This window comes from Microcebus murinus, chromosome 5, assembly GCF_040939455.1.
Source record: "Microcebus murinus isolate Inina chromosome 5, M.murinus_Inina_mat1.0, whole genome shotgun sequence".
Classification (NCBI taxonomy): domain Eukaryota; kingdom Metazoa; phylum Chordata; class Mammalia; order Primates; family Cheirogaleidae; genus Microcebus; species Microcebus murinus.
Window position 1 is genome coordinate 78,703,183 of NC_134108.1, and position 142,313 is coordinate 78,845,495.

Sequence of the window (142,313 nt, forward strand, 5' to 3'; positions counted from 1 at the left end):
GGCGCATGCCTGTAGTCCCAGCTACTCCAGAGCTGAGGCAGGAGGATCGCTTGAGCCCAGGAGTTTGAGGTTGCTGTGAGCTAGGCTGACGCCGCGGCACTCACTCTGGACTGGACTGGGCAACAAAGGGAGAATCTGTCTCAAAAAAAAAAAAAAAAAAAGTGTGGTTCAGTGCCTTTGGCTCTGGACTGTTCTGTGTGTATATATGTAGCTATTGTAGATGCAGGTGGCAAGGCAGGTACATTAAGAGGAAAAAGATTCCCTCTACCCTCTTTTCATTCAGCATTGAGGAATAGATGTGTGTGTGTGTGTGTGTGTGTGTGTGTGTGTGTGTGTAGAGGGGCAGGAGGAGGTATTTTCCAGTGAAACATTATCATGTAAAAATAACACTAGCAATAGTTTATGTGTAGTAGCCTTCAAATACAACTCCTCTCTGTCTCTCTTTTTTCTCTAATTCTTTTTTTTTTTTTTTAATAAGTCAGTATCTTTACTATGCCTCCAACATATTAAATGTTAAAGGGCAATAAGTTCTCCCTGGCAGTGATTACAGCAATTGAAAGTTATATTTTCATATCTAGTATAGGGGTGAAATCGTCCGATATTTTTCTTTGTAGCAAGTAAGGTGGTTGGTGAAGACTCAAAAAACACATTATCAGATCCGATATTTTTCTTTGTAGCAAGTAAGGTGGTTGGTGAAGACTCAAAAAACACATTATCAGATGAACTCTCTGTACAGGTAACTGGATCCAAAATGCGTAGAACCTTTTCAGCCATTTTCTCAGCTGGGGTGCTGCAGAATTCAACTGTTGATGGAATCTTTTTTTGACTGCTATTGCCAACATTTCCCAGAATATGAGAATTTACTGCTTTTGCCAACTTGTGATTTGTTAACGCTAGTTCTGCTGTGCTATGGGGTTGTGCACTAGGAGAGTAAGTTTGCTGTCTTCCCCACTGCAAGGAGACTAAGAGCTCCTCCAGTAATTTTTGGGTAGCTATCATTTGCTGACGAAACTGTTACTGTTCACTCAAGAGATCTTGTATGGCACTGTGTGCATCACGGGTTTGACGCTGTAAAGCTGCTCTGGAGTTGGTTAACTCATCTGCCATTACCCTGCTTGCGAGGAATTTACTTCGCCATACAACACACTGTATTGATATACGTTCTAACTGTTCAGAAAGCTGAGCTGTATTTCGACCTAGAACTTCATTTTCTAAAATAAGCTGATTTTTCTCATGGGCTAGACGTTCAAAGTGATACTGAAGATCATTCCCGACAGAAGCCACGAGCAACTTTTTTAACTCACGATTTACCTCTGTCTGTACTCGGAGCTGGTTTGAAAGACCTTCTTTGTCCTGTAGTAACTTTCTTTCAGAGTTTTTGAGCTTTTCCAACATATTTTTTACCTCTGAGAGTTCTTTATTAGGTTCTGTAACTCCCTCTGACTGACCAAGAAATTCTCCTTTATGATGTCCCAGAGACTTAACCTTTGCATTTTTGTTGGGGATATCATGAGTTATAGCAGCTTTGGGAACTAATATTCTTATAGCTTTGACTTCCACAGCTTTTTCAGTGAGAATTTCCTCTAACTGAAGAATTCCTGGGCTCTCTGATGGAACAGGTTTCTTCCAGGGACTCTGAGGGATATGATGTTTTCTGGATTGGACTCTAGAAACAACTTCAACAGATTTAGGTGGCTCCTCAGTTTCCATTCCATCTCCTGCTCCACGGATTGGGGTTGAAGTAAGGGTCACTTTGGTTTCTAAACTTTTAAGAGTAGTCATTTTTCCCCCTTAATCAATGAAAATGCACTCCAAGACTTCTACTGAAATACCTTTAATATTTGCAGTCTCCCTGTGTCAGGGGCTTCACTTAAAAAGAGCCTGATACTCAGGCTCTTGGGCTGGGTATTACCGCATTAACTTCCCACACTCCTCTCTTTTCTCTAATTCTTGCAAGAGAAAAATAATGTTCTTTTTCAGGCTGGAAAACTCAGGTTCATACAAATAAATTGCCTAAGATCACACAACTTGTTAGACCAGGGTTGGTGAGGGAAAAATTTAAAAATGAGAGAATAGAAAATATTAATTATTATTAAAATAAAATTTAAAAAAAGATTACACAACTTGCAAATGACCCAACCCGGACGCTACCCAATGTTGGTGCTAGTATCCCACATACTGGTCCCCAATTTGTTCCCACTTCCCTGCTCTCAACAGCCCTAGCGAATTGTGAAGGCTGTTCCCCACCTCCAGCAGTTCTCTTCTGTACATGTGTCAGCCAGGTACCATGTTTCCAGGAAAATAAGACCTACCCATAAAATAAGCCCTAGCAGGATTTCTAAGCATTTGCCCAATATAAGCCCTACCCTGAAAATACGACCTAGTGATGGGCGTGGCTACGCAGCCTATCTGCACAACCCATGCATTTCGTCTTGGAGCCATAAAGAAGAGGAGCAGCCCTCCTCTTCTTTATGGGGTGGCGGCTGCCCTCACTCCTGACCCTTCTTTGCCAAGGCGAGAATGCAGAAATGGGGACGGTTCTCAGAAGATTGTTCGCTGTCTTCTTCGTGATCGAAAGGTTTTCAAGACTCGGATTCGTAATTAACATTTATGGATGGCCGTTTTCCCAGACCCGCGTGCTGCTCCTGCTTGGGACAATGTCTTTGCAGCTTTGCCTCCGCAGAAATCGAGGTGAACGGATTTGGGGGCGCTGGTAGGGAAAGCTGCATTCACCCAGGGGCCCTGAAAGGTGGGTTTCGCTTCCTGCATCTTTTAGGGTCACTTAGTTGTGACCTGGTTCTCATCTGCCCCAGGAGAGCTCTATTGCTCCACATGAGAGATTGGGGCCAATGGTTCTAAAGGACAAGGAGTCACAAGAAATTCAGGATGGAATTCGGGGTTTGGAGAGTTATGATGAGGTTCGAGAAGAAGATGACTTAACTATATTTGAATAAATGTAGATTGTTGTACCATACTTAAAAGAAAACAACACATGCCCTGAAAATAAGCCCTATGGTGTCTTCTTGAGGAAAAATCAATATAAGACCCTGTCTTATTTTCGGGGAAACACGGTACCATCCAAATTCAGAGTTACATGTGTGGGGGGGGGGCGCAGTGACCCACCACTATCTGTACCTCAGTCTCTTGAACCACAACATAAATGGTTACACATGTGCCAATTTATTTACTCCCTTACCTAAATGGGTGAGGCTGGTGAGCCTGGAGCCACCTAAACACCAAGGTGGTTCCACAGCACAAAGACCTGGGCTCGCTCTCAGCTACTCACAGACCCGCCCAGTTCCGACTGCCACTGCTCCACTGGTCCCCGCAATCGCCAAGGGTGACCCGACACGTGGGGCAGTTGAAGCTGGAGGCCCGGCCTGGCTTGGCACAGGGGCGCCTGGGCGAGACAGAGCAGAGAGGGCGGCCGGGGCGGCGCCCACCTGCCTTACAGTTTCGGGAGAGCCGGCCTCGTCGGGGTACCGCTCTCTGTGCATCTCGCTCCGTGTCCCAGTTGGGCCAGTAACATTGAATGTCCGAATAGGCGGGATCTGCTAACTTAGACTCAGCTCAGACCTTGGGGCCACGGAGCCTTGGACCCAAATGCAAGTTCCCTTTTCTCCAAACCCGTTGATTCCCTTCTCTCTACCCAAGTGAGGGGCCTGTTTTTCCGAGGGAAGTCTCGATTTGAGCCGACACTCGCCCCTGCGCCCCCGCCGGGCTCCGCGCGCCTTCGTGGGTCCCCAGGAGGGCAGGAGGCCGCGGACGCGGAGAAAGAGCAGGGCCGCCCAGAGGACCTGGGGGATTGGAGGGTGGACAGTGGGATCCTCAGAGGCGGCGTGGGTTCCGTTGTTCAGCCTTCCAGCTGCACCCCTGTTTCCAGGCTCCCACCATTTGTCACCCACTGAGCGTCTCCCTGGCGTCCCGGCCCGGCCCCACTGGCCCCGACGTGTGGTTGCTGGAGCCCTCGCGACTCCGTGTGCGGCCTGGGGAGCGCGCCAGGGCCCGAGAGCGCAGGGGGCAACCGCGTGGCAGAGGCGGCGACAGGGAGCACCCCTGACGGCGACGGCCCGTGGAGAGGAGAGACACGGAGCGCGGGCGGGCCGGCGGGCGGCGTCGCTAGGTCGGGGCGAGTCCGAGCGGCGGGGCGGGAGAGGCGGGTCCGCCGCCGCGTAAAAGGAGGCGGAGCCGCTGCCCCTTCCCCGCCGCGTCGGGATGCCGCTCCGATTCGATCCTCTCCGCCACCGGTTCCCGGAGTTTGGTCGTGTCCATAGTACACACCCGATACCAGGGAACCCACAGTTGTTTTACCTCGAATCCTGGATGTTTCCATTCTTGTTCGGTGAGTGAGCCGGGAGCTCAGACCCTCCGAGGTCCCGCAGGCCGCCCGTCGTCCCACGCAGCCTACGGTGCTCCCCTTGCGGGGCGGCCTCGACACGGTGCCCCTTGAAATGTCCTGGAATCCTAGACTATCCTCTCTGGTCCAGTCCGGGATGACCCAACCCGGAATACCCCTTTCCTTCGCGCCCTGAACCTCTCTGCTCCCGTCGTCATCCGGTCCCCTCCTGCCTGCGGGTCCTGCAGGACGCGGGAGCGGGAGGGTGGCGGCTGCCCTCGCTCCTGACCCAGCGCACCCTTCTTTGCCAAGGCGAGAATGCAGAAATGGGGACGGTTCTCAGAAGACTGTTCGCTGTCTTCTTCGCGATGGAAAGGTTTTCAAGACGCGGATTCGTAATTTACATTTATGGATGGCCGTTTTCCCAGACCCGCGTGCTGCTCCTGCTTGGGACAATGTCTCTGCAGCTTTGCCTCCGCAGAAATCGAGGTGAACGGATTTGGGGGCGCTGGTAGGGAAAGCTGCATTCACCCAGGGGCCCTGAAAGGTGGGTTTCGCTTCCCGCATCTTTTAGGGTCACTTAGTTGTGACCTGGTTCCTTAGTCTGAGGGCCTGAGATAGTTCTAAAAACAATGAAACAATCACTAAGTCTAACGAGTGCGTCCTGGCTTTTGAGTGAAATGTGGCTGGGAAGGGAGACTGTGGCCAGACCCAAAAGTGGGAAATCTGGCATATTTGTGCACTCCAGCTTTAGAATTCCCCTGGAAATCTCTAGGGCAGCTCCTCTAGTGGACTGTCTTCCACGGAATCTCTCTTGTGGGATAGCCAGGTCACTTGCATACACCAGGACAGCGAATCTCAAACTGTGTCCCTTCAAGGAGCAGAATCAGCATCACCTAGGAACTTGTTAAAAATGCAAACTCGGCATCCACCCCACACCAGCAGAATCAGAAACCCCCAGGTGGGTGAGCAGGAACACAGCAATGAGTGTTTTAACAAGCCCTCCAGGTGATTCCTGTGCACAGGAAAGTCTGAAAATCACTGGGCTAAGGTCACCTCCACCAAGCAGGCACCTCACCAGCTGCTTTCTTTTTAGCCTGTGCGCGAGTCAGGAGGCTGCAAACTTCTCCGTGGGCCTGCAGGTGCTCCGTTTAAGGCTGGGTCCTGGCGGCATCTGGGGATCAGGATGGCATTGCTTGCAGAAGGACTGTTGGCCTGGAGATCAGGAGGTCCCCACTTCTGTTTGTGCCATGAATGGAAAGGTGGGGATGAAGAGAGGGGGGTAGGGGTCAGGTGTTCTTAATTCTGTATATGGTTTAAGTTATTGCAACCTCCAGCTTTTAAGTGAAGTCTCATTACTTTATAATAAATAATTTGCATTAGTTTTGTGTTGAGTATTCCTTCCAGAGTAAGAAGAGGAAGAGAAAAAACATTTTCAGGGCTGGCATGGTGGCTCACACCTGTAATCCCAGCACTTTGGAAGGCCAAGTTGGGAAGATACTTTGAGGCCAGGAGTGTGAGATCAGCCTGGCTAACGTAGGGAGACCCCTGTCTCTACAAAAAAATGTTAAAAATTAGGCAAGTGTGGTGGCACCCACCTGTAGTCCAAGCCACTCAAGAGGCCAAGGCAGGAGGATCCCTTGAGCCCAGGAATTCAAGGTTACAGTGAGCTATGATCATGCCACAGCACTGCAGCCTGGAAGACAGAATGAGACCCTGCCTTTAAATAAAGAAATTAAAACATTTTTTTCAAGAATGGTGACTCAAGCCTGTAATCCTAGCACTTTGGGAGGCCAATGCAGGAGGTTACATTGAGTCTAGGATTTTGAAGATCATAGCATATGGTGAGCTATGATTTTGCCACTGCATTCCAGCCTGGACCACATAGCAAGACTCTGTCTTTTTTTTTTTTTTTTTTTTTGAGACAGAGTCTCGCTTTGTTGCCTAGGCTAGAGTGAGTGCCGTGGCGTTAGCCTAGCTCACAGCAACCTCAAACTCCTGGGCTCAAGCAATCCTTCTGCCTCAGCCTCCCAAGTAGCTGGGACTACAGGCATGGGCCACCATGCCTGGCTCATTTTTCTATATATATTAGTTGGCCAATTAATTTCTTTCTATTTATAGTAGAGACGGGGTCTCACTCTTGCTCAGGCAGGTTTCCAGCTCCTGACCTCGAGCAATCCGCCTGCCTCGGCCTCCCAGAGAGCTAGGATTACAGGCGTGAGCCACGGCGCCCGGCCAAGACTCTGTCTTTAAAAAAAAAAAAAAGGAAAGAAAGAAAAGAAAAAAATAGTAGTTTTGGCTCATCACAGTGTTGGGGATGTGAGTGAAAATTTTTTGGAAAATTCCTCAACCCTACCCCATTGGTGCAGATCCACATTCCACACTCCTCTTTCTTGCCTGGGTCCATACCAGTAAGAGCAGAGAGTGTCAAGGAGGGAGTTGTGTGTCATGTCAGATTCTGCCCAGCAGAACCCTCAGATCAGCAATTGGCTCCCTGTTTTGTGGGACCCAAGGGCTCACTGTTAGCTTCAGCAGGAGCAGTTCAGTTGTAGGAGTGAGATTCTTAGATGATAAGTTGGAGTGAGTTGAAGAATTTAAATGGGGCTGCATGTGGAACATGTCTAAGTGGGCTTTTTTGGCAAGTAGAACTGCTGCCCCTGGATGGAAAAGTCTGGATAATTTTAGTTGAGATAGGAAAAAAAGAAATAGCTGGAACGGAAAGGCTGTGGAAAGCAGGAGCTTATTACTTGCTGTAGAGAGATTGGGGTGTGGGGGGAGGGCAGGGGTGATGCAGTGGGAGGGAGAGGCTGACAATCTAGGGGTAGAAGGAGATAACTAAAGCCTTCATGCCCTAGTGAGAGCTAGAGGGGACATAATCCAGAGTGATGGTGGAGGGAGCAGCTTGTGGTAGGAACAGGAGCATAAGTAGTAACAGGAGACAGGGAGGGTGAGGATTCAGAGAGTCTCATGGAGAGACTCCATCTGCCTAAAGAGAAAGAATATGTCGTTTTTTTTGTTTGTTTGTTTGGTTTTTTGCCCAGGCTAGAGTGAGTGCCTTGGTGTCAGCCTAGCTCACATCAACCTCAAACTCCTGGGCTCAAGTGCTCCTCCTGCCTCAGCCTCCCAAGTAGCTGGCATTATAGGCATGAGCCACCATGCCCAGCTAATTTTTTCTATATATTTGTAGTTGGCCAATTAATTTCTTTCTTTTTTTAGTAGAGACAGGGTCTTGGTCTTGCTCAGGCTGGTCTGGAACTCCTGAGCTCAAATGATCCTCCCACCTCGGCCTCCCAGAGTGCTAGGATTACAGGTTTGAGCAACCATGCCCGGCTAGAATACTTCTATTTCTGTCTTGTTTGGTTACTGATTCCTTAATCTATGTCCAGAAATTAACATTTCTCTAATAAACACTAACTACTGGGCCTGGTGTGTTGGCTCACGCCTGTAATCCTAGCACTCTGGGAGGCCGAGGAGGGTGGATGGCTAAAGGTCAGGAGTTGGAAACCAGCCTTAGCAAGAGTGAGACCCCCGTCTCTACTATAAATAGAAAGAAATTAATTGCCCAGCTAAAAATATATAGAAAAAATTAGCCTGGCATGGTGAGCCATGCCTGTAGTCCCAGCTACCCAGGAGGATGAGGCAGAAGAATGGCTTGAGCTCAAGAGTTTGAGGTTGCTGTGAGCTAGGCTGACACCACAGCACCCTAGTCCAGGCAACAGAGTGAGACTCTGTCTCAAAAAAAAAAAAAATAAATAAATAAATAAAATGCCCATTCAAAATTGTGTGTAGGTATGAAGGAAAAGTTTGCGTTTTCTCAAAATCTTATTTGAATTAATTGGAGATGAATGACCCATGTTGAGGACCAGTCAGACAAGAATAGCAACTTGGGGAGTCCGGGTTGGCTAAAAGGTCTTAGAGTCCTACACATTTGCAAACCAAAGAGGTGAATTGATTCTTTTTCATGTCCAATATTTGCCCGACCCACTGTCATCTTACCTGCACACAGGCCTCATGGATGCCACACTGGGTGAGTGAATCCTGAGTTGTGCCCATCCTTTCATTTGGCAAATTTTTGTGGAGCACATTCTGTGTGCAAAGCAGATCTGGATGCAGGGGATGGGCGGGGGAGGAGTCCCTGTGTTCACATTCTAGTGGGTGTAGCAGTGGTGACAGTGGAAACAGATGCATGAATGTCTGCTCATTAATTATGCACGATTACTGAGTACAATACACAGTTGAATGTGTGAGAACGTAACATGGAGAAAAGCAGGGAAGGAGGATGAAGTTGTGAATTTTCATTGGGAACCCAGGGAAGGTATCCCTGAAATACTTAGGAGCCCAGAGGCGACGTGGAAAGCGGAACAGGGAGCAAGCTACAAAGCCGGGAAGAAAGAGAGAGCAGCAAGTGCGGTAGGAGAGCAGGGTGGGGAGACCGAGAAATCAGGGGAGGACTCCAAGGTTTGGAGCCTGAAAATCTAGAAGGATGGGATAGCCTTGAAGAGCTGTGGAGAAGACCTCCGATGTAGCAGGTGTATGGGCTGGAGGACAGGGGGCGCGGGGGCGGTGGTTCCTTCAAGGTTAGTTAAAGGGAAGCCTGACCAGATGGGAAGGAGAGGCTGGGACTAAAGCTGTGAATCCAGAGTCTGCAAAGGGATGCTATTTAACGCTGGAAGAAAGCAGAGAGCACCAAGAAGTAAGTAGGTCCGACTGAGAGAGAAGGTGGGGAGCCAGCCCAAGGCCCCACCTGCTCATTCCTCTGCCCCTGCGTTGTTTCCGGGGTGGGGAGTCAGGGGTGGGACGGGATGGCGGGTGCTGCACCTCAACGTCGCTCTTCCTGTTTCTCGGCCACGTGTGGAGAGAGGTGGACGTGTCCCAGCCCTCCTGGGACCGGATCCTGAAGGCGGCCCGTCATCGCCCCCTCTCATACTTTCTCACCCCTGGGGCCCAAACCAAGCTGCGGTCCCATTCGTGGAATCTGAGCCATGTCCTGCCTCCCACAGCCTGAGCGAGGAGACCCATGGGGTCCTCGTGCGGGTCCGAACTGAGTGTAGGTGGGGTACCCTGTGGGTCTCTACCCGCATCCGCCCCTGCGTCCTTCTGCGCTCCTAGCCGGTCCAGGTGGTTCTCCGTGTGGCGCCGGCCCCGCGACCCAGCGACTGGCGCAGGGGGCGCAGGAGCGCGGCTGCCCATCGCCCGCGGCGCCCGGGACTCCACGCGGCCCCGGCGGCCGAGCTGGCCCCCTCGCGGCTTGCTGGGACCATATCTTGCTGGACCCCATCACTCCGCCTCCCACCCCCGCAGTCCACGATTCCGTTTGAAATAAATCCTGAAGAGCGCGCTCTTCCCAGAACTGCACTCGGAACGCGCTGGCCGGTCCCGAAGCGCCGATTCCTGCGCCCACCGGCGGCCGCCGCGCACCACGCACCGCGCTCCCGACTAGGGCCCGCGTCTGCGTGGCGCATTCTTCTCCTGCAGGAAACGCAACCCCCAGCTTCTCCCCCAAGTCGCACTGTTCCGGAGCGAGTTCTCGCCGCGCCCCGCCCGGAGGCGGCAAAGCCCGAGCCCCCGCGGCCCGTCCTGCGGCTCCGCGCGCCGGCGGCGGCGACTCGGGGCGGCCGTTCGCGGTGCCGCGCTGCCTTTTCTCCCTCCAGCACAGCGGGGCCTCCCAGGCCGGTTCACCTGGGCTGAAGGCCAGCCCTGCGGACCCTGGAAGGGGAAGGAGTCAGCCTCCACTCGGCAGTTCCTTGCAAGGAGCTCCGTACACTCGCGGCCTCTTCATTCATTAGCCTCTTCACCGCCTGCGCCCGGTCGCTTCTAAATCCCTCCCTCCCTCTGCTGCTGCAGGAGTGTAGTAGGATACATTTAACTTCGGAAATTTGCAAAGTTCCGAGCTCTTCCAGTGGAGGAGCTTAGTCTACATGGGGGATTCTAATGATTGGGGGAATTCTTGCCAAAGAAAATCGAACTGTTCCGTCTTTGAGAAAGGCTGCCTGTGGGAAACCTGAGCCTGTCCTTCCACTTATCCCACGTGATCCTGGATGAAGTCCCCTCTCCCTCCTCCCCAGCCTGCTGAGGGTGTCATCCTCTTCCCCTGCCCAGTACCACTTGCACCCTAGGAATGCCTGCCTAGCCCTCTGTCTGTTTGCATGGGACCCCGGGTTCTGTTGCTTAAAACGGCTGTTTCTCCAACATACCTTAACATCTTGCAAAAGGGAATTTTTGCTAGGATATCCAAGGCCAGCATTTTTTTTTGAAACAAGAGTCTCACTCTGTTGCCCCCCTGCTAGAGTGCCCTGGTGTAAGCTTAGCTCATAGCAACCTCAAACTCCTGGGCTCAAGTGATCCTTCTGCCTCAGCCTCCTGAGTAGTTGGAACTACAGGCATGCGCCACCATGCCCTGCTAATTTTTTCTATATATTTTTAGTTGGCCAATTAATTTCTGTCTATTTTTAGTAAAGACAGGGTCTCGAACTCCTGAGCTCATCCTGCCTTCTTGGCCTCCCAGAGTGCCAGCACTGAGCCATCATTTTTAAGCTGTGAAGACGAGTTATTTCAACAAATCATTTGGAGAAACTTAATCAATTGTTAAAGGTCATTTCTGCTGTAGGACTAGGTTGCAAGTATGATAGATGATATCCTAGGACATCTGGCCATTTCATGAGCTCTGCTTCCCACCCCAACCCCTGGCATTTCCCAATAATGATTTTTTTTTAAAGGAGCACTTAAAAGCATATTCATTGGCATTGTGCAAGAATAAATCCAACGTTTCTCCTATTATAATGTCAGCAACAATGCTGGTGAGTGTATAAATCGGTTCAACCTAAATGGAATACTACTTGGCAATACCTCATCTGTTAAAAATGTACAGAGCCCCACAATTCTACATTTGTAATTTTATCCTATAGTTTTACTCCCACTCACAAGAAATAACATTTACAAGGATGTTTATTTCAATAGCATCACTGACACAGGCCAAAGATGGAATGCTAGGTAAATATTAATGGAGAATAGAAAAATACATCATATTTAAAAAATAAAAAGCAATGAAAAAGACAAAATCTGTATCCTCATGAAATTTACATTTTGGTGAGGGAAGGAAAAATAAGTAAATCTGTAGTATCTCAAATGAAGTGCCAAAGGGAACAATCCTCAAGGTAAAAAAAGATGCAAACTATGTTATATGTGTGTTAAAATATATATACAGTATGTATGTCTTTTTTTTTAATTTAATTTAATTTTTTTATCGAGGCAGGTCTCACTGTGTCACGTAGGCTAGAGTGAAGTGGCTCAATCATAGCTCACTGTAACTTAGACTTCTGGGCTCAAGCAATCCTCCAGCCTCAGCCTCAAAAGTTGCTGGGACAATAAGTGTAGTGCCACAATGCCTGGCTAATTTTTTTATTTTTTATAAATATGGAGTCTTTATATTATCTAGGGTGATCTTGAACTCTTGGCCTCAGGAGATCCTTTGGCCTTAGTCTCCCAAAGTGCTGGGATTACAGGGTAAGCCTCCACATGATGCTTAATATGTATATATTTCTATTTGTATAGAATAGCTTTGAAAAGGTTTAGTGGTTAACAGAGAGAAAAGGGAGGGAAAGAGACTTCACTATATAGCCTTCTGGGTCATGTATATTACCTATTCAAAATAATCTGTTAATGCAAACATGATGGTATTCATTTGCAACCTAGATCTCTGAATTAAGTCCTTACACCCCCTCCCTTTTAGGATCTGATGGGATTACCATAGTCTTAGATAAAAATGTCAAAAAGTGACATATGCCAGAAGTATATAATACAATAATTTGAATTAAAATGTAAAGTTTATCAGTCAAAAGACCACACTAAAAAAAAAAGAATAAAATGTAAAGTTTAAATGTCGGACACGTGCAGTGGCTCACACCTGTAATCCTAGCACTCTGGGAGGCCAAGGCAGGTGGATTGCTCAAGGTCAGCAGTTGGAAACCAGCAGAACAAGAACGAGACCTCATCTCCACTATAAATAGAAAGAAATTAATTGGCCAACTAACATATATAGAAAAAATTATCCAGGCATGGTGGCACATGCCTGTAGTCCCAGCTACTGGGGAGCTTGAGGCAAAAGGATGGCTTGAGCCCAGGAGTTTGAGGTTGCTGTGAGCTAGGCTGATGCCGTGGCACTCACTCTAGCCTGTGCAACAAAGTGAGACTCTGTCTCAAAAAATAAATAAATAAATAAATAAAGTTTAAATGTCTAATATCATTATTTATTTATGTATCTTTTTGAGACAAGGTCTCACTCTGTTGCCCAGGCTAGAGTGCCCTGGTGTCAGCCTAGGTCACAGCAACCTCAAACTCCTGGGCTCAAGCTATCCTTCAGCATCAGCCTCCCAAGTAGCTGGGACTACAGGCATGCGCCACCATGCCTGGCTAATTTTTTTGTGTATATATTTTTAGTTGGTCAATTAATTTCTTTCTATTTTTAGTAGAGAAGGGGAGACGGGGTCTCACTCTTGCTCAGGCTGGTTTGGAACTCCTGACCTTGAGTGATCCGCCTGCCTCAGCCTCCCAGAGTGCTAGGATTATAGGCGAGAGCCACGGCACCCTGCCTAATATCAATTTTTATAACCCACATAAGTATAGTGTGATAATAAATCTTACAACCATTCTGATTATCTGTTTGATTTTTTGTTTGTTTGTTTTGTTTTATTTTTGAGACAGGGACTTACTTTGTTGTCTGGGCTAGAGTGCAGTGGCATCATCGTAACTCACTGCAAACTTCCACTCCTAGTCTCAAGCCATCCCTCTGCCTCAGGCCTCCAGAGTAGCTGGAACTATAGGTGTGTGCCACCAGGCCCGGCTAATTTTTTAATTTTTTGTAGAGACGGTCTCGTCCTTGCTCTGCTGGTCTCAAACTCCTGGCCTCAAGCAATCCTCCACCTCGGCCTCCCAAAGTGCTAGGATTACACGTGTGAGCCACTGCACCCAGCCTTGATTTGGTCTTGATCGGGAAAATGGTGGGTGCAGTTTTAGAGGGTTTTGTTAGGCCTTCCCCACTCTAATTTCCCCACAAGAGTGGCATCAATGTTGAGGTCGGGCCAGCTCCCAAGAATCTCTATTCCAATTATATATTTGGGAGCTGGGGGAAATGATGACCAAGTGGGGTATGCACTCAGTGGATCTACTGTGAGCTAGATCTTGGCCAGGACTCCATTTATCACCTGATCCCTGTATGTCCTCCAAGAGGGGAGCCATGATGATGCTGTGAGTCTATAGATAGCAATGTCAACTGGGACCTTGTGTCCAGTAGTCTACAACATTTGAGCAATTCTCTTTTCTTTTCTTTTTTTCTTTTTAGTTGGCCAATTCATTTCTTTCTATTTTTAGTCGAGATGGGGGTCTCACTCTTGCTCAAGCTGGTCTCGAACTCATGACCCTGAGCGACACTCCCACCTCGACCTCCCAGAGTGCTAGGATTACAGGCGTGAGCCACCATGTCCGGCCGAGTAATTCTCTTTTCCCAGTGCACATTACCTGAAGGAAATTACTACGGGCTCCTTTGGGGGAGGGACTTGGGGATCGTTACCATGTACTGCCACAGTATTGTTAGGTCTTTCTTCTTGTGGATCTGGCCTCTCCTTCAGTCATTGAGTTTCAGGTCTGAAAACGAGGCAAGGGAGCAGAACTTTTCACTTACCAGTCCTATCTTCCTAATCATCCAGCCTTGAATTCTTTTTTTTTTTTTTTTTTTTGAGACAGAGTCTCACTCTGTTGTCCAGGCTAGAGTGCCATGGCGTCAGCCTAGCTCACAGCAACCTCAAACTCCTGGGCTCAAGTGATCCTACTGCCTCAGCCTCCCGAGTAGCTGCGACTACAGGCATGAGCCACCATGCCCGGCTAATTTTTTCTATATATTGGCCAATTAATTTCTTTCTATTTATTAGTAGAGATGGGGGTCTCCCTCTTGCTTAGGCTGGATTCGAACTCCTGACCTTGAGCAATCCACCTGCCTCAGTCTCCCAGGGTGCTAGGATTACAGGTACAGGCGTGAGCCACCGTGCGGTGCCCGTGCTAGCCTTGAATTCTTTTGACGGACAAATTGAGCAGTACTTTTGTTGGCTGCCCAGATAGTTTGTCCCTAAAGACACCATGTTTCATGAACCATTTCTGTAACTCACTAGTAGTCAGGTTTCCCTGTGAAGCTGACCTTGGACCCTGCCTCTTTATTGTGATGATTGTGTCTTCCTGGCATCTGAGGGTTGAGTGGTATCCCCTGGCCTTTATTGTTTGAGGGAGCGTTGGGGTCATGCAGATTTCTATCAGAGAATACAGTTTTATGATGACAGCTGCTACTGTCAGCCCTGGCCCACAGAGGAGAGGCACTACTGAGCTTAGTGGTGCTGGTGACCTTGTGACCAGCACCTTCCTTATTGCTTTGGTAAGTAATATGTTTTCTGGGCACTCTTGTGGATTTTCAGCCTTAACTATTCATAGTATATTGCCTATAGCATATTCACTTCTTTAAGCCTTTTCATTGTTCCAACTTTTGCTACAATCCTGGCATTTCTACCCCCCTTAACGGGGGCCATTGTTTTTTCCATGCTTTGGGAGCAAGCCTAGTCGTAGGTCTGCATCGTCTCTTGTCAGGTCAGTAAATCCTGAAAGCACCATCTGGTTCTTTAAAATATTTATATGTTGCTCTTTGGCATGAGAAATTTTATATGGCCATCTTTGTAATTATTTTTTGAAAATAAAAGAAGTGTGATTCTCAGTGCTTAATTGATAAAAGCTTATAAGAGACACTGACTGTTTGTATCCACTGAAGTATAGAAAAAAATTGTAGTGATTCTGTCCATTATCTCAGGTATAAATGAGGGCAACAGGCTCTTTATCATCAGTTTCTCTGTTTCTTAATAGTTCTGAATTTTGACATAGTTTGAGAAGAGGTCCTCAAGGGCAGAGAACTAAGTAATCAGTGTGGTTAATATCTAATTATCACCAATATCCACCTTATGTAAACTATATAGTGACTTTTAGGAGTTCTGAATTTTTCCTTCACTGATTTTTTAAAAAATCTAGTGAATTCATTTAGAACCAAACAAGAGAAAGTGTCTCTTATTCCCTGACACATTCTGCTGTGGTCAGACTGTAGGATAAGGCTTGGAGTGGGTATAGAATTCTCTCACTGGCTACTCAGATGGATTGTAGGTCTTGCCTTGTTGAATAGTTTTGCCAAATCATGCAGATAGATAAGCCTAATAGCTTTTCCCTTTGTCATTTCTCTTTCTAAATATGGTTATCTACAGGAAATGTGCTTTGGAAACCAGCCTAAAAACTGAGACAAAGGCCTGTACATTATATCTTTTAAAAAACTAGCTGGGAATAGAACTAAGATTGGTCGCCATCTGGTGGCTAACTTTGGGATCAACTCTTGGAAGTAGGAAATGATCAAATTTGGAAAGCCACAGTTCTTTAAAATCCAACTTATTAATAAATTTTTTATCCTGCATGTGTTTCCACTAACAAAAATTTAATGGCTATCCCATCCCTTTCAACACTTCAAAAGGCAGATGTTCTTCTACAGGTCCCTCCTGGAATTTGAATTTCCTGACAATATTAATTCTGACCTTCAGTTTCATCAAAATTAGGCATTAACCCCAAACGACAAAAGACTTCTCCTGACATTACTGCAGCAATGTGTTGGGGCTATCCTTGCTGTATTAGTCTGTTATTTTCAGTAATTTCCAGGCCTTCACTCAAGCAATCTTCACATGTTGAAGGATTAATACTTGTCCTGCTGTCACTTTGATCAATGATACTGACACAGCCCTGATATAGGCTGTGCAACACTAAGGTACTGCTGTTTATGTGGAGGGCAGGTCACCTGATCATTACACAAACCTATCCTGTGTAATATATCTTTAGACTATTTTATTACTAATATTGTAGACATCTACTGCTACAGGAGACAGTTTCTCTGAGAAGGATACTCAGAGACCTAAAACAAGGCAAGCATGGAGAGATATTAATCATTGCCTCTCTCTACATCTGCACTGAGGGAGCTACAATTACAACAGTAGGAATAATACAAGTAGGAAATGTAGTTCAAAATTTGTCTCTGGTCCTAACAGAAGTCATAAATGACAGTATTTTTTTCTCCAGCAGTCCAATAAACTAGGTCCAGTAAAATTTCATGGTGGTCATAGATGATTGTATAGTCTTGGCTAGCCAAGAAGAACTTTGTGTTATAGCAAACGGTGTTCTCAGCACCTACGTAAAACATTCCTGGTAGGTAGAACGATATTGTGGCTTGGTTAAAAGAAAAGATTATCTGGTTCTCTAGAACAGATTCATTTGGATTTTGGGGCATGATTTCATGGCCTGGTTTTAAATCTAGGCCCTTGTATTTGCAGCCAAATAATAGGATTAATAATTATTTTGTTTCTATTAATTACCTATATTGTAGTTGACCAGTACACTCTGTCTAGCTTAAATGCTACTGGGCAATCATTTTTGTCTTTCCAGATGATTAAACATCTCATTTTACAAGAAAAGGTATATAGAGAGCAACTGTAAGTAGATGCAGTGTTCTCCCACTAACCTTTTTATCAATGGCTTCTGAGAGTGATATGGATCTGAATGCCACAGATTAAAGTCCTGAGGGCTGACTTTGTCTGTTTTTGGTCAAAAGGGGAGGCTGAGAAGTGCAAACCACCTAGGAGCTTGCAGTTGGAAGCTGACAGGTAAATTCTAATCATCCCTACCAAACATAAATATCTCTTGCTAAATACTTTTACCTGTTAAGACTACTCAGTGATTGTGACGGAAGAAGATGTATGTTTGAAGCCAGAGAGATACAATACTCTGATATCAAGACCAGATTAGCCTCTCTACCTCCTAAATAAAAGTTACCAAGGTAATCAGCAAATTGCCCCATGTTGGCAAAGAGGCCACTGTTTCCCTAAACACTCCTTAGACTTACTTAGCCACTCCTATAATTAGTTTTCTACAACTTTTCCCTGTAAGGCTTTATTTTCCTACAGTGTTTTCTGTCCCTTGATGCAGCACATTAAATAAACCCATCCTTGTTTGACTACACATATTTAGTCATTGCTTGGATGCTGGTACCTGTCCAGACTTAGGAAGTCCATTTTGGAGTCTTCCTGCTCCAGTACCTTCTGTTCCTCAACCCCAGCCCTAGTTCATGCCCAGCAGATTTGCTCCAAAATTTTTTGAAATTATTATTATTATTATTTTTAGACAGAATCTTACTCTGTTACCCGGGCTAGAGTGAGTGCCGTGGTGTCAGCCTAGCTCACAGCAACCTCAAACTCCTGGGCTCAAGCAATCCTGCTGCCCCAGCCTCCCAAGTAGCTGGGACTACAGGCATGGGCCACCACGCCTGGCTAACTTTTTCTATATATATTAGTTGGCCAATTAATTTCTTTCTATTTATAGTAGAGACCAAGTCTCCCTCTTGCTCAGGCTGGTTTCGAACTCCTGACCTGGAACAATGCATCCGCTTCGGCTTCCCAGAGTGTTAGGATTTACAGGTGGGAGCCACCCCAGTGTTAGGATTTACAGGTGGGAGCCACCCCGCCCGGCCTCTTTGAAATTAGAATGAAGAAAATTTGGGATTCCTAGGCATCAGAAAATTGAGCACTGATCTGGTACATCAGTTTGGCAGGAAAGGATTAAGCTCAGAGTAGACAATTACTTAGAATGGATTTTCTTTTCTCTCTCTCTCTTTTTTTTGAGACACAGTGTTTGTTCTGTTGTCCTGGCATCAGCGTAGCTCACAGCAACCATAAACTCCTGGGCTCAAGGGATCCTCCTGCCTCAGCTTCCCAAGTACCTGGGACTAGAGCCGTGAGCCACAATGACTGGCTAATTTTTTGTTTCTATTTTTAGTTGCCAGTTAATTATTTTGTATTTTTAGTGGAGATGTTGCTGTTGCTCAGGGTGGTGTGGAACTCCTGACCTCAAGTGATCCTCCAGCCTCAGCCTCCCAGAGTGCTAGGATTACAGGCGTGAGCCACCCCCCCCATCCCTAGAATGGATTTTCTTGAGAGGAGCTACTGGGATTGGAGGAGGATTCTAAGGTGGTTCAAGAGGCGGGTCCTTTAGGCGCCTATATTTAAGAGAGGGCCTTGGCCCTTCTTCACTTTTCCAAGTGCTTTTTCAACTGGCTGCTTGCAGTTGCCCCTTTTCTGAATCAGGTAGCAGCAGAGCGTGTGGACATGGAAACCAGACTTCCCAGCAAGAAGCCATGGTGGACCGAGCCTGAAAACTTTCGTGCTCCAAGGGTATTTTACTTGGAAGAGGACCAGGAGGAGCTTATCTTCGGTGAGTAGCTTTTGCCTTTGCCCTCTCCTTTATCCCTTCTGATCTTCCCCAACTTTCCCACCCCCATCTGTCCTAGGTCTCTACCCCCAAGGCCACCTCCCACTCCCCAAGACTGGTGGCTTACAGTCCATGTAGTTGGTAGGGAAAATCCCCCACCCCGGGGTCCTGAGGCAAAAACTATTGGTGATTGGATACATGTGAAGCTTATCCTACTAATGATAGGGAAGGCCCCACCTGGGGCCCTAAGGCAAAACCCACTACTGATTGGATCCTTGTGAGGCTTAGGGCTAATCCTACTAATCCCACAGTTAATTGGATATTGGTTGTGTGGAACCCCAAGAAGTGTCTAAAACTGGAGAGAAATAAGGAAGCGGGGCTCAGAATTTGGTGGTATGCCCCTCTGATCCCACCTGCGACTCAAAGCAGATTCTACCCCCCTGTGTGTGCCACTCTGTTCTTTCCCTGGTCAATCTCTGGTCACTTGCCACAACATTGTCACCTCTTAATGCTCACAGGACACAGTGACACATACCTTCACTGCATCGAGGTGCACAGCTACACCCTCATTCAGCTGGAGCGTTGGTTTACCGCCAGAGGCCACACTCGTGTCATTGCAGTCGGGCCATTCAGAGCAACGCAGTGGCTGTTGCACATGATGTCCCGCGTGATAAGCCAGGACTCCTACCATCACGCCCAGGGTAGGTATCCGTGGCTGAACTGTGTTGGAGACTTGGCAGAGTTGCATGGCATCTTGGGTTCTTGAACCAGCTGGGTGCCTGGGAATCCACGTGGTTCCTGGTGTCTATTGGGAAGGGAAGGGCCCATTTTTTGTGGCATGTATTAATAGTTGTTCAGGGAGGGGAAGATATTGAGGAGGAGTAAATGGGTCACCTGGGAAGGCCTGGGTGCGGTGACACCCCCACAGTGTCCCCATGTGAGTTCTGGCCTGCCCTGGGGCTCCAGTTATGGGCCCTGCTTCACCAGCCCTTGGCATTCTCCCCACAGGCCTCAAGATGCTGGAGCGGGTCCGGAGCCAGCCCCTGACCGAGGATGACCTGGAGACCCCCATGAGCATGGAGCCGATATGGGGGACCTGTCATTGGCCATCAGCATGAGTGGAACCATCTCTTTTAGTGCTCCTGAGGCTAGCCCTTCCCACCTGGCTGCTTGTTCTGGGTTCCATCTGAGTTCCCTCTATTGGGGATAAAGGACTGATCTCCTGGCTCAGGCTTTGAGAAAGCCTTGAAAGACACTATTACATCTGACTTCTGTGGGCCCGTCCTGTACCTCGCAGGCCTTCTAGGCTTGTGTCTTGGGGGAGCTCCCTAAATGTAAGAACCTGTTCTGTAATACTGGCAACGAGACCCAATAAGACAAGCCACCTAATACGCAAAGCCTTCAGCGTGCTGTCCTCTTTCCTTTGGATAAACTTATGCAGCCCAGAAGGAGCTTCTCTGGGCAAGCCTGGTGCTATCAAGGAGGTGCACCCAAGTGAAGGAGCCGGAAATAAAAGACAGCTCTTTTATGAACTGCTTCTCCTAGACTGGGAACTTGGTCAGGCTGCTCTGAGTTGAGTGAAAACAGGGGCTTCTGAAAAGAAGGGACCCTCCTAGGAATCCCATGGACCTCTCAAACCTTATCCCTTTGCACTCCTTTGACCGAGTGTGACTCGACACGGATGGCAAAAATTATGGAGATTAAAATTACTCTTTGAATGTATCAATATTTTGAAATATAAAAAAATCCAAATAGATAAGTTTGTATGAAAAGAAACTCCAGTTTTTTTATTCTACTGCTGTGCTTTGTAAAATCTGGGGCATTTAAAAACTTAAAATCCCGAGAAAAAAGCAAGTGAGTCCAAAGGGTTAAAATGCAGACAAAAGGGGAGTAAGGAATGGTGGGAGAAGGGGTCCAGACAGATGCAAGGTGTTCCCCCAACTGCCTGGAGAAGCAGGCACCCAGGCCTGGGTCCTGAGGGCCAGAGGGTGGGAGTGGGAGTGGAGGGGGTGGGTTTCAGGGAGCAAAGGATTCTGAGACCCCTCAGAACATGAATAAATTCCAGTAGTAAAGGCTTCCTAAATCTCCATTCCAGAACTTTCTCCCAAATGCCAAATCTACCTTTGGATCTCTCTACCCAAGATTATGGCAAGTTAAACCTGTCCTTACTTGAACACTTCCTCTTTTTTTTTTTTGAGACAAGAGTCTCCCTTTCTTGCCCAGGCTAGAGTGAGTGCCCTGCCCTCAGCCTAGCTCACAGCAACCTCAATCTCCTGGGCTCAAGTGATCCTACTGCCTCAGCTTCCCAAGTAGCTGGGACTACAGGCATGTGCCACCATGCCTGGCTAATTTTTTGTATATATATTTTTAGTTGGTCAATTAATTTCTTTCTATTTTTTTTAGTAGAGATGGAGTCTCGCTCAGGCTGGTTTCAAACTCCTGACCTTGAGCAATCTGCCCACCTAGGCCTCCCAGAGTGCTAGGATTATAGGCGTGAGCCACCACGCCCAGCGAACACTTCCTCTTAATTTGCTCCTTTTTGAGCATTCTATGTCTTACAACCAGGCAATTGCAGTACTCTAGGAGAGAGATGATGGTGTCTTAGACCAGAGTGGAATGGTCAAATGTTAGGAAATGTACATGGTCAGTTACTAAAGAAAAGTGGGAAAGGTCAGATTCACAGTGGAAAAACACTTGGAATCTGGGTGGAAGAAAAAAACAACCAAATCACAGTATTTTCCAGGGGAATATCTTGTTTACTTCTATGTTTATAATTTCAAGATTGATGGCTCATAAAGTAGAGGGAAAACTTAATTTGTAGAAGGCATTCGCAAAAAAGTATTTTCTGCTTTAAGTTTCACGTTAAGAATGATCAAATTAACATTCTGTCTTCTGAAGGCCACAATTCTGATCTCTAAAACCCAGTCACCAAAGGTTTTTGTGTGGGCACATCCTAAGTACCATAATGTAGGAATTAATATTTCAAACACTGGAGTGAGAGTACATCCTTTTTTTTTTTTTTTTTTTGAGTCAGTGTCTACCTTTGTTGCCCAGGCTAGAGTGAGACCCCTGGCGTCAGCCAAGCTCACAGCAACCTCAAACTCCTGGGCTCAAGCAATCCTGCCTCAGCCTCTCGAGTTGCTGGGACTACATGCATGTGCCACCATGCCCAGCTAATTTTTTCTATATATGTTAATTGGCCAATTAATTTCTTTCTATTTATAGTAGAGATGGGGGTCTTGCTATTGGTTAGGCTGGTTTTGAACTTCTGACCTCGAGCAATCTGCCCACATCAGCCTCCCAAAGTGCTAGGATTACAGGCGTGAGTCACTGCACCTGGCCTTAGTATAATTGTCTTAATGAGTTTCCTCAGGTTAAAATAGTGATAACAAAAGTGTGGATTATATGAGCTGAGACATGTGGAAATGTCTTATAAATTGACAGCTACCCCCTCTCCTACCATATTGTTATATTATTCTTATTGTTACATAGTTGACCTTGGCTGAGAAGACAATGTGGAATGCTAATGTGTGAAGTCACCAGTCACACTGAAGTCACACCCGTTATGCTTGACAGATTATGCTTACTTACTGGCAAATTTGTTGTTAAGAACTTCTTGTGCTGCTGCTTTTTTTCTTTCCTTTTATTTGAGACGAGGACTCATTTTGTCCTCTGAGCTAGAGGACAGTGGTATAATGATAGCAGCTCACTGCAACCTCAATTCCAAATTCCTGGTCTCAAGCTATCTTCCTACCTCGGCCTCCCAAGTGCTCGGAGTTCAGGTGTGAGCCAGTGTGCCCAGCCCTTTGTCCTGCTGCTTCTTGATGATCAAATATCTTAATTAACTCTGGAGTTATTTGGAGTTGAAAGAGAATATTGAAAGATTTCGGGCTCTTCAAAAACTGCCAGGAGAACTGGTTTACACATGATGGCCACTTTTTTTTTAAATGGGAAAATGTTATTTTCTGTAAGTTTATAAATACTATACTCAACAATTATTCAACAAAGTTATTTCTCTAGAAACTAATTGTTTAGTATTATAGTCCTGAGGTCTAGCACACTGTGTGTTATATAGCAGGCCCTCAATAATTATTTGTTGAATACATCAATGAAAGTATTTTTAATGGCTAGGAATTTATTCTAATATTGGGGAAAACAGAACCTATAAGGGAATGAAGCACTTTCTAGGTTACTGGACATAAGCAAAATAAATGCCCATACCTGACCTTTGGACAATAATCAACACTGATCTTGCAAAAACATTCCTAGGGAATACTTTCATGATTGCCAAAGATACTACAGTATTCCTAACTTCATTCAAACTTCTGACATGACAATCATGGCTCTGTGTTACTTGTTTTCTTTACACAATTACCAGAAAACACTTTTTTCTCACTATGGGTCTCTGTATACTTCAGTGGGGTTTAAGGAATCCTAGCTGTCACTCTCTGCAAGTGATGGTCCCACTGAAGGTTGCTTCTCTGAAGCATTCCCTGGAGGAGACTGTTAATAAAAAAGGCTTTTTTTTTGAGACAGAGTCTTGCTTTGTTGCCCAGGCTAGAGTGAGTGCCATGGCGTCAGCCTAGCTCACAGCAACCTCAAACTCCTGGGCTCAAGCAATCCTGCTGCCTCAGCCTCCTAAGTAGCTGGGACTACAGGCCTGTGCCATCATGCCTGGCTAATTTTTTCTATATATATTAGTTGGCCAATTAATTTCTTTCTATTTATAGTAGAGACGGGGTCTCCCTCTTGCTCAGGCTGGTTTGGAACTCCTGACCTTGAGCAATCTGCCCGCCTCGGCCTCCCAGAGTGCTAGGATTACAAGCGAGAGCCACCATGCCCGGCCCAATAAAAACACTTATTGGGTTTCTTTTTGCTTAAATTGTTGTTTGCTATTCAATAGGTGCAATATTTTTTATTTTCCTAAAGAAAATATCTACTTAAGCCTTACCAAAATATGTTGTCTGTCTGAAACTACTTTTTACTTAACTGATCATTGAGTATCTGCTAGGGCATTTTAATTTAAATTTAAAATTTTGTTTTTTTGTTTGAATAGGTAATATCTTCATAGTGTTCAAAAAGGAAAAAGTGCTTTTAGTGAAAAAGATACCCTCCAAACACTGTCCTTCAGCCGTACAGTTTCATTCCTAAATTTGTTTCTGATTTCTTGTATTTATTTTAATAAACAGATAAATGCACTATGATAGATAAATCCTTCCAATTTTTTCTTCTTTTTTTCAGACAAATGACAAAATAGAATACACTCTTTAGCACCTTGACTGTTTTTATTTTTTTTACTTAATAATATATGTTGTAGATGGTTTCATTTTAGAGCATAAACACTTTCTACTAATTTCTTATAGCTACATAGTATTCCATTGTATGGATGTAACATTCAACCCATCCGTCTTGGTGGACTCTTAGGTTATTTGCAATCTTTGGTTGTAACAAAAACTACTGCAGTACTGCAATGTGCATACATCATGTTGCACATTTCTCTGTGGGATAAATTGCTAAAAGTGCATTAATGGATGGATATAGACAAGTTTCCTTGCTTAGATGTGGACCCATTTATATTTCTACCATGTATGTATTAGTTTGTTTCCTCATACCCTCACCAACAGTGGGTATTGAATATTTGTAATTTGTTTCAGTCTGATAGATGAAAAATGGTTTCTTAATGCAGTTTTAACTTGCATTTATTTTATTACAAGTGGCAGTTAATATCTTCTCATGTTTATAAAGGCAATTTATATTGCATTTTCTATGAATTGTTTTTTGTGTTTGTTTGTTTGTTTGAGACAGAGTCTAACTTTGTTGCCCAGACTAGAGTGAGTGCTGTGGCTGTAAGCCTAGCTCACAGCAACCTCAAACTCCTGGGCTCAAGTGATCCTCCTGCCTCAGCCTCCTGAGTAGCTGGGACTACAGGCATGCGCCACCATGCCCGGCTAATTCTTTATCTATATATTTTTAGTTGGTCAATTAATTTCTTTCTATTTTTAGTAGAGACGGGGTCTCACTCAGGCTGGTTTCGAACTCCTGACCTCGAGCAATTGCCTGCCTCGGCCTCCCAGAGTGCTAGGATTACAGGGGTCAGCCACCACGCCTGGCCTCTATGAACTGTTTATTCATGCTGTTGTTCATTGTGTTGTTACTGATTTGTAGTACTTTTTTTTTTCTTTCTGAGACAGAGACTTGCTTTGTTGCCCAGGCCAGAGTGAGTGCCGTGGTATCAGTCCAGCTCACAGCAACCTCAAACTCCTGGGCTCAAGTGATCCTTCTGCCTCAGCCTCCTGAGAAGCTGGGAATACAGGCAGGCACCACCATGCCCGGCTAATATTTTCTATATATTTTAGCTGTCCAGCTCATTTCTTTCTATTTTTAGTACAGATGGGGGTCTTGCTCCAGCTGGTCTTGAACTCCTGACCTTGAGCGATCATCCCACGTCAGCCTTCCAGAGAGCTAGGATTAAAGGTGTGAGCTACTGCTCCCAGCCTCTGGTACCTCTTGATGTATTATAAAAATTAGTGCTTTGCTTATGATATGAGTTGCAAGTATTTCTTTCCAGTTTGTCATGTGTTTTTTACTTTCCTTTGGTGTATTTGCCATGTAGACATTTTTGATATTTATGAGGTTGAATTCATTTGTTTTAAGTAATGGCCTCTGCATTTTATTTCATTCTTAGGAAGGTTTTCCTCATTCCATAACTATAATACTTTAGTAGTATTGATTTGGTGGAATCGATACTTGAATTTTGGTTGTTAGTTATGGTTCCAATTGATTTTACTTTTTTAAGAGTTGGGGTCTTGCTCTGTTTCCCAGGCTAGAGTGCAGTGTGTAATCATAGCTCACTGCTACATGGAACTCCTGGGCTCAAGCAATCCTCCCCCCTCAGCCTCCCTAAGGGGTTACAGGTGTGAGCCCCTGGGCAGGGCCACAATTGATTTTTAAATGGCTTACCTGTTTATCCCAACATCATTGATTGAGTAAGGCATCTTTTCTATAGTAATCTGAGTTGTCTCCTTTATGAAATTTTAAGTTTCTGTGTATTTTTAGGTGTATTTTTGGTTCTCTATTCCATTGATAAATATTTGTATGCATGCATCAGTAAACACACTGTTATTGATTGAAGTTTTATAATATTAGTACCTGGATAAGACTAATCTTTTTCATGCGTGTTTTGCGGTATAACTTGTAGTTTAGGAATTATTTTTACATTCTTTTTACTTTTTTTTTTTTTTTTTTGAGACTGGCTCTCACTGTTTCTCAGTCTCCAGTGGTGTGGTCAGATCTCACTGCAACCCCCAACTCTGGGCCTCAAGGGATCATTCCACCTCCACCTCTCAAGTAGCAGGGACTACAGGCACATGCCACCACACTCTGCTAATTAAAAATATTTTTTGTAGACATGAGATCTGGCTACATCACCGAGGCTAGTATTGAACTACTAGGCTCAGAGGATCCTCCCACCTTGGACTCCCAAAGTGCTGGGATTATAGGTGTGAGCCATCATGCCCTGCCCATTTTTACATTTTTGAATGCTTTAAAAAAATCAAAACAAGGATAATATTTCATTACATATAAAATTACATTAAATGAAATTTCTGTTATAAATAAAATTTTCTTGGGATACAACTGTACCCATAATTTATGTATTATCTCTGGCTACTTTTGTGCTACAGTCACTGAGGTGATTTGTTTTGACAGAGACTGCATGCCACAAAGCATAAAATATTTACTACCTGACTCTTTATAGGAAAATTTTACCTGACTATTAGTCTAAATCAACAGGAGCTTGAAGCACTGACTCGAGTGGGGCGGGGGAACTAGGGCAATATACGTAATGCTAACATTTGTATCCCCATAATATGCTGGAAAAAAATAAATAAAAGAAAAAAGTTAAATAAATGTGAAGCTGAAAATTTGAAGAAATAAAAGATATATTTGTGCTTTTTGCTCTGAAGATATGTGATAAAATATTAGTTACCTATAAATCATTCTCCTTCTTTCAAAAGTGGAATATTGCTGAGCCCAATCAATCAAAATGAGAAGTATGTAGAAGGGATGAGAATCACATGGCACGCATTTAACTGCAAGTAACAGGAAACACTGGAGAAGTTGGATGTCAAGAAAGTGACCTCTTATTGCCAACAGCCAGAGACCAGGCACATTATGTAGGGACTGAGATTCAGCTTCTTTGTGTTCCGCCCACAGTTTGTAGTCAGACTTTTTTTCCACAATACCAAGATCAAGTCAAAGTTGATGCTTCCCCTCCTGGGCCACCAGGGCTGGGGACTTCCCAGCTTCCCTTTTTCAGTTTAATTGCATTCCCTACTCTAATTTTTTTTCTCAGGTTGCATTCTATCTTGTTTTTCCGTCTGAGCAGGAAGAAATTTTCTGTTTCCTGCACTTCTTTCCTTTGAGAAAAGGCAACCCTCTCCAGGAGGAGGCAGAAAGCCTGTGGGTGGGAGGGTGAGAGGAGGCCAAAGAAGGGCGAGGGGAAGGAAAGGGAGCCACAGAGGCCAGAGACTGAGATGGGGGGAGGACAGAGGGAGAGGCAAAGTGGGAGCAAGGGGCAGGAGGATGCTCGGGGCTCTAACTCTCTGGCCCTGTGCCACATGCTCTTCTAGGAGAGGCACCTGGGATCTCATTATACTCCTCACCCGGGCTCCCTCCTCAGGTCTCAGTCCCGCCACCCAACCCGCAACACACCGAGAAGGAAATCTTGCGAAGGCCTCAAGCAGACAGGTCCCGCCAAGGTGGCCGCGCCGCCAGTCCCGCCTTCTCGCCTCTGTGGCCCGAGTGGCGCCCAGTCTGGTCCCCGCCGCTCCCTGCGCGGCTCCGCCTCCCGAGCGCGCGTCCTGTGGCGCCTCCACTGGGGGAGCAGCTGCGACACCAAAGCAGTGTGTGGTGCGGGGCTGTGGCAGGGGTTGCGGGCCCCGCAGCCCGTCCAGCGGTCCGTGTCCTCCCCCTGCTCTGTACAGGACCTGGGGCGCAGAGCTTCCCTCTCTGCTGAGGGAAGCACTTTTTCTTTTTTTTTTTTTTGTAAGACAGGGTCTCCCTTTGTTGCCCAGGCTAGAGTGAGTGCCCTGGATCAGTCAGCCTAGCTCACAGCAACCTCAAACTCCTGGGCTCAAGCAATCCTGCTGCCTCAGCCTCCCGAGTAGCTGGGACTACAGGCATGCGCCACCATGCCCGGCTAATTTTTTGTATATATACATTAGTTGGCCAATTAATTTCTTTCTATTTATAGTAGAGAGGGAGTCTCTCTCTTGCTCAGTTGGGTTTCGAACTCCTGACCTCAGGCAATCTGTCCACATAGGCCTCACAGAGTGCTAGGATTACAGGAGTGAGCTACCACACCTGGCACCAAGAATTGATTGGATGCCCCTAACTTTTAAGTGGTAACAGCAGCCTTCCCAAGAAACCCACCTAATTAACCTATCATGCATAGAAGTCTGAAGATTTATTCTTTTGGAAGAGACTTCTAAAATTCTAAAACTCAAAGGAAAAAATACCCTTGGCCTCAATGGCAAGGGAGACAGTCGGAGGGAAACCATAAACTGAGGGTTCTTAAGTATTCTCCAGAAAAATATTATCTTTGGAAGAAAAGTACGACACCAAGATTTTCGGATCCAGATGTTGATGATACCAAGTAGATACTCCTACCCAAGACAATAAAACAAGATAAATATTCTGATAGCATCACTCTCCTTTGTAAAAATGTTGCTGTCCTCATCATTGTGTTTTGGTGCCCCCTAAAGGTCAAGCAAAAGTTTTCAAGCTTCACAAATTTTATTGACATTTTTACCTGAATCCTCTGTAGTACAGAATTTCTCTGCCACCTAAGGAATGGCAAAACTCCCTGTGTGCTTTTCTCAGACTATAGCTACCGTTTAAATCTGACTGATTAATGTATTTTTTATTCTGCATCTGATTCCACTAACAAAAATTTAATGGCTGTTCCTTTCAACACTTCAAAAGGCAGATTTTCTTCTACAGGTCCCTCCTGGAATATGAATTTTCCGGACAATATTAATTCTGACCTTCAGTTTCATCAAAATTGGACATTAACCCCAAACGACAAAAGACTTCTCCTGACGTCACTGCAACAATGTGTTGGGGCTCTCCTTGCTGTGTTAGTCTGTTATCTCTTCAGTGACTCCCAGGCCTTCGCTCAAGCATCTTCACATGTTGAAGGATTAATAATTTTCTTGCTGTCACTTTGATCAATGATACTGACACAGCCCTGATATAGGCTGTGCAACACTAAGGTACTGCTTTTTATGTGTAATCACCTGATCATTACACAAACCTATCCTGTGTAATATATCTTTAGACTATTTTATTAACCACTTTGGTAGGAGCGTCGACTGTAGTTGATAGCCACAGATGAACGCTCACAGCGACTTTAGCTGACAGCTGTGATTTGACTTTCTAATTTTTCACTTATCAAAATAAAATTTTGAACATTTAAAAATAACGCAATGAAAACATATATGTACATGTTACCTGTTCTGATTTACACTACAAGTAAAGCTGCCTGTAAGTAAAACAAACTGTCAGTGCTTTAAAGCTTTCCTCATCACACAAAAGCAAAACGGATTCGTCGTCAATGCACCGCACAAACTATTGTGCGGACTATGAGTGCCGGCTGTGGGCAAGGTTTCAAGGCCGGTGAGTGCCGTCCCAAAGTGGTTAATACTAATAATAATTTAAAACATCTACTTCTACAGGAAACTGTTTCTCTGAGAATGATACTCAGAGAACTAAAACAAGGCAAGCACGGAGAGATATTAATCATTTCCTCTCTCTACATCTGCACTGCGGGAGCTACAATTCCAATAAGTAGGAATAATACAAGTAGGAAGTGTAGTTCAAAATTTGTCTCTGGTCCTAACAGAAGTCATAAATGACAGTATTTTTTCTCCAGAGGTTCAATAAACTAGGTCCAGTAAAATTTCATGGTGGTCATGGATGATTGTATAGTCTTGGCTAGCCAAGAAGAACTTTGTTTTCTAGTAAATGGTGTTTGTAGCACCTTCCTAAAACATTCCTGGTCAGGTGGAACAGTATTGTGGCTTGGTTAAAAGAAAAGATTATCTGGCTCTCTGGAACAGATTCATTTGGATTTTTGGAGATGATTTCATGGCCTGGTTTGGAAATCTAGGCCCTTGTATTTGCAGCCTATTAATAGGATTAATAATTACTTTTTTTCTACTACTTACCTAGATTGTAGTTGACCAATTAACCCTGACTAGCTTAAATGCTACTGGGCAATCATTGTCTTTCCAGAGGATTCAACATCTCATTTTGCAAGAAAAGGTATATAGACACCAACTATATGAAGGTGCAGTGTTCTCCCACTAACCTTTTTATCAATGGCTTCTGAGACTGATATGGGTGTGCATCCCACAGATTGAAGTCCTGAGGGCTGACTTTGTCTTTTTTAGGTCAAAAGGGGAGGCTGAGAAGTGCAAAGCACTTAGGAGCTTGCACTTGGAAGCTGACAGGTAAATTCTAATCATCCCTACCAAATATAAATATCTCTTGCTAAATACTTTTACCGTTAAGACCACTCAGTGATTGTGACGGAAGATGTAGAAAGGCCAGTCTGTAACTATGTTTGAAGCCAGAGAGATACAATACTCTGTAATCAAGACCATATTAGCTGGCTGGGGGCAGTGGCTCACTGCCTGTAATCCTAACACTCTGGGAAGCCGAGGCGGGAGGATTGCTCGAGTTCAGGAGTTCGAAACCAGCCTGACCAAGAGCGAGACCACTGTTTCTACTATGAAATAGAAAGAAATTAATTGGGCAAGTAATATATATATAGAAAAAATGAAGATGGCATGGTGGCCCATGCCTGTAGTCCCAGCTACTCTCAAGGCTGAGGCAGGAGGATCACTTGAGCCCAGGAGTTTTAGGTTGCTGTGAGCTAGGCTGACGCCATAGCACTCACTCTAGCCTGGGCAAGAAAGTGAGACTCTGTCTCAAAAAAAAAAAAAAGAAAAAAAAAAAAAAGAAAGAAAAAGAAAAAGACCATATTAGCCTCCCTACCTCCTAAATACAAGTTACCAAGATAATCAGCATATTGCCCCATGTTAGAAAAGAGGCCACTGTTTCCCTAAACACTCCTTAGACTCACTTAGCCACTCCTATAATTAGTTTTCCACAAATTTCCCTGTAAGGCTTTATTTTCCTGTGGTGTTTACTGTCCCATCATGCAGCACATTAAATAAACCCATCGTTGTTTGACTACACATATAAGGTCATCGCTTGGATGCTGGTACCTGTCCAGACTTAGAAAGTCCATTCTGGAGCCTTCCTGCTCCAATACCTTCTGTTCCTCAATTGTAGCCCTAGTTCATGGCTAGTAGATTTGCTTCAAAACTCTTTGAAATTAGCATGAAGAAAATTTTTGATTCCTAGGCATCAGAGAGGTGAGCACTGATGTGATTATTCAGTTTGGTATGAAAGGATTAAGCTCAGAGTAGACAATTAGAATGGATTTTCTTTTTTCGTTTTTAATGAGGTATAGTCTTTGGTCTGTTGCCCTGTTATCAGCATAGCTCACAGTGACCTCAAACTCCTGGGCTCAAGTGATCCTCTCGTGTCAGCCTCCTGAGTAGCTAGGACTACAGAAGTGAGCCACAATGACCGGCTAATTTTTTGTTTCTACTTTTAGTTGCCAGGCTAATTATTTTGTCTTTTAGTAGAGATGGGATCTCGCTCTTGCTCAGGGTGGTGTGGAAATCCTGACTTCAAGTGATCCTCCAGACTCGGCCTCCCAGAGTGCTAGGATTACAGGCGTGAGCCACCACGCCCAGCCTAGAATGGATTTTCTTGAGAGGAGCTACTGGGATTGGACGAGGATTCTAAGGTGGTTCAAGAGGCGGGTCCTTTAGGCACCTATATTTGGGAGAGGGCCTTGGCCCTTCTTCACTTTTTCCAAGTGCTTTTTCAGCTAGCTGCTTGCCGTTGCCCCTTTTCTGAATCAGGTAGCAGCAGAGCGTGTGGACATGGAAACCAGTGCTCCCGGCAAGAAGCCATGGTGGACCGAGCCCGAAAACTTTCATGCTCCAATGGTATTTTACTTGGAAGAGGCCCAGGAGGAGCTTATCTTCGGTGAGTGGCTTTTGCCTTTGCCCTCTCCTTTATCACTTCTTCTGATCTTCCCCAGCTTTCTCACCTCCATCTGTCCTAGGTCTCTACCCCCAAGGCCACCTCCCACTCCCCAAGCACTGGTGGCTTACAGTCAGTCTTCTCACCTCTTATGCTCACAGGGCAGAGTGACACCTACCTTCGCTGCATCGAGGTGCACAGCTACACCCTCATTCAGCTGGAGAGTTGGTTTACACCCACAGGCCAGACACGCGTCACTGTGGTGGGACCATACAGAGCAAGGCAGTGGCTGTTCCACATGATGTCCCACGTGATAAGCCAGGATTCCTATCGTCAAGCCCAGGGTAGGTATCTGGCTGATCTGTGGTTGAGGGCTTAGTGGAGCCTTGGCAGAGTTGCATGGCATCTTGGGTTCTTGAAGAACCAGCTGGGTGCCTGGGAATCCATGAGGTCCCTGGAGTCTCTTGGGAAGGGAAGGGCCCATTTTTTGTGGCATGTATTAATAATTGTTGAGGGAGGGGAAGATATTGAGGAGGTATAAATAGGTCACCTGTGAAGACCTGGTTGGGGTGACACCCCCACAGTGTCCCCATGTGAGTTCTGGCCTGCCCTGGGGCTCCAGTTGTGGGCCCTGTCTCAGCAGCTCTGGGCATTCTCCCCACAGGCCTCAAGATGCTGGAGCGGGTCCGGAGCCAGCCCCTGAGCGAGGATGACCTGGAGACCCCCATGAGCATGGAGCCCAACACCGGGGACTTGTCACTGGCCATCTACAGGAGTGGAACCATGTTTCTTAGAGCTTCTGAGGCTTCCCCTTCCCATCTGGCTGGATGTTCAGGGTTGCATCTGAGTTCCCTCTATTGAGGATAAAGGACTGGTCTCCCCAGGGAAGGTGATATGTAAGGGGAAGTCTTGGCTTAGCATTTGAGAAAGCCTTTAAAGACATTGTAAGATCTGTCTTCAGAACATGAATAAATCAAACAATAAACACTTCCTAAATCTCCGTTCCAGAACTTTCTCCCAAATGCCAAATCTACCTTTGGATCTCTCTACCCAAGCTAATGGCAAGTTAAGCACGTCTTTACTTGAACACTTCCTCTTAATTTGCTCCTTTTTGAGCATTCTGTGTCTTACAACGGGGCGATTTCAGTACTCCAGGAGAGAGATGATGGTGTCTTGGACCAGAGTGGAGGGGTCAAATGTTAGGAAATGTACATGGTCAGTTACTAAAGAAAAGTTGGAAAGGTCAGATTCATAGTGGAAAAACACTTTGAATCTGAGTGGAAGAAGAAAACAACCAAATCATAGTATTCTCAAAGGGAATATCATGTTTATTTCTGAGTTTATAATTTCAAGATTGATGGCTGATAAAGAAGAGGGAAAACTTAATTTGTAAAAGGCATGTGCAGAAAAGTTTTTTTGCTTTAAGTTTCGCACCAAGAATGATCAAATTAACATTCTGTCTTCCTAAGCCACAATTCTGATCTGTAAATCCCTGTTACCAAAGGTTTCTGTGTGGGCACATCCTAGGTACTATAATGTAGGAGTTAATATTTCAAACACTTGAGTGAGAATACATTCTTTCAAATCCTAACTCTACCAGTAAGTAGCTTTATGATGTTTGTCGGTTTACCAATTTTTCAGTGCCTTGGTGTAACAGAAGAAATGGGTTGAAAATATAGGGAAAATGTTTTCTGTCTCTTTAAAACATCCCTCACTCCTTTTGGAGAACTGGGACCTGTATTCCTTTTTCAGGTCAGTGGTTCAGAGGGGCAGGGGAATGTCTTTTATACTTCTTGCCACCAGGAGATGGCTCAAGGGAATTGTCTGGGTGGAGGTCAGGAGCTAGGTTTAGCTGAAGGTGGGATTGATCCAGGTGGAGGTCAGGAGACTGTTTTAGCCATAGATGGGATTGATGAGAACCTGTAGAAACTTTATTCTTCTGCTCAGAAGCAGGCCATAGCATTTCAGACAGGAGTCTCCATGTTGCCCATTTGTCAGCAAATTAATAAAACTCTTTCCTTCTCCTCAAACCAATTGTCCTCAGTCTTCTGATGTTGTTGGGGACAAGTGCCAAATTTTGGTAAATTTGGTTTTCTGATCTATAATAGAGACAATAATAGCAACTAACTCTGGACAATTTTTTTTTTGGCCTAGGATTCTCAGAAGTTTTCTAAGCTTGTGAAATTATCCAACGCACACGTCCTACCAACTGTAGCGGCTGTGGCACAGAGATTCCGCATGCCTTGTCACTGGGCTAACACTTTTGTGACTCTTTCTTGTAGGGAAAGCAGTATTAAGTGACTGTTTGCCAAATATATTTATTTATTCTGGATTTTAATATATGTGAAATCCTATATTTGTCTGAGGGTGAAGAATTTCACTTGGCCACAAATATCAAACACTATACATTGCTAATTACTTGGGAATAAATTATAATTCAGAACCAAGGAAAAAAAATTCCCAACCAGGATCCAGGTACCCTCAATTATTTGTTATGGTTAGAGAATCCCCAAACCAAATTCCTAAGAAAGGCCGTATCTTTTAATGTGTATTAGTCAGAACTCTTCTTGGGAAATTTTAAAATAAGGATCAGCTTGTACATTAAATTTTGCTAACTGAGGTGTACCTGTAGAGAATTTACTTAAAGACTATTATTTTCTAAATATTAAGCACCTGACTTAGTAGAAAATGTGTATATATATGTTTTTAAGTTTCTTTATCTGTCAATGTAGAAAGAATATAAAGGTTAGTAGCAGGAGAGTTGGGTTTCAGTTCTAACTCTGCCATTCATTGTTAATAATTAGACACCTCGTATAATTGTCTTTTTTTTTTTTTTTTTTTTTTTTGAGACAGAATCTCACTTTGTTGCCCAGGCTAGAGTGAGTGCCATGGAGTTAGCCTAGCTCAAAGCAACCTCAGACTCCTGGGCTCAAGCGATCCTCCTGCCTCAGCCTCCTGAGTAGCTGGGACTACGGGCATGCACCAGCATGCCTGACTAATTTTTTTCTCTATATATTAGTTGGCCAATTAATGTCTTTCTATTTATACTAGAGACAGGGTCTTGCTCTTGTTCAGGCTGGTTTCGAATTCCTGACCTGGAGCAATCCGCTTCCCTTGGCCTCCCAGAGTGCTAGGATTATAGGCGTGAGCCAACATGCCCGGCCTAATATAATTGTCTTAATGAGTTTCCTCACAGTAAAATGGGGATAACAAAAGTGTGGATTACATGAGCTGAGACATGTGGAAATGCCTTATAAATTGATAGCTACCCCCTCTTCCACCATGTTGTTATATTGTTATCATTGTTACTAGTTGACCTTGGCTGAGAAGAGAATGTGGAATGCTAATGTGTGAAGTCACTAGTAACATCAGTGAAGTCATCAAATTACACTTGCCAGATTATGCTTACTTAGTGGTAAATTGGTTAAGAACTTCTTGTGCTGCTGTTCTTTTTTTTTTTCTTTCTTTACCTTTTATTCCTTTTTTTTTTTTTTTTTTTGAGACAATGACTCAATTTGCCCCCTCACCTAGAGAGCTCATTGCAACCTCAAACTCAAACTCTTGGTTTCAAGTGATCTTCTGGCCTGGGCCTCCCAAGTGCTCAGATTAGAGGTGTGTGCCACTGTGTCCAGCCCTTTTTCCTGCTGCTGCTTTTTTTTTGTTGTTGTTGTTGTTTTTTGAGTCTCACTCTGTTGCTGGGCTAGGGTGCCATGGCATCAGCCTAGTTCATAGCAACCTCAAACTCCTGGGGATTCAAGCAATCTTGCTGCCTCAGCCTCCTGAGTAGCTGGGATTACAGGCATGTGCCACCATGCCTGGCTAATTTTTTCTATATATATTTATTAGTTGACCAATTAATTTGTTTCTATTTTTAGTAGAGACAGGGTCTTGCCCTTGCTCAGGCTGATCTCAAACTCCTGACTTAGAGCCATCCTCTGGTCTCGGCCTCCCAGAGTGCTAGGATTACAGGTGTGAGCCACGGAGGCCTGCCTGTCCTATTGCCTCTTGATGATCAAATATCTTAATTAACTCGAGTTATTTGGAGTTGAAAGAGAATATTGAAAGATTTCGAGGTCTTCAAAAACTGCCAGTAGAACTGGTTTACACATGATGGTCACTTTTTTTTAATGGGAAAATGTTATTTTCTATAAGTTTATAAATACTATACTGAGCAATTATTCAACGAAGCTATTTCCCTAGAAACTAATTGGTTTTTTTTGTGTGTGTGTGTGTGTGACAGAGTCTTAGTTTGTTGCCCAGGCTAGAGTGAGTGTCATGGTGTCAGCCTAGCTCACAGCAACCTCAAACTCCAGGGCTCAAGCGATCCTCCTGCCTCAGCCTCCCGAGTTTGGGACTGCAGGCAAGCACCACCATACTCGGCTAATTTTTTGTATATATATTTTTAGTTGGTCAATTAATTTCTTTGTATTTTTAGTAGAGTCAGGGTCTGGCTCAGGGTGGTTTTGAACTCAGGACCTCGAGCAATCTGCCCAGAGCAATCTGCCCACCTCGGCCTCCTAGAGTGCTAGGATTACAGGCATGAGCCACCATGCCCGGCCTCTAGAAACGAATTGTTTGGTATTATATAGTCCTAGGCATAGCACATTGTCTGCCATATAGCAGGCCCTCAATACTTATTTGTTGAGTAAATCAATGAAAGTCTTTTTTTTTTTTGAGACAGAGTCTCAGCTTTGTTGCCCAGGCTAGAGTGAGTGCCGTGGCGTCAGCCTCGCTCACAGCAACCTCAAACTCCTGGGCTCAAGCAATTCTTCTGCCTCAGCCTCCCGAGTAGCTGGACTACAGGCATGCGCCACCATGCCCGGCTAATTTTTTCTATATATATTAGTTGGCCAACTAATTTCTTTCTATTTATAGTAGAGATGGGGTCTCTCTCTTGCTCAGGCTGGTTTCGAACTCCTGACCTCGAGCAATCCGCCCGCCTCGGCCTCCCAGAGAGTTAGGATTACAGGCGTGAGCCAACGCGCCCGGCCAATGAAAGTCTTTTTAATGGCTAGAAATTTATTCTAATATTTAGGGAAAAAAGAACCTATAAAGGATGAAGCACATTTCAGGGTACTGGACATAAGCAAAGTAAATGTCCATACCTGACCTTTGGACAGTAGTCAACACTGATCTTACAAAAACATTCCTAGGAATGATTTTCATGGTTGCCAAAGGTACTACAGTATTCCTAACTCTATTCAAAGTTCTTTTTTTTTTTTTTGTAATTTTTTTTTTCTTTTTTAAGACAACTGTAGAAGATGAATCTATTCAAAGTTCTGACATGACAATCATGGCTCTGTGTTACTTGTTTTCTTTACACAATTACCAGTAAACTCTTTTCTCACTATGGGTCTGTATATACTTCACTTGGGTTTAGGAAATCTGAGTTTTCACTCTCTGCAAGTAATGGTCCCCTGAAGGTTGCTTCTTTGAAGCATTCTCTGGAGGAGACTGTTAAAAAAAGGCTTATTGGATTTCTTTTTGCTTAACATGTTATCTGCTATTCAATAGGTGCAAAATTTTTTATTTTCCTAAAGAAAAGAATCTACTTAAGCGTTACCAAAATATGTTGTCTGTCTGGAACTACTTTTTCCTTAAGCGATAATTGAATATCCACTAGGCATTTTAATTTAAATTAAAATTTTTTTTCAATAGGCAATATCTTCATAGGGTTCAAAATTGTAAACATGCTTTAAGTGAAAGAGATACCCTCCAAACACTGTCCTTCAGCCATACGGTTTCATTCCTAAATTTGTTTCTGATTTCTTGTATTTATCTTTAGTACCCAGATAAATGCACACACATACACAATTTTTTCTTCTTTTCTCTGTACAAATGACATCATAGAATACACTCTTGAGCACTTTGCCTTTTTTTGTTTTTTCTTTTAGATAATAATGTATCTTGCAGAAAGTTTCATTTTAGAGCATAGACACTTTCACATAATTTCTTAATGCTACATAGTATTCCATTGTATGAATACAAGATTGAACCCATTCATATCAGTGGACTTTTAGGTTATTTCCAATCTCTTGTTGTAACAAAAACTACTACAGTACTGCAATGTGCATAGATCGTTTTGTCATTTATTTGTGGGATAAATTGTTAAAAGTGCATTAATGGATGGATATAACCAAGTTTCCTTGTTTAGATGTGGACCAATTTATACTTCTTTTTTTTTTTTTTTCTGAGACAGTCTTGCTTTGTTGCCCAGGCCAGAGTGAGTGCCGTGGCATCAGCCCAGCTCACAGCAACCTCAAAGTCCTGGGCTCAAGTGATCCTCCTGCCTCAGCCTCCTGAGTAGCTGGGACTACAGGGAAGCACCACCATGCCCGGCTAATATTTTCTATATATTTTAGCTGTCCAGCTAATTTCTTTCTATTTTTAGTAGAGATGGAAGTCTTGCTCTTACTCAGGTTGGTCTTGAACTCCTGACCTTTAGTCACCCTCCCACATCAGCCTCCTAGAAAGCTAGGATTACAAGCCTGAGCTACCCCTCCCAGCCTTAGTACCTCTTGATGTATTATAAAAATTAGTGTTTTGATTGTAATACCAGTTGCAAGTATTTTTTCCAATTTGTCATTTGTTTTTTACTTTCCTTTGGTGTATATGTTATGTAGACATTTTTGACATTTGTGAGGTTGAATTCATGTGTTTTAAGTTATGGCCTCTGTATTTTATTTCATTCTTAGGAAGATCTTCCTCATTTCATAACTATAATACTTTGGTAGTATTGATTTAGTAGAATCGATACTTGAATTTCGGTTGCTAATTATGATTCCAATTGATTTTACTTTTTTAAGAGTTGGGGTCTTGCTCTGTTGCCCAGGCTAGAATGCAGTGTGTAATCATAGCTGACTGCTACATGGAACTCCTGGGCTCAAGGAATCCTCCCCGCTCAGCCTCACTAAGGGGTTACAGGTGTGAACCACTGGGCGGGGCCCCAATTGATTTTTAAATGGCTTACCTGTTTATCCCGACATCATTAATTGAGTAAGCGGTCTTTTCTATGCTAATCTGAATTCTCTCCTTTATCAAATTTTAAGTTTCTGTGTGTTTTTAGGTGTATTTTTGCTTCTGTATTCCATTGATAAATATTTCTATTCATGCATCAGTAAACACATTCTAATTTATTGAAGTTTTATAATATTAGTAGCTGGATAGGACTAATACTTTTTCATGCCTATTTGTGGTATAATTTGTGGTTTAGGAATCATTTTTACTTTTTTTTTTTTTTTTTTTAGAGAGGGGCTGGCTCTCTTTCTCAGTCTCCAGTGGCGTGGTCAGAGCTCACCGCAACCTCCAACTCTGGGGCTCAAGTGATCATTCCACCTCTGCCTCCCTAGTAGCTGGGACTACAGGCACAGGTGACCAAACCCTGCTAATTAAAAATGTTTTTGTGGACATCGGATCTGGCTATATTACCGGGCTAGTATTGGACTCCTGGGCTCAGAGGATCCTCCCACCTTGGACTCCCAAAGTGCTGGGATTATAGGTGTGAGCCATCATGCCCTGCCCATTTTTACATTTTTGAATGCTTTAAAGAATCAAAGAAGGATAATATTTCATTACATATAAAATTACATTAAATGAAATTTCTGTTAGAAATAAAGTTTTCTTGGGACACAACTGTACCCATAATTTATGTATTCTCTCTGGCTACTTTTGCGCTACAGTCACTGAGGTGATTAGTTTTGACAGAGACTGCATGCCACAAAGCATAAAATATTTACTATCTGGCTCTTTATAAGAAAATTTTGCCTGGCTATTAGTCTGAATCACCCGAAGAGCTAACTACGTTCCTTTGAATATATTATGATATCTTTTTAAAAAATTCCCAACAAAATGATTACTCAGGGATATAATTTAATTTAAAATTTTTTGTCATTGAATTGTGTACTTCCATGAGTGCAAAATACGTGACTCTATGGCTTCAGTATAGTTGCAATTCATTAAAATGTGAGTTTTCTCACGTCCACAACAGGATGAAAAGATATTGAAACATTTCTCATTGGCTGGGCAAGGTGGCTCATGCCTGTAATCCTAGCCCTCTGGGAGGCAGAGGTTGGAGGATCACTCAAGGTCAGGAGTTAGAGACCAGCCTGAGCAAGAGCAAGACCCCATCTCTACTAAAAATAGAAATAAATTCATTGGCCAACTCAAATATATATAGAAAAAATGAGCCAGGTATGGTGCTGCATGTCTGTAGTCCCAGCTACTCATGAGGCTGAGGCAGGATCACTTGAGCCCAGTAGTTAGAGGTTGCTGTCAGCTAGGCTGACACCACGGCAATCACTCTATCCTGGGCAACAAAGCGAGACTCTGTCTTAAAAAAAAAAAAAAAAAAATAGGATTTTTCTATAGTAATAGTTGCCTGGTACTGCATATACATTTTAATGATAAATCCTTTGTTGCTTAATATACTATTTGGAAAGTGCTTACAAATTAAAATAATCCAGATATATTTGAGCAGCACAATTCACAATTGCAATGATGTGGACACAACCAAAGTGCCCATCAATACATGAGTGGATTAATAATATGTGGTATATGTATACCATGGAGTACTATTCAGCTATAGGAAACAACGGTGATATGGCGCTTCTTGTTGGTTCCTGGATAGAGCTGGAACCCATTCTATTAAGTGAAGTATCCCAAGAATGGAAAGATAAGCACCACATGTACTCACGAGGAAATTGGTGTTAACTGATCAACACCTAAGTGGACATATAGGAGTAACATTTATGGGGGGGAGGGGATGGGTATATACATACATAATGAGTATGATGGGCACCAACTGGGGGATGGACACGCTTGAAGCTCTGACTCGAAGGGGAATGGGGGAACAAGGGCATATAGGTAACCTTAACACTTGTAACCCCATAATATGCTGGAAAAAAATAAAAGAAAAAAATTAAATAAATGTGAAGCTCAAAATTTGAAGAAATAAGAGATATACTTGTGCTTTTTGCTCTGAAGATATGTGATAAAATATTAGTTACCTATCAATCATTCTCCTTTCAAAAGTGGAATATTGCTCAGCCTCATCACTTAAAATGAGAAGTATGTACAAGGGACGAGAATCACATGGGACACATTTAACTGCAAGTAACAGGAAACACTGGTGAGCTGGATGTCAAGAAAGTACCCTGTTATTGCCAACAGCAGGAAGTCCAGGCATATTATGTAGGGGCTGAGATTCAGCTTCTTTGTGTTCCTCCCACAGTTTGTAGTCAGACTTTTTTTTCACAATACCAAGATCAAGTCAAAGTTGATGGTTCCCCTCCTGGGCCACCCGGGCTGGGGGCTTGCCAGCTTCCCTTTTTCAGTTTAATTGCATTCCCTACTCTAATTTTTTTTCTCAGGTTGCATTCTATCTTGTTTTTCCGCCTGGGCAGGAAGAAATTTTCTGTTTCCTGCACTTCTTTCCTTTGAGAAAAGGCAACCCTCTCCAGGAGGAGGCAGAAAGCCTGTGGGTGGGAGGGTGAGAGGAGGCCAAAGAAGGGCGAGGGGAAGGAAAGGGAGCCACAGAGGCCAGAGACTGAGATGGGGGGAGGACAGAGGGAGAGGCAAAGTGGGAGCAAGGGGCAGGAGGATGCTCGGGGCTCTAACTCTCTGGCCCTGTGCCACATGCTCTTCTAGGAGATGCACCTGGGATCTCATTATACTCGTCACCCGGGATCCCTCCTCAGGCCTCAGTCCCGCCACCCAACCCGCAACACACGGGGAAGGAAGTCTTGGGAAGGCCTCAAGCAGACAGGTCCCGCCAAGGTGGCCAAGCCGCCAGTCCCGCCTTCTCGCCTCCGGGGCCCGAGGTGGCGCCAAGTCTCGTCTTCTTCGCTCCCTGCGCGGACCCGCCTCCTGAGCGCGCGTCCTGTGGCGCCTCCACTGGGGGAGCAGCTGCGACACCAAAGCAGTGTGTGGTGCGGGGCTGTGGCAGGGGTTGCGGCCCCCAGCCCGTCCAACGGCCCGTGGGTCCTCCCCTTGCTCCCTACAGGTCCTGGGGCGCTGAGCTTCCCTCTCTGCTGAGGGAAGCGCCTTTTTTTTTTTTTTTTTTTTTTGCTAAGACAGGGTCTCCCTTTGTTGCCCAGGCTAGAGTGAGTGCCCTGGCATCAGTCAGCCTAGCTCACAGCAACCTCAAACCCCTGGGCTCAAGCAATCCTGCTGCCTCAGCCTCCGGAGTAGCTGGGACTACAGGCATGCGCCACCATGCCTGGCTAATTTTTTGTATATATATGTTAGTTGGCCAATTAATTTCTTTCTATTTATAGTAGAGAGGGAGTCTCTCTCTTGTTCAGTGGGGTTTCGAACTCCTGACCTCAGGCAATCTGTCCACCTAGGCCTCACAGAGTGCTAGGATTACAGGCGTGAGCTACCACATCTGGCACCAAGAATTGATTGGATGCCCCTAACTTTTAAGTGGTAACAGCAGCCTTCCCAAGAAACCCACCTAATTAACCTATCATGCATAGAAGTCTGAAGATTTATTCTTTTGGAAGAGACTAAACTTCTAAAACTCAAAGGAAAAAATACCCTTGGCCTCAATGACAAGGGAGACAGTCAGAGGGAAACCATAAACTGAGGGTTCTTAAGTATTCTCCAGAAAAATATTATCTTTGGAAGAAAAGTACGACACCAAGATTTTCAGATCCAGCTGTTGATGATACCAAGTAGATACTCCTACCCAAGACAATAAAACAAGATAAATATTCTGATAGCATCACTCTCCTTTGTAAAAATGTTGCTGTCCTCATCATTGTGTTTTGGTGCCCTCTAAAGGCCAAGCAAAAGTTTTCAAGCTTCACAAATTTTATTGACAGTTTTATCTGAATCCTCTGTAGTACAGAATTTCTCTGCCACCTAAGGAATGGCAAAACTCCCTGTGTGCTTTTCTCAGACTATAGCTACCGTTTAAATCTAACTTATTAATGTATTTTTTATTCTGCATCTGATTCCACTAACAAAAATTTCATGGCTATTCCTTTCAACACTTCAAAAGGCAGATTTTCTTCTACAGGTCCCTCCTGGAATTTGAATTTTCCTGACGATATTAATTCTGACCTTCAGTTTCTTCAAAATTGGACATTAACCCCAAATGACAAAAGACTTCTGACGTCACTGCAACAATGTGTTGGGGCTATCCTTGCTGTGTTAGTCTGTTATCTCTTCAGTGACTCCCAGGCCTTCGCTCAAGCAATCTTCACATATTGAAGGATTAATAATTGTCCTCCTATCGCTTTGATCAATGATACTGACACAGCCCTGATATAGGCTGTGCAACACTAAGGTACTGCTTTTTATGTAGACGGCAGGTCACCTGATCATTACACAAACCTATCCTGTGTAATATATCTTTAGACTATTTTATTATTGGTAGGAGCGTCGACTGTAGTTGATAGCCACAGATGAACGCTCACAGCGACTTTAGCTGACAGCCGTGATTTGACTTTTCTATTTTTTCACTTATCAAAATAAAATTGTGAACATTTAAAAATAACGCAATGAAAACATATATGTATATGTTACCTGTTCTTATATTTACCTGACAAGTAAAGCTGCCTGTAAAGTAAAACAAGCTGTCAGTGCTTTAAAGCTTTCCTCATCACACAGGAGCAAAACGGATTCGTCGTCAATGCACCGCACAAACTAGCATGGGGACTATGAGTGCCGGCTGTGGGCAAGGTTCCTTGGGCGGTGAGCGCGGTACCAAAGCGGTTAATAGTATTTTAAACATCTACTTCTACAGGAAACTGTTTCTCTGAGAATGATACTCCGAGACCTAAAACAAGGCAAGCACGGAGAGATATTAATCATTTCCTCTCTCTACATCTGCACTGCGGGAGCTACAATTCCAATAAGTAGGAATAATACAAGTAGGAAATGTAGTTCAAAATTTGTCTCTGGTCCTAACAGAAGTCATAAATGACAGTATTTTTTCTCCAGAGGTTCAATAAACTAGGTCCAGTAAAATTTCATGGTGGTCATGGATGATTGCATAGTCTTGGCTAGCCAAGAAGAACTTTGTTTTCTAGGAAATGGTGTTTGTAGCACCTTCCTAAAACATTCCTGGTCAGGTAGAACAGTATTGTGGCTTGGTTAAAAGAAAAGATTATCTGGCTCTCTAGAACAGATTCATTTGGAGTTTTGGACATGATTTCATGGCCTGGTTTTAAATCTAGGCCCTTGTACTTGCAGACTATTTATAGGATTAATAATTATTTTGTTTCGATTAGTTACCTGTATTGTAGTTGACCAGTGAACCCTGACTAGCTTAAATGCTACTGGGCAATCATTGTCTTTCCAGAGGATTCAACATCTCATTTTGCAAGAAAAGGTATATAGACACCAACTATATGAAGATGCAGTGTTCTCCCACTAACCTTTTTGTCAATGGCTTCTGAGAGTGATATGGATGTGCACCCCCCAGATTGAAGTCCTGAGGGCTGACTTTGTCTTTTTAGGTCCAAAGGGGAGGCTGAGAAGTGCAAAGCACCTAGGAGCTTGCAGTTGGAAGCTGACAGGTAAATTCTAATCATCCCTACCAAACATAAATATCTCTTGCTAAATACTTTTACCCGTTAAGACTACTCAGTGATTGTGACGGAAGATGTAGAAAGGCCAGTCTGTAACTATGTTTGAAGCCAGAGAGATACAATACTCTGTAATCAAGACCATATTAGCTGGCTGGGGGCAGTGGCTCACGCCTGTAATCCTAGCACTCTGGGAAGCCGAGGCCGGAGGATTGCTCGAGGTCAGGAGTTTGCAACCAGCCTGACCAAGAGCGAGACCACTGTCTCTACTATGAAATAGAAAGAAATTAATTGGCCAAGTAATATATATAGAAAAAATGAAGAGGGCATGGTGGCCCATGCCTGTAGTCCCAGCTACTCGTGAAGCTGAGGCAGGAGGATCACTTGAGCCCAGGAGTTTTAGGTTGCTGTGAGCTAGTCTGACGCCATAGCACTCACTCTAGCCTGGGCAAGAAAGTGAGACTCTGTCTCAGAAAAAAAAAAAAAAAGAAAGAAAGAAAAAGAAAAGGACCATATTAGCCTCCCTACCTCCTAAATACAAGTTACCAAGATAATCAGCATATTGTCCCATGTTAGAAAAGAGGCCACTGTTTCCCTAAACACTCCTTAGACTCACTTAGACACTCCTATAATTAGTTTTCTACAAATTTCCCTGTAAGGCTTTATTTTCCTGTGGTGTTTTCTGCCCCTTCATGCAGCCCATTCAATAAACCCATCGTTGTTTGACTACACATGTAAGGTCATCGCTTGGATGCTGGTACCTGTCCAGACTTAGAAAGTCCATTCCGGAGCCTTCCTGCTCCAATACCTTCTGTTCCTCAATTGTAGCCCTAGTTCATGGCCAGTAGATTTGCTTCAAAACTCTTTGAAATTAGCATGAAGAAAATTGTGGTTTCTAGGCATCAGAGAGGTGAGCACTGATGTGATTATTCAGTTTGGTATGAAAGGATTAAGCTCAGAGTAGACAGTTACATAGAATGGATTATCTTTTTTCTTTTTTTAATGAAACATAGTCTTCCATGTGTTGCCCTGTTATCAGCATAGCTCGCAGTCACCTGAAACTCCTGGGCTCCAGTGATCTTCTTGCATCAGCCTCCTGAGTAGCTAGGACTACAGACATGAGACACATGACCAGCTAAGTTTTTGTTTCTACTTTTAGTTGCCAGGCTAATTATTTTGTCTTTTAGTAGAGATGGGATCTCACTCTTGCTCAGGGTGGTGTGGAAATCCTGACCTCAAGTGATCCTCCAGCCTCGGCCTCCCAGAGTGCTAGGATTACAGGCGTGAGCCACCACGCCCAGCCTAGAATGGATTTTCTTGAGAGGAGCTACTGGGATTGGACGAGGATTCTAAGGTGGTTCAAGAGGCGGGTCCTTTAGGCACCTATATTTGGGAGAGGGCCTTGGCCCTTCTTCACTTTTTCCAAGTGCTTTTTCAACTAGCTGCTTGCAGTTGCCCCTTTTCTGAATCAGGTAGCAGCAGAGCGTGTGGACATGGAAACCAGTGCTCCCGGCAAGAAGCCATGGTGGACCGTGCCTGAAAACTTTCATGTTCCAATGGTATTTTATTTGGAAGAGGGCCAGGAGGAGCTTATCTTCGGTGAGTGGCTTTTGCCTTTTCCCTCTCCTTTATCCCGTCTTCTGATCTGCCCAAACTTTCCCACCTCCATCTGTCCTAGGTCTCTACCCCCAAGCCCACCTCCCACTCCCCAAGCACTGGTGGCTTACAGTCAGTCTTCTCACCTCTTATGCTCACAGGGCAGAGTGACACGTACCTTCGCTGCATCGAGGTGCACAGCTACACCCTCATTCAGCTGGAGAGTGGGTTTACAGCCACAGGCCAGACACGCGTCACTGTAGTGGGACCTTACAGTGCAAGGCAGTGGCTGTTGCACATGATGTCCCACGTGATAAGCCAGGACTCCTATCGTCAAGCCCAGGGTAGGTATCTGGCTGATCTGTGGTTGAGGTCTTAGTGGAGACTTGTCAGAGTTCCAAGGCATCTTGGGTTCTTGAAGAACCACCTGGGTGTCTTGGAATCCATGTGGTCCCGAGAGTCTTTTGGGAAGGGAAGGGCCCATTTTTTGTGGCATGTATTAATAATTGTTCAGGGAGGGGAAGATATTGAAGAGGTATAAATAGGTCACCTGGGAAGACCTGGGTGGGGTGACACCCCCACAGTGTCCCCATGTGTGTTCTGGCCTGCCCTTGGGCTCCAGTTGTGTGCCCTGTCTCAGCAGCCCTGGGCATTCTCCCCACAGGCCTCAAGATGCTGGAGCGTGTCCGGAGCCAGCCCCTGAGCAAGCGTGACCTGGAGACCCCCATGAGCATGGAGTCCGACACCGGGGACCTGTCATTGGCCAGCAGGATGAGTGGAACCATCTCTCTTAGTGTTCCGGAGGCTTCCCCTTACCGCCTGGCTGGTTGTTCTGGGTTCCATCTGAGTTCCCTCTATTGGGGATAAAGGACTGATCTCCCAAGGGGAGGTGATATATTAGGGGAAGTCTTGGCTTAGCATTTGAGAAAACCTTTAAAGACATTGTAAGATCTGTCTTCAGAACATGAATAAATCAACCAGTAAAGGCTTCCTAAATCTCCATTCCAGAACTTTCTGCCAAATGCCAAATCTACCTTTGGATCTCTCTACCCAAGATTATGGCAAGTTAAACATTTCCTTACTTGAACACTTCCTCTTAATCTGCTCTTTTTTCAGCATTCTATGTCTTACAGCTGGGCGATTTCAGTACTCCAGGAGAGAGATGATGGTGTCTTGGACCAGAGTGGAGGGGTCAAATGTTAGGAAATGTACATGGTCAGTTACTAAAGAAAAGTTGGAAAGGTCAGATTCATAGTGGAAAAACACTTTGAATCTGAGGAGAAGAAGAAAACAACCAAATCATTGTATTCTCAAAGCGAATATCATGTTTATTTATGAGTTGCTAATTTCAAGATTGATGGCTGATAATGTAGAGGGAAAACTTAATTTGTAAAAGGCATGTGCAGAAAAGTATATTCTGCTTTGATTCAGTTTTGCACCAAGAATGATCAAATTAACATTCTGTCTTCTGAAGGCCACAATTCTGATCTGTAAATCCCTGTCACCTAAGGTTTCTGTGTGGGCACATCCGAGGTACCATAATGTAGGAGTTAATATCTGAAACACTGGAGTGAGAGTACATTCTTTCAAATCCTAGCTCTACCAGTAAGTAGCTTTATGATGTTTGGTGGTTTACCGATTTCTCAGTGCATTGGTGTAACAGAAGAAATGGCTTGAAAATATATGAAAAATGTTTTCTGTCTCTTTAAAACATCCTTCACTCCTTTTGGAGAACTGGGACCTGTATTCCTTTTTCATGGCAGTGTTTGGGAGGGGCAGGGGAAGGTCATTTATTCTTGCCACCAGGAGATGGCTCAAGGGAATTGTCTGGGTGGAGGTCAGGAGCTAGGTTTAGCTGAAGGTGGGATGAATCCAGGTGGAGGTCAGGAGACTGTTTTAGCCATAGATGGGATTGATGAGAACCTTTAGAAGCTTTATTCTTCTGCTCAGAAGCAGGACATAGCATTTCAGACAGGAGTCTCCATGTTCCCCATTTGTCAGCAAATTAGTAAAACTCTTTCCTTCTGAAACAAATTGTCCTCAGTCTTCTGATGCTGCCACGGGACAAGTGCCACATTTTGGTAAATGTGGTTTTCTGATCTATAATAGAGACAACTATAATATAGACAACTATCTATAATAGAGACAACTATAATAGCAACTAACTCTGGACAATTTTTTTTTGGCCTAGGATTCCCAGAAGTTTTCTAATTGTGAAATTGTGCAATGCACACGTCCTACCAACAGTAGCGGCTGTGGTACCGAGATTCCACATGCCTTGTCACTGGGCTAACACTTTTGTGACTCTTTCTTGTAGGGAAAGCAGTAGTAAGAGACTATTTGCTAAATATATTTATTTATTCTGGATATTTAATATAAATGAAATCCTATATTTGTCTGAGGATTGATGAATTTCACTTGGCCACAAATATCAAACACTACACATTGCTAGCTACTTAGGAATACATTATAATTCAGAACCAAGGGGAAAAAAATTCCCAACCACGATCCAGGTACCCTCAATTATTTGTTATGGTTAGAGAATCCCCAAACCAAATTCCTAAGAAAGGCATTATCTTTTAATGTGTATTAGTCGGAACTCCTCTTGGGAAATTTTAAAATAAGGATCAGCTTGTACTTTAATTATGCTATCTCAGGTGTGCCTGTAGAGAATTTACTTAAAGACTATTATTTTCTAAATATTAAGCACCTGACTTAGTAGAAAAATGTGTGTATATATATTTTTAGGTTTCTTCATCTATGTAGAAAGAATATAAATGTTAGCACCAGGAGACTTGGGTTTCAGTTCTAACTCTGCCATTTATTGTTAATAATTAGACACCTAGTATAATTGTCTTTTTTTTTTTTTTTTTGAGACAGAGTCTCACTTTGTTGCCCAGGCTAGAGTGAGTGCCATGGCATCAGCCTAGCTCAAAGCAACCTCAAACTCCTGGGCTCAGGCAATCCTCCTGCCTCAACTTCCCAAGTAGCTGGGACTACACGCATGTGCCACGATGCCCGGCTAATTTTTTTCCTCTATATATTAGTTGGCCAATTAATTTATTTCTATTTATAGTAGAGACAGGGGTCTCGCTCTTGCTCAGGCTGGTTTCGAACTCCTGACCTCGAGGAATCCGCCTGCCTCAGGCTCCCAGGGGTGAGCCACCAGGCTCGGCCTAGTGTTAACTGTCTAAATGAGTTTCCTCACAGTAAAATGGGGATAACAAAAGTGTGGATTATATGAGCTGAGACATGTGGAAATGCCTTCTAAATTGACAGCTACCCGCTCTCCCACCATATTGTTATATTGTTATCATTGTTACATATTTGACCTTGGCTGAGAAGAAAATGTGGTGTGCTAATGTGTGAAGTCACCAGTCACCCCAGTTACACTTGACAGATTATGCTTACTTACTGGTAAATTGGTTAAGAACGTCTTGTGCTGCTCTTTTTTTTTTCTTTTTCTTTCTTTACCTTTTATTCCTGTTTTTTTGGAGACAAAGACTCAATTTGCCCCCTTAGCTAGAGAGCTCATTGCAAACTCAAACTCAGACTCTTGGTCTTAAGTGATCTTGGTCTTAAGTTATCTTCCGTTTTGGGCCTCCCAAGTGCTGGGATTAGAGGTGTGTGCCACTGTTCCCAGCCCTTTGTTCTGCTGCTGCTTTTTTTTTTTTTTTTTCTTTAAGTCTCACTCTGTTGCTGGGCTAGAGTGCCTTGGCATCAGACTAGCTCATGGCAACCTCAAACTCCTGGGCTCAATCGATCCTTCTCCTCAGCCTCCTGAGTAGCTGGGATTACAGGCATGTGCCACCATGCCAGCTCATTTTTTCTCTATATATTTATTAGTTGGCCAATTAGTTTGTTTCTATTTTTAGTAGAGACAGGGTCTTGCCCTTGCTCAGGCTGATCTCAAACTCCTGACTTTGAGCCATTCTCTGGCCTCTGCCTCCCAGAGTGCTAGGATTACAAGTTTGAGCCACCGAGCCCCGCCTGTCCTGGTGCCTCATGATGATCAAATATCTTAATTAATTCTGGAGTTATTTGGAGTTGAAAGAGAATATTGAAAGATTTTGAGGTCTTCAAAAACTGCCAGTAGAACTGGTTTACACATGATGGCCACTTTTTTTTTAATGGGAAAATGTTATTTTCTATAAGTTTATAAATACTATACTGAACAATTATTCAGCGAAACTATTTCTCTAGAAACTAATTGTTTTTTTTATGTGTGTTTGTGTGTGTGTGAAAGAGTCTCACTTTGTTGCTCAGGCTAGAGTGAGTGCCATGGCGTCAGCCTAGCTCACAGCAACCTCAAACTCCTGGGCTCAAGGGATCTTCCTGCCTCAGCCTCCTGAGAGGCTGGGCCCACAGGCATGTGCCATCAACCTGGCTAATTTTTTGTATATATATTTTTAGTTGGCCAATTAATTTATTGTATTTTTAGTAGAGACAGGGTCTCGCTCAGGTTGGTTTCGAACTCACGACCTAGAGCAATCTGCCCACCTCAGCCTCCCAGAGTGCTAGGATTAGAGGTGTGAGCCAGAATGCCCAGCCTCTAGAAACTAATTGTTTGGTATTATTTAGTCCTGAGGCCTAGCACATTGCCATATAGCAGGCCCTCAATACTTATTTGTTGAGTATATCAATGAAAGTCTTTTTAATGGCTAGGAATTTATTCTAATATTGGGGGAAATAAGAACCTATAAAAAGCATGAAGCACATTCCAGGTTGCTGGACATAAGCAAAATAAATGTCCATACCTAATCTTTGCACAATAATCAACACTGATCTTACAAAAACATTCCTAGGGAAGATTTTCATGGTTGCCAAAGGTAGTACAGTATTCCTAACTCCATTCAAACTTCTGACATGACAATCATGGCTCTGTGTTACTTGTTTTCATTACACAATTACCAGTAAACTCTTTTCTCACTATGGGTCTGTATATACTTCAGTTGGGTTTAAGATATCTGAGCTTTCATTCTCTGCAAGTAATGGTCCCACTGAAGGTTGCTTCTCTGAAGCCTTCTATGGAGGAGACTGTTAAAAAAAGGCTTATGGGATTTCTTTTTGCCTATCATGTTATCTGCTATTTAATAGGTGCAATATTTTTTATTTTCCTAAATAAAGAATCTACTTAAGCGTTACCAAAATATGTTGTCTTGTCTGGAACTTCTTTTTCCTTAAGCGGTAATTGGATATCCACTAGGGCATTTTAATTTAAATTACAAAATTTTTTAAAAGGCAATATCTTCATAGGGTTCAAAATTGAAAACGTGCTTTAAGTGAAAGAGATACCCTCCAAACACTGTCCTTCAGCCATACAGTTTCATTCCTAAATTTGTTTCTGATTTCTTGTATTTATCTTTAGTATCCAGATAAATGTACACACATACACAATATTTTCTTCTTTTTTCTGTACAAATGACATCATAGAATATACTCTTTAGCACCTTGGGTTTTTTTGTTTTTTCTTTTAGATAATAATATATCTTGCAGAAGGTTTCATTTTAGAGCATAGACACTTTCTCCTAATTTCTTAATGCTACATAGTATTCCACTGTATGGATATGAGATTCAACCCATTCATATCAGTGGACTTTTAGGTTATTTCCAATCTCTTGTAACAAAAACTACTACAGTACTGCAATGTGCATACATCATTTTGTCATTTATTTGTGAGATAAATTGCTAAAAGTGCATTAATGGATGGATATAGTCATGTTTCCTTGCTTAGATGTGGACCCATTTATACTTGTACAATGTATGGATTACTATAACTGTTTGCTGATATCCTCAGCCACAGTGAGTATTAAATGTTTTTAATGTTTTTTAGTCTGATAGATGAAAAATGGTTTCTTAATGCAGTTTAACTTGCATTTATTTTATCACAAGTGGCAGTTAATATCTTGTCATGTTTATAAAGGCAATTTATACTGAACTTTCTATGAATTGTTTATTCAGGCTGTTGTTCATTGGGTTGTTATTGATTTGTAGTACCTTTTTTTTTTTTTTTTCTAAGACACAGAATCTAGCTTTGTTGCCCAGGCCAGAGTGAATGCCGTGGCATCGGCCTAGCTCACAGCAACCTCAAATTCCTGGGCTCCAGCGATCCTACTGCCTCAGCCTCCTGAGTAGCTGGGACTACAGGGAGCGCCACCATGCCTGGCTAATATTTTGTATATATTTTAGCTATCCAGCTAATTTCTTCCTATTTTTAGTAGAGATGGAAGTCTTGCTCTTACTCAGGCTGGTCTTGAACTCCTGACCTTGAGCGATCCTCCCACGTCAGCCTTCGAGATAGCTAGGATTACAGGTGTGAGGTACTGCTCCCAGCCTGTAGTACCTCTTGACATATTATAAAAATCAGTGCTTTGCTTGTAATAGGAGTTGCAAGTATTTCTTTCCAGTTTGTCATTTGTTTTTTGCTTTACTTTGGTGGTATTTGCCATGTAGACATTTTTGATATTTATGAGGATTAATTCATATGTTTTAAGTAATGGCCTTTGTAGTTTATTTCATTCTTAGGAAGGTCTACCTCATTCCATACTATAATACTTTAGTAGTATTGATTTCGTAGAATTGATACTTCATATTCAGTTGTTAGTTATGGTTCAAATTGATTTTACTTTTTTAAGAGTTGGGGTCTTGCTCTGTTGCCCAGGCTAGAGTGCAGTGGTGTAATCATAGCTCACTGCTACATAGAACTCCTGGGATCGAGCAATCCTCCCTTCTCAGCCTCCCTAAGTGGTTACAGGTGTGAGCCACTGGGCAGGGCCCCAATTGATTTTTAAATGGCTTACCTGTTTATCCCAACATCATTGATTAAGTGGTCTTTTCTATGCTAATCTGAGTTGTCTCCTTTATTAAATTTTAAGTTTCTTTGAGTTTTTAGGACTATTTTTGGTTCTGTATTCCATTGATAAATATTTCTATACATGCATCAGTAAACACATTCTAATTTATTGAAGTTTTATAATATTAGTAGCTGGATAGGACTAATCCTTTTTCATGCTTGTTTGTGGTATAACTTATGGTTTAGGAATCATTTTTACTTTTTTTTTTTTTTTTGAGAGAGGGGCTGGCTCTGTTTCCCAGTCTCCAGTGGCGTGGTCAGATCTCACTGAAACCTCCAACCATAGGCCTGAAGTGATCATTCCACCTCCGCCTCCCAAGTAGCTGGGACTACAGGCACACGCCACCACACCCTGCTAATTAAACATTTTTTGTAGACATAGGATCTGGCTATATTACCCAGGCTAGTATTGAACTCCTGGGCTCAGAGGATCCTCCCATCTTGGACACCCAAAGTGCTGGGATTATAGGTGTGAGCCATCATGTTCTGCTCATTTTTACATTTTTGAGTGGTTTAAAAAATCAAGAAAAGAAGAGGAATCAAGATGAGGGACAAGAAACACCACCAGACAGAGTGTCTCTGCAGAAAAGACAGATTCTAGCAGAAATTAGAAGAAAGAAGCAAGAAGACGAGCATACAGCAGACGGGGGTTGGAAGGAGGGGTACCTGAGACCGAGGGAGGCTCCTAGGGAGGAGGTCGCTGAGGAGAACTGGAAGCTGGGATCGCCAGAGCAGCCCGGAGACCAGTGGGAAGGGTAGGTGGATGGGCCAAGTTTCCCCTCCCCTGCATTTTGGACTGCTGGTGGGCTCCCCAGCGTGTGGAGAGACCTGCGGACACCATCCCAGAGACGGCCGCCGCCAGTGAGCGGTGAGCCAGTAGGGGACGCTGCACGTCTGTGTACACAGACCTGAGCCGAGCGGCAGGTGCCATATTGCCTCCTCATCCCTTCCGCCAACCCTACCCGTGGCTGCCCAGAGAGACAATATAGCCACCAGCCAGAGGCACCTCCAGAGAATGGGACCTTCCCTTTTGGGGACCTACAGCTGACTAAGGGGAACTCAGACTGTGATCTCCCTACCTGCCAGCCCTCCCAAGTGCTGCGAGCACGGATCCCAGGAGAAAAGGGCAGACCCTGCAGCTGAGAGACATAGACCAGGCTTGGGCTCCCTGTGGGTGAATTGGGACTGGCACTCCTCTCCCTGGTGAGGATATAGTTTGAACTCTGGGGTCCAGAAGTCAGGCCTGAAGACCAGATCCCATGCACCGAGGTCTAGCATCATTGCCCGGGGCACAGAAGGGATATAGGTGAACAGCCTACTGAGGTGTGTGTGCCTTCAGGGGCAGATCAGCATCCTAGAGGGCAACCCTCCTCCCAAAAGGAGGCTGTGAGCCCAGCCCAGGTGGCATTCCTGTGCAGGGAACCTCCCTGCCGGCATGACAGGCAGGGGAGGCCTGGTGGCATGTGGTCTGGCCTGTTGGCAGAGGCCCAGGTTTAGCGGCGGAGTTGAGGAGGGTGGAAAGAAGCGAGGCCTGCTCCAGACTGCAGGTCTCAGACAGCCCCACCCCCACACGCAGACTTTCTGAGTCAGCAGGGCCATTCCAGCCCCGCCCTGACAGCTTTTCCTGGAAGCACAGAACAGAACTTTGACCCCTACTATGGGAAATGGTGGTGCCTCAGGGCAGGTTTATCCAACCCAGCTCCGCCCAGACTCTCTCCTAGATCAGCCCTCCCTAAGGGGGAGAAAAGGACACACCTGGAATTCCCAGGGCACCACCGACCACCTGAGGCACTAGAGTGCCTCTCTACAGGAACGAGAGCTGATAACAGGCCACAAAAACAAGAGCATAGCCTGTTCCTCCAAGCAAGTGCCACCTACTGACAGGGAGGACATTCTGCACACCCTTTTCACGGCACCTACTGACTCATTATACAGGGAGTGGTCAAATCTCACCCACAGACACAACCTACCGGCTCAGGAACTAAACAAGGCGTGTGAATACCCAAACGAAAACCTAAAGGAAAGAAGCAACAACTGATGGACATGGGAAGAAATCAGCAAAGGAACTCAGGAAATATGAAGAACCAAATGGAAAACACACGCCCAAAGAGGAGCACCAGCCCCCTAGAAACAGACACCAACCAAAATCAGGCAACCAAAATGACAGAAGAGGAATTTCGAATGTGGATCATAAAAAAATCCAACGACCTGCAAGAACAGCTCAATAACCAACACAAAGAAACCACAAAAAGCCTCCAGGACCTGGAACAAAAGTTCACTAAAGAAATCGACACAATGAAGAAAAGTTTAACTGAACTCCTGGAAATAAAGAATCAATTCAGGGAACTACAAAATACAGTGGAAAGTCTCAAGAATAGGGTAGATTAAACAGAAGAAAGAATCTCAGAGATTGAAGATAACACCCTCAAATTAAATAATTCAGTCACAGAGATAGAGCAGAGAAACGAGAAAAAGAGCAAAGACTACAAGAGATGTGGGATTATGTGAAGAAACCTAATGTGAGGGTCACAGGGTTACCAGAAGGGGAAGAAGACAACACTAAAGGGTTACAAGCTGTTTGATGATATAATAGAGGAAAATTTCCCAGGCCTTGCTAAAAATCTTGATATACAGGTTCAAGAAGCTCAGGGGACCCCTGGGAGATTCAATGCAAACAGGAAGATATCACGACATGCAGTCATCAGACTGGACCAAAATATCAACTAAAGAGGCCCTTCTAAGAGCTGTAAGACAAAAGAAGCAAGTAACATACAAGGGAAAGCCAATTTGAATAACACTAGACTTCTGTACTGAGACTTTACAAGCAAGGACAGACTGGGGCCCCATTCTCACTCTTCTGAAACAAAACAATGCCCAGCCTAGAATCTTATTCCCTGCAAAACTAAGCTTCGTATATGAAGGAGAAATAAAGACATTCTCAGACAAGCAAAGTCTCAGAGAATTCACCATGACAAGACCAGCTCTACAAGAAGTACTCAAAACAGTGCTATGCACGGAACACCATAATAAAAACTCACGAATATAAAAACAACCAAAACCCATAGATTAAAGGCCAGATATTCTAATGGCTCAAGAGAAAAATCAAAGCAACAACATCCAACCCAACAGAATGAACAGTAATCTACCTTACCTATCAGTTCTCTCAATAAATGTGAATGGTTTAAACTCTCCACTCAAGAGACATAGGCTGGCTGAATGGAGAAGAAAATACAGGCCAAGTATATCCTGTCTGCAGGAAACACATCTAACCTGCAAGGATGCATATAGACTAAAAGTAAAAGGGTGGAGATCAGTATTCCAGGCAAGTGGAAGCTAAAAGAAGGCTGGTGTGGCAGTTCTAATTTCAGACAATTTAGTTTTTAAACCAACAAAAGTAGTGAAAGACAAAGAGGGTCATTATATAATGGTGAAGGGCACAGTTCAACAAGAAGAGATAACAATTTTAAATATATATGCACCCAACTTAGGTGCACCCAGATTCATAAAGCAAACCTTACTGAATCTAAGCAAATGGATTAATAGCAACTCCATAATCACCGGAGATTTCCAAACCCCACTGATGGCACAAGACAGATCCTCCAAACAGAAAATTAATAAAGAAATAATGGACTTAAACAAAACTCTAGAACAATTGGGTCTGATTGACATTTATAGGACATTCTACCCAAAATCCACTGAATATACGTTCTTCTCATCAGCTCAAGGGACATTCTCTAAAATTGATCATATCCTAGGACACAAAGTAAATCTCAAGAAATTAAAAAAACCCGAAATCATACCGTGTACCTTCTCAGATCACAGTGGAATAAAACTAGAAATCAACCCTAACAGAAACTCACATTTCTACACAAAGATGTGGAAATTAAACAACCTCCTACTAAATTATTACTTCATAAATGAAGAAATCAAGATGGAAAAAAAAATTCTATGAAGAAAATGACAATGGAGAGACAAGCTATCAAAGCCTCTGGGACACAGCTAAAGCAGTTCTGAGAGGAAAGTTTGTCTCCATAAATGCCTATAACCAAAAGTCAAAAAGATCACAAATAGACAATCTAATGAAAAGACTCAAAGACCTGGAAAAAGAAGAACAGACCAACCCCAAACCCAGCAGAAGAAGTGAAATCAACAAGATTAAATCAGAACTAAACGAAATTGAAAACAGGGAAGCTATTCAGGAGATTAATAAAACAAAAAGTTGGTTCTTTGAAAAAATGAACAAAATTGACATCCCATTGGCTAAGCTAACGAAAAGCAGAAAAGAGAAATCTCTAATAAGCTCCATCAGGAACAAAAAAGGAGATATCACAACTGATCCCAAAGAGATACAAGATATAATTTATGAATACTACAAAAATCTTTATGCGTACCAACTGGAAAATGTGGAGGAAATGGACAAATTTCTAGAAATACACAGCCTCCCTAGGCACAACCAGGAAGAAATAGATTCCCTGAACAGACCAATCTCAAGAGGTGAAACAGAATCAGCAATTAAAAATCTCCCTAAAAAGAAAAGTCCCTGTCTAGATGGTTTGACACCTGAATTTTACCACACTTACAAAGAAGAACTAGTACCTATCTTGCAGAAACTATTCCACAACATCGAGAAGAACGGAAACCTCCCGGACACCTTTTATGAAACAAATATTACTCTGATACCAAAACCAGGAAAGGATGCAACAAAAAAAGAAAACTACAGACCAATATCCCTAATGAATATAGATTCAAAAATGTTCAACAAAGTCTTAGCTAACAGAATCCAGACGCTTATGAAAAAAATATTCCATCACGACCAAGTGGGCTTCATCCCAGGGATGCAGGGATGCTTCAACATACGTTAATCTATAAATGCAATTCACCACATAAACAGAAGCAAAAACAAAGACCACATGATTCTTTCAATAGATGCAGAAAAAGCTTTTGACAAAATTGAAACCCTTTCTTGATACGAACATTAATAAAATAGGCATAGAAGGGACATATCGAAAAATGATACAAGCCATATATGACAGACCCATAGCCAACATCATACTGAATGGGGAAAAATTGAAATCATTCCCACTTAGAACTGGAACCAGACAAGGATGCCCACTATCTCCACTTCTGTTCAACATAGTGCTGGAAGTCCTGGTTACAGCTATGAGACAGGAAAGTGGAATGAAAGGTATCCAAATAGGGGCAGAAGAGATGAAATTTTCACTGTTTGCTGATGATGTGATATTATATTTAGAACAACCCAAAGATTCAACCAAGAAACTGCTGGAGCTGATAAATAAATTTAGTAAAGTCTATGGATACAAAATCAATACACAGAAATCAGAGGCATTCACATACGCCAACAACAATCAAATTGAGAACCAAATCAAAACCTCAATTCCCTTCACAATAGCAACAAAGAAATTAAAGTACCTAGGAATATACTTAACCAAGGACGTAAAAGACCTCTACAGGGAGAAGTATGAAACACTGAGGAAGGAAATAGCAGAGGATGTAAACAGATGGAAATCCATATCATGCTCACGGATTGGCAGACTCAACATCATTAAAATGTCTATACTACCCAAACTGATCTACAGATCCAATGCAATACCTATTAAAATCCCATCAGCATTCTCCACAGATATAGAAAAAATAATTTTACGCTTCGTATGGAACCAAAGAAGACCACAAATATCAAAAGCAATTCTAAGCAACAAAACAAAATGGGAGGTATTAATATGCCAGATATCAAACTATACTACAAAGCTGTAGTAATTAAATCAATCTGGTATTAGCACAAAAATAGGAATATTGACCAGTGGAACAGATCTGAGAATCCTGATATAAAACCATCCTCATATAGCCATCTAATCTATGACAAAGCAGACAAAAACATACCCTGGGGAAAAGAATCCCTTTTCAATGGTGCTGAGAAAACTGGATAGCCACCTGTAGAAGGCTAAAGCAGGACCCACACCTTTCACCTCTCACAAAAATCAACTCACGCTGCATAATAGACTTAAACCTAAAGTATGAAACTATTAGAATTCTAGAGGAAAAAGTTGGAAACACTCTTCTAGACATTGGCCTAGGCAAAGAGTTTATGAAGAAGTCCCCAAAGGCAATCACAGCAGCAACAAAAATAAATAAATGGGACATGATCAAACTACAAAGCTTCTGCACAGCCAAAGAAATAGTCATGTAAGTAAACAGACAACCTACAGAATGGGAGAAAATTTTTACATGCTACGCATCCCATAAGGGACTGATAACTAGAATATACTTAGAACTCACGAAAATAAGCAAAAAAAAAAAAAAAAAAAAAAAAAAAAAATCAAATAACCCTATTAAAACGTGGGCAAAGGACTTGAACAGAAACTTTTCTAAAGAAGACAGAAGAATGGCCAACAAACATATGAAAAAATGCTCAACATGTCTAATCATCAGGGAAATGCAAATCAAAACCACAATGAGGAATCACTTAACTCCAGTGAGAATGGCCTTTATCAAAAAATCTCCAAACGATAAATGCTGGCATGAATGCGGAGAGAGAGGAACACTCCTACACTGCTGGTGGGACTACAAACTAGTTCAACCTCTGTGGAAAGCAATTTGGAGATACCTTAAATCAATACAAGTGAATCTACCATTTGATCCAGCAATCCCATTACTGGGCATCTACCCAAAAGATCCAATGACACTCTACAAAAAAGACACCTGCACTCGAATGTTTATAGCAGCACAATTCATAATTGCAAGGCTGTGGAAACAGCCCAAGTGCCCATCAATCCAAGAATGGATTAATAAAATGTGGTATATGTATGCCATGGAGTACTATTCAGCTCTAAGCAACAATGGTGATATAGCACATCTTATCTTTTCCTGGTTAGAGCTGGAACCCATACTACTAAGTGAAGTATCTCAAGAATGGAAAAACAAGCACCACATATACTCACCAGCAAACTGGTATTAACTGAGCAGCACCTAAGTGGACACATAGGTACTACAGTAATAGGGTATAGGGCAGGTGAGAGGGAGGAGGGGGGCAGGTATATACATACATAATGAGTGAGATGTGCACCATCTAGGGGATGGTCATGCTGGAAAATCAGACTTGTGGGGGAAGGGGGAAAGGGCATTTATTGAAACTTTAAAATCTGTACCCCCATAATATGCCGAAATAAAAAAAAAAGTGTGGTTCGGTGCCTTTGGCTCTGAATGTTCTTTGTGTATATATGTTACTAATGTAGATGCAGGTGGCAAGGCAGGTACATTAAGAGGAAAAAGACTCCCTCTATCCTGTTTTTTTTTTTTTGTTTGTTTGTTTTTTTGTTTGTTTTTTGAGACAGAGTCTCAGTTTGTTTCCCAGGCTAGAGTGAGTGCCATGACATCAGCCTAGCTCACAGCAACCTGAAACTCCTGGGCTCAAGTGATCCTTCTGCCTCAGCCTCCCAAGTAGCTGGGACTACAGGCATGTGCTACTATGCCTGGCTAATTTTTTGTACATATAATTTTAGTTGGTCGATTAATTTCTTTCTATTTTTCGTAGAGACGGGATCTAACTCAGGCTGGTTTCCAACTCTTGACCTCCAGCAATCCTCCTGCCTGGACCTCTCAGAGTGCTAGGATTACAGGCGTGAGCCACCATGACCAGCCCCTCTACCCTTTTTTCATTCAGCATTGAGGAATAGATTGTGTGTGTGTGTGTGTGTGTGTGTGTGTGTGTGTGTGTGTGTGTGTAGAGAGGCAGGGAGGAGGCATTTTCCAGTGAAACATTATCATGTAAAAATAACACTAGCAATAGTTTATGTCTAGTAGTCTTCAAATACTACTCTCTCTCTCTCTCTCTCTTTTTCTCTAATTCTTACAAGAAAAAGATGATGTTCTTTTTCAGGCTGGAAAACTCAGGCTCATATAAATAAGTTGCCTAAGATCACACAACTTGTTAGACCAGGGTTGGTGAGGGAAAAATTAAAAAAACAGAGAATAAAAAATATTATTTATTTATTTATTTGAGACAGAGTCTCACTGTGTTGCCCAGGCTAGATTGAGTGCCCTGGCGAGGCCTAACTCACAGCAACCTCAATCTCTTGGGCTCAAGCAAATAATCCTACTGCCTCAGCATCCTAGTAGCTGGGACTACAGGCATGCACCACCATGCCTGGCCAATTTTTTCTATATATATTAGTTGGCCAATTAATTTCTTTCTATTTATAGTAGAGGCGGGGGTCTCACTCTTGCTCAAGCTGGTTTGGAACTCCTGACCTAGAGCAATCCGCTGTCCTCAGCCTCCCAGAGTGCTTGGATTACAGGCGTGAGACACCGCGCCCGGCCGATTATTATTAAAGTAAAATTAAAAAAAAGAGATTACACAACTTGCAAATGACCAAATCGGGATGCTAACCAAGGTTGGCTCTAGTATTCCACATACTGCTCCCCAATTTGTTCCCACTTCCCCTCTCACAACAGCCTTAGCCAATTGTGAAGGCTGTCCTGCACCTCCAGCAGTTCTCTTCTGTACATATGTCAGCCAGGTACCATGTTTCCAGGAAAATAAGACCTACACATATAAATAAGCCCTAGAAGGATTTCTAAGCATTTGCCCAATATAAGCCCTACCCCGAAAATAAGACCTAGTGATGTGTGTGGCTACACAGCCTATCTGCACAACCCATGCATTTCCTGGCGGACAGGTAAGGAGCAGCCCTTCTCACCTGCCCCATGAGAGCTCTATTGCTACACATGAGAGATTAGGGCCAATCGTTCCATAGGAAATAGAGTCGAAAGAAATTTAGGATGGAATTCGGAGTTTGGAGAGTTATGATGATGTTCCTGAAGAAGACGACTTAACTATATTTGAATAAATGTAGATTGTTGTACCATACTTAAAAAAATAACACATCCCCTGAAAATAAGCCCTAGGGTGTGTTCTTGAGGAAAAATCTATATAAGACCCTGTCTTATTTTCGGGGAAATACGGTACCATGGAAATCCAGAGTTATGTGAGTGTGGGGTGCAGTGATCTGCCACTATCTGTACCTCAGTCTCTTGAACCACAACATAAATGGTCGCCACGTGCCAATTTATTTACTCCGTTCCCTAAACGGGTGAGGCTGGTGAGCCTGGAGCCACCTAAACGCGGAGGTGGTTCCACAGCACAGGGACGGGGCTCGCTCTCTGCTACTCACGGACCCGCCCAGCTCCGACTGCCACTGCTCCGCTGGTCCACGCGATCCCCAAGGGTGACCCGACACCTGGGGCAGGAGAAGCTGGAAGCCCGGCCTCGCTTGGCACAGGGGCGCCTGGGCGAGCCGAGCGGAGAGGGCGGCCGGGGCGGCGCCCACCTGCCTTACAGTTTCGGGAGAGCCGCCGCGCCTGGGTAGCCGCTCTCTGTGCATCTCGCTCCGTGTCCCAGTTGGGCCAGTAACATTGAATGTCCGAATCGGCGGGATCTGCTAACTTAGACAGGGCTCCGACCTTGGGGCCACGGAGCCTTGGACCCAAGTGCAAGTTCCCTTTTCTCCAAACCCGCTGAGGGGCCTGTTTTTCCGAGGGAAGTCACGATTTGAGCCGACACTCGCCCCTGCGCCCCCGCCGGGCTCCGCGCGCCTTCGTGGGTCCCCAGGAGGGCAGGAGGCCGCGGACGCGGAGAAAGAGCAGGGCCGCCCAGAGGACCTGGGGGCTTGGAGGGTGGACAGTGGGATCCTCAGAGGCGGCGCGGGTTCCGTTGTTCAGCCTTCTAGCTGCACCCCTGTTTCCAGGCTCCCACCATTTGTCACCCACTGAGCGTCTCCCTGGCGTCCCGGCCCGGCCCCACTGGCCCCGACGCGTGGTTGCTGGAGCCCTCGCGACTCCGTCTGCGGCCTGGGGAGCGCGCCGGGGCCGGAGAGCGCAGGGGGCAACCGCGTGGCAGAGGCGGCGACAGGGAGCACCCCTGACGGCGACGGCCCGTGGAGAGGAGAGACGGGGAGCGGGCGGGCCGGCGGGCGGCGTCGCTAGGTCGGGGCGAGTCCGAGCGGCGGGGCGGGAGAGGCGGGTCCGCGGCCGCGTAAAAGGAGGCGGAGCCGCTGCCCCTTCCCCGCCGCGTCGGGATGCCGCTCCGATTCGATCCTCTCCGCCACCGGTTCCCGGAGTTTGGTCGTGTCCATAGTACACACCCGATACCAGGGAACCCACAGTTGTTTTACCTCGAATCCTGGATGTTTCCATTCTTGTTCGGTGAGTGAGCCGGGAGCTCAGACCCTCCGAGGTCCCGCAGGCCGCCCGTCGTCCCACGCAGCCTACGGTGCTCCCCTTGCGGGGCGGCCTCGACACGGTGCCCCTTGAAATGTCCTGGAATCCTAGACTATCCTCTCTGGTCCAGTCCGGGATGACCCAACCCGGAATACCCCTTTCCTTCGCGCCCTGAACCTCTCTGCTCCCGTCGTCATCCGGTCCCCTCCTGCCTGCGGGTCCTGCAGGACGCGGGAGCGGGAGGGTGGCGGCTGCCCTCGCTCCTGACCCAGCGCACCCTTCTTTGCCAAGGCGAGAATGCAGAAATGGGGACGGTTCTCAGAAGATTGTTCGCTGTCTTCGTCGTGATCGAAAGGTTTTCAAGACGCGGATTCGTAATTAACATTTATGGATGGCCGTTGTCCCAGACCCGCGTGCTGCTCCTGCTTGGGACAATGTCTTTGCAGCTTTGCCTCCGCAGAAATCGAGGTGAACGGATTTGGGGGCGCTGGTAGGGAAAGCTGCATTCACCCAGGGGCCCTGAAAGGTGGGTTTCGCTTCCTGCATCTTTTAGGGTCACTTAGTTGTGACCTGGTTCCTTAGTCTGAGGGCCTGAGATAGTTCTAAAAACAAGGAAACAATCACTAAGTCTAACGAGTGCGTCCTGGCTTTTGAGTGAAATGTGGCTGGGAAGGGAGACTGTGGCCAGACCCAAAAGTGGGAAATCTGGCATATTTGTGCACTCCAGCTTTAGAATTCCCCTGGAAATCTCTAGGGCAGCTCCTCTGGTGGACTGTCTTCCACGGAATCTCTCTTGTGGGATAGCCAGGTCACTTGCATACACCAGGACAGCGAATCTCAAACTGTGTCCCTTCAAGGAGCAGAATCAGCATCACCTAGGAACTTGTTAAAAATGCAAACTCGGCATCCACCCCAGACCAGCAGAATCAGAAACCCCCAGGTGGGTGAGCAGGAACACAGCAATGAGTGTTTTAACAAGCCCTCCAGGTGATTCCTGTGCACAGGAAAGTCTGAAAATCACTGGGCTAAGGTCACCTCCACCAAGCAGGCACCTCACCAGCTGCTTTCTTTTTAGCCTGTGCGCGAGTCAGGAGGCTGCAAACTTCTCCGTGGGCCTGCAGGTGCTCCGTTTAAGGCTGGGTCCTGGCGGCATCTGGGGATCAGGATGGCATTGCTTGCAGAAGGACTGTTGGCCTGGAGATCAGGAGGTCCCCACTTCTGTTTGTGCCATGAATGGAAAGGTGGGGATGAAGAGAGGGGGGTAGGGGTCAGGTGTTCTTAATTCTGTATATGGTTTAAGTTATTGCAACCTCCAGCTTTTTTTTTTTTTTTTTTTTTTTTTTTTCTTGACATTAACTGGACCTGGGGACAACCTCCAGCTTTTAAGTGAAGTCCTATTACTTTATAATAAATAATTTGTATTAGTTTTGTGTTGAGTATTCCTTCCAGAGTAAGAAGAGGAAGAGAAAAAACATTTTCAGGGCTGGCATGGTGGCTCACACCTGTAATCCCAGCACTTTGGAAGGCCAAGTTGGGAAGATACTTTGAGGCCAGGAGTGTGAGATCAGCCTGGCTAACGTAGGGAGACCCCTGTCTCTACAAAAAAATGTTAAAAATTAGGCAAGTGTGGTGGCACCCACCTGTAGTCCAAGCCACTCAAGAGGCCAAGTCAGGAGGATCCCTTGAGCCCAGGAATTCAAGGTTACAGTGAGCTATGATCATGCCACAGCACTGCAGCCTGGAAGACAGAATGAGACCCTGCCTTTAAATAAAGAAATTAAAACATTTTTTTCAAGAATGGTGACTCAAGCCTGTAATCCTAGCACTTTGGGAGGCCAATGCAGGAGGTTACATTGAGTCTAGGATTTTGAAGATCATAGCATATGGTGAGCTATGATTTTGCCACTGCATTCCAGCCTGGACCACATAGCAAGACTCTGTCTTTTTTTTTTTTTTTTTTTGAGACAGAGTCTCGCTTTGTTGCCTAGGCTAGAGTGAGTGCCGTGGCGTTAGCCTAGCTCACAGCAACCTCAAACTCCTGGGCTCAAGCAATCCTTCTGCCTCAGCCTCCCAAGTAGCTGGGACTACAGGCATGGGCCACCATGCCTGGCTCATTTTTCTATATATATTAGTTGGCCAATAAATTTCTTTCTATTTATAGTAGAGACGGGGTCTCGCTCTTGCTCAGGCTGGTTTCGAACTCCTGACCTCGAGCAATCCGCCCGCCTCGGCCTCCCAGAGAGCTAGGATTACAGGCGTGAGCCACCGCCCCTGGCCAAGACTCTGTCTTTTAAAAAAAAAAAAAAAGGAAAGAAAGAAAAGAAAAAAATAGTAGTTTTGGCTCATCACAGTGTTGGGGATGTGAGTGAAAATTTTTTGGAAAATTCCTCAACCCTACCCCATTGGTGCAGATCCACATTCCACACTCCTCTTTCTTGCCTGGGTCCATACCAGTAAGAGCAGAGAGTGTCAAGGAGGGAGTTGTGTGTCATGTCAGATTCTGCCCAGCAGTACCGTCAGATGAGGACAGCAATTGGCTCCCTGTTTTGTGTGACCCAAGGGCTCACTGTTAGCTTCAGCAGGAGCAGTTCAGTTGTAGGAGTGAGATTCTTAGATGACAAGTTGGAGTGAGTTGAAGAATTTAAATGGGGCTGCATGTGGAACATGTCTAAGTGGGCCTTTTTGGCAAGTACAACTGCTGCCCCTGGATGGAAAAGTCTGGATAATTTTAGTTGAGATAGGGAAGAATGAAATAGCTGGAACCAGGAGGCTGTGGGAAGCAGGAGCTTATTACTTGCTGTAGAGAAATTGGGGTGTGGGGGGAGGACAGGGGTGATGCAGTGGGAGGGAGAGGCTGACAACTTAGGGGTCGAAGGAGATAATTAAAGCCTTTATGCCCTAGTGAGAGCTAGAGGGGACATAATCCAGAGTGATGGTGGAGGGAGCAGCTTCTGGTAGGAACAGGAGCATGAGTAGTAACAGGAGACAGGGAGGGTGAGGATTCAGAGAGACTCAATTTGCCTAAAGAGAAAGAATATGTCCGGGTTTTTTTGTTTTTTTTTTCTTTTTTTCTGCCCAGGCTAGAGTGAGTGCCTTGCTGTCAGCCTAACTCACATCAACTTCAAACTCCTGGGCTCAAGCAATCCTGCTGCCTCAGCTTCCCAAGTAGCTGGGACTATAGGCATTTGCCACTATGCCCGGCTAATTTTTTCTATATATATTAGTTGGCCAATTGATTTCTTTCTATTTATAGTAGAGACGGGGGTCTTGCTCTTGCTGAAGCTGGTTTCGAACTCCTGACCTCGAGCAATCTGCCTGCCTTCACCTCCCAGAGTGCTAGGATTACAGGCGTGAGCCACCACGCCCGGCCTTTTTTTTTTTTTTTTTTGAGACAAGAGTCTCACTTTGTTGCCCAGGATAGAGTGAGTGCCATGTTGTCAGCCTAGCTCACAGCAACCTCAAACTCCTGGGCTCAAGCAATCCTGCTGCCTCAGTCCTTCTGCGCTCCTAGCAGGTCCAGGTGGTCCTCGGTGTCCACTGGCCCCGAGACCCAGCGACTGGCGCAGGGAGCGCAGGAGCGCGGCTGCCCATCGCTGGCGGCCGAGCTGGCCCCCTCGCGCCTTGCGGGGACCATATCTTGCTGGACCCCATCACTCCGCCTCCCACCCCCGCAGTCCACGATTCCGTTTGAAATAAATCCTGAAGAGCGCGCTCTTCCCAGAACTGCACTCGGAGCGCGCTGGCCGGTCCCGAAGCGCCGATTCCTGCGCCCACCGGCGGCCGCCGCGCGCCACGCACCGCGCTCCCGACTAGGGCCGGCGTCTGCGTGGCGCATTCTTCTCCTGCAGGAAACGCAACCCCCAGCTTCTCCCCCAAGTCGCACTGTTCCGGAGCGAGTTCTCGCCGCCCCGCCCGCCCGGAGGCGGCAAAGCCCGAGCCCCCGCGGCCCGTCCTGCGGCTCCGCGCGCCGGCGGCGGCGACTCGGGGCGGCCGTTCGCGGTGCCGCGCGCTGCCTTTTCTCCCTCCAGCACAGCGGGGCCTCCCAGGCCGGTTCACCTGGGCTGAAGGCCAGCCCTGCGGACCCTGGAAGGGGAAGGAGTCAGCCTCCACTCGGCAGTTCCTTGCAAGGAGCTCCGTACACTCGCGGCCTCTTCATTCATTAGCCTCTTCACCGCCTGCGCCCGGTCGCTTCTAAATCCCTCCCTCCCTCTGCTCCTGCAGGAGTGTAGTAGGATACCTTGAACTTCGGAAATTTGCAAAGTTCGGAGTTCTTGCAGTGGAGGAGCTTAGTCTACATGGGGGATTCTAATGATTGGGGGAATTCTTGCCAAAGAAAATCCAACTGTTCGGTCTTTGAGAAAGGCTGCCTGTGGGAAACCTGGGCCTGTCCTTCTAGTTATCCCACGTGATCCTGGATGAAGTCCCCTCTCCCTCCTCCCCAGCCCGCTGAGGGTGTCATCCTCTTCTCCTGCCTAGTACACTTGCACCCTAGGAATGCCTGCCTAGCCCTCTGTCTGTTTGCATGGGACCCCGGGTTCTGTTGCTTAAAACGGCTGTTTCTCCAACATACCTTAACATCTTGCAAAAGGGAATTTTTGCTAGGATATCCAAGGCCAGCATTTCAGTCCAAGTTTGAGCCATCATATTTTTTTTTGAAACAAGAGTCTCACTCTGTTGCCCCTGCTAGAGTGCCGTGGTGTCAGCCTAGCTCACAGCAACCTCAAACTCCTGGGCTCAAGCGATCCTTCTGCCTCAACCTCCCGAATACCTGGGACTACAGGCATGCGCCACCATGCCCGGCTAATTTTTTCTATATATTTTTAGTTGGCCAATTAATTTCTGTCTATTTTTAGTAAAGACAGGGTCTCGAACTCCTGAGATCATCCTGCCTTCTTGGCCTCCCAGAGTGCCAGCACTAAGCCATCATTTTTAAGCTGTGAGGACTGGAGTTATTTCAACAAATGATTTGGAGAAACTTAATCAATTGTTAAAGGTCATTTCTGCTGTAGGACTAGGTTGCAAGTATGATAGATGATATCCTAGGACATCTGGCCATTTCATGAGCTCTGCTTCCCACCCCAACCCCTGGCATTTCCCAATAATGATTTTTTTTTTTTTAAAGAAGGAGCACTTAAAAGCATATTCATTGGCATTGTGCAAGAATAAATCCAACGTTTCTCCTATTATAATGTTAGCAACAAGGCTGGTGAGTGTATAAATCGGTTCAACCTAAATGGAATACTATTTGGCAATACCTCATCTATTAAAAATGTACAGAGCCCCACAATTCTACATTTGTAATTTTATCCTGTAGTTTGACTCCCCACAAGAAATAACATTTACAAGGATGTTTATTTCAATAGCATTACTGACACAGGCCAAAGATGGAATGCTAGGTAAATATTAATGGAGAATAGAAAAATACATCATATTTAAAAAATAAAAAGCAATGAAAAAGACAAAAGTCTTTATCCTCATGAAATTTACATTTTAGTGAGGGAAAGAAAAATAAGTAAATCTGTAGTATCTCAAATGAAGTGCCAAAGGGAACAATCCTCAAGGTAAAAAAAGATGCAAACTATGTTATATGTGTGTTAAAATATATATACAGTATGTATGTCTTTTTTTTTAATTTAATTATTTTTTTAGCGAGGCAGGTCTCACTGTGTCACGTAGGCTGGAGTGAAGTGGCTCAATCACACCTCACTGTAACTTAGACTCCTGGGCTCAAGCAATCCTCCTGCCTCAGCCTCAGTAGTTGCTGGGACTAAAAGTGTAGTGCCACAATGCCCGGCTAATTTTTTTATTTTTTGTAAAGATAGAGTCTTTATATTACCTAGGCTGATGTTGAACTCTTGGCCTCAGGAGATCCTCTGGCCTCAGTCTCCCAAAGTGCTGGGATTACAGGGTGAGCCTATACGTGAGGCTTAATAGGTATATATTTCTATTTGCATAGAATAGCTTTGAAAAGATTTAGTGGTTAACAGAGAGAAAAGGGAGGGAAAGAGACTTCACTACATAGCCTTCTGGGGCATGTATATTACCTATTCAAAATAATCTGTTAATGCAAACATGATGGTATTCATTTGCAACCTAGATCTGTGAATTAAGTCCTTACACCAGTTCCCTTTTAGGATCTGATGGGATTACCATAGTGTTAGATAAAAATGTCAAAAAGTGACATATGCCAGAAGTATATAACACAATAATTTGAATTAAAATGTAAAGTTTATCAGGCAAAAGGCCACACTAAAAAAAGAAAGAATAGAATGTAAAGTTTAAATGTCGGCCGTGTGAGGTGGCTCCTGCCTATAATCCTAGCACTCTGGGAGGCCAAGGCAGGTGGATAGCTCAAGGTCAGGAGTTGGAAACCAGCATGAGCAAGAGTGAGACCCCATCTCCACTATAAATAGAAAGAAATTAATTGGCCAACTAATATATATAGAAAAAATGAGCCGGGCATGGTGGCGCATGCCTGTAGTCCCAGCTACTCGGGAGGCTGAGGCAAAAGGATGGCTTGAGCCCAGGAGTTTGAGGTTGCTGTGAGCTAGGCTGATGCCGTGGTACTCACTCTAGCCTGAGCAATGAAGTGAGACTCTGTCTCAATAGATAAATAAAGTTTAAATGTCTAATATCATTATTTATTTATTTATCTTTTTGAGACAGGGTCTCACTCTGTTGCCTGGGCTAGAGTGCCATGGTGTCAGCCTAGGTGACAGCAACCTCAAACTCCTGGGATCAAGCAATCCTTCAGAGCGTGAGCCACCATGTCCAGCCGAGTAATTCTCTTTTCCCAGTGCACATACCTGAAGAAAATTACTACGGGCTCCTTTGGGTGAGGGACTGGGGATCGTTACCATGTACTGCCACAGTATTGTTAGGTCTTTCTTCGTGTGGATCTGGCCTCTCCTTCAGTCATTGAGTTTCAGGTCTGAAAACGAGGCAAGGGAGCAGAACTTTTCACTTACCAGCCCTATCTTCCTAATCATCCAGCCTTTAATTCTTTTTTTTTTTTTTTTTGAGACAGAGTCTCACTCTGTTGTCCAGGCTAGAGTGCCCTGGCATCAGCCTAGCTCACAGCAACCTCAAACTCCTGGGCTCAAGTGATCCTACTGCCTCAGCCTCCTGAGCACCTGTGACTACAGGCATGCGCCACCATGTCCCGCTAATTTTTTCTATATATATTAGTTGGCCAATTAATTTCTTTCTATTTATTAGTAGAGACTGGGGTCTCCCTCTTGCTCAGGCTGGATTCGAACTCCTGATCTTGAGCAATCCACCTGCCTCAGCCTCCCAGAGTGCTAGGAAACAGGCATGAGCCACCGTGCCCGGGCTAACCTTGAATTCTTTTGATGGACAAATTGAGCAGTACTTTTGTTGGCTGCCCGGATAGTTTGCCCCTAAAGACACCATGTTTCATGAACCATTTCTGTAACTCACTAGTAGTCAGGTTTCCCTGTGAAGCTGACCTTGGACCCTGCCTCTTTATTGTGATGATTGTGTCTTCCTGGCATCTGAGGGTTGAGTGGTACCCCCTGGCCTTTATTGTTTGAGGGAGCGTTGGGGTCATGCAGATTGCTCTCAGAGAATACAGTTTTATGATGACAGCTGCTACTGTCAGCCCTGGCCCACAGAGGAGAGGCACTACTGAGCTTAGTGGTGCTGGTGACCTTGTGACCAGCACCTTCCTTATTGCTTTGGTAAGTAATATATTTTCTGGGCACTCTTGTGGATTTTCAGCCTTAACTATTCATAGTATATTGCCTATAGCATATTCACTTCTTTAAGCCTTTTCATTGCTCCAACTTTTGCTACAATCCTGGCATTTCTAACCCCCTTCACGGGGGCCATTGTTTTTTCCATGCTTTGGGAGCTAGCCTAGTCATAGGTCTGCATCGTCTCTTGTCAGGTCAGTAAATCCTGAAAGCACCATCTGATTCTTTAAAATATTTATATGTTGATCTTTGGCATGAGAAATTTTATATGGCCATCTTTGTAATTATTTTTTGAAAATAAAAGAAGTGTGATTCTCAGTGCTTAATTGATAAAAGCTTATAAGAGACACTGACTGTTTGTATCCACTGAAGTATAGAAAAAAATTGTAGTGATTCTGTCCATTATCTCAGGTATAATGAGGGCAACAGGCTCTTTATCATCAGGTTCTCTGTTTCTTAATAGTTCTGAATTTTGACATAGTTTGAAAAGAGGTCCTCAAGGGCAGAGAACTAAGTAATCTGTGGTTAATATCTAATTATCACCAATATCCACCTTATGTAAACTATATAGTGACTTTTTAGGAATTCTGAATTTTTCCTTCACTGATTTTTTAAAAAATCTAGTGAATTCATTTAGAACCAAACAAGAGAAAGTGTCTCTTATTCCCTGACACATTCTGCTGCGGTCTGACTGCAGGATAAGGCTTGGAGTGGGTATAGCATTCTCTCACTGGCTACTCAGATGGATTGTAGGTCTTGCCTTGTTGAATAGTTTTGCCAAATCATGCAGATAGATAAGCCTAATAGCTTTTCCTTTTGCCCTTTCTCTTTCTAAATATGGTTATCTACAGGAAATGTGCTTCGGAAACCAGCCTAAAAACTGAGACAAAGGCCTATACATTATATCTTTTAAAAAACTAGCTGGGAATAGAACTAAGATTGGTCGCCATCTGGTGGCTAACTTTGGGATCAACTCTTGGAAGTAGGAAATGATCAAATTTGGAAAGCCACAGTTCTTTAAAATCCAACTTATTAATAAATTTTTTATCCTGCATGTGTTTCCACTAACAAAAATTTAATGGCTATCCCATCCCTTTCAACACTTCAAAAGGCAGATGTTCTTCTACAGGTCCCTCCTGGAATTTGAATTTCCTGACAATATTAATTCTGACCATCAGTTTCATCAAAATTAGGCATTAACCCCAAACGACAAAAGACTTCTCCTGACATTACTGCAACAATGTGTTGGGGCTATCCTTGCTGTATTAGTCTGTTATTTTCAGTAATTTCCAGGCCTTCACTCAAGCAATCTTCACATGTTGAAGGATTAATACTTGTCCTGCTGTCACTTTGATCAATGATACTGACACAGCCCTGATATAAGGCTGTGCAACACTAAGGTACTGCTTTTTATGTGGAGGGCAGGTCACCTGATCATTACACAAACCTATCCTGTGTAATATATCTTTAGACTATTTTATTACTAATATTGTAGACATCTACTGCTACAGGAGACAGTTTCTCTGAGAAGGATACTCAGAGACCTAAAACAAGGCAAGCATGGAGAGATATTAATCATTGCCTCTCTCTACATCTGCACTGCGGGAGCTACAATTACAACAGTAGGAATAATACAAGTAGGAAATGTAGTTCAAAATTTGTCTCTGGTCCTAACAGAAGTCATAAATGACAGTATTTTTTTCTCCAGCAGTCCAATAAACTAGGTCCAGTAAAATTTCATGGTGGTCATAGATGATTGTATAGTCTTGGCTAGCCAAGAAGAACTTTGTGTTATAGCAAACGGTGTTCTCAGCACCTACATAAAACATTCCTGGTAGGTAGAATGATATTGTGGCTTGGTTAAAAGAAAAGATTATCTGGCTCTCTAGAACAGATTCATTTGGATTTTTGGGCATGATTTCATGGCCTGGTTTTAAATCTAGGCCCTTGTATTTGCAGCCAAATAATAGGATTAATAATTATTTTGTTTCCACTAATTACCCATATTGTAGTTGACCAGTGCACTTTGTCTACCTTAAATGCTACTGGGCAATCATTTTTGTCTTTCCAGATGATTAAACATCTCATTTTACAAGAAAAGGTATATAGAGAGCAACTGTAAGTAGATGCAGTGTTCTCCCACTAACCTTTTTATCAATGGCTTCTGAGAGTGATATGGATCTGAATGCCACAGATTAAAGTCCTGAGGGCTGACTTTGTCTGTTTTTGGTCAAAAGGGGAGGCTGAGAAGTGCAAACCACCTAGGAGCTTGCAGTTGGAAGCTGACAGGTAAATTCTAATCATCCCTACCAAACATAAATATCTCTTGCTAAATACTTTTACCTGTTAAGACTACTCAGTGATTGTGACGGAAGAAGATGTATGTTTGAAGCCAGAGAGATACAATACTCTGATATCAAGACCAGATTAGCCTCTCTACCTCCTAAATAAAAGTTACCAAGGTAATCAGCAAATTGCCCCATGTTGGCAAAGAGGCCACTGTTTCCCTAAACACTCCTTAGACTTACTTAGCCACTCCTATAATTAGTTTTCTACAACTTTTCCCTGTAAGGCTTTATTTTCCTACAGTGTTTTCTGTCCCTTGATGCAGCACATTAAATAAACCCATCCTTGTTTGACTACACATATTTAGTCATCGCTTGGATGCTGGTACCTGTCCAGACTTAGGAAGTCCATTCTGGAGTCTTCCTGCTCCAGTACCTTCTGTTCCTCAACCCCAGCCCTAGTTCATGCCCAGCAGATTTGCTCCAAAATTTTGGAAATTATTATTATTATTATTTTTAGACAGAATCTTACTCTGTTACCCGGGCTAGAGTGAGTGCCGTGGCGTCAGCCTAGCTCACAGCAACCTCAAACTCCTGGGCTCAAGCAATCCTGCTGCCCCAGCCTCCCAAGTAGCTGGGACTACAGGCACGGGTCACCACGCCTGGCTAACTTTTTCTATATATATTAGTTGGCCAATTAATTTCTTTCTATTTATAGTAGAGACCAAGTCTCCCTCTTGCTCAGGCTGGTTTCGAACTCCTGACCTGGAGCAATGCATCCGTCGGCTTCCCAGAGTGTTAGGATTCACAGGTGGGAGCCACCCCGCCCGGCCTCTTTGAAATTAGAATGAAGAAAATTTGGGATTCCTAGGCATCAGAAAATTGAGCACTGATCTGGTACATCAGTTTGGCAGGAAAGGATTAAGCTCAGAGTAGACAATTACTTAGAATGGATTTTCTTTTCTCTCTCTCTCTCTCTTTTTTTTTTTTGAGACACAGTCTTTGTTCTGTTGTCCTGGCATCAGCGTAGCTCACAGCAACCATAAACTCCTGGGCTCAAGGGATCCTCCTGCCTCAGCTTCCCAAGTACCTGGGACTAGAGCCGTGAGCCACAATGACTGGCTAATTTTTTGTTTCTATTTTTAGTTGCCAGTTAATTATTTTGTATTTTTAGTAGAGATGTTGCTGTTGCTCAGGGTGGTGTGGAACTCCTGACCTCAAGTGATCCTCCAGCCTCAGCCTCCCAGAGTGCTAGGATTACAGGCGTGAGCCACCGCGACCATCCCTAGAATGGATTTTCTTGAGGGGAGCTACTGGGATTGGAGGAGGATTCTAAGGTGGTTCAAGAGGCGGGTCCTTTAGGCGCCTATATTTAAGAGAGGGCCTTGGCCCTTCTTCACTTTTCCAAGTGCTTTTTCAACTGGCTGCTTGCAGTTGCCCCTTTTCTGAATCAGGTAGCAGCAGAGCGTGTGGACATGGAAACCAGACTTCCCAGCAAGAAGCCATGGTGGACCGAGCCTGAAAACTTTCGTGCTCCAAGGGTATTTTACTTGGAAGAGGACCAGGAGGAGCTTATCTTCGGTGAGTAGCTTTTGCCTTTGCCCTCTCCTTTATCCCTTCTGATCTTCCCCAACTTTCCCACCCCCATCTGTCCTAGGTCTCTACCCCCAAGGCCACCTCCCACTCCCCAAGACTGGTGGCTTACAGTCCATGTAGTTGGTAGGGAAAATCCCCCACCCCGGGGTCCTGAGGCAAAAACTATTGGTGATTGGATACATGTGAAGCTTATCCTACTAATGATAGGGAAGGCCCCACCCGGGGCCCTAAGGCAAAACCCACTACTGATTGGATCCTTGTGAGGCTTAGGGCTAATCCTACTAATCCCACAGTTAATTGGATATTGGTTGTGTGGAACCCCAAGAAGTGTCTAAAACTGGAGAGAAATAAGGAAGCGGGGCTCAGAATTTGGTGGTATGCCCCTCTGATCCCACCTGCGACTCAAAGCAGATTCTACCCCCCTGTGTGTGCCACTCTGTTCTTTCCCTGGTCAATCTCTGGTCACTTGCCACAACATTGTCACCTCTTAATGCTCACAGGACACAGTGACACATACCTTCACTGCATCGAGGTGCACAGCTACACCCTCATTCAGCTGGAGCGTTGGTTTACCGCCAGAGGCCACACTCGTGTCATTGCAGTCGGGCCATTCAGAGCAACGCAGTGGCTGTTGCACATGATGTCCCGCGTGATAAGCCAGGACTCCTACCATCACGCCCAGGGTAGGTATCCGTGGCTGAACTGTGTTGGAGACTTGGCAGAGTTGCATGGCATCTTGGGTTCTTGAACCAGCTGGGTGCCTGGGAATCCACGTGGTTCCTGGTGTCTATTGGGAAGGGAAGGGCCCATTTTTTGTGGCATGTATTAATAGTTGTTCAGGGAGGGGAAGATATTGAGGAGGAGTAAATGGGTCACCTGGGAAGGCCTGGGTGCGGTGACACCCCCACAGTGTCCCCATGTGAGTTCTGGCCTGCCCTGGGGCTCCAGTTATGGGCCCTGCTTCACCAGCCCTTGGCATTCTCCCCACAGGCCTCAAGATGCTGGAGCGGGTCCGGAGCCAGCCCCTGACCGAGGATGACCTGGAGACCCCCATGAGCATGGAGCCGATATGGGGGACCTGTCATTGGCCATCAGCATGAGTGGAACCATCTCTTTTAGTGCTCCTGAGGCTAGCCCTTCCCACCTGGCTGCTTGTTCTGGGTTCCATCTGAGTTCCCTCTATTGGGGATAAAGGACTGATCTCCTGGCTCAGGCTTTGAGAAAGCCTTGAAAGACACTATTACATCTGACTTCTGTGGGCCCGTCCTGTACCTCGCAGGCCTTCTAGGCTTGTGTCTTGGGGGAGCTCCCTAAATGTAAGAACCTGTTCTGTCATACTGGCAACGAGACCCAATAAGACAAGCCACCTAATAAGCAACGCCTTCAGCGTGCTGTCCTCTTTCCTTTGGATAAACTTATGCAGCCCAGAAGGAGCTTCTCCGGGCAAACCTGGTGCTATCAAGGAGGTGCACCCAAGTGAAGGAGCCGGAAATAAAAGACAGCTCTTTTATGAACTGCTTCTCCTAGACTGGGAACTTGGTCAGGCTGCTCTGAGTTGAGTGAAAACAGGGGCTTCTGAAAAGAAGAGACCCTCCTAGGAATCCCATGGACCTCTCAAACCTTATCCCTTTGCACTCCTTTGACCGAGTGTGACTCGACACGGATGGCAAAAATTATGGAGATTAAAATTACTCTTTGAATGTATCAATATTTTGAAATATAAAAAAATCCAAGTAAATAAGTTTGTATGAAAAGAAACTCCAGTTTTTTTATTCTACTGCTGTGCTTTGTAAAATCTGGGGCATTTAAAAACTTAAAATCCCGAGAAAAAAGCAAGTGAGTCCAAAGGGTTAAAATGCAGACAAAAGGGGAGTAAGGAATGGTGGGAGGAGGGGTCCAGACAGATGCAAGGTGTTCCCCCAACTGCCTGGAGAAGCAGGCAGCCAGGCCTGGGTCCTGAGGGCCAGAGGGTGGGAGTGGGAGTGGAGGGGGTGGGTTTCAGGGAGCAAAGGATTCTGAGACCCCTCAGAACATGAATAAATTCCAGTAGTAAAGGCTTCCTAAATCTCCATTCCAGAACTTTCTCCCAAATGCCAAATCTACCTTTGGATCTCTCTACCCAAGATTATGGCAAGTTAAACCTGTCCTTACTTGAACACTTCCTCTTTTTTTTTTTTGAGACAAGAGTCTCCCTTTCTTGCCCAGGCTAGAGTGAGTGCCCTGCCCTCAGCCTAGCTCACAGCAACCTCAATCTCCTGGGCTCAAGTGATCCTACTGCCTCAGCCTCCCAAGTAGCTGGGACTACAGGCATGTGCCACCATGCCTGGCTAATTTTTTGTATATATATTTTTAGTTGGTCAATTAATTTCTTTCTATTTTTTTTAGTAGAGATGGAGTCTCGCTCAGGCTGGTTTCAAACTCCTGACCTTGAGCAATCTGCCCACCTAGGCCTCCCAGAGTGCTAGGATTATAGGCGTGAGCCACCACGCCCAGCGAACACTTCCTCTTAATTTGCTCCTTTTTGAGCATTCTATGTCTTACAACCAGGCAATTGCAGTACTCTAGGAGAGAGATGATGGTGTCTTAGACCAGAGTGGAATGGTCAAATGTTAGGAAATGTACATGGTCAGTTACTAAAGAAAAGTGGGAAAGGTCAGATTCACAGTGGAAAAACACTTGGAATCTGGGTGGAAGAAAAAAAAACAACCAAATCACAGTATTTTCCAGGGGAATATCTTGTTTACTTCTATGTTTATAATTTCAAGATTGATGGCTCATAAAGTAGAGGGAAAACTTAATTTGTAGAAGGCATTCGCAAAAAAGTATTTTCTGCTTTAAGTTTCACGTTAAGAATGATCAAATTAACATTCTGTCTTCTGAAGGCCACAATTCTGATCTCTAAAACCCAGTCACCAAAGGTTTTTGTGTGGGCACATCCTAAGTACCATAATGTAGGAATTAATATTTCAAACACTGGAGTGAGAGTACATCCTTTTTTTTTTTTTTTTTTTTGAGTCAGTGTCTACCTTTGTTGCCCAGGCTAGAGTGAGACCCCTGGCGTCAGCCAAGCTCACAGCAACCTCAAACTCCTGGGCTCAAGCAATCCTGCCTCAGCCTCTCGAGTTGCTGGGACTACATGCATGTGCCACCATGCCCAGCTAATTTTTTCTATATATGTTAATTGGCCAATTAATTTCTTTCTATTTATAGTAGAGATGGGGGTCTTGCTATTGGTTAGGCTGGTTTTGAACTTCTGACCTCGAGCAATCTGCCCACATCAGCCTCCCAAAGTGCTAGGATTACAGGCGTGAGTCACTGCACCTGGCCTTAGTATAATTGTCTTAATGAGTTTCCTCAGGTTAAAATAGTGATAACAAAAGTGTGGATTATATGAGCTGAGACATGTGGAAATGTCTTATAAATTGACAGCTACCCCCTCTCCTACCATATTGTTATATTATTCTTATTGTTACATAGTTGACCTTGGCTGAGAAGACAATGTGGAATGCTAATGTGTGAAGTCACCAGTCACACTGAAGTCACACCCGTTATGCTTGACAGATTATGCTTACTTACTGGCAAATTTGTTGTTAAGAACTTCTTGTGCTGCTGCTTTTTTTCTTTCCTTTTATTTGAGACGAGGACTCATTTTGTCCTCTGAGCTAGAGGACAGTGGTATAATGATAGCAGCTCACTGCAACCTCAATTCCAAATTCCTGGTCTCAAGCTATCTTCCTACCTCGGCCTCCCAAGTGCTCGGAGTTCAGGTGTGAGCCAGTGTGCCCAGCCCTTTGTCCTGCTGCTTCTTGATGATCAAATATCTTAATTAACTCTGGAGTTATTTGGAGTTGAAAGAGAATATTGAAAGATTTCGGGCTCTTCAAAAACTGCCAGGAGAACTGGTTTACACATGATGGCCACTTTTTTTTTAAATGGGAAAATGTTATTTTCTGTAAGTTTATAAATACTATACTCAACAATTATTCAACAAAGTTATTTCTCTAGAAACTAATTGTTTAGTATTATAGTCCTGAGGTCTAGCACACTGTGTGTTATATAGCAGGCCCTCAATAATTATTTGTTGAATACATCAATGAAAGTATTTTTAATGGCTAGGAATTTATTCTAATATTGGGGAAAACAGAACCTATAAGGGAATGAAGCACTTTCTAGGTTACTGGACATAAGCAAAATAAATGCCCATACCTGACCTTTGGACAATAATCAACACTGATCTTGCAAAAACATTCCTAGGGAATACTTTCATGATTGCCAAAGATACTACAGTATTCCTAACTTCATTCAAACTTCTGACATGACAATCATGGCTCTGTGTTACTTGTTTTCTTTACACAATTACCAGAAAACACTTTTTTCTCACTATGGGTCTCTGTATACTTCAGTGGGGTTTAAGGAATCCTAGCTGTCACTCTCTGCAAGTGATGGTCCCACTGAAGGTTGCTTCTCTGAAGCATTCCCTGGAGGAGACTGTTAATAAAAAAGGCTTTTTTTTTGAGACAGAGTCTTGCTTTGTTGCCCAGGCTAGAGTGAGTGCCATGGCGTCAGCCTAGCTCACAGCAACCTCAAACTCCTGGGCTCAAGCAATCCTGCTGCCTCAGCCTCCTAAGTAGCTGGGACTACAGGCCTGTGCCATCATGCCTGGCTAATTTTTTCTATATATATTAGTTGGCCAATTAATTTCTTTCTATTTATAGTAGAGACGGGGTCTCGCTCTTGCTCAGGCTGGTTTGGAACTCCTGACCTCGAGCAATCTGCCTGCCTCGGCCTCCCAGAGTGCTAGGATTACAAGCGAGAGCCACCATGCCCGGCCCAATAAAAACACTTATTGGGTTTCTTTTTGCTTAAATTGTTGTTTGCTATTCAATAGGTGCAATATTTTTTATTTTCCTAAAGAAAATATCTACTTAAGCCTTACCAAAATATGTTGTCTGTCTGAAACTACTTTTTACTTAACTGATCATTGAGTATCTGCTAGGGCATTTTAATTTAAATTTAAAATTTTGTTTTTTTGTTTGAATAGGTAATATCTTCATAGTGTTCAAAAAGGAAAAAGTGCTTTTAGTGAAAAAGATACCCTCCAAACAATTCAGCCGTACAGTTTCATTCCTAAATTTGTTTCTGATTTCTTGTATTTATTTTAATAAACAGATAAATGCACTATGATAGATAAATCCTTCCAATTTTTTCTTCTTTTTTTCAGACAAATGACAAAATAGAATACACTCTTTAGCACCTTGACTGTTTTTATTTTTTTTACTTAATAATATATGTTGTAGATGGTTTCATTTTAGAGCATAAACACTTTCTACTAATTTCTTATAGCTACATAGTATTCCATTGTATGGATGTAACATTCAACCCATCCGTCTTGGTGGACTCTTAGGTTATTTGCAATCTTTGGTTGTAACAAAAACTACTGCAGTACTGCAATGTGCATACATCATGTTGCACATTTCTCTGTGGGATAAATTGCTAAAAGTGCATTAATGGATGGATATAGACAAGTTTCCTTGCTTAGATGTGGACCCATTTATATTTCTACCATGTATGTATTCGTTTGTTTCCTCATACCCTCACCAACAGTGGGTATTGAATATTTGTAATTTGTTTCAGTCTGATAGATGAAAAATGGTTTCTTAATGCAGTTTTAACTTGCATTTATTTTATTACAAGTGGCAGTTAATATCTTCTCATGTTTATAAAGGCAATTTATATTGCATTTTCTATGAATTGTTTTTTGTGTTTGTTTGTTTGTTTGAGACAGAGTCTAACTTTGTTGCCCAGACTAGAGTGAGTGCTGTGGCTGTAAGCCTAGCTCACAGCAACCTCAAACTCCTGGGCTCAAGTGATCCTCCTGCCTCAGCCTCCTGAGTAGCTGGGACTACAGGCATGCGCCACCATGCCCGGCTAATTCTTTCTCTATATATTTTTAGTTGGTCAATTAATTTCTTTCTATTTTTAGTAGAGACGGGGTCTCACTCAGGCTGGTTTCGAACTCCTGACCTCGAGCAATTGCCTGCCTCGGCCTCCCAGAGTGCTAGGATTACAGGGGTCAGCCACCACGCCTGGCCTCTATGAACTGTTTATTCATGCTGTTGTTCATTGTGTTGTTACTGATTTGTAGTACATTTTTTTTTCTTTCTGAGACAGAGACTTGCTTTGTTGCCCAGGCCAGACTGAGTGCCGTGGTATCAGTCCAGCTCACAGCAACCTCAAACTCCTGGGCTCAAGTGATCCTTCTGCCTCAGCCTCCTGAGAAGCTGGGAATACAGGCAGGCACCACCATGCCCGGCTAATATTTTCTATATATTTTAGCTGTCCAGCTCATTTCTTTCTATTTTTAGTAGAGATGGGGGTCTTGCTCCAGCTGGTCTTGAACTCCTGACCTTGAGCGATCATCCCACGTCAGCCTTCCAGAGAGCTAGGATTAAAGGTGTGAGCTACTGCTCCCAGCCTCTGGTACCTCTTGATGTATTATAAAAATTAGTGCTTTGCTTATGATATGAGTTGCAAGTATTTCTTTCCAGTTTGTCATGTGTTTTTTATTTTTTATTTATTATTATTATTTTTTTTAAAAGCCAGTCAAATTTAGCAGTGGGGGGTTGAATACCAACTTTAGTGACACTAATGTGAATATGTTCTGATAACCCACTACCATCGGACCAGCCTGTCATGTGTTTTTTACTTTCCTTTGGTGTATTTGCCATGTAGACATTTTTGATATTTATGAGGTTGAATTCATGTGTTTTAAGTAATGGCCTCTGCATTTTATTTCATTCTTAGGAAGGTCTTCCTCATTCCATAACTATAATACTTTAGTAGTATTGATTTAGTGGAATCGATACTTGAATTTTGGTTGTTAGTTATGGTTCCAATTGATTTTACTTTTTTAAGACTTGGGGTCTTGCTCTGTTTCCCAGGCTAGAGTGCAGCGGTGTAATCATAGCTCACTGCTACATGGAACTACTGGGCTCAAGCAATCCTCCCCCTTCAGCCTCCCTAAGGGGTTACAGGTGTGAGCCCCTGGGCAGGGCCACAATTGATTTTTAAATGGCTTACCTGTTTATCCCAACATCATTGATTGAGTAAGGCATCTTTTCTATACTAATCTGAGTTGTCTCCTTCATCAAATTTTAAGTTTCTGTGTATTTTTAGGTGTATTTTTGGTTCTCTATTCCATTGATAAATATTTGTATGCATGCATCAGTAAACACACTGTTATTGATCGAAGTTTTATAATATTAGTACCTGGATAAGACTAATCTTTTTCATGCCTGTTTTGTGGTATAACTTGTAGTTTAGGAATTATTTTTACATTCTTTTTACTTTTTTTTTTTTTGAGACAGGGGCTCTCACTGTTTCTCAGTCTCCAGTGGCGTGGTCAGATCTCACTGCAACCCCCAACTCTGGGCCTCAAGGGATCATTCCACCTCCACCTCTCAAGTAGCAAGGACTACAGGCACATGCCACCACACCCGGCTAATTAAAAATATTTTTTGTAGACATGAGATCTGGCTATATCACCGAGGCTAGTATTGAACTACTAGGCTCAGAGGATCCTCCCACCTTGGACTCCTAAAGTGCTGGGATTATAGGTGTGAGCCATCATGCCCTGCCCATTTTTACATTTTTGAATGCTTTAAAAAAATCAAAACAAGGATAATATTTCATTACATATAAAATTACATTAAATGAAATTTCTGTTATAAATAAAATTTTCTTGGGATACAACTGTACCCATAATTTATGTATTATCTCTGGCTACTTTTGTGCTGTTGTTCATTGTGTTGTTCACAGTCACTGAGGTGATTTGTTTTGACAGAGACTGCATGCCACAAAGCATAAAATATTTACTACCTGACTCTTTATAAGAAAATTTTACCTGACTATTAGTCTAAATCAACAGGAGCTTGAAGCACTGACTCGAGTGGGGCGGGGGAACTAGGGCAATATACGTAATGCTAACATTTGTATCCCCATAATATGCTGGAAAAAAATAAATAAAAGAAAAAAGTTAAATAAATGTGAAGCTGAAAATTTGAAGAAATAAAAGATATATTTGTGCTTTTTGCTCTGAAGATATGTGATAAAATATTAGTTACCTATAAATCATTCTCCTTCTTTCAAAAGTGGAATATTGCTGAGCCCAATCAATCAAAATGAGAAGTATGTAGAAGGGATGAGAATCACATGGCACGCATTTAACTGCAAGTAACAGGAAACACTGGAGAAGTTGGATGTCAAGAAAGTGACCTCTTATTGCCAACAGCCAGAGACCAGGCACATTATGTAGGGACTGAGATTCAGCTTCTTTGTGTTCCGCCCACAGTTTGTAGTCAGACTTTTTTTCCACAATACCAAGATCAAGTCAAAGTTGATGCTTCCCCTCCTGGGCCACCAGGGCTGGGGACTTCCCAGCTTCCCTTTTTCAGTTTAATTGCATTCCCTACTCTAATTTTTTTTCTCAGGTTGCATTCTATCTTGTTTTTCCGTCTGAGCAGGAAGAAATTTTCTGTTTCCTGCACTTCTTTCCTTTGAGAAAAGGCAACCCTCTCCAGGAGGAGGCAGAAAGCCTGTGGGTGGGAGGGTGAGAGGAGGCCAAAGAAGGGCGAGGGGAAGGAAAGGGAGCCACAGAGGCCAGAGACTGAGATGGGGGGAGGACAGAGGGAGAGGCAAAGTGGGAGCAAGGGGCAGGAGGATGCTCGGGGCTCTAACTCTCTGGCCCTGTGCCACATGCTCTTCTAGGAGAGGCACCTGGGATCTCATTATACTCCTCACCCGGGCTCCCTCCTCAGGTCTCAGTCCCGCCACCCAACCCGCAACACACCGAGAAGGAAATCTTGCGAAGGCCTCCAGCAGACAGGTCCCGCCAAGGTGGCCGCGCCGCCAGTCCCGCCTTCTCGCCTCTGTGGCCCGAGGTGGCGCCCAGTCTGGTCCCCGCCGCTCCCTGCGCGGACCCGCCTCCCGAGCGCGCGTCCTCTGGCGCCTCCACTGGGGGAGCAGCTGCGACACCAAAGCAGTGTGTGGTGCGGGGCTGTGGCAGGGGTTGCGGGCCCCGCAGCCTGTCCAGCGGCCCGTGTCCTCCCCCTGCTCTGTACAGGACCTGGGGCGCAGAGCTTCCCTCTCTGCTGAGGGAAGCACTTTTTCTTTTTTTTTTTTTTTGTAAGACAGGGTCTCCCTTTGTTGCCCAGGCTAGAGTGAGTGCCCTGGATCAGTCAGCCTAGCTCACAGCAACCTCAAACTCCTGGGCTCAAGCAATCCTGCTGCCTCAGCCTCCCGAGTAGCTGGGACTACAGGCATGCGCCACCATGCCCGGCTAATTTTTTGTATATATATATTAGTTGGCCAATTAATTTCTTTTTATTTATAGTAGAGAAGGAGTCTCTCTCTTGCTCAGTTGGGTTTCGAACTCCTGACCTCAGGCAATCTGTCCACATAGGCCTCACAGAGTGCTAGGATTACAGGAGTGAGCTACCACACCTGGCACCAAGAATTGATTGGATGCCCCTAACTTTTAAGTGGTAACAGCAGCCTTCCCAAGAAACCCACCTAATTAACCTATCATGCATAGAAGTCTGAAGATTTATTCTTTTGGAAGAGACTTCTAAAATTCTAAAACTCAAAGGAAAAAATACCCTTGGCCTCAATGGCAAGGGAGACAGTCGGAGGGAAACCATAAACTGAGGGTTCTTAAGTATTCTCCAGAAAAATATTATCTTTGGAAGAAAAGTACGACACCAAGATTTTCGGATCCAGATGTTGATGATACCAAGTAGATACTCCTACCCAAGACAATAAAACAAGATAAATATTCTGATAGCATCACTCTCCTTTGTAAAAATGTTGCTGTCCTCATCATTGTGTTTTGGTGCCCCCTAAAGGTCAAGCAAAAGTTTTCAAGCTTCACAAATTTTATTGACATTTTTACCTGAATCCTCTGTAGTACAGAATTTCTCTGCCACCTAAGGAATGGCAAAACTCCCTGTGTGCTTTTCTCAGACTATAGCTACCGTTTAAATCTGACTGATTATGTATTTTTTATTCTGCATCTGATTCCACTAACAAAAATTTAATGGCTGTTCCTTTCAACACTTCAAAAGGCAGATTTTCTTCTACAGGTCCCTCCTGGAATATGAATATTCCGGACAATATTAATTCTGACCTTCAGTTTCATCAAAATTGGACATTAACCCCAAACGACAAAAGACTTCTCCTGACGTCACTGCAACAATGTGTTGGGGCTATCCTTGCTGTGTTAGTCTGTTATCTCTTCAGTGACTCCCAGGCCTTCGCTCAAGCATCTTCACATGTTGAAGGATTAATAATTTTCTTGCTGTTACTTTGATCAATGATACTGACACAGCCCTGATATAGGCTGTGCAACACTAAGGTACTGCTTTTTATGTGTAATCACCTGATCATTACACAAACCTATCCTGTGTAATATATCTTTAGACTATTTTATTAACCACTTTGGTAGGAGCGTCGACTGTAGTTGATAGCCACAGATGAACGCTCACAGCGACTTTAGCTGACAGCTGTGATTTGACTTTCTAATTTTTCACTTATCAAAATAAAATTTTGAACATTTAAAAATAACGCAATGAAAACATATATGTACATGTTACCTGTTCTGATTTACACTACAAGTAAAGCTGCCTGTAAGTAAAACAAACTGTCAGTGCTTTAAAGCTTTCCTCATCACACAAAAGCAAAACGGATTCGTCGTCAATGCACCGCACAAACTATTGTGCGGACTATGAGTGCCGGCTGTGGGCAAGGTTTCGAGGCCGGTGAGTGCCGTCCCAAAGTGGTTAATACTAATAATAATTTAAAACATCTACTTCTACAGGAAACTGTTTCTCTGAGAATGATACTCAGAGAACTAAAACAAGGCAAGCACGGAGAGATATTAATCATTTCCTCTCTCTACATCTGCACTGCGGGAGCTACAATTCCAATAAGTAGGAATAATACAAGTAGGAAGTGTAGTTCAAAATTTGTCTCTGGTCCTAACAGAAGTCATAAATGACAGTATTTTTTCTCCAGAGGTTCAATAAACTAGGTCCAGTAAAATTTCATGGTGGTCATGGATGATTGTATAGTCTTGGCTAGCCAAGAAGAACTTTGTTTTCTAGTAAATGGTGTTTGTAGCACCTTCCTAAAACATTCCTGGTCAGGTAGAACAGTATTGTGGCTTGGTTAAAAGAAAAGATTATCTGGCTCTCTGGAACAGATTCATTTGGATTTTTGGACATGATTTCATGGCCTGGTTTGGAAATCTAGGCCCTTGTATTTGCAGCCTATTAATAGGATTAATAATTACTTTTTTTCTACTACTTACCTAGATTGTAGTTGACCAATTAACCCTGACTAGCTTAAATGCTACTGGGAAATCATTGTCTTTCCAGAGGATTCAACATCTCATTTTGCAAGAAAAGGTATATAGACACCAACTATATGAAGGTGCAGTGTTCTCCCACTAACCTTTTTATCAATGGCTTCTGAGACTGATATGGGTGTGCATCCCACAGATTGAAGTCCTGAGGGCTGACTGTCTTTTTTAGGTCAAAAGGGGAGGCTGAGAAGTGCAAAGCACTTAGGAGCTTGCACTTGGAAGCTGACAGGTAAATTCTAATCATCCCTACCAAATATAAATATCTCTTGCTAAATACTTTTACCGTTAAGACCACTCAGTGATTGTGACGGAAGATGTAGAAAGGCCAGTCTGTAACTATGTTTGAAGCCAGAGAGATACAATACTCTGTAATCAAGACCATATTAGCTGGCTGGGGGCAGTGGCTCACGCCTGTAATCCTAACACTCTGGGAAGCCGAGGCGGGAGGATTGCTCGAGTTCAGGAGTTCGAAACCAGCCTGACCAAGAGCGAGACCACTGTTTCTACTATGAAATAGAAAGAAATTAATTGGCCAAGTAATATATATATAGAAAAAATGAAGATGGCATGGTGGCCCATGCCTGTAGTCCCAGCTACTCTCAAGGCTGAGGCAGGAGGATCACTTGAGCCCAGGAGTTTTAGGTTGCTGTGAGCTAGGCTGACGCCATAGCACTCACTCTAGCCTGGGCAAGAAAGTGAGACTCTGTCTCAAAAAAAAAAAAAAGAAAAAAAAAAAAAAGAAAGAAAAAGAAAAAGACCATATTATCCTCCCTACCTCCTAAATACAAGTTACCAAGATAATCAGCATATTGCCCCATGTTAGAAAAGAGGCCACTGTTTCCCTAAACACTCCTTAGACTCACTTAGCCACTCCTATAATTAGTTTTCCACAAATTTCCCTGTAAGGCTTTATTTTCCTGTGGTGTTTACTGTCCCATCATGCAGCACATTAAATAAACCCATCGTTGCTTGACTACACATATAAGGTCATCGCTTGGATGCTGGTACCTGTCCAGACTTAGAAAGTCCATTCTGGAGCCTTCCTGCTCCAATACCTTCTGTTCCTCAATTGTAGCCCTAGTTCATGGCTAGTAGATTTGCTTCAAAACTCTTTGAAATTAGCATGAAGAAAATTTTTGATTCCTAGGCATCAGAGAGGTGAGCACTGATGTGATTATTCAGTTTGGTATGAAAGGATTAAGCTCAGAGTAGACAATTAGAATGGATTTTCTTTTTTCGTTTTTAATGAGGTATAGTCTTTGGTCTGTTGCCCTGTTATCAGCATAGCTCACAGTGACCTCAAACTCCTGGGCTCAAGTGATCCTCTCGTGTCAGCCTCCTGAGTAGCTAGGACTACAGAAGTGAGCCACAATGACCGGCTAATTTTTTGTTTCTACTTTTAGTTGCCAGGCTAATTATTTTGTCTTTTAGTAGAGATGGGATCTCGCTCTTGCTCAGGGTGGTGTGGAAATCCTGACCTCAAGTGATCCTCCAGCCTCGGCCTCCCAGAGTGCTAGGATTACAGGCGTGAGCCACCACGCCCAGCCTACAATGGATTTTCTTGAGAGGAGCTACTGGGATTGGACGAGGATTCTAAGGTGGTTCAAGAGGCGGGTCCTTTAGGCACCTATATTTGGGAGAGGGCCTTGGCCCTTCTTCACTTTTTCCAAGTGCTTTTTCAGCTAGCTGCTTGCAGTTGCCCCTTTTCTGAATCAGGTAGCAGCAGAGCGTGTGGACATGGAAACCAGTGCTCCCGGCAAGAAGCCATGGTGGATCGAGCCCGAAAACTTTCATGCTCCAATGGTATTTTACTTGGAAGAGGCCCAGGAGGAGCTTATCTTCGGTGAGTGGCTTTTGCCTTTGCCCTCTCCTTTATCACTTCTTCTGATCTTCCCCAGCTTTCTCACCTCCATCTGTCCTAGGTCTCTACCCCCAAGGCCACCTCCCACTCCCCAAGCACTGGTGGCTTACAGTCAGTCTTCTCACCTCTTATGCTCACAGGGCAGAGTGACACGTACCTTCGCTGCATCGAGGTGCACAGCTACACCCTCATTCAGCTGGAGAGTTGGTTTACACCCACAGGCCAGACACGCGTCACTGTGGTGGGACCATACAGAGCAAGGCAGTGGCTGTTCCACATGATGTCCCACGTGATAAGCCAGGATTCCTATCATCAAGCCCAGGGTAGGTATCTGGCTGATCTGTGGTTGAGGGCTTAGTGGAGCCTTGGCAGAGTTGCATGGCATCTTCGGTTCTTGAAGAACCAGCTGGGTGCCTGGGAATCCATGAGGTCCCTGGAGTCTCTTGGGAAGGGAAGGGCCCATTTTTTGTGGCACGTATTAATAATTGTTGAGGGAGGGGAAGATATTGAGGAGGTATAAATAGGTCACCTGTGAAGACCTGGTTGGGGTGACACCCCCACAGTGTCCCCATGTGTGTTCTGGCCTGCCCTGGGGCTCCAGTTGTGGGCCCTGTCTCAGCAGCTCTGGGCATTCTCCCCACAGGCCTCAAGATGCTGGAGCGTGTCCGGAGCCAGCCCCTGAGCGAGGATGACCTGGAGACCCCCATGAGCATGGAGCCCAACACCGGGGACTTGTCACTGGCCATCTACAGGAGTGGAACCATGTTTCTTAGAGCTTCTGAGGCTTCCCCTTCCCATCTGGCTGGATGTTCAGGGTTGCATCTGAGTTCCCTCTATTGAGGATAAAGGACTGGTCTCCCCGGGGAAGGTGATATGTAAGGGGAAGTCTTGGCTTAGCATTTGAGAAAGCCTTTAAAGACATTGTAAGATCTGTCTTCAGAACATGAATAAATCAAACAATAAACACTTCCTAAATCTCCGTTCCAGAACTTTCTCCCAAATGCCAAATCTACCTTTGGATCTCTCTACCCAAGCTAATGGCAAGTTAAGCACGTCTTTACTTGAACACTTCCTCTTAATTTGCTCCTTTTTGAGCATTCTGTGTCTTACAACGGGGCGATTTCAGTACTCCAGGAGAGAGATGATGGTGTCTTGGACCAGAGTGGAGGGGTCAAATGTTAGGAAATGTACATGGTCAGTTACTAAAGAAAAGTTGGAAAGGTCAGATTCATAGTGGAAAAACACTTTGAATCTGAATGGAAGAAGAAAACAACCAAATCATAGTATTCTCAAAGGGAATATCATGTTTATTTCTGAGTTTATAATTTCAAGATTGATGGCTGATAAAGAAGAGGGAAAACTTAATTTGTAAAAGGCATGTTCAGAAAAGTTTTTTTGCTTTAAGTTTCGCACCAAGAATGATCAAATTAACATTCTGTCTTCCTAAGCCACAATTCTGATCTGTAAATCCCTGTTACCAAAGGTTTCTGTGTGGGCACATCCTAGGTACTATAATGTAGGAGTTAATATTTCAAACACTTGAGTGAGAATACATTCTTTCAAATCCTAACTCTACCAGTAAGTAGCTTTATGATGTTTGTCGGTTTACCAATTTCTCAGTGCCTTGTTGTAACAGAAGAAATGGCTTGAAAATATAGGAAAAATGCTTTCTGTCTCTTTAAAACATCCCTCACTCCTTTTGGAGAACTGGGACCTGTATTCCTTTTTCAGGTCAGTGGTTCAGAGGGGCAGGGGAATGTCTTTTATACTTCTTGCCACCAGGAGATGGCTCAAGGGAATTGTCTGGGTGGAGGTCAGGAGCTAGGTTTAGCTGAAGGTGGGATTGATCCAGGTGGAGGTCAGGAGACTGTTTTAGCCATAGATGGGATTGATGAGAACCTGTAGAAACTTTATTCTTCTGCTCAGAAGCAGGCCATAGCATTTCAGACAGGAGTCTCCATGTTGCCCATTTGTCAGCAAATTAATAAAACTCTTTCCTTCTCCTCAAACCAATTGTCCTCAGTCTTCTGATGTTGTCTGGGGACAAGTGCCAAATTTTGGTAAATTTGGTTTTCTGATCTATAATAGAGACAATAATAGCAACTAACTCTGGACAATTTTTTTTTTGGCCTAGGATTCTCAGAAGTTTTCTAAGCTTGTGAAATTGTCCAACGCACACGTCCTACCAACTGTAGCGGCTGTGGCACAGAGATTCCGCATGCCTTGTCACTGGGCTAACACTTTTGTGACTCTTTCTTGTAGGGAAAGCAGTATTAAGTGACTGTTTGCCAAATATATTTATTTATTCTGGATTTTAATATATGTGAAATCCTATATTTGTCTGAGGGTGAAGAATTTCACTTGGCCACAAATATCAAACACTATACATTGCTAATTACTTGGGAATAAATTATAATTCAGAACCAAGGAAAAAAAATTCCCAACCAGGATCCAGGTACCCTCAATTATTTGTTATGGTTAGAGAATCCCCAAACCAAATTCCTAAGAAAGGCCGTATCTTTTAATGTGTATTAGTCAGAACTCTTCTTGGGAAATTTTAAAATAAGGATCAGCTTGTACATTAAATTTTGCTAACTGAGGTGTACCTGTAGAGAATTTACTTAAAGACTATTATTTTCTAAATATTAAGCACCTGACTTAGTAGAAAATGTGTATATATATGTTTTTAAGTTTCTTTATCTGTCAATGTAGAAAGAATATAAAGGTTAGTAGCAGGAGAGTTGGGTTTCAGTTCTAACTCTGCCATTCATTGTTAATAATTAGACACCTCGTATAATTGTCTTTTTTTTTTTTTTTTTTTTTTTTGAGACAGAATCTCACTTTGTTGCCCAGGCTAGAGTGAGTGCCATGGAGTTAGCCTAGCTCAAAGCAACCTCAGACTCCTGGGCTCAAGCGATCCTCCTGCCTCAGCCTCCTTAGTAGCTGGGACTACGGGCATGCACCAGCATGCCTGACTAATTTTTTTCTCTATATATTAGTTGGCCAATTAATGTTTTTCTATTTATACTAGAGACAGGGTCTTGCTCTTGCTCAGGCTGGTTTCGAATTCCTGACCTGGAGCAATCCGCTTCCCTTGGCCTCCCAGAGTGCTAGGATTATAGGCATGAGCCAACATGCCCGGCCTAATATAATTGTCTTAATTAGTTTCCTCACAGTAAAATGGGGATAACAAAAGTGTGGATTACATGAGCTGAGACATGTGGAAATGCCTTATAAATTGATAGCTACCCCCTCTTCCACCATGTTGTTATATTGTTATCATTGTTACTAGTTGACCTTGGCTGAGAAGAGAATGTGGAATGCTAATGTGTGAAGTCACTAGTAACATCAGTGAAGTCATCAAATTACACTTGCCAGATTATGCTTACTTAGTGGTAAATTGGTTAAGAACTTCTTGTGCTGCTGTTCTTTTTTTTTTTCTTTCTTTACCTTTTATTCCTTTTTTTTTTTTTTTGAGACAATGACTCAATTTGCCCCCTCACCTAGAGAGCTCATTGCAACCTCAAACTCAAACTCTTAGTTTCAAGTGATCTTCTGGCCTGGGCCTCCCAAGTGCTCAGATTAGAGGTGTGTGCCACTGTGTCCAGCCCTTTTTCCTGCTGCTGCTTTTTTTTTTTTTTTTTTTTTTTTGTTGTTGTTGTTGTTTTTTGAGTTTCACTCTGTTGCTGGGCTAGGGTGCCATGGCATCAGCCTAGTTCATAGCAACCTCAAACTCCTGGGGATTCAAGCAATCTTGCTGCCTCAGCCTCCTGAGTAGCTGGGATTACAAGCATGTGCCACCATGCCCGGCTAATTTTTTCTATATATATTTATTAGTTGACCAATTAATTTGTTTCTATTTTTAGTAGAGACAGGGTCTTGCCCTTGCTCAGGCTGATCTCAAACTCCTGACTTAGAGCCATCCTCTGGTCTCGGCCTCCCAGAGTGCTACGATTACAGGTGTGAGCCACGGAGGCCTGCCTGTCCTATTGCCTCTTGATGATCAAATATCTTAATTAACTCGAGTTATTTGGAGTTGAAAGAGAATATTGAAAGATTTCGAGGTCTTCAAAAACTGCCAGTAGAACTGGTTTACACATGATGGTCACTTTTTTTTAATGGGAAAATGTTATTTTCTATAAGTTTATAAATACTATACTGAGCAATTATTCAACGAAGCTATTTCCCTAGAAACTAATTGGTTTTTTTTTTGTGTGTGTGTGTGACAGAGTCTTAGTTTGTTGCCCAGGCTAGAGTGAGTGTCATGGTGTCAGCCTAGCTCACAGCAACCTCAAACTCCTGGGCTCAAGCGATCCTCCTGCCTCAGCCTCCCGAGTTTGGGACTGCAGGCAAGCACCACCATACTCGGCTAATTTTTTGTATATATATTTTTAGTTGGTCAATTAATTTCTTTGTATTTTTAGTAGAGTCAGGGTCTGGCTCAGGGTGGTTTTGAACTCAGGACCTTGAGCAATCTGCCCAGAGCAATCTGCCCACCTCGGCCTCCTAGAGTGCTAGGATTACAGGCATGAGCCACCATGCCCGGCCTCTAGAAACGAATTGTTTGGTATTATATAGTCCTAGGCATAGCACATTGTCTGCCATATAGCAGGCCCTCAATACTTATTTGTTGAGTAAATCAATGAAAGTCTTTTTTTTTTCTTTTTTTACTCTATTTAGGGTAGCTGTATTTTTTTTTTTTTTTTTTTTTTTTGAGACAGAGTCTCAGCTTTGTTGCCCAGGCTAGAGTGAGTGCCGTGGCGTCAGCCTCGCTCACAGCAACCTCAAACTCCTGGGCTCAAGCAATTCTTCTGCCTCAGCCTCCCAAGTAGCTGGACTACAGGCATGCGCCACCATGCCCGGCTAATTTTTTCTATATATATTAGTTGGCCAACTAATTTCTTTCTATTTATAGTAGAGATGGGGTCTCTCTCTTGCTCAGGCTGGTTTCGAACTCCTGACCTCGAGCAATCCGCCCGCCTCGGCCTTCCAGAGAGTTAGGATTACAGGCGTGAGCCAACGCGCCCGGCCAATGAAAGTCTTTTTAATGGCTAGAAATTTATTCTAATATTTAGGGAAAAAAGAACCTATAAAGGATGAAGCACATTTCAGGGTACTGGACATAAGCAAAGTAAATGTCCATACCTGACCTTTGGACAGTAGTCAACACTGATCTTACAAAAACATTCCTAGGAATGATTTTCATGGTTGCCAAAGGTACTACAGTATTCCTAACTCTATTCAAAGTTCTTTTTTTTTTTTTTTTTTATAATTTTTTTTTTTTCTTTTTTAAGACAACTGTAGAAGATGAATCTATTCAAAGTTCTGACATGACAATCATGGCTCTGTGTTACTTGTTTTCTTTACACAATTACCAGTAAACTCTTTTCTCACTATGGGTCTGTATATACTTCAGTTGGGTTTAGGAAATCTGAGCTTTCACTCTCTGCAAGTAATGGTCCCCTGAAGGTTGCTTCTTTGAAGCATTCTCTGGAGGAGACTGTTAAAAAAAGGCTTATTGGATTTCTTTTTGCTTAACATGTTATCTGCTATTCAATAGGTGCAAAATTTTTTATTTTCCTAAAGAAAAGAATCTACTTAAGCGTTACCAAAATATGTTGTCTGTCTGGAACTACTTTTTCCTTAAGCGATAATTGAATATCCACTAGGCATTTTAATTTAAATTAAAATTTTTTTTTCAATAGGCAATATCTTCATAGGGTTCAAAATTGAAAACGTGCTTTAAGTGAAAGAGATACCCTCCAAACACTGTCCTTCAGCCATACGGTTTCATTCCTAAATTTGTTTCTGATTTCTTGTATTTATCTTTAGTACCCAGATAAATGCACACACATACACAATTTTTTCTTCTTTTCTCTGTACAAATGACATCATAGAATACACTCTTGAGCACTTTGCCTTTTTTTGTTTTTTCTTTTAGATAATAATGTATCTTGCAGAAAGTTTCATTTTAGAGCATAGACACTTTCACATAATTTCTTAGTGCTACATAGTATTCCATTGTATGAATACAAGATTGAACCCATTCATATCAGTGGACTTTTAGGTTATTTCCAATCTCTTGTTGTAACAAAAACTACTACAGTACTGCAATGTGCATAGATCGTTTTGTCATTTATTTGTGGGATAAATTGTTAAAAGTGCATTAATGGATGGATATAACCAAGTTTCCTTGTTTAGATGTGGACCAATTTATACTTAATTTTTTTTTTTTTCTGAGACAGTCTTGCTTTGTTGCGCAGGTCAGAGTGAGTGCCATGGCATCAGCCCAGCTCACAGCAACCTCAAAGTCCTGGGCTCAAGTCATCCTCCTGCCTCAGCCTCCTGAGTAGCTGGGACTACAGGGAAGCACCACCATGCCCGGCTAATATTTTCTATATATTTTAGCTGTCCAGCTAATTTCTTTCTATTTTTAGTAGAGATGGAAGTCTTGCTCTTACTCAGGTTGGTCTTGAACTCCTGACCTTTAGTCACCCTCCCACATCAGCCTCCTAGAAAGCTAGGATTACGAGCCTGAGCTACCCCTCCCAGCCTTAGTACCTCTTGATGTATTATAAAAATTAGTGTTTTGATTGTAATACGAGTTGCAAGTATTTTTTCCAATTTGTCATTTGTTTTTTACTTTCCTTTGGTGTATATGTTATGTAGACATTTTTGACATTTGTGAGGTTGAATTCATGTGTTTTAAGTTATGGCCTCTGTATTTTATTTCATTCTTAGGAAGATCTTCCTCATTTCATAACTATAATACTTTGGTAGTATTGATTTAGTAGAATCGATACTTGAATTTCGGTTGCTAATTATGATTCCAATTGATTTTACTTTTTTAAGAGTTGGGGTCTTGCTCTGTTGCCCAGGCTAGAGTGCAGTGTGTAATCATAGCTGACTGCTACATGGAACTCCTGGGCTCAAGGAATCCTCCCCGCTCAGCCTCACTAAGGGGTTACAGGTGTGAACCACTGGGCGGGGCCCCAATTGATTTTTAAATGGCTTACCTGTTTATCCCGACATCATTAATTGAGTAAGCGGTCTTTTCTATGCTAATCTGAATTCTTTCCTTTATCAAATTTTAAGTTTCTGTGTGTTTTTAGGTGTATTTTTGCTTCTGTATTCCATTGATAAATATTTCTATTCATGCATCAGTAAACACATTCTAATTTATTGAAGTTTTATAATATTAGTAGCTGGATAGGACTAATCCTTTTTCATGCCTATTTGTGGTATAATTTGTGGTTTAGGAATCATTTTTACTTTTTTTTTTTTTTTTTTTTTAGAGAGGGGCTGGCTCTCTTTCTCAGTCTCCAGTGGCGTGGTCAGAGCTCACCGCAACCTCCAACTCTGGGGCTCAAGTGATCATTCCACCTCTGCCTCCCAAGTAGCTGGGACTACAGGCACAGGTGACCAAACCCTGCTAATTAAAAATGTTTTTGTGGACATCGGATCTGGCTATATTACCGGGCTAGTATTGGACTCCTGGGCTCAGAGGATCCTCCCACCTTGGACTCCCAAAGTGCTGGGATTATAGGTGTGAGCCATCATGCCCTGCCCATTTTTACATTTTTGAATGCTTTAAAAAATCAAAGAAGGATAATATTTCCTTACATATAAAATTACATTAAATGAAATTTCTGTTAGAAATAAAGTTTTCTTGGGACACAACTGTACCCATAATTTATGTATTCTCTCTGGCTACTTTTGCGCTACAGTCACTGAGGTGATTAGTTTTGACAGAGACTGCATGCCACAAAGCATAAAATATTTACTATCTGGCTCTTTATAAGAAAATTTTACCTGGCTATTAGTCTGAATCACCCGAAGAGCTAACTACGTTCCTTTGAATATATTATGATATCTTTTTAAAAAATTCCCAACAAAATGATTACTCAGGGATATAATTTAATTTAAAATTTTTTGTCATTGAATTGTGTACTTCCATGAGTGCAAAATACGTGACTCTATGGCTTCAGTATAGTTGCAATTCATTAAAATGTGATTTTTCTCACGTCCACAACAGGATGAAAAGATATTGAAACATTTCTCATTGGCTGGGCAAGGTGGCTCATGCCTGCAATCCTAGCCCTCTGGGAGGCAGAGGTTGGAGGATCACTCAAGGTCAGGAGTTAGAGACCAGCCTGAGCAAGAGCAAGACCCCATCTCTACTAAAAATAGAAATAAATTAATTGGCCAATTCAAATATATATAGAAAAAATGAGCCAGATATGGTGCTGCATGTCTGTAGTCCCAGCTACTCAGGAGGCTGAGGCAGGATCACTTGAGCCCAGGAGTTTGAGGTTGCTGTCAGCTAGGCTGACACCACGGCAATCACTCTATCCTGGGCAACAAAGCGAGACTCTGTCTTAAAAAAAAAAAAAAAATAGGATTTTTCTATAGTAATAGTTGCCTGGTACTGCATATACATTTTAATGATAAATCCTTTGTTGCTTAATATACTATTTGGAAAGTGCTTACAAATTAAAATAATCCAGATATATTTGAGCAGTACAATTCACAATTGCAATGATGTGGAAACAACCAAAGTGCCCATCAATACATGAGTGGATTAATAATATGTGGTATGTGTATACCATGGAGTACTATTCAGCTATAGGAAACAACGGTGATATGGCGCTTCTTGTTGGTTCCTGGATAGAGCTGGAACCCATTCTATTAAGTGAAGTATCCCAAGAATGGAAAGATAAGCACCACATGTACTCACGAGGAAATTGGTGTTAACTGATCAACACCTAAGTGGACATATAGGAGTAACATTTATGGGGGGGAGGGGATGGGTATATACATACATAATGAGTATGATGGGCACCAACTGGGGGATGGACACGCTTGAAGTTCTGACTCGAAGGGGAATGGGGGAACAAGGGCATATAGGTAACCTTAACACTTGTAACCCCATAATATGCTGGGAAAAAAAAAAGAAAAAAATTAAATAAATGTGAAGCTCAAAATTTGAAGAAATAAGAGATATACTTGTGCTTTTTGCTCTGAAGATATGTGATAAAATATTAGTTACCTATCAATCATTCTCCTTTCAAAAGTGGAATATTGCTCAGCCTCATCACTTAAAATGAGAAGTATGTACAAGGGATGAGAATCACATGGGACACATTAACTGCAAGTAACAGGAAACACTGGTGAAGGTGGATGTCAAGAAAGTACCCTGTTATTGCCAACAGCAGGAAGGCCAGGCATATTATGTAGGGGCTGAGATTCAGCTTCTTTGTGTTCCTCCCACAGTCTGAAGTCAGACTTTTTTTTCATAATACCAAACTCAAGTCAAAGTTGATGGTTCGCCTCCTGGGCCACCCGGGCTGGGGGCTTGCCAGCTTCCCTTTTTCAGTTTAATTGCATTCCCTACTCTAATTTTTTTTCTCAGGTTGCATTCTATCTTGTTTTTCCGCCTGGGCAGGAAGAAATTTTCTGTTTCCTGCACTTCTTTCCTTTGAGAAAAGGCAACCCTCTCCAGGAGGAGGCAGAAAGCCTGTGGGTGTGGAGGGTGAGAGGAGGCCAAAGAAGGGCGAGGGGAGGGAAAGGGAGCCACAGAGGCCAGAGACTGAGATGGGGGAGGACAGAGGGAGAGGCAAAGTGGGAGCAAGGGGCAGGAGGATGCTCGGGGCTCTAACTCTCTGGCCCTGTGCCACATGCTCTTCTAGGAGATGCACCTGTGGTCTCATTGTACACGTCACTCGGGACTCCCTCCTCAGGTCTCAGTCCCGCCACCCAACCCGCAACACACGGGGAAGGAAATCTTGCGAAGGCCTCCAGCAGACAGGTCCCGCCAAGGTGGCCGCGCCGCCAGTCCCGCCTTCTTGCCTCCGGGGCCCGAGGTGGGACCCATTCTCATCTTCCCAGCTCCCTGCGCGGACCCGCCTCCCGAGCGCGCGTCCTCTGGCGCCTCCACTGGGGGAGCAGCTGCGACACCAAAGCAGTGTGTGGTGCGGGGCTGTGGCAGGGGTTGCGGGGGGGGGGGGGGGGGGGGGGCCCAGCCGGTCCAGCGGCCCGTGTCCTCCCCCTGCTCCGTACAGGCCCTGGGGCGGGGGAGCTTCCCTCTCTTCTGAGGGAAGCGCCTTTTTTTTTTTTTTTTTTTTTTTTTTGCTAAGACAGGGTCTCCTTTTGTTGCCCAGGCTAGAGTGAGTGCCCTGGAGTCAGCCTAGCTCACAGCAACCTCAAACCCCTGGGTTCAATCAATCCTGCTGCCTCAGCCTCCCGAGTAGCTGGCACTACAGGCATGCGCCACCATGCCCGGCTAATTTTTTGTATATGTATGTTAGTTGGCCAATTAATTTCTTTCTATTTATAGTAGAGACGATGTCTCTCTCTTGTTCAGTGGAGTTTCGAACTCCTGACCTCAGGCAATCTGTCTACCTAGGCCTCACGGAGTGCTAGGATTACAGGCGTGAGCCACCACACCTGGCACCAAGAATTGATTGGATGCCCCTAACTTTTAAGTGGTAACAGCAGCCTTCCCAAGAAACCCACCTAATTAACCCATCATGCATAGAAGTCTGAAGATTTATTCTTTTGGAAGAGACTTCTAAACTTCTAAAACTTAAAGGAAAAAATACCCTTGGCCTCAATGGCAAGGGAGACAGTCGGAGGGAAACCATAAACTGAGGGTTCTTAGGCCGGCGCGGTGGCTCACGCCTGTAATCCTAGCTCTTGGGAGGCCGAGGCGGGCGGATTGCTCAAGGTCAGGAGTTCAAAACCAGCCTGAGCAAGAGCGAGACCCCATCTCTACTATAAATAGAAAGAAATTAATTGGCCAACTGATATATATATAAAAAATTAGCCCGGCATGGTGGCGCATGCCTGTAGTCCCAGCTACTCGGGAGGCTGAGGCAGCAGGATTGCTCGAGCCCAGGAGTTTGAGGTTGCTGTGAGCTAGGCTGACGCCACGGCACTCACTCTAGCCTGGACAACAAACCGAGACTCTGTCTCAAAAAAAAACAAACAAAAAAAAAAACAAAAAAACAACAAAAACAAAAAAAACTGAGGGTTCTTAAGTATTCTCCAGAAAAATATTATCTTTGGAAGAAAAGTACGACACCAAGATTTTCGGATCCAGCTGTTGATGATACCAAGTAGATACTTCTCCCCAAGACAATAAAACAAGATAAATATTCTGATAGCGTCACTCTCCTTTGTAAAAATGTTGCTGTCCTCATCATTGTGTTTTGGTGCCCTCTAAAGGCCAACCAAAAGTTTTCAAGCTTCACAAATTTTATTGACAGTTTTATCTGAATCCTCTGTAGTACAGAATTTCTCTGCCACCTAAAGAATGGCAAAACTCCCTGTGTGCTTTTCTCAGACTATAGCTACCGTTTAAATCTGACTGATTAATGTATTTTTTATTCTGCATCTGATTCCACTAACAAAAATTTAATGGCTGTTCCTTTCAACACTTCAAAAGGCAGATTTTCTTCTATAGGTCCCTCCTGGGATTTGAATTTTCCTGACGATATTAATTCTGACCTTCAGTTTCTTCAAAATTGGACATTAACCCCAAATGACAAAAGACTTCTGACGTTACTGCAACAATGTGTTGGGGCTCTCCTTGCTGTGTTAGTCTGTTATCTCTTCAGTGACTCCCAGGCCTTTGCTCAAGCATCTTCACATATTGAAGGATTAATAATTGTCCTGCTGTCACTTTGATCAATGATACTGACACAGCCCTGATATATGTTGTGCAACACTAAGATACTGCTTTTTATGTGAACGGCAGGTCACCTGATCATTACACAAACCTATCCTGTGTAATATATCTTTAGACTATTTTTTTTTTTTTTTTTTTTGAGACAGAGTTTCGCTTTGTTGCCCAGGCTAGAGTGAGTGCCATGGCGTCAGCCTAGCTCATAGCAACCTCAAACTCCTGGCTCAAGCAATCCTCCTGCCTCAGCCTCCCGAGTAGCTGGGACTACAGGCATTCGCCACCATGCCCGGCTAATTTTTTGTATATATATATTAGTTGGCCAATTAATTTCTTTCTATTTTATAGTAGAGACGGGGTCTCGCTCTTGCTCAGGCTGGTTTCGAACTCCTGACCTCGAGCAATCCGCCCGCCTCGGCCTCCCAGAGAGCTAGGATTACAGGCGTGAGCCACCGCGCCCGGCCTAGACTATTTTATTATTGGTAGGAGCGTCGACTGTAGTTGATAGCCACAGATGAATGCTCACAGCGACTTTAGCTGACAGCCGTGATTTGACTTTTCTATTTTTTCACTTATCAAAATAAAATTGTGAACATTTAAAAATAACGCAATGAAAACATATATGTATATGCTACCTGTTCTGATATTTACATGACAAGTAAAGCTGCCTGTAAAGTAAAACAAGCTTTCAGTGCTTTAAAGCTTTCCTCATAACACAGGAGCAAAACGGATTCGTCGTCAATGCACCGCACAAACTAGCATGGGGACTATGAGTGCCGGCTGTGGGCAAGGTTTCTTGGGCGGTGAGCGTGGTACCAAAGCGGTTAATAGTATTTTAAACATCTGCTTCTACAGGAAACTGTTTCTCTGAGAATGATAGTCAGAGACCTAAAACAAGGCAAGCACGGAGAGATATTAATCATTTCCTCTCTCTACATCTGCACTGTGAGAGCTACAATTCCAATAAGTAGGAATAATACAAGTAGGAAATGTAGTTCAAAATTTGTCTCTGGTCCTAACAGAAGTCATAAATGACAGTATTTTTTCTCCAGAGGTTCAATAAACTAGGTCCAGTAAAATTTCATGGTGGTCATGTATGATTGTATAGTCTTGGCTAGCCAAGAAGAACTTTCTTTCCTAGTAAATGGTGTTTGTAGCACCTTCCTAAAACATTCCTGGTCCGGTAGAACAGTATTGTGGCTTGGTTAAAAGAAAAGATTATCTGGCTCTCTAGAACAGATTCATTTGGATTTTTGGACATGATTTCATGGCCTGGTTTTGAAATCTAGGCCCTTGTACTTGCAGACTATTTATAGGATTAATAATTATTTTGTTTTGATTAGTTACCTGTATTGTAGTTGACCAGTGAACCCTGACTAGCTTAAATGCTACTGGGCAATCATTGTCTTTCCAGAGGATTCAACATCTCATTTTGCAAGAAAAGGTATATAGACACCAACTATATGAAGACGCAGTGTTCTCCCACTAACCTTTTTATCAATGGCTTCTGAGAGTGATATGGATGTGCATCTAACAGATTGAAGTCCTGAGGGCTGACTTTGTCTTTTTTAGGTCAAAAGGGGAGGCTGAGAAGTGCAAAGCACTTAGGAGCTTGCACTTGGAAGCTGACAGGTAAATTCTAATCATCCCTACCAAACATAAATATCTCTTGCTAAATATTTTTACCCATTAAGACCACTCAGTGATTGTGACAGAAGATGTAGAAAGGCCAGTCTGTAACTATGTTTGAAGCCAGAGAGATAGGATACTTTGTTATCAAGACCATATTAGCTGGCTGGGGGCAGTGGATCACGCCTGTAATCCTAACACTCTGGGAAGCCGAGGCGGGAGGATTGCTCGAGTTCAGGAGTTCGAAACCAGCCTGACCAAGAGCGAGACCACTGTCTCTACTATGAAATAGAAAGAAATTAATTGGCCAAGTAATATATATATAGAAAAAATGAAGATGGCATGGTGGCCCATGCCTGTAGTCCCAGCTACTCTCGAGGCTGAGGCAGGAGGATCGAGCCCAGGAGTTTTAGGTTGCTGTGAGCTAGGCTGATGCCATAGCACTCACTCTAGCCTGGGCAAGAAAGTGAGACTCTGTCTCAAAAAAAAAAAAAAAAAAAGAAAGAAAGACAAAGAAAAAGACCATATTATCCTCCCTACCTCCTAAATACAAGTTACCAAGATAATCAGCATATTGCCCCATGTTAGAAAAGAGGCCACTGTTTCCCTAAACACTCCTTAGACTCACTTAGCCACTCCTATAATTAGTTTTCTACAAATTTCCCTGTAAGGCTTTATTTTCCTGTGGTGTTTTATGTACCTTCATGCAGCACATTAAATAAACCCATGGTTGTTTGACTACACATATAAGGTCATCGCTTGGATGCTGGTACCTGTCTAGACTTAGAAAGTCCATTCTGGAGCCTTCCTGCTCCAATACCTTCTGTTCCTCAATTGTAGCCCTAGTTCATGGCTAGTAGATTTGCTTCAAAACTCTTTGAAATTAGCATGAAGAAAATTTTTGATTCCTAGGCATCAGAGAGGTGAGCACTGATGTGATTATTCAGTTTGGTATGAAAGGATTAAGCTCAGAGTAGACAATTAGAATGGATTTTCTTTTTTCGTTTTTAATGAGACATAGTCTTTGCTCTGTTGCCCTGTTATCAGCATAGCTCACAGTGACCTCAAACTCCTGGGCTCAAGTGATCCTCTCATGTCAGCCTCCTGAGTAGCTAGGACTACAGAAGTGAGCCACAATGACCGGCTAATTTTTTGTTTCTACTTTTAGTTGCCAGGCTAATTATTTTGTCTTTTAGTGGAGATGGGATCTCGCTCTTGCTCAGGGTGGTGTGGAAATCCTGACCTCAAGTGATCCTCCAGCCTCGGCCTCCCAGAGTGCTAGGATTACAGGCGTGAGCCACCACGCCCAGCCTACAATGGATTTTCTTGAGAGGAGCTACTGGGATTGGACGAGGATTCTAAGGTGGTTCAAGAGGCGGGTCCTTTAGGCACCTATATTTGGGAGAGGGCCTTGGCCCTTCTTCACTTTTTCCAAGTGCTGTTTCAACTAGCTGCTTGCAGTTGCCCCTTTTCTGAATCAGGTAGCAGCAGAGCGTGTGGACATGGAAACCAGTGCTCCCAGGAAGAAGCCATGGTGGACCGTTCCTGAAAACTTTCATGCTCCAATGACATTTTATTTGGAAGAGGGCCAGGAGGAGCTTATCTTCGGTGAGTGGCTTTTGCCTTTGCCCTCTCCTTTATCACTGCTTCTGATCTGCCCAAACGTTCCCACCTCCATCTGTCCTAGGTCTCTAACCCCAAGGCCACCTCCCACTCCCCAAGCACTGGTGGCTTACAGTCAGTCTTCTCACCTCTTATGCTCACAGGGCAGAGTGACACGTACCTTCGCTGCATCGAGGTGCACAGCTACACTCTCATTCAGCTGGAGAGTTGGTTTACACCCACAGGCCAGACACGCGTCACTGTAGTGGGACCATACAGTGCAAGGCAGTGGCTGTTCCACATGATATCACGCGTGATAAGCCAGGACTCCTATCGTCATGCCCAGGGTAGGTATCCGTGGCTGAACTGTGGTTGAGGGCTTAGTATAGACTTGGCAGAGTTGCATGGCATCTTGGGTTCTTGAAGAAACAGCTGGGTGCCTGGAAATCCATGAGGCCCCTGGAGTCTTTTGGGAAGGGAAGGGCCCATTTTTTGTGGCATGTATTAATAATTGTTCAGGGAGGGGAAGATATTGAGGAGGTGTAAATAGGTCACTTGGGAAAACCAGGGTGGGGTGACACCCCCACAGTGTCCCCATGTGAGTTCTGGCCTGCCCTGGGGCTCCAGTTGTGGGCCCTGTTTCACCAGCTCTGGGCATTCTCCACACAGGCCTCAAGATGCTGGAGCATGTACGGAGCCAGCCCCTGAGCGAGCATGACCTGGAGACCCCCATGAGCATGGAGTCCAACACCGGGGACCTGTCATTGGCCAGCAGGATGAGTGGAACCATCTCTCTTAGTGTTCCGGAGGCTTCCCCTTACCGCCTGGCTGGTTGTTCTGGGTTCCATCTTAGTTCCCTCTATTGGAGATAAAGGACTGGTCTCCCCAGGGGAGGTGATATGTAAGGGGAAGTCTTGGCTTAGCATTTGAGAAAGCCTTTAAAGACATTGTAAGATCTGTCCTCAGAACAAGAATAAATCAACCAATAAAGGCTTCCTAAATCTCCATTCCAGAACTTTCTGCCAAATGCCAAATTTACCTTTGGATCTCTCTTCCCAAGATTATGGCAAGTTAAACATGTCCTTACTTGAACACTTCCTCTTAATCTGCTCTTTTTTCAGCATTCTGTGTCTTACAACTGGGCGATTTCAGTACTCCAGGAGAGAGAGAGATGATGGTGTCTTGGACCAGAGTGGGGGGGTCAAATGTTAGGAAATGTACATGGTCAGGTACTAAAGAAAAGTTGGAAAGGTCAGATTCATAGTGGAAAAACACTTTGAATCTGAGGGGAAGAAGAAAACAACCAAATCATAGTATTCTCAAAGGGAATATCATGTTTATTTATGAGTTGCTAATTTCAAGATTGATGGCTGGCCGGGCGCTGTGGCTCACGCCTGTAATCCTAGCTCTTGGGAGGCCGAGGCGGGCGGATTGCTCAAGGTCAGGAGTTCAAAACCAGCCTGAGCAAGAGCGAGACCCCGTCTCTACTATAAATAGAAAGAAATTAATTGGCCAACTGATATATATATATAAAAAATTAGCCGGGCATGGTGGCGCATGCCTGTAGTCCCAGCTACTTGGGAGGCTGAGACAGAAGGATCGCTCGAGCCCAGGAGTTTGAGGTTGCTGTGAGCTAGGCTGACGCCACGGCACTCACTCTAGCCTGGGCAACAAAGCGAGACTCTGTCTAAAAAAAAAAAAAAAAAAAAAAACAAAACAAGATTGATGGCTGATAATGTAGAGGGAAAACTTAATTTGTGAAAGGCATGTGCAGAAAAGTATTTTCTGCTTTGAATAAGTTTCACACCAAGAATGATCAAATTAACATTCTGTCTTCCTAAGCCACAATTCTGATCTGTAAATCCCTGTCACTTAAGGTTTCTGTGTGGGCACATCCTAGGTACTATAATGTAGGAGTTAATATTTCAAACACTGGAGTGAGAATACATTCTTTCAAATCCTAGCTCTACCAGTAAGTAGCTTTATGATGTTTGTCGGTTTACCAATTTCTCAGTGCCTTGGTGTAACAGAAGAAATGGGTTGAAAATATAGGGAAAATGTTTTCTGTCTCTTGAAAACATCCCTCACTCCTTTTGGAGAACTGAGACCTGTATTCCTTTTTCAGGGCATTGGTTGGGAGGGGCAGGGGAAGGTCGTTTATTCTTCTTGCCACCAGGAGATGGCTCAAGGGAATTGTCTGGGTGGAGGAAAGGAACTAGGTTTAGCTGAAGGTGGGATGAATCCAGGTGGAGGTCAGGAGACTGTTTTAGCCATAGATGGGATTGATGAGAACCTTTAGAAGCTTTATTCTTCTGCTCAGAAGCAGGACATAGCATTTCAGACAGGAGTCTCCCTCCTCCCCATTTGTCAGCAAATTAGTAAAACTCTTTCCTTCTCAAACCAATTTTCTCAGTCTTCTGATGTTGCCTGTGGACAAGTGCCAAATTTTGGTAAATGTGGTTTTCTGATCTATAATAGAGACAATAATAGCAACTAACTCTAGACAATTTTTTTTTTTTTTTTTTGCCTAAGATTCTCAGTAAGAAGTTTCCTAAGCTTGTGAAATTGTGCAACGCACACGTCCTACCAACAGTAGCGGCTGTGGCACAGAGATTCCGCATGCCTTGTCACTGGGCTAACACTCTTGTGACTCTTTCTTGTAGGGAAACCAGTAGTAAGAGACTTTGCTAAATATATTTATTTATTCTGGATTATAATATATGTGAAATGCTATATTTGTCTGAGGGTGAAGAAACTCTGCCATTCATTGTTAATAATTAGACACCTAGTATAATTGTCTTTTTTTTTTTTTGAGACAGAGTCTCACTTTGTTGCCCAGGCTAGAGTGAGTGCCATGGTGTCACACTAGCTCACAGCAACCTCAAACTCCTGAGCTCAAGCAATCCTGCTGCCGAAGCTTTCTGAGTAGCTGGGACTACAGGCATGTGCCATCATGCCCGGCTAATTTTTTGTATATATATTTTTAGTTGGCCAATTAATTTCTTTCTATTTTAATGTAGTCGGGGTCTTGCTCAGGCTGGTTTAGAGCTCACGACCTCGAGCAATCTGCCCACCTCGGCCTCCCAGAGTGCTAGGATTACAGGCATGAGCCACCGTGCCCGGCCTCTAGAAACTAATTGTTTGGTATTATGTAGTCCTGAGGCCTAGCACATTGTCTGCCATATAGCAGCCCCTCAATAATTATTTGTTGAGTAAATCAATGAAAGTCTTTAATGGCTAGGAATTTATTCCAATATTGAGGGAAAAAAGAACCTATAAAGGATGAAGCACATTCCAGGGTACTGGACATAAGCAAAGTAAATGTCCATACCTGACCTTTGGACAATAATCAACACTGATCTTACAAAAACATTCCTAGGGAAGACTTTCATGGTTGCCAAAGGTACTACAGTATTCCTAACTCCATTCAAACTTCTGACATGACAATCATGGCTCTGTGTTACTTGTTTTCATTACACAATTACCAGTAAACTCTTCTCACTATGGGTCTGTATATACTTCAGTTGGGTTTAGGAAATCTGAGCTTTCACTCTCTGCAAGTAATGGTCCCCCTGAAGGTTGCTTCTCTGAGGCATTCTCTGGAGGAGACTGTTAAAAAAAGGCTTATTGGATTTCTTTTTGCTTAACATGTTATCTGCTATTCAATAGGTGCAAAATTTTTTATTTTCCTAAAGAAAAGAATCTACTTAAGCGTTACCAAAATATGTTGTCTGTCTGGAACTACTTTTTCCTTAAGCGATAATTGAATATCCACTAGGCATTTTAATTTAAATTAAAATTTTTTTTTCAATAGGCAATATCTTCATAGGGTTCAAAATTGAAAACGTGCTTTAAGTGAAAGAGATACCCTCCAAACACTGTCCTTCAGCCATACAGTTTCATTCCTAAATTTGTTTCTGATTTCTTGTATTTATCTTTAGTACCCAGATAAATGCACACACATACACAATTTTTTCTTCTTTTTTCTGTACAAATGACATCATAGAATACACTCTTTAGCACCTTGCCTTTTTTTGTTTTTTCTTTTAGATAATATATCTTGCAGAAGGTTTCATTTTAGAGCATAGACACTTTCTCCTAATTTCTTAATGCTACATAGTATTCCACTGTATGGATATGAGATTCAACCCATTCATATCGGTGGACTTTTAGGTTATTTCCAATCTCTTGTAACAAAAACTACTACAGTACTGCAATGTGCATACATCATTTTACCATTTAATTGTGGGATAAATTGCTAAAAGTGCATTAATGGATGGATATAGTCAAGTTTCCTTGCTTAGATGTGGACCAATTTATAATCTACCATGTATGGATTACTATAACTGTTTGCTCATACTCTCACCAACAGCGAATATTAAATATTTTTAATTTTTGTCAGTCTGATAGATGAAAAATGGTTTCTTAATGTAGTTTTAACTTGCATTGATTTTAATATAAGTGGCAGTTAATATCTTGTCATGTTAATAAAGGCAATTTATTCTGTACTTTCTATGAACTGTTTATTCAGGCTTTTGTTCATTGGGTTGTTATTGATTTGTAGTACCTATTTTTATTTTTTTTCTAAGACACAGAGTCTAGCTTTGTTGCCCAGGCTAGAGTGAATGCCGTGGCATCAGCCCAGCTCACAGCAACCTCAAAGTACTGGGCTCAAGTGATCCTCCTGCCTCAGTCTCCTGAGTAGCTGGGACTACAGGGAAGCGCCATCGTGCCCGGCTAATATTTTCTATATATTTTAGCTGTCCAGCTAATTTCTTTCTATTTTTGGTAGAGATGGAAGTCTTGCTCTTACTCAGGCTGGTCTTGAACTCCTGACCTTTAGTCACCCTCCCACATCAGCCTCCCAGAAAGCTAGGATTACAAGCCTGAGCTACCCCTCCCAGCCTGTAGTACCTCTTGATGTATTAGAAAAATTAGTGTTTTGCTTGTAGTACGAGTTGCAAGTATTTCTTTCCAATTTGTCATTTGTTTTTTAGTTTCCTTTGGTATATTTGCTAGGTAGACATTTTTGATATTTATGAGGTTGAATTCATGTGTTTTAAGTTATGGCCTCTGCATTTTATTTCATTCTTAGGAAGATCTTCCTCATTCCATAACTATAATACTTTGGTAGTATTGATTTAGTAGAATCGATACTTGAATTTCGGTTTGTTAATTATGGTTGAAATTGATTTTACTTTTTTAAGAGTTGGGGTCTTGCTCTGTTGCCCAGGCTAGAGTGCAGTGTGTAATCATAGCTCACTGCAACATGGAACTCCTGGGCTCAAGCAATCCTCCCCCCTCAGCCTCACTAAGGGGTTACAGGTGTGAGCCACTGGGCAGGGCCACAATTGATTTTTAAATGGCTTACCTGTTTATCCCAACATAACTGACTGAGTAAGGCATCTTTTCTATGCTAATCTGAGTTGTCTCCTTTATCAAATTTTAAGCTTCTGTGTGTTTTTAGGTGTATTTTTGGTTCTGTATTCCTTTGATAAATATTTCTATTCATGCATCAGTAAACACATTCTAATTTATTGAAGTTTTATAATATTAGTAGCTGGATAGGACTAATCCTTTTTCATGCCTGTTTGTGGTATAATTTGTGGTTTAGGAATCATTTTCACATTTTTTTTTTTTAGAGAGGGGCTGGCTCTATTTCTCAGTCTCCAGTGGCGTGGTCAGAGCTCACTGCAACCTCCAACTCTGGGTCTCAAGAGATCATTCCACCTCTGCCTCTCAAGTAGCAGGGACTACAGGCGCAGGCCACCACACCCGGCTAATTAAAAATATTTTTTGTAGACATGAGATCTGGCTACATCACCGAGGCTAGTATTGAACTACTAGGCTCAGAGGATCCTCCCAACGTGGACTCCCAAAGTGCTGGGATTATAGGTGTGAGCCATCATGCCCTGCCCATTTTTACATTTTTGAATGCTTTAAAAAAATCAAAAGAAGGGTAATATTTCATCACATATAAAATTACATTAAATGAAATTTCTGTTATAAATAAAGTTTTCTTGGGACACAACTATACCCATAATTAATGTATTATCTCTGGCTACTTTTGTGCTACAGTCACTGAGGTGATTAGTTTTGACAGAGACTGCATGCCACAAAGCATAAAATATTTACTATCTAGCTCTTTATAAGAAAATTTTACCTGGCTATTAGTCTGAATCACCTGGAAGAGCTAAGTCCTTTGAATATATTATGATATCTATTTTAAAAATTCCCAACAAAATGATTACTAAAGGATATAATTTAATTTAAATTTTTTTTGTCATTGAATTGTGTACTTCCTTGAGTGCAAAATACGTGATCGTGATTCTATGGGTTCAGTACAGTTGCAATTCATTGAAATGTGAGTTTTCTCATGTCCACAACAGGATAAAAAGACATTGAAACATTTCTCATTGGCTGGGCAAGGTGGCTCACGCCTATAATCCTAAGCTGGAGGATCACTCAAGGTCAGGAGTTAGAGACCAGCCTGAGCCAAGAGAAAGACCCCATCTCTACTAAAATAGAAATAAATTATTTGGTCAACTAAAATATATATAGAAAAAATGAGCCAGGCATGGTGCTGCATGTCTATAGTCCCAGCTACTCAGGAGGCTGAGGCAGGAGGATTGCTTGAGCCCAGGTGTTTGAGGTTGCTGTGAGCTAGGCTGACACCACGGCGTTCTAGCCCCAACAACAGAGTAAGACTCTGTCTCAAAAAAAAAACAAAAACAAACATTTCTCATTGATTGCATTTATAGAATTTTTTCCAGGTGCATTCAGTGATACTTAATAAATTGGGACAGGACAGGAACTTCCCATGGATTATAAGTAAAAGATTTTTTCTGGTACATGTTTAGGTTCGTGGATCAATGATTGGCTTTCCACATTGATGATCTATACTGTTTTTCTCCACTATAGTTTCTCTAATTCAACAAGAAGTCCAATGTTCTTGAGAAGAATTTTTAAAAAACTGACTACATTTATTGGACTTACACCCAGTGTATTTTCTCAGGTTTGCCAGAATTATCACTGCAGACTTTCTCAATCTAGTTGCATTAATAGGGTTTCTCTCTAGCAAGATGTACAGTAAGAGAATTACATGTAAAGGGGCTTGACACTTAATGTATAAATAGGATTTTTCTATAGTGATAGTTTTTTAGTACTGCATATACATTTTGATTATAAATCCTTTGATGCTTAATATATTATTTGGCAAGTGCTTATAAATTAAAATAATCGAGATATATTTGAGCAGCACAATCCACAATTGCAAAGATATGGAATCAACTGAAATGCCCATCATTACATGAGTAGATTAATAAAATGTGGTACATGTGTACCATGGAGTACTATTCAACTAAACAAAACAACGGTGATATAGCACTTCTTGTTTTTTCCTGGATAGAGCTGGAACCCATTCTATTAAGTATCCCAAGAATGGAAAAATAAGCACCACATGTACTCACCTGCAAATTGGTATTAACTACTCAACACCTAAGTAGACACATAGGAATAACAGTTGGGGGGGGGATGGGTATATACATACATAATGAGTGTGATGGGCACCAACTAGGGGATGGACATGCCTGAAGCTCTGACTCGAGTGGGGTGGGGGGAACAAGGGCAATATATGTAAGCTTAACACTTGTATCCACATAATACGCTGGAAAAAAATAAATAAAATAAAAAAATTAAATAAATGTGAAGCTCAAAATTTGAAGAAATAAAAGATATATTTGTGCTTTTTGCTCTGAAGATATGTGATAAAATATTAGTTACCTATCAATCATTTTCTTTCAAAGTGGAATATTGCTGAGCCCAATCACTCAAAATGAGGAGTATGTACAAGGATGAGAATCACATAGCACACATTTAACTGCAAGTAACAGGAAACACTGGTGAAGTTGGATGTCAAGAAAGTATCATGTTATTGCCAACAGCACGAAATCCAGGCATATTATGTAGGGGTTGAGATTCAGCTTCTTTATGTTCCTTCCACAGTTTGAAGTCAGAGTGTTTTTTCACAATACCAAAATCAAGTCAAAGTTGATGCTTCCCCTCCTGGGCCACAGGGACTGGGGACTTGCCAGCTTCCCTTTTTCAGTTTAATTGCATTCCCTACTCTAATTTTTTTTTCTCAGGTTGCATTCTATCTTGTTTTTCAGCCTGGGCAGGAAGAAATTTTCTGTTTCCTGCACTTCTTTCCTTTGAGAAAAGGCAACCCTCTCCAGGAGGAGGCAGAAAGCCTGTGGGTGGGAGGGTGAGAGGAGGCCAAAGAAGGGCGAGGGGAGGGAAAGGGAGCCACAGAGGCCAGAGACTGAGATGGGGTGGAGGACAGAGGGAGAGGCAAAGTGGGAGCAAGGGGCAGGAGGATGCTCGGGGCTCTAACTCTCTGGCCCTGTGCCACATGCTCTTCTAGGAGATGCACCTGTGGTCTCATTATACACGTCACTTGGGGCTCCCTCCTCAGGTCTCAGTCCCGCCACCCAACCCGCAATACACGGGGAAGGAAATCTTGCGAAGGCCTCAAGCAGATAGGTCCCCCCAAGGTGGCCGCGCCGCCAGTCCCGCCTTCTCGCCTCTGGGGCCTGAGTGGCGCCAAGTCTGGTCCCCGCCGCTCCCCGCGGACCCGTCTCCGGAGCGCGCGTCCTCTGGCGCCTCCACTTGGGGAGCAGCTGCGACACCAAAGCAGTGTGTGGTGCGGGGCTGTGGCAGGGGTTGCGGGGGGGGGGGGGGGGGGCGCTCAGCTGGTCCAGCGGCCCGTGTCCTCCCCCTGCTCTGTGCTCGCCTTAGGGCGCAGAGCTTCCCCTCAGCTTAGGGTCACCCTAGCGCTCTTGCTGGGGGTGCAGACAGTGGACTGGGAACTTACTGGGTCTGCAATCTGATTTTTAAACAGTTGTATTTTTTGAGCCAATTTCCCAACGTCTTCTTTTCGCCCGAAAATAGTCTGACTTAATTGCCCCAAATCTTGAAATCGGAAAATCCTGATGGCTCTATCCCTACATTTCCTTCCTTGACACCTACTGGCGCTCTAGTCTAACACATGCCTTGTTTTTATTTGTCTAAAATACAGGCCTCCAGTCCAGAATTATCCAACCAGTAGGATGTCTTTTCTTTAGGTTTCCTGGGATGGCCACTGGTAACAATATTTGCTGCTCTTTTAATTTATAAAGGAAAGAAGAAAAAGAATATTCATGGAAATATTCATTTGCTTCATATTCTCCAAATTTTGAGTAACAAACATATTATGAGTGCTCCTTTGGTTAGCAAACCTAGAATGGCATGAAACAAGACAAGTCAAAATAAAAGTTGAGTTTTCCTAGGCGAATTATAATAAAGGATTGTATACTTCTAAAGTTGAAAGAGCCTGCTGTTTATTATATAGACTGACACAATAACTGTTAACGCATTGATTTTAAAAAGGAAACATTCTTTGCCAATTTTCAATCACTGACAGTCATAATAGACTTTATGGGATAAATTAAAGTCCCTGGGTATTTGTTAGTGCCCTGATTCACTCTCAGGACAAGTCTCCTTCCTTTACTTCGGGAGGGAGAGGTCATGATTATTTGACCTGTGTTAGGGAACTATCCATGCTGTGTACAAATATTTTGGAAACTCCTCTGTTGAAGATTATTGAATGTTGCTTGTTATTTGGCTTTTGTTGTTTGCAACAGGGTCTTGCTCTGTTGCCTAGGCTGGAGTGTAGTGACCTCATCATAGCTCCCTGTAGCCTCTGATTCCTGGGCTCAAGTGACCCTCTTGCCTCAGCCTCCCAAGTATATGGGACTCCAGGTGGACCTGGCTAATTTTTCTATTTTTTGTAGAGACAGGGTCTCATTCTTGCTCAAGCTTGTCTTGAACTCCTGACCTCAAGCAATCCTCCTACATTGGCCTCCCAGAGTACTAAGATTACAAGCATGAGCAACTGCACGCAGCCTAATGTTTCTTGATAATGGTTCACATTTAAAAATATAGCCTTTTGCCCTTCCTTTTGCTCTCCCTTTGCTGTGACAGTGGGTCCGGTGGTCATTGGTGGGGTATGTATCCTGCTCTGGAATCCTATATCTTGTTCTTGCTCTGTAATCCTATCTTCCTCTCCTCAATAAACCTCATTTTCATGATTGCCTAAAAAAAATATGAAAATTACAATTTTTCAAGTAGTCTATGCTATGATGGTTCTAAATTCACCATTATTGTATGATTTTCTTCCCGAAGTTAAATCAGCTCAAATTGCTAAATTGTTGTTCTTCCTCCTTTAAGATTGCCAAGGTAACAAGAGATTAAGAAACCAATATTTAATTATTTATTTATTTGAGGAGACTCTCCCTCTGTCACCCGGGCTAGAGTGCCATGGCATCATCATAGCTCACAGCAACCTCAAACTGCTGAGGTCAAGCAATCCTGCCTCAGCCTCCCGAGTAGCTGGGACGATAGGTGCATGCCACAGCACCCAGCTAATTGTTTTTCTATATTTTGAAGACACAGGGTTTCACTGTTGCTCAGGTGGGTCTCCTACTCCTGATCTGAAGCGATCCTCCTGCCTTGGATTCCTGGAGTGCTAGGATTACAGGCGTGAGCCACCTCCCTGGCCAACCAAATATTTATATATAGGCAGTAGAATGCAACTGGGTTGGTCTATTTCAGAAAACTCTGGAGATAGGTTTCCTGACCTGTTGTGGAAGTCTCCTTAAAAGTGGCAAGAAATTAAAGAACTTTCATTAGCTTTGCTGTTACCTAAGGGGTTAGCCCTGTAAAAGAATGGAGACTTATTCAAAGTGCAATTACCCAGAATCCCAAGGAAATAACTTAGTTTAGCTCTATGCTGAATAAGTAACATTGACCAAAACAATTGTCCTAGTGATGGTTTGTAAATATGTCTGGCCATTATCTGCTTATTTCCAGGATTGATTGAGGATATTTCTGATGTATAGCCAAGATTCTGATGGTAAAATTGATTAATTGTTGCTCTGGACCTAAGGAATTCCAACTTGTTCTTCAGTGATGTGGGGCACACATTTCACTGCAGTTGGAATGAACAAATAGCTCCAAAATTTTTAGAAATATTAGAAAGAAAAAAACTGAATTCTAAAACTAAACTCGAGAGTACTCTCCAAGACTCATTTCCATGGTTTGAGAATTGGCATGAGCCTTGGTGACAGTGACCTCGGCTCCTCCTGGGATGGATATGCCACTTTGTGCACTCAGGAATTCACTCCCTAACCGGGGCTCCACCATATGCAAGCTCCCTGTCAGGGTGGAAAGCACAGCAGGTGCTCACAGTGTGGGTGGAGAAACGTTTCTCATGCAGAGATTGGGATATGTAAAACTAAAAAAGTTTATTTTATCCTTTTAGAAGGAGGGAGAGAGTGAGACGGAGAGAGAAAGAGAAAGGGAGGGAGAGCAGGGAGACAGTGGCACCCCCAAGAAAGAGAAGGGGGTGCCAGCCCTGAGGCCAAGGGGCTTGCTGATCTCCTGGGGGCAAAGAGAAATAAGAAAAAATAGTGATGCCAATTGAAACAGAAAGGGCTGTAGAGTAATCAGCAGGGGGTGGCTTCCAGACATCAGGTTGTTGGGCTTTCTCATTTTTTCTGCTGCTGGAGACTTGGATATCTCTGATATGTAGTAAGGCAGGGAATGTGATTTTGCCCCTCAGATATGGTTTTGGGCAGGAAACTAAAGTTTGCCCCCCTGCTGTCCCTCCAGGAGCTTCTGGGGGAACACCTTGAGTCTATCAAATAAATAAAGAGCAATATTTACATTTCCTTTCTGTCTTTGGGCTCTTTTCAGATGTTGTGAAAACAGAGTTGCTGCAGGTGTGGGCCAGCTAGGGAGAGAATAGAGAGAGCAGGCAGACAGCTCATGATTGAGCTTTAGATGTTATTAGGAAAACGTGGGATGAGATATGTTCCTATTATTTCAGCAAGGCTACCCCTTTCACTCACGTTTCCAAGTCCTACAAAGAATGATTGAACGCCCCTAACTTTTAAGTGGTGACGTCAGCTTTCCCAAGAAACCCACATAATTAACCTATCATGGATACAAATCTGCAGATTTATTCCTTTGGAAGAGACTAAACTCTAAAACTCAAAGGAAAAAGAACTCTTGCCTTTAATGGAAAGGGAGACAATCAGAGGGAACCATAAACTGAGGGTTCTTAAGTATTGTCCAGAAACAAATTATCTTTGGAAGAAAAGTAAACCACCAAGATCTTCGGATGAAGCTGCTGATGATACCACAAGAAGATACTTCTACCCAAGACAATAAAACAAGATAAATATATATATTTTTTGAGACAGAGTCTCACTTTGTTGTCCAGGCTAGAGTGAGTGCCGGTGTGTCAGCCTAGCTCACAGCAACCTCAGACTCCTGGGCTCAAGCAATCCTTCTGCCTCAGCCTCCTTAGTAGCTGGTACTATATGCATGCACCACCATGCTTGGCTGATTTTTTCTATATATATTTAGTTGGCCAATTAATTTATTTCTATTTATAGTAGAGATGAGGTCTTGCTCTTGTTCAGGCTGGTTTCGAACTCCTGACCTCTAGCAATCCGTCCGCCTCTGCCTCCCAGTGTGCTAGGATTACAGGTGTGAGCTACCTCACCTGGCTGAAGATAAATATTCTGATATCATCACTCTCCTGTGTAAAAATGTTGCTCTCCTCATCATGGTGTTTTGGTGCCCCCAAAATGCCAAGCAAAAGTTTTTAAGCTACGCATATTTTATTGACATTTTTTCTGAATCCTCTGTAGTACAGAATTTCTCTGCCACCTAAAGAATGGCAAAACTCTGTGTGCTTTTCTCAGACTATAGCTACTGTTTAAATCTAACTTATTAATGTATTTTTTATTCTGCATCTGATTCCACTAACAAAAATTTTTTTTTTTTTTTTTTTTTTTTTTTTTTGAGACAGAGTCTTGCTTTGTTGTCCAGGCTAGAGTGAGTGCCGTGGCATCAGCCTAGCTCACAGCAACCTCAAACTCCTGGGCTCGAGTGATCCTTCTGCCTCAGCCTCCCGAGTAGCTGGGACTACAGGCATGTGCCACCATGCCCGGCTAATTTTTTATATATATATCAGTTGGCCAATTAATTTCTTTCTATTTATAGTAGAGACGGGGTCTCGCTCTTGCTCAGGCTGGTTTTGAACTCCTGACCTTGAGCAATCCGCCCGCCTCGGCCTCCCAAGAGCCACTAACAAAAATTTAATGGCTATTCCTTTCAACACTTCAAAAGACAGATTTTCTTCTACAGGTCCCTCCTGGAATTTGAATTTTCCTGACAATATTAATTCTGACCTTCAGTTTCATCAAAATTGGACATTAACCCCAAATGACAAAAGACTTCTCCTGACATTATTGGAACAATGTTTTGGGGCTCTCCTTGCTGTGTTAGTCTGTTATCTCTTCAGTGACTCCCAGGCCTTCGCTCAAGCATCTTCACATATTGAAGGATTAATAATTGTCCTCCTATCGCTTTGATCAATGATACTGACACAGCCCCGATATAGGCTGTGCAACACTAAGGTACTGCTTTTTATGTGGCCGGCAGGTCACCTGATCATTACACAAACCTATCCTGTGTAATATATCTTTAGACTATTTTATTAACCACTTTGGTAGGAGCGTCGACTATAGTCGATAGACACAGATGAACACTCACAGCGACTTTAGCTGACAGCCGTGATTTGACTTTTCTAATTTTTCACTTATCAAAATAAAATTGTGAACATTTAAAAATAACACAATGAAAACATATATGTATATGTCACCTGTTCTGATATTTACATGACAAGTAAAGCTGCCTGTAAAGTAAAACAAGCTTTCAGTGCTTTAAAGCTTTCCTCATCACACAGGAGCAAAACGGATTCGTCGTCAATGCACCGCACAAACTAGCATGGGGACTATGAGTGCCGGCTGTGGGCAAGGTTTCTTGGGCGGTGAGCGCGGTACCAAAGCGGTTAATAGTATTTTAAACATCTACTTCTACAGGAAACTGTTTCTCTGAGAATGATAGTCAGAGACCTAAAACAAGGCAAGCACTGAGAGATATTAATCATTTCCTCTCTCAACCTCTGCGCTGCAGGAGCTACAATTCCAGTAAGTAGGAATAATACAAGTAGGAAATGTAGTTCAAAATTTGTCTCTGGTCCTAACAGAAGTCATAAATGACAGTATTTTTTCTCCAGAGGTCCAATAAACTAGGTCCACTAAAATTTCATGGTGGTCATGGATGATTGTATAGTCATGGCTAGCCAAGAAGAACTTTGTGTTATAGCAAACGGTATTTGCAGCAGCTACCTAAATCATTCCTGGTCAGGTAGAACAGTATTGTGGCTTGGTTAAAAGAAAAGATTTTTCTGGCTCTCTAGAACAGATTCATTTGGATTTTTGGACATGATTTCATGGCCTGGTTTTGAAATCTAGGCCCTTGTACTTACAGCCTATTTATAGGATTAATAATTATTTTGTTTCGATTAGTTACCTGTATTGTAGTTGACCAGTGAACCCTGACTAGCTTAAATGCTACTGGGCAATCATTGTCTTTCCAGAGGATTCAACATCTCATTTTGCAAAAAAGGTATATAGAGAGCAACTGTATGTAGATGCAGTGTTCTCCCAATAACCTTTTTATCAATGGCTTCTGAGAGTGATATGGATCTGCACCCCACAGATTGAAGTCCTGAGGGCTGACTTTGTCTGTTTTTGGTCAAAAGGGGAGGCTGAGAAGAGCAAAGCACTTAGGAGCTTGCAGTTGGAAGCTGACAGGTAAATTCTAATCATCCCTACCAAACATACATATCTCTTGCTAAATACTTTTACCATTTAAGACAACTCAGTGATTGTGACAGAAGAAGATGTAGAAAGGCCAGTCTGTAACTATGTTTGAAGCCAGAGAGATACAATACTCTGATATCAAGACCATATTAGCCTCCTTACCTCCTAAATAAAAGTTACCAAGGTAATCAGCAAATTGCCCCATGCTAGAAAAGAGGCCACTGTTTCCCTAAACACTCCTTAGACTCACTTAGCCACTCCTATAATAGTTTTCCACAACTTTTCCCTGTAAGGCTTTATTTTCCTACACTGTTTTCGGTCCCTTGATACAGCACATTAAAATAAACCCATCCTTGTTTGACTACACATATGTAGTCATCGTTTGGATGTTGGTACCTGTCCAGACTTAGGAGGTCCATTCTGCAGCCTTCCTGCTCCAGTACCTTCTGTTCCTCAACCCCAGCCCTAGTTCATAGCCAGTAGATTTGCTCCAAAATTCTTTGAAATTAGCATAAAGAAAATTTTGGATTCCTCGGCATCAGAGAGGTGAGCACTGATGTGATTATTCAGTTTGTATCAAAGGATTAAGCTCAGAGTAGACAATGCAGAATGGATGTTATTTTTTATTTTATTAATGACACTTAGTCTTCACTCTGTTGCCCTGTTATCAGCATAGCTCACAGTGACCTCAAACTCCTGGGCTCAAGTGATCCTCTCCAGTCAGCCTCCTGAGAAGCTGGGACTATAGACGTGAGCCACAATGACCGGCTAATTTTTTGTGTCCATTTTTAGTTGCCAGGCTAATTATTTTCTATTTTCAGTAAAGAAGGGATCTCCACTTGCTCAGGGTGGTGTGAAAGTCCTGACCTCAAGTGATCCTCCAGGCTTGGCCTCCCAGTGTGCTAGGATTACAGGCGTGAGCCATCACACCCAGCCTAGAATGGATTTTCTTGAGAGGAGCTATTGGGATTGGACGAGGATTCTAAGGTGGTTCAAGAGGCGGGTCCTTTAGGCGCCTATATTTAGGAGAGGGCCTTGGCCCTTCTTCACTTTTTCCAAGTGCTTTTTCAACTTGTTTCCTGCAGTTGCCCCTTTTCTGAATCAGGTAGCAGCAGAGCGTGTGGACATGGAAACCAGTGCTCCCGGCAAGAAGCCATGGTGGACCGAGCCTGAAAACTTTCATGCTCCAATGGTATTTTACTTGAAAGAGGGCCAGGAGGAGCTTATCTTCGGTGAGTGGCTTTTGCCTTTGCCCTCTCCTTTATCTCTTCTTCTGATCTTCCCCTACTTTCCCACCTCCATCTGTCCTAGGTCTCTACCCCCAAGGCCACCTCCCACTCCCCAAGCACTGGTGGCTTACAGTCAGTCTTCTCACCTCTTATGCTCACAGGGCAGAGTGACACGTACCTTCGCTGCATCGAGGTGCACAGCTACACCCTCATTCAGCTGGAGAGTTGGTTTACACCCACAGGGCACACTCGTGTCACTGTAGTCGGGCCATTCAGTGCAAGGCAGTGGCTGTTACACATGATATCCCGCGTGATAAGCCAGGACTCCTACCGTCAAGCCCAGGGTAGGTATCTGTGGCTGAACTGTGGTTGAGGGCTTAGTGTAGACTTGGCAGAGTTGCATGGCTTCTTGGGTTCTTGAAGAACCAGCTGGGTGCCTGGGATTCCGCGTGGTCTCTGGGAGTCTTTTGGGAAGGGAAGGGCCCATTTTTTGTGGCATGTATTGATAATTGTTCAGGGAGGGGAATATATTGAGGAGGTGTAAATAGGTCACCTGGGAAGACCTGGGTGGGGTGACACCCCCACAGTGTCCCCATGTGAGTTCTGGCCTGCCCTGGGGCTCCAGTTGTGGGCCCTGTCTCAGCAGCTCTGGGCATTCTCCCCACAGGCCTCAAGATGCTGGAGCGTGTCCGGAGCCAGCCCCTGAGCAAGGATGACCTGGAGACCCCCATGAGCATGGAGCCCAACACCGGGGACTTGTCATTGGCCAGCAGGATGAGTGGAACCATCTCTCTTAGTGCTCCTGTGGCTTCCCATTCCCACCTGGCTGGATGTTCCGAGTTCCATCCGAGTTCCTTCTATTGGGGATAAAGGACTGATCTCCCCGGGGGAGGTGATATGTAAGGGGAAGTCTTGGCTTAGCATTTGAGAGAGCCTTTAAAGGCATTGTAAGATCTGTCTTCAGAACATGAATAAATGGATTAGTAAAGGCTTCCTAAATCTCCATTCCAGAACTTTCTCCCAAATGCCAAATTCACCTTTGGATCTCTCTTCCCAAGATTATGGCAAGTTAAACATTTCCTTACTTGAACACTTCCTCTTAATTTGCTCCTTTTTGAGCATTTCTGTGCCTTACAACTGGGCGATTTCAGTACTCCTGGAGAGAGATGATGGTGTATTGGACCAGAGTGGAGGGGTCAAATGTTAGGAAATGTACATGGTCAGTTACTAAAGAAAAGTTGGAAAGGTCAGATTCATAGTGGAAAAACACTTTGAATCTGAGTGGAAGAAGAAAACAACCAAATCATAGTATTTCTCAAAGGGAATATCATGTTTATTTCTGAGTTGCTAATTTCAAGATTTATGGCTGATAAAGTAGAGTGAAAACTTAATTTGTGAAAGGCATGTTCAGAAAAATATTTTCTTCTTTAAGTTTCGCACCAAGAATGATCAAATTAACATTCTATCTTCTGTAGGCTGTAATTTTGATCTGTAAATCCCTGTCACCAAAGGTTTCTGTGTGGGTACATCCTGAGTACTATAATGTAGGAGTTAATATTTCAAACACTGAAGTGAGAATACATTCTTTCAAATCGTAGCTCTACCAGTAAGTAGCTTTATGATCTTTGGAGGTTTACCGATTTCTCAGTTCATTTGTGTAACAAGAAATGGCTTGACAGAATAGCAAAAATATTTTCTGTTTCTTTCAAACATCCCCCCTCTCCTTTTGGAGAACTGGGACTTGTATTCCTGTTTCAGGGCAGTAGTTGGGAGAGTCAGGAGAATGTTCTTTATCTTTGTGCTACTAGGAGATGGCTCAAGGGAATTTTCTGGGTGGAGCTCAGGACCTGAGTTTAGCCGAAGGTGGGATTAATCCAGGTGGAGGTGGGATTGATGAGAGCCTTTAGAAGCTTTATTTATTTATTTGTTTTGAGACAGAGTCTCGCTTTGTTACCCAGGCTAAAGTGAATGCCATGGGGTCAGCCTAGCTCACAGCAACCTCAGACGCCTGGGCTCAAGCAATCCTCCTGCCTCAGCCTCCCAAGTAGCTGGGACTACAGGCATGCGCCACCATGCCTGGCTAATTTTTTCTATATATATTAGTTGGCCAATTAATTTATTTCTATTTTTAGTAGAGATGGGGGGGTCTTGCTCTTGCTCAGGCTGATTTCAAAGTCCTGACCTTGAGCCATCTGCCCCCTTCGCCGGCCTCCCAGAGTGCTAGGATTACAGGTGTGAGCCACGGTGCCCAGCCTAGAAGCTTTATTCTTTTGCTCAGATGGAGCATTTCCGACAGGAGTCTCACTCTTCCCCATTTGCCAGCAAGTTAATAAAACTCTTTCCTTCTCTTCAAACCAATTGTCCTCAGTCTTCTGATGCTGCCTCGGCACAAGTGCCACAGTTTTGGTAACATTGGTTTTCTGATCTATAAAACAGATAATAATAGTAACTAACTGAGATGGACAATTTTTTTTTTTTTTGGCATACATTCTTTCACTACCTTTCTTATAGTAGAACTATTGTTTGGTAAAGGTCTCCCTTACCTCCCTTACTCAAAGGGTAATGCTGATTTAATGGCTTAAGTCAATCAGGGTATACACATTACGACTTACTGCTTGAGGGCCGAGCATGTGACCTGTATCAATTTTATCACGTGTCAGGAAAGAATTTATAATCCACCCTTGTTGGATGTCATCGAGGAGGTGTGTGGCACCAACTGCCACTGGCTCTCATCTTGTGGACAATTGAGGAACCACCAATAGTGTACTGCTAGATAGCAGAGACTGAGAGAAGCTGTAAAGTTGATTATGTAATTGAACAAATTGTTCTCTGCCTGGAGGCAGCCCTTTTGTACTTTCAGCCATGTTCGATAAAAATGTTGTCATAGTTAGGATTGTTTCAGCTAAGGTTCTCTTATGCCTCCAGCCAAATGCATCCTAACTGATACACTGTGGTGATGTGAGGATTACATGAGACAATAAATGGGAAGCACTTTCTGGCCCAGTATTGGGTAGTCACTAATCATGTGTTGCTATTCTAAAACCTGGGGTCCAAAGACTAAGTAGACTGGGCTCTGGCTATGGGTTTGGCATTGGTAGGAAATAGGGTAAAGAGAAGCAGGGAGCAGGAATATAGTGCTACAGGGCTCAGGTACAGAGGCGGGGAGAATTGTCCCCCTTCTTCCTTTATTTTATTTATTTATTTAATTTTGAGACAGAGTTTCACTGTGTTGCCTGAGCTAGAATGCCATGGCATCAGCCTCACTCACAGCAACCTCAAACTCCTGGGCTCAAGCAATCCTTCTGCCTCAGCCTACCGAATAGCTGGGACTACAGGCATGTACCACCATGTCCAGTTAATATTTTCTATGTATTTTTAGTTGACCAATTAATTTCTTCCTATTTTTAGTACAGATGGGGTGTTACTCTTGCTCAGGCTGGTTTTGAACTCCTGACCTTGAGCAATCCTCCCGCCTCAGCCTTCCAGCGTGCTAGGATTATAGGTGTGAGCCACCACGCCTGGCCTATAGTTCCTTTTTTTTTTTTTTTTTTTTTTTTAGAGATAGTCTCACTCTGTTGCCCTGAGCAAAGTACCTTGGCATCAGCCTAGCTCACAGCAACCTCAAACTCCTGGGCTCAAGGGATCCTCATGCCTTAGACTCGAGAGTAGCTGGGACTATAGGCATGAGCCATCACGTCCAGCTAATTTTTTGTTCCTATGTTTAGTTGCCTGGCTAATTTTTTTTCTATTTTTAGTAGAGATGGGGTTTCACTCTTGCTGAACTCGAAGCAATCCACCCCACTCGGCCTCCCAGAGTGCTAGGATTACAGGCGTGAGCCACCATGCCTGGCCGGCCAGAAGTTCCTTTATAACCCCTTCCTAGTCACTCCCTCCTTAACAAAAGTGGGTTTTTGTGTGTGTGTGTGTGTGTGAACTTATTCCTTCTGTCTAACTGAAATTTCATGTCCTTCTTCTTTTTTAAATTTCTTTGTTTTCCTAGCTGGCATTGAAATGCAGGCCCCCTTCTTTGGAGTCTACAGTGATGTTTGAGAGAAGTTAGTCTTTCTGATGAATGGACAAATCTAGGCGTGGGTGTCCTCTATGGGTCTGAGGCAACTGTTTTGGGAGATGGAGGAGGCATAGAGACCGAGGATGCTGAGACTTAGATGGCACGAGAGTGGGGCTGCTTAGGGAGGTGCTCCTCTCAGTCCTGTAGAAACACAATTACTTGTTAGATGGCATTAATTGATTTCTTCCCAGGCCACTTTGGAAAAATAAAAGACCTCTGGGGAAAGTAATAGATTGAATTTGTGACACGGTGTGAATGAGGCTTGATGAGCACACTCTCCCCTTGACTGAGAGGCCTCTGAATTAGGGGTTGGAAATTGTTGAAAGCTGAAAAAAAGGCTTGGCACTTTCACTCATTAACATGTTGAGTGCCTAGTACCTGGTACTACCTGAGAAGCCAGAGGTATATCGTGAGCGAGATGTCCCTGCCCTTAAGCAGTTTTAATCTGGGGCATTCAAGGTAACTTTGAGACTAAGTGAAGACATCTAAAGACGAAGCTCAGGAGGGACATCAGAGCTGGAGACACTGATCCGGTGGGATCATCCTGCTTCAGTAGTTGAGTCATAGGTGAGACCACCTGGGGACAGCTTGAAGCATGAGGGAGAAAAGGGAAGAGCTGATGATGGAATCCACAGGAACACCGACAGTTAAGTGACGAAAACCAATGAGGAGCTTGGAGAAGTCTATAAAAATGACTTGAGCCATAGAAATAGGAGACTGCGATATTGGGAAATGTGTACAGTATTTGGTCTTAGTCTCCTTTCCTGACATACAGCTCTTAAAATTTTGTAATCCCCAAAGTGATGAGTGTCTTTAGTATGCTAATGAGATGACTGGTGACTAGAGCCCCAGGCAGCTTCAGGATGGGAGCTGGTCACAGGAAAGACCAAGATATGATTATTATAGGGTTGGGACTTTTCAGCTTCACCTCCCAACTCTGAAGAGGGGAGAGGGGCTGAAGGATGAGCTGATCACCAAAGGCCCATGATTTAATCAACCACATCTACAAACTGAAGCCTCCACAAAAATCCCAAAAGACTGGGTTTGTGGAGATTCTGGATAGTTCAACACATGGAGGTTCCTGGAGGGTAGTGTGCCCTTCTCACATAACTTCACCCTGTGTATCTCTTCATCTGTATCCTTTGTAATATCCTTTATAATAAACCAGTAAATTAAGTCAATGTTTTGCTGAGTTATGTGAGCCATTCTAGAAAACTAATTGAAACCCCAAGGAGGAGGTCGTGGGAACCCCGATTTATAGCTGGTCTGTCAGAAACACAGGTAAAACAACCTGGTGCTTGCGAGTAGCATCTGAAGTGGGAGGCAGTCTTGTGGGACTGAGCTCTCAATCCACGGGGTAGGTAGATAGTGTCAGAATTGAATTGAATTAGAGGACACCCAGCTGGTGTCCACTGCAGAGTTGATTGATTGGTTGTTGGTGTTGTTAAATAAAATGTATAGGAGGCCATTGGTTTGGACCAACCTCCTGTACTAGGTTCAACAGACAAAACCAAAATGGAGTCACTCATGCTAAAGATTCATGTCACCACGCCAAAACGCTAAGTTGTTTGACCTGAGAAATCAGGAGAGAGATACTAGCCAAATCTCCAAACAGGCCAGGTTTAGCCTACAAGATAAGTAAGTCCCCTCTGCTTTAACCTTTACAAGGGAAGTAACTTTGAAACAACCAATTTGCTTTTTGTTTTCTGCTTCTGCTTTCCTCAGCCCTTTTCAGTATATAAAACCAATTTCCTCTGCTCGGCTTATCAGAACACTCATTCTTTTTTTTATAGAATGAAGTGTTGCCCAATTCAAGAATCGCAAATGAAAGTCAATTAAGATCTTTAAATTAAATTTATTGTAATTTGTCTTTTGACCATGGGGAAGAAATTACCACACACTTCTTGGTGATCAAGAGATCACAGAAGTCTTCTGTGTTGATTGCTGCATGTTTTTTTTCTCTATATCCCAGAGAGAAAAACTAAGAAGGGGCGGTGTTCTGAAGAGGAGAGAATTTCAAGATAAATAAAGAGTGGTTGCAGTGTTAACTATTACAGAAAAGTCAAATAAGATGCTTGTTGAATGTGTCCACCAAACCAGCTTCTAGAAGGTTGTGGAGGACCTAGAGCAGTTTGTCCAGTGGTGTGGATCTGGCTGTCATGTGCAGGTTAGTGGATGGATGTTGTGGAAATGGAAGTATTTTATATAATTTACTTTATAAGTACAGAGCTTGTTTCTAAAGTGAAGATGAAGTATAGGATCAACTGAAGAGGAAGGGAGGGTACTGGACAGTTGCTAGTAACATGGGAGAGGCTTAGGCATGCTTATGAGGAGAAAGAGTGAGAGTGAGATGCTGCCTATATGGGGGAGGGGCAGGGGAGGGGCAACCAGGGACAGCTAGGGGCTTGGGAACACAGAGCAGATGAATTAGTCTGCTCTGAAAGCAAGGAGTTCCCGTACTGAAATGGTGTTGGCCTTCCCTCCTGACAAGCTGAGAGATCTCTGGTAACAGCATTGCCCAGAGGGCTCAGGTGAGGAGCAGCAGCAATTCTCAAAAGCATCTGTGCTTTGGGCGAGTGCATGGTGTGATGTCCTCATGGCTAATATAAAGGCAAATGGCACCTTGAGCTGCAGCGTGGGGAAGGTGTGAGTACCTGCAGAGATAGGGGCAGGGACCGGCAATATAGGAAGTGAATCAGAGCAATGTAGGCAAAGGAAAAGAGAAGGAAGTAGAAGCAAGTAATGGAAAGAGATGAGTGTCATCAAAGATAAGGAAAAAAAACCATATGGGTGAAAAGTGTTTAAAAGTAGGTGCAGGTATGGTGACAGTGTAGTGGAACCCTAAAGCCTGATACCTATTCTAGAACATACTGGACTTAAGATAGTTACCAAAAATTATGACAGAAATGAAGTAAATCAGGTGAATTGGCAAAGAGTAATATATCATACCAATGTACCTTTGGCTTTCCTATTTATTTCTGCAGGAAAATTTTGCCATTCATCAGTTTTGTGGTGCTGTGATTTTCAGGGCAGTACATAAATCTATAGTTTGCTTAATGTATCTGATAAATTTCTGCTTTGAAATGTGGTAAAAACCTCAGGAATTTGGGATTAGGTAGGTTAGAGGGAGAAATCTTGTAGTTAATAAAAATTTAAGTTTTCAAATGAACAATTTTTACTTGTACCAGATTCTTGTTGTAGTTGAAATGAAGCTATTAAAATAGCCACTTCAAGTTCTGGGAATATATTTTTACCAATGGTTAGGGTAGAATAATTATTGTAAGTGTATACTGCTTTTAAATGATGGGGGTGGGAAGTCTGGCTAAGATAGTTCCAAAAATGTTTGGAAGCAGTTTACATTTTTAAGTTGGTCAAGCCTGTTCCACACACAATTGTATTTTCAATAGTCTAAAAGTTGACAGAATAGACACATATCTAAAGATGTTCAAACAACCTAAGTGCCTATCAATCCATGAGTGGAATAATAAAATGTGGTATATGTATACCATGGAGTACTACTCCGACACACACAAAAAGGTGAACTAATACCTCTGTAGTATCCTGGATGGAGCGGGAACCCATTCTTCCAAGTGAAGTATCACAAGAATGGAAAAAAAACAACACCACCACATGTACTCACCATTAAATTGGTACTAATGATCAAAAGTTATGTGCATATATGGAAGTAACATTCATTGGGTGTTGGGCAGGTGGGAGGGGGGATGGGTAAATTTGCACCTAATGGGTGAGGTGTGCGCTGTCTGGGGGATTTGACTTGCTGTAGCTCTGAGTGGGTGGTGCAAAGGCAATTTATGTAACCAAAGCATTTGTACCCCATAATACTCTGAAAGAAAAAGATAATTCATTATGTATCAAAGAAAATGCATAAACTCTAGAAGTTCTGCTTGTTCCTTTGCTACAAAGTGTATATTCGAGGCAAAGGTAAAATTAACTTATTTAATGTAAAAAAAAAAAAAAGAATAGACACATACCTGTTTGATCTCTTTAGAGCCATGGTGGAAAGCTTCCTCCTCCCTCCAGGATAACACTCAGTCATTCTTCTACTCCTGTCTAAAATACCTCTGTTAGGGCTTTTTTGCTTTGCATTCCAGAGTTCTAGCATTCTGAGCCTCCTTGAAAATAATTCCACTGGAATGACTCCTGGGGACTTAGTGCAAAATTGCTAGTGGAACAGAAGGAATGGGATTTTTAATTTATTTTATTATTATTATTATTATTATTTTTAGGACAAGGTCTCACTCTGTTGCCTGGGCTAGAGTACAGTGGTGTCATCATAGCTCACTGCAACCTCAAACACCTGGGTTGAAGCCATCCTCCTGCCTCAGCCTGTGCAGTAGCTGGGACTATAGGAGCATGCTACCATGCCTGGCTAATTTTTCTAGTCTTTTGTAGAGATGAGACTCTTGCTCCGGCTGGTTTTGAACTCCTGCACTCAAGTGATCCTCCCACCTTGGCCTCCCAAAGTGGTAGGATTGTAGGTGTGAGCCACCATGCCCAGCCTAGGAATGGGATCTTTTAGGGAAGAAGGGGGAAAAGTCCCTTTGGAACGGAAGTCCTGCCCTGGTAGGTCAGAGCTGGATAGGTGCTGAGTTGCCAGAGGCTGCAGCATTTGGGCACCTGCCTGGTCCCCATTTCTGATCATTTGTTTATAAACCCTTTTATTATATAATAGTTAACACAAAACTCACATGTGCCGGTATCTGAGTTATGATCAATATCAAATTAATGTATCTTATGATATCTTCATGAGCATATGCAAATCTGCCCCCTTCCCAAATTACCAAAGACTTCTTCAGCAACACTCCAAAAAGATAATTTTTATGTTTCATTCCAAAATCTGTACATAGTCAGTCAGTTTTGTTGATGGGACCAGTCAGTTAGTTCCAGATAAAAATAGTCATACTAGCTGTTTACTGACATCTTTTTAATGTTTTACTTTAAAACAAATAATCCCAGTAAAAGAAAGCAAAGGAAATTACATTTTAATGGTAGCTTGAAATGGATATGATGTTCCTGATTTATTTGTTTTCAGGAAACAGACAGTTGCATTGTCATACATGACTTTTAGAACTGCTCACTTAAATGCACATAATTAAATTAAGTTTCTCTTACAAAAACACAACCATGTCATTTAAGGCAAAAAATATCAGCTTCTGGGGAGATAGGTTAATATTTATGATATTTCCTTAATCTGGTTGAATGAAGTGATCCATTAATTTAGTTGCCAAGGTTTCATTATTCCTTGCAGTTTTGCTTTGCAAATGGGCATGAGAATTAGTCACTTTGTGCCTGATTTCCTCCTCTCTATTAGGCTTGTTTTACTTGCAAATTGAGAACTTTCAGAATCACTGAGTCAATGGGAGGTTAGAAAGGCACCTTAGAACAGCAGATAAGGACTTAAAAACTTAAATACAATGTCTTCTTTTAAACAAAACTTGCAATCTACAGATATTAATTTAGTTGAACAAAATGCAAACATTTAGATCAGACATAGCAAAATTTTTTAGTTAATCTCATACAAGGGCTGTTTGTAATTAAATAGTAGCTTGATCAACCCTACATGTTGAAGAAGGCAGACAAATTTGAACTGAGAAAGCATGTGCTACTCAGTGCTCAGCTAAATTGTGCTTCAAGACACCATTTGGGATTGACTAATGGACTTGGCTAAGTGTAAATGGGAGACCCCTCTCATTTCCATAGACAGTAACGCAACAGACAGAATCCTACAGTTTTCACACAATACAACTATCTTTTAACATCCAAACATTTTTGTGCTAGAGTAAGATAGACACAAAATGGTCATGGCTTCAATGTATAAAAGGTTTTCACAACATGGTTTATCACATTTTGCTATGATTAAGACCTCAGTGATGTGTTCAGGTTTTGTTTCTGAATCTTCAGTCTTCAGCAATTCTGGATGAACTGTACTGTGTTTGAGGCCAAACAAGGCCTAAGGAGGGGTCCCCAATACATTCAGAATTCCTGCTGCCAGTGGGGTTCGACCCAAGGACAGAGTATGTCCAAGAATCAGTGCTACCTGAAACTTGCTGCCTCCCTCCTCTTCCTCAGCTAATACTTGGAGAGAGCCTGCCAAGTGCATGGCAGGTGTCTGGCTGTAGGTCAGTGGAGGGGTGTGTGTGTCTGTGTGTTTGTATTCATGTGTGCAACATCCTTGGGAGAGTGTATCACAACTTCAGGTTGAGTGGAGACATGGGTAGATGAAAAATTGCATTTAATCACTTACTAACATTCTGTATTTGGAAAATGAAAATAATTGCTTTAAAAGATTGACAAAATCTTTTTAACTGGAGTTAAAATTTAGACTCCATCTTCTGTGTTTCTCCAGCAGCCAAGAAGGTTCTGAATGATACACTCCAGGGGAGCGTGTTAGACTCCAAGTGGTGTGAGAAGAGAAAGCTTTTAAAATCTCAGTGTTTATCAAAAGGGACAACGATTTTAAAAGGTTGAGAAACACATTTTAGGTAGAGTGAATTGGTTTAATTGGGGATGGAGGCTGGTTAAGGCCTGGTGAAATTCAGAAGCAGGAAATCAATAAGCAATTAATAAAAAAAAGAAAAGCATAGGAGGGTCAGTGATGGGGAAAGCCTGTTGGGGAGAGAGTTGGGGAGGATTGGTGGAGTTCAGGGCCTCCTTCCTTCGCGAACAGCCACTCGATGTCCCTGCTCGTTCTGCCTAGCTGCTGGAGAAGTCTTTCTGGAGGCAGCACTAATTGTCTGCCAAGAAAAAAAAACAACTCTTCCTTTCTTGAGTCCTTCTGTGGCTAGGGTTTAACTGAACTGAAATGCTATCTCTTGTCTCCTTGCCTTTTGAATGCTGTTACTTAGGCTGAAGTTCTGATGGTCTGAGATAGCTAAACTGGTTTCTAACAAGCAGTCAGCAATGCTTGCTTTCTGATAAATACATTTTTTAAAATTTTGTTTCCTTTGGTCTTTCTGCCGCCATGTTATATTATTAAGTGTTTTGATTTGCAGATCCTGCCAGTGTTATCTGGCTTCTGATTGGAAATGTTATATATCAGGAAACTGAAGCAGTTATTTCGGATTTGGAACAACATTCTTGGGGAGAATAGAAAGTGTTCACTATAGTATAAAAAGGAAAGGAACTTTAGCTTTAGCCTTTCATATGCAAAATCTACACATAATAGCAAAAGACATTCAGGGCATATTAAAAAATAAATACCTTGCAAAATTCTCTGCTTATATATAAGAATAAGGGATGTTTAGGTAGTTGAATTCCCTAGCAATACTCATTTTCTAAAAAATCTATTTCTTTTATTTTGGTTTGTTTCTTTCCCTCTCATTGCTCTTTGAGGGGGAAGTCATTTTCTTTAACTTTGCCTACTTCCCGGTGTGTTCTTTCTGGATTCTTTTCAAGCCTTTCCTATCTCAGTCCCATTCAAATGTCCCATTCCCCAGAGTCCTACCAATAAATATGTCAGCTAAATAAGAATAGCTTCCCACACTTGCCCTTCATGTGGGCAGTAATGGCAAGCCTGGGGTTGGTGTCATTGCAGAGAGACCAGCCCAATCACAGTGGCTGTCCTACCAATCAGTATTTCACATGCTTGTGTAGAAGTTGACCACTTATACAGTTGATTCTGCCATCAGGGAATATGTTTCCATAAAGTCAAATATGTCAAATAGTCTATTTGCCCCACTGGCCCCGAATTTCATCATTTGCACATTTTCTAATTGAAGAACATTCTTGTCATAAAGGACAACATGAAAATGATGTGCAAAATTGCTTGCCACAGCGCTAAATCACCAAAAGCACACAAATTGACATTCAAATTACATTAATAATAAAATGACTGAATAGGAATGGGTTGGCAAATATATCTTGAAATAAGCAGCCATTTCTATTATTCCCAAATTCTGCTTTACTTGATACCTTGTTAGCAGCTGTTGATAGCCATTGTGTTTAAATATACATTATGGCCTAATTTTGAAAATGTATTTTATATTTAGTCACAAAGCAGAAATGCCTGAAATTTGAAGGTGTTTACTCCCATAATTTTGAAATTACAGCATCAAATCTCCTAAATGACCTAATCGTGACATATTCGTACACCCCCTAGCATTAGCTGTGTTTGGTTTCCCAGGCTTTTTAACTCAAGGTACATTACTAAGTGAATGGGTTAATGTTGATGCACCTTGGAATTTCAGCCATCCCTAAACATGCATTTTCATGCAATTAAAAGATTACGGGCTTATAAACTGCCTTTCATATTCTTCCTGATTCTTGCAATTTCAACTTTTTAGAAGGGCTTTCAAAATAGTTCATGCAATGATATGTATGGCTAAAGGAACTGCTATGCCTGGAAAGAAAACAAAGAACTTATTTCAGTTTGACATGAGGCAAGCTGAGGGCATCTGTACTTTCTCCTGCCTTACAAATGCTCTGAGATGGAGGTGATCTTCCAGTCCTTAGAGAGTCTGACGCAAAAGCAGCTTCCCTGGCAGGCTGCGGTGCGGCGTCGAAAGTGTCTGTCTCTGTCTCTTCGGGGCCCACCTCTTCATCAGTTATGAACAATTTGGATTCCCTCCATTTGGGGTAAAAATCTTGGCTGCCTCTGGAGCCACTGGACTCACTCCCTGAAAGCTGTATGTTCAGTTCCTCAGTCGACCTGATCAGGTTTTGTACAGACAAAGATTTGCCCAAGTCCTTCGGCACCATGGGGCGGACAGACAACAGAGTTTCTCCTCCCATGTCAAAGCTTTTCCTCAGAGAACGGTCCTTGGTCAGATTTGACTGTGCAACCTGAACATTTTCCTTGGAGGCAACAAGGCAGGTGGTGACGTCAGAAATGCTTTCCTGTAAGCCTGCGGGGTTCGGGTGCAGGGTCTCTGGCCTGGGCAGATGCTTGATGGCTGGGAGAGGAGGTGGGATCTGTAAAGTTGTTGGGGCTGCTGGCTTGGGTGCCGTGTTTATTTGGTTTGCAATGTTGTTGGTGGCCACCACTGCAGAGCCATCGCTTTGACTCATTGGCACCTGTGTTGCTTGACTATGCATAGTAGGGCTAAGCGCGTAGAAGGTCTGAGCACTGAACTCATTTGGCGTCAGAATGAGCTGCAGGCCTCTCGAGATGTTGGCACTAGCTGATCTGGATAAGCAGCCACTGTTCTGTGCGGAACTGGACAGGTCTTTGCTATCCACGGGGCTCTGATAGTCAGATGTCTGTTCACATTCAAAAGGTGGGATCTGGAATGAAGCCAAAGTGAGGGCGGAGGCAGAGCCTTTCCGGAGGACCTGTTGGTAGATGTCGAGTAGGCAGTCCAGCTTGGACTCGATGGACTGTACCTAGAAGTGGGAAAAATGGGTACACATGAATATAACCTGTTATTTATTTTTTTTATTTTTATTTTTTATTTTTTTGAGACAGAGTCTCCCTTTGTTGCCCAGGCTAGAGTGAGTGCCATGGTTGGTGTCAGCCTAGCTCACAGCAACCTCAATCTCCTGGGCTCAAGCAATCCTCCTGCCTCAGCCTCCCGAGTAGCTGGGACTACAGGCATGCGCCACCATGCCCGGCTAATTTTTTCTATATATATTAGTTGGCCAATTAATTTCTTTCTATTTATAGTAGAGACAGGGTCTCGCTCTTGCTCAGGATGGTTTCGAACTCCTGACCTCGAGCAATCCGCCCGCCTCGGCCTCCCAGAGTGCTAGGATTACAGGCGTGAGCCACCGCGCCCAGCCTATAACCTGTTATTAAGAATAAACTTCACTTCTAGAATTAAGAAGTGAAATCAGGGTGTGCCAATACAGTTAAATCAAAATTAAGTCTAAAGTACAAGGCAATCTTCACCCTTAGTGAATGTACCTAGCAGTGGAGGAGAATTTAGGGGTAGAGAGAGGCTTTGGCTTGTATACAATCTCCATTGGCACCTCTCCCTCCTGTTTCTTTTAAAATGGACAATTGATGTTCTCAAAAATCATGTAAGCACTATGAAAATGCAACCTCAAGACTCCCCATTCCAATCAGATTGCCTTTCCTGAGCTCTTCTATGAAGGCATTTTGGAATTCTACTGAAGTCTAGTAACGAATTTATTCTATCATGAAATCAAGACCTTAAGTATCAATCTAGATGATTCTGAATGTAAAAATAAAGGTACAAGATGTTTCAGAACTAATACTTGAAATATTTATCATTAAACTTCTCAGAAATTGTCTTTGTATGTGAGGATACAGCCTCAGGGTTAAACGTTCAATGTGTCATCTTAATTATAATAAGATTTTGTTTTATTTTTAAAAAGAGTGACCAAAAGAGAGACAATGAAAATAACCAAAATACAAATGAAAAATAGATCTTTGTTATTTTACTATTGAAAATCTATAGCTGCTTCCAGTTAAGTATTAATTGATGAGATGAAATTTTCTATTCCTCATATGGAAATCCAAAGGTATGTTAGAGAACACTGCCTATACACAAAGAAAATTTACTTATATATTTATTTATTTTCCCAGCCTCCAGAATTGTGAGAAGGAAATTTAATTTCATTCATTCTTTCTTGATGTTATTTATTTTATTAATAAGATATATTAATTGCTATAATACATCTAATTGCCTATAATCAATTTTGATTTGAAAAATTCTGGCTAGAAAGTTAACCAATGTATTATACCTGTTTTTCAACCTTGACCACCCGGCCGAGCATACTGAGGTCATCTGTGGTCTCATGTTCTGCCATTATTTTTTCTCGGCTCTTCTTATCTGATGTGATTTGCCCTTTTCCAAGAATTTGATCAACACTGTCAGAGAAAGAGGAGATCTGATTACGAGTGTTGAAGGTGGAGCTTACCCTAGGCCAGAAGGAAGTGTTTTGAAAAAAAAATTAAATACAATTATCTTCAATTTACAAAAGATGAAATAAGGATGAACTTGTTCCAGTTGATGTGCTTATTTTGGTAACATGAGAATACACATGACATTAATTTTGTCATTATTCTGGTCAAGACGAAACCACTTATGGGGGAATCTTCTAGAGGAAAAACTCTCCTTCACTACAAAGTAATTTGTTTCTGCCTGTGATCAGGTAGTTCCTGAATTCAACCACTTCAAAATATGACAAAATCGAGATTATGATTATTTTGCATTAATAGAATAGATTATTCAAAGAGCATTTATTGTACATCTGATATGTGGAAGATGAGCAGACAAGAAAGCTACTACGGTCTTTTCCTTTTGGAATTTAAGTTGAAGAATATACATGAGCTAGAGACTCAAGATTAGTTCTATAAATTCTGTAACAGTTCCAACTTTATAAAAACCTGGGAGCCATAGTTTTTTTCCTTCAGAACTTTGAGCTGTTGTTTTAGATAGTTCCATTAAAATATTTGGAAGACCATGGCCCCTAGGTAGAGATTGTAACATGACCACAGGATGAGTTATAGCAATTTCCAAGAAACTTGATCAGCCTAAATGAGAATTTCCTTTTTTTTTTTTTTTTCTGGTGTGTTTTCCCTGAATTGAATTCTCAGGGGTATTGACTCAACTTTACTGTTTACTTTGTCTACACAGAAACATAGTGTCTACTTTCTGCCTTGATATCTAATCTATTAAGTTTCAAGCTCTACAATAGCAGTCCTCAACCATTTTGGCACCAGGGACCGGTTTCAGGGAAAACAATTTTTCCACAGAGTGGGGGAGGGGGAGGCGGAACTCAGGCAGTGGCGCGAGCAATGGGGTGCGGCTGTAAATAGAGATGAAGCTTCTCTGGCCCACTGCTCACCTCCTGCTGTGCTAATAGATATCAGTCCATGGCCCAGGGTTTGGGCACAGCAGCTCTACAAGGAGTGGGTCATTATTTCATTCATCTCTGGATGTCCACAGTTCCTGGCATACATAATGGGCTCAGTAATTATCTGCCTAATGTATGAACAAACTGTGACCTGTGTAATGGATGACGAGGTGTTTTTACAAAGGGCTTAGGATATGCCTCACACTGGAGTAAGTGTGTTGTGGGGATATAAAAAAATGTGAAAACTCAGTCCTTGCTTTTTAGGAACTTTCAGTCACAATGCTAATTTGTGCTGATAATGAAGCAAGACTCAAAAAATGGAATTGACTAAATATTTTGGCTTCAAGATAACACAATCAACCATATGTAGTTGGAATTAACATACTAAACTCATTTTTTTTTTAAGAGATGTGGCCTCACTTTGTTGCCCAGGCTGGAGTGCAGTGGCAAGATCATAGCTCACTGCAGGCCTGAGGTCCTGGGCTCAAGCGATCCTCCCGCTTTAGCGCCCTGAGTAGCTGGGATCGCAGGGGTGCACCGCCACACTTTAAAAAAATGGCTGAACTCATTTTTTAAAATCACTCAAAAAGGTGCTATTGGAAGGACAGTGTATGTCCAGCACTGTACAGGTCACAAATGAAGGAAATGAAGATTCTGAGTGCTCATATTATGCTCTGTAGTAGATTCTAAATGCTGTAGGTGGTCAGAGTGGAGAAAGGTCTGTCTTTATGAGCTGGATAGTTGGGTAAAGCTTCATGAAGGAGAAAGACTAACTGATTTCTCAAGGATGGTTAGGATTTAGATAATAACAAAAACAATAGCAGTGGCAGCAATAACATAAACATCAGCAACAACCATTAACATTTATCGGGCACTTGATTCCAGGCCTGTTAACATGTTATGAGTCACATGTATTAATTCATTCAATGCTCATGAACTCTGTGTGGTAAGAACTAACATCCTCCTCATTTTCATAGATGAAGAAATGGAGACAGTTGGATGCTTTTAATTCCTGATATACTCAATGTTAAAAGCAAATGTCCAGTTGCCCACTAAAAATGAATTAAAGATATAGAATTCAGAGGTTTTCTCTACTAAACAGAAGTTCCTCCTAGATAGTTTCTATGCCCATTCCTTCACAGCGAATAACACTTTCATTGCTTACCGTGTTTGAAGGCTTTTAATTCTACACAACATGTCCAGGTGACCAGCGGAATATTGTTCGATGACATCTTTTACATCATATGGGCGTAATGTTTCCTTAAACTTCCGTTTTGCAACATGAAATTTCATAATTCTGTATAAGTAATATATTACATATTAATCCTCATAACTTTAATAAAAGAAGTTATCAAATAGTTTACTAGTAAGTATAAGAGACTGAAAAGTCACACATCAAATTATTTAAGGCTTCTGCAGAAATGTAATACAAAAGTTTGAGATTATATGGATAATTTAAGGACATCTCACGTGAGGCATATCTTAAGAGCAGAAAAACACACTAAAAAAGAAACTGAATATTAAGTGTTGTGCCTTTTTTTTTTTTTATTTAGACAGAATCTCACTTTGTTGCCCATGCTAGAGTGAGTGCCGTGGCATCAGCCTAGCTCACAGCAACCTCAAACTCCTGGGCTCAAGCAATCCTTCTGCCTCAGCCTGCCATGTAGCTGGGACTACAGGCATGCGCCACCATGCGCAGCTAATTTTTTTGTATATATATTTTTTAGTTAATTAATTTTTTTCTATTTTTAGTAGAGATGGGGTCTCGCTCAGGCTCGTTTCGAACTCTTGACCTTGAGCGATCCTCTCGCCTCGGCCTCCCAGAGTGCTAGAATTACAGGCGTGAGCCACCATGCCCGGCCTGTTGTGCCTTTTTAATGTCCATTGAAATCCTGAATTAAGTCAAAGTCACAATTGCAAAGATGTGGAAACAACCAAGTGCCCATCAATACATAAGTGGAGTAATAAAATGTGGTATATGTATATCATGGAGTTCTACTCAGCCACAAAAAACAATGCGGATCTCTACCTCTTGTAATATCCTGGATAGAGCTGGAGCCCATTCTACTAAGTGAAGTATCCCAAGAATGGAAAAACAAGCACCACATGTAGTCACCATCAAACTGGTTTTAACTGACCAACACTTAAGTGCACATATAGTAATAACATTCGTAGGGTTTTGGGCTAGTGGCAGGGGAGGAGGGGATGGGTATATTCACACCTAATGGATGTGGTGCACATCGTCTGGGGGATGGACACGTTTGAAACTCTGACTCGGGTGGGGCAAAGGCAATATATGTAACCTAAACGTTTGTACCCCGTAATATGCTGAAATAATAATAACAATAATCTCATTCCTTTGAAAAAACAAAACAAAAAGCAATTCTAACTTTTCCATGTGATCCCCAGAAATCCAAGATATAACACCTCATGATAGCATCCCTTAAAAAATATAAAGGTTGTAAAATGGTCTTTTAGGTAACTATTAACACATGCATTTTTGAGATGCAAATATGTTTGCAAAATTCTCTTATTCTCTTTAGAGAAATGTATGCTAATATGAAAATTGGTGAATATTTTCATAAATTATTTCTGCAGGATACTGCTGGATTAGCTACCCAAGTTCCTTTCGTTTTGAACACAACACTCTTATTCACTAGGCTTGGGTGCCTAAGCTTTTTGCAACCAGAGATTTCTTATTACAATGCCTCCTCCAACGTGGACTCCATATTTTAAAATAATATTTCTGCCGGGCGAGGTGGCTCACGCCTGTAATCCTAGCACTCTGGAAGGCCAAGGCCAGAGGATCACTCAAAGTCAAGAGTTTGAAACCACCCTGAGCAAGAGTGAGACCCCATCTCTATTAAAAATAGAAACAAATTAATTGGTCAACTAAAAGTATATAGAACAAATTAGCCGGGCATGGTGGTGTATGCCTGTAGTTCCAGCTACTTAGGAGGCTGAGGCAGGAGGATTGCTTGAGCCCAGGAGTTTGAGGTTGCTGTGAGCTAGTCTGATGCCATGGCACTCTAGCCTGGGCAATAGAGTGAGACTCTGTCTAAAAGAAAACCCCCCAAAAAACAATATTTCATCAATAAATTCCACGATGTCATCAATAGCTAATCTACTTAAGATTAATCCTGCAATGACTTGATAAAATTCCTGATGAAAACAAAGAAACATAACATTCTAATTAGCAGCCTTATAGCAGGTAAATGTTAAAACCCGTTAGTGTTTTTCAACTATTAAATGGCTCATAGACTCCCATTATCATACTCATAGATCCCAGGCTGGGAGTCAGTCAACTAGGCTCTAAGAACCGGTATTTATTGTCCCTTAGTGGAAAGTGGATAGATTAGGAACAAATGTAGAGTTTACAAAGAAAATACCTATTATCTATCCTAAGTAATAGCTGATTTCAAGAAATCCAAATTGTTTTATAGGTTAAGAAGCCCAAACCCTACCTTGTAATAGTGTTATTAACTTCAAATTAATTATATCCTAATCATTACTGAATCATTTATGCATAATATTCTTACCCCATCTTGCTACCACATTTTCTTTATCAACCCCTTCTTTATTCAGGATAGATTTTTTTCCTCCTTAAAGACATTTAAGCAAAACTCTTCAGCAGAAAGTAAAGAAAATCTATATTTTAATTTAACTTGTCAGTATTTGGCTTTGGTTTCAAATTTGTTTACCAGCATTTAGGTTTCATCAGGGCTAGACTAATATATCGAAAAACTGAGAAAAATAGTGAAATAAGTAACCTGTGAAGTTTCAGAACTTGAGTAATTATTATGTAAATATGTTTCCCCATACCAGACTATCAATTAGGTAAAGGCAGAGATGAGAGCCTTTTTTTTTTTTTTTTTGAGACAAAGTCTCTCTGTTGCCCTGGCTACTAGAGTGAGTGCCCTGGCATCAGCCTAGCTCACAGCAACCTCAAACTCCTAGGCTCAAGCAATCTGCTGCCTCAGCCTCCCAAGTAGCTGGGACTACAGGCTTGCACCACCATGCCTGGCTAATTATATATATATATATTTAGTTGTTCAGCTAATTTCTTTCTATTTTTTTTAGTAGAGATGGGGTCTGGCTCTTGCTCAGGCTGGTCTGGAACTCCTGAGCTCAAAAGATCTGCCCGCCTTGGCCTTCCAGAGTGCTAGGATTACAGGTGTGAGCCACCATGCCTGGCTTGTTTTCCCTTTTATCATAAGTTCTAAGGGCCCTCTGCTTAGTCTACCCCAGTTGTGAGATATATATACCAGTCTCATTGTAGTCTGTTAGTTTTGCTTTACAATGTGTATTTCCTGGCATCATGAACAAAAAGCTACACAATTAGTCTTTGAGAAGAGAAGGAGAGAGTAGATCATTTTCTGGTTATTTTGGGGAAGAAAGAAGCTCAGTGTTCAATAAATCTGGACTTCACAAAAAATATGAGGGTGCTGAAAGTTGAGGGAAATGTCTGAAAGTAGCTGTTGGACCATGAATTAAAAAAGTCTTTCAGTTCTTCAATTTTTGTTTCTCTCCAAAACCATTACATTTCATATATTGAAGGTCTTTTAAAAAAATTTTTTTTTTTTAATTTTGGGCCTTCTGGTAAGGACCGGAAGACCTGCTAGACAAATTCTAAAAGCGCTGCAACACTATTGAGGGTCTTAACTACAAAATAAAGGGGAGAAGGGGAGAGCTGGGGGCTAGGGCATCTTTGGTGGCAGGTGGAAGAGTGAGAGCTGATTTCATGTCTTAGTTCTCACATAAGCTAGTCCCAACATTCTGTGTCTTGACTCTGCAAACATATCTGGGCATGAGTCCAGAGCAACACAAAGTCTAGACAAGGAGCAGAAGGCTTCTTCTATAAAGGGCCAAGTAGTAAATATTTAATGCATTATGGGTCAGAGGGTCTCTGTGGAAACTACTCAACTCTGCCATTGTAGCTTGAAAGCAGCCACAGGACAACAAACAAACAAGTGAGTATAGATATGTTCCAATAAAACTTTATTTACAAAACTAAGCCTTGGGTTAGATTTTGACCCCTGGCTGTAATTTGCCAACCCTTTGTCTAGGTAAGGAGAGCTATGAAGAAATGCCATGAAGGCAGAAATAAATGAAAGCTCATGAACTGGCCCGGGGAAGGGGCGAGAGACCTTGGTGGGCTCTTACATGCTTACAAAAGAAGTTTAATATGATCTATGTGTTTCCTGGTAGAAAGGAATATTTGAACAAATCATTCCAGAGTAAAATTAAGATCTTTAAAATACACTGAATGATTAAGTGGACAATAATACGAGGCATAAAACCACAATGAGATACCACCTTACCCCTATCAGAATGGCCATTATTAAAAAGTCAAAAAACAATCGATGTTGGCACAGATGTGGTGAAAAGGAAATGTTTATACACTGTTGGTGGGGCTGTAAATTAGTACAACCTCTTTAGAAAATGGTGTGAAGATCCTCAAGAAACTAAAAGTAGATCTACCATTTGATCCAGCAATCCCACTACTGGGTATCTATCCAAAGGAAAAGAAAGCATTGATATGAAAACGATAGCTGCACCTGTATGTTTGTTGAAGCACAATTTACAATAGCAAAGGTATAGAACCAACCTAAGTGTCCAGCAAGTGATAAGCGGATAAAGAAAATGTGAGATACACACACACATACATATAATATACACATACACACACACATCATGGAATATAACTTAACCATAAAAAAGAAGGAAATAATGTCTTCCGCATCAACTTGGATGGAACTGGAGGCCATTATTTTAAGTGAAGTAACTCAGGAATGGAAAATAAAGTACCACATGGTCTCACTTAAAAGTGAGAGCTAGGCCGGGCACGGTGGCTCACGCCTGTAATCCCAGCACTCTGGGAGGCCGAGACGGGCGGATTGCTCGAGGTCAGGAGTTCGAAACCAGCCTGAGCAAGAGCGAGACCCCGTCTCTACGATAAATAGAAAGAAATTAATTGGCCAACTAATATATATATAGAAAAAATGAGCCGGGCATGGTGGCGCATGCCTGTAGTCCCAGCTACATGGGAGGCTGAGGCAGGAGGATTGCTTGAACCCAGGAGATTGAGGTTGCTGTGAGCTAGGCTGATGCCATGGCACTCACTCTAGCCTGGGCAACAAAGCGAGACTATATCTCAAAAAAAAAAAAAAGTGAGAGCTAAACTATGGGTACACATTGTCATACAAAATGGAATTATGGACACTGGATACTCCAAATGGGAGGAAGTGAGGGATGAAAAATTACCTTTTGGGTACAAGGTACACTTTTTGAGTGATGGGTACACTAAAAGCCTAGATCTCACTGCTATACAATATATTCATGTAGCAAAACTGCACTTGTACCCCTTAAATATACTGAAATAAAAATAAAACAAAATAAATAATACTAGGCAGCACTTTGTAGCATAACCTATGGGAAAGCTACTATTGCTGTCTCCATTTAGTGCAGATAAAGAAATCGACACATAGAGAGGTTAAGTAACTTGACTGATGTTAAACAGCTAGGCAGGCCGGGCGCGGTGGCTCACGCCTGTAATCCTAGCTCTCTGGGAGGCCGAGGCGGGCGGATTGCTCGAGGTCAGGAGATCGAAACCAGCCTGAGCAAGAGCGAGACCCCGTCTCTACTATAAATAGAAAGAAACTAATTGGCCAACTAATATATATAGAAAAAATTAGCCGGGCATGGTGGCTCATGCCTGTAGTCCCAGCTACTTGGGAGGCTGAGACAGAAGGATCGCTTGAGCCCAGGAGTTGGAGGTTGCTGTGAGCTAGGCTGACGCCACGGCACTCACTCTAGCCTAGGCAACAAAGCGAGACTCTGTCTCAAAAAAAAAAAAAAAAAAAAAAAAATAAACAGCTAGGTGTGAAATTAGAATATGAACAAGTTTGCCTCCAGTGTTCAGCTCTTAATCATAATGTTCTACTATTGCCTTAATATTAAGATCTTAATATTGTAATACAAAATAACAACTAAAAAGACACTTTGATCTGACATAAATCTTTTTACTTACATGTGCCTGGCATAGAGTAGGTACTCGATAAACCTCTGCTAAGTGAATGGCCTGTTCTCACTGGTATTGTTGGACAGGCCCTTGCAGGATCAACAAAAGGCTGAGGAGTAAGGCACACACTCACTGGCTTCTTTTCTTCATGAGGGTAAATTGCACCACTGGGGCCAATACAGCAGCAAAGAACAAAAGACCTGTAAAGTCCTTTGATGCCGTTGGTGACTAAGTCGCTAGGAATCTAATAAACCTATTGCAGGAAACTGACATGCCCCCGTAGTACCACTAGAGGGTGGAAAAGATTCATCACAAACTTAAACTCGCACCTCCTTTTGAAAAGTCTGCTCATATAATTTTCTGAGCACGAAGAAATAGCTAAAGCAAAGTTAAACTCTGGGTAGAATATATCTATATATACACACAAACACATGTGCACTTATAAGGAAGTGTAGGTGCATTTGTTGTGCTGCCACGAGTTATAAAATCTTGCAAAAGTCTTGTTCCAGTCCTCTAAATCGGGGTAAAAACATTGCATATGAATATGAAGAGATAAGAATGATGAGAAAACAGAAGCAGCAGTGACTGCTGCCGCCACCAAACAGATGGACGGGCCCGGCCAGCAGCCAAACCATGTGCAGGGTGGAG

The 142,313-nt window shown here is 43.1% G+C and overlaps 8 protein-coding genes, 1 non-coding gene and 1 pseudogene across 13 annotated transcripts in view; 7 read left to right on the forward strand and 3 right to left on the reverse strand.

The window, feature by feature from the left end:
* Nucleotides 1-482: 482 nt before the first annotated feature.
* On the reverse strand, nucleotides 483-1,869 carry LOC105884653 (golgin-45 pseudogene; annotated as a pseudogene).
* Nucleotides 1,870-14,621: 12,752 nt separating this feature from the next.
* Nucleotides 14,622-19,868, forward strand: LOC105884652 (KHDC1-like protein). Its single transcript, XM_076003571.1, is given in 5 exon segments — nucleotides 14,622-14,753; nucleotides 18,535-18,661; nucleotides 19,177-19,359; nucleotides 19,667-19,741; nucleotides 19,744-19,868. Coding segments are annotated over 5 exon segments (642 nt in total).
* Nucleotides 19,869-26,066: 6,198 nt separating this feature from the next.
* On the forward strand, nucleotides 26,067-32,644 carry LOC142871015 (KH homology domain-containing protein 1-like). The gene is made up of 5 exons (XM_076003572.1): nucleotides 26,067-26,090; nucleotides 27,289-27,636; nucleotides 31,660-31,786; nucleotides 31,945-32,127; nucleotides 32,448-32,644. The coding sequence occupies exons 1-5, from the start codon at nucleotides 26,067-26,069 to the stop codon at nucleotides 32,642-32,644; spliced, it is 879 nt and encodes a 292-aa protein (XP_075859687.1).
* An 8,787-nt stretch (nucleotides 32,645-41,431) lies between these two features.
* On the forward strand, nucleotides 41,432-46,779 carry LOC105857953 (KH homology domain-containing protein 1-like). Its single transcript, XM_076003573.1, has 4 exons — nucleotides 41,432-41,761; nucleotides 45,789-45,915; nucleotides 46,074-46,256; nucleotides 46,577-46,779. Exons 1-4 carry the CDS (start codon nucleotides 41,432-41,434, stop codon nucleotides 46,777-46,779), a joined length of 843 nt encoding a protein of 280 aa, XP_075859688.1.
* A 23,787-nt stretch (nucleotides 46,780-70,566) lies between these two features.
* LOC142871016 (KHDC1-like protein) lies at nucleotides 70,567-75,786 on the forward strand. Its single transcript, XM_076003574.1, is given in 5 exon segments — nucleotides 70,567-70,698; nucleotides 74,453-74,579; nucleotides 75,095-75,277; nucleotides 75,585-75,659; nucleotides 75,662-75,786. Coding segments are annotated over 5 exon segments (642 nt in total).
* Nucleotides 75,787-83,313: 7,527 nt separating this feature from the next.
* On the forward strand, nucleotides 83,314-88,714 carry LOC142871017 (KH homology domain-containing protein 1-like). Its single transcript, XM_076003575.1, has 4 exons — nucleotides 83,314-83,709; nucleotides 87,730-87,856; nucleotides 88,015-88,197; nucleotides 88,518-88,714. Exons 1-4 carry the CDS (start codon nucleotides 83,314-83,316, stop codon nucleotides 88,712-88,714), a joined length of 903 nt encoding a protein of 300 aa, XP_075859690.1.
* An 8,852-nt stretch (nucleotides 88,715-97,566) lies between these two features.
* On the forward strand, nucleotides 97,567-103,660 carry LOC105865443 (KH homology domain-containing protein 1-like). Its single transcript, XM_076003576.1, has 5 exons — nucleotides 97,567-97,845; nucleotides 98,821-98,905; nucleotides 102,678-102,794; nucleotides 102,953-103,135; nucleotides 103,458-103,660. The coding sequence occupies exons 1-5, from the start codon at nucleotides 97,567-97,569 to the stop codon at nucleotides 103,658-103,660; spliced, it is 867 nt and encodes a 288-aa protein (XP_075859691.1).
* Nucleotides 103,661-111,213: 7,553 nt separating this feature from the next.
* On the forward strand, nucleotides 111,214-119,664 carry LOC105865444 (KH homology domain-containing protein 1-like). The gene is made up of 4 exons (XM_076003577.1): nucleotides 111,214-111,489; nucleotides 118,671-118,797; nucleotides 118,956-119,138; nucleotides 119,462-119,664. Exons 1-4 carry the CDS (start codon nucleotides 111,214-111,216, stop codon nucleotides 119,662-119,664), a joined length of 789 nt encoding a protein of 262 aa, XP_075859692.1.
* Nucleotides 119,665-129,709: 10,045 nt separating this feature from the next.
* Nucleotides 129,710-142,313, reverse strand: part of KCNQ5 (potassium voltage-gated channel subfamily Q member 5) — a 510,994-nt gene continuing 498,390 nt past the window's right edge. For all 5 annotated transcript variants that reach the window (XM_012754013.3, XM_012754011.3, XM_012754012.3 and 2 more), the window contains 3 exons: nucleotides 135,810-135,941; nucleotides 133,529-133,655; nucleotides 129,710-132,205 (listed from right to left, as the gene is read on the reverse strand). In XM_012754013.3, coding sequence (XP_012609467.2) covers nucleotides 131,243-132,205; nucleotides 133,529-133,655; nucleotides 135,810-135,941 — 1,222 coding nt within the window. In that variant the 3' untranslated portion in view covers nucleotides 129,710-131,242. The remainder of the gene's footprint in view (nucleotides 132,206-133,528; nucleotides 133,656-135,809; nucleotides 135,942-142,313) is intronic.
* LOC142871256 (U7 small nuclear RNA) lies at nucleotides 139,232-139,293 on the reverse strand. Its single transcript, XR_012919510.1, has one exon. It is a non-coding gene; the product is annotated as a U7 small nuclear RNA (small nuclear RNA).

Bases quoted from the DNA above. Each gene is read 5' to 3' on its own strand.
- LOC105857953 (XM_076003573.1), top strand. From the start codon at position 41,432: ATGCACCTGGGATCTCATTATACTCGTCACCCGGGATCCCTCCTCAGG. The intron at 45,916-46,073 runs GTGAGTGGCTTT...TTATGCTCACAG, and splicing joins CCAGGAGGAGCTTATCTTCG to GGCAGAGTGACACGTACCTT. The intron at 46,257-46,576 runs GTAGGTATCTGG...TTCTCCCCACAG, and splicing joins CTCCTATCGTCAAGCCCAGG to GCCTCAAGATGCTGGAGCGT.
- LOC105865443 (XM_076003576.1), top strand. From the start codon at position 97,567: ATGCACCTGTGGTCTCATTGTACACGTCACTCGGGACTCCCTCCTCAG. The intron at 98,906-102,677 runs GTTCTTAAGTAT...AGGTAGCAGCAG, and splicing joins AAAAACAAAAAAAACTGAGG to AGCGTGTGGACATGGAAACC. The intron at 103,136-103,457 runs GTAGGTATCCGT...TTCTCCACACAG, and splicing joins CTCCTATCGTCATGCCCAGG to GCCTCAAGATGCTGGAGCAT.
- LOC142871017 (XM_076003575.1), top strand. From the start codon at position 83,314: ATGCTCGGGGCTCTAACTCTCTGGCCCTGTGCCACATGCTCTTCTAGG. The intron at 83,710-87,729 runs GTACAGGACCTG...TTTCTGAATCAG, and splicing joins CCGTGTCCTCCCCCTGCTCT to GTAGCAGCAGAGCGTGTGGA. The intron at 87,857-88,014 runs GTGAGTGGCTTT...TTATGCTCACAG, and splicing joins CCAGGAGGAGCTTATCTTCG to GGCAGAGTGACACGTACCTT.
- LOC142871015 (XM_076003572.1), top strand. From the start codon at position 26,067: ATGAGATCTGGCTACATCACCGAG. The intron at 26,091-27,288 runs GCTAGTATTGAA...ATGCTCTTCTAG, and splicing joins GATCTGGCTACATCACCGAG to GAGAGGCACCTGGGATCTCA. The intron at 32,128-32,447 runs GTAGGTATCTGG...TTCTCCCCACAG, and splicing joins TTCCTATCGTCAAGCCCAGG to GCCTCAAGATGCTGGAGCGG.
- LOC105865444 (XM_076003577.1), top strand. From the start codon at position 111,214: ATGCACCTGTGGTCTCATTATACACGTCACTTGGGGCTCCCTCCTCAG. The intron at 111,490-118,670 runs GTGCGGGGCTGT...TTTCTGAATCAG, and splicing joins CGACACCAAAGCAGTGTGTG to GTAGCAGCAGAGCGTGTGGA. The intron at 119,139-119,461 runs GTAGGTATCTGT...TTCTCCCCACAG, and splicing joins CTCCTACCGTCAAGCCCAGG to GCCTCAAGATGCTGGAGCGT.